General features: G+C 40.8%; 5 protein-coding genes and 1 long non-coding RNA gene across 9 annotated transcripts in view; 2 read left to right on the top strand and 4 right to left on the bottom strand.

Annotated features, from left to right (window-relative positions):
- ttc1 (tetratricopeptide repeat domain 1) overlaps positions 1-5,162 on the top strand; it is a 15,370-nt gene extending 10,208 nt beyond the window's left edge. For both annotated transcript variants that reach the window (XM_062970502.1, XM_003225213.4), the window contains exons 6-8: positions 653-801; positions 2,630-2,684; positions 4,617-5,162. In XM_062970502.1, the coding sequence (XP_062826572.1) occupies positions 653-801; positions 2,630-2,684; positions 4,617-4,750 (338 nt within the window). In that variant the 3' untranslated portion in view covers positions 4,751-5,162. The remainder of the gene's footprint in view (positions 1-652; positions 802-2,629; positions 2,685-4,616) is intronic.
- Positions 5,163-6,396: 1,234 nt separating this feature from the next.
- pwwp2a (PWWP domain containing 2A) lies at positions 6,397-45,186 on the bottom strand. 3 transcript variants are annotated; one of them, XM_062970500.1, is made up of 3 exons: positions 44,437-45,186; positions 21,729-23,432; positions 6,397-9,572 (listed from the first exon to the last, which is right to left on the bottom strand). In XM_062970500.1, the coding sequence occupies exons 1-2, from the start codon at positions 45,081-45,083 to the stop codon at positions 21,743-21,745; spliced, it is 2,337 nt and encodes a 778-aa protein (XP_062826570.1). In that variant the 5' UTR covers positions 45,084-45,186; the 3' UTR covers positions 6,397-9,572; positions 21,729-21,742. The 3 variants fall into 3 exon arrangements, with proteins under 3 accessions (XP_062826570.1, XP_062826571.1, XP_062826569.1); XM_062970501.1 differs by having other exon boundaries at positions 22,468-23,432; XM_062970499.1 differs by lacking the exon at positions 6,397-9,572 and having other exon boundaries at positions 20,592-23,432.
- Positions 45,187-73,258: 28,072 nt separating this feature from the next.
- Positions 73,259-84,427, bottom strand: LOC134296223 (uncharacterized). Its single transcript, XR_010002839.1, has 3 exons — positions 84,041-84,427; positions 75,524-81,211; positions 73,259-75,053 (listed from the first exon to the last, which is right to left on the bottom strand). It is a non-coding gene; the product is annotated as an uncharacterized LOC134296223 (long non-coding RNA).
- Positions 84,428-86,083: 1,656 nt separating this feature from the next.
- On the top strand, positions 86,084-93,934 carry fabp6 (fatty acid binding protein 6). Its single transcript, XM_003225202.4, has 4 exons — positions 86,084-86,905; positions 87,389-87,564; positions 89,588-89,677; positions 93,803-93,934. The coding sequence occupies exons 1-4, from the start codon at positions 86,839-86,841 to the stop codon at positions 93,854-93,856; spliced, it is 387 nt and encodes a 128-aa protein (XP_003225250.1). The 5' UTR covers positions 86,084-86,838; the 3' UTR covers positions 93,857-93,934.
- Positions 93,935-97,784: 3,850 nt separating this feature from the next.
- Positions 97,785-110,858, bottom strand: ccnjl (cyclin J like). Its single transcript, XM_003225215.4, has 6 exons — positions 109,918-110,858; positions 107,866-107,975; positions 105,018-105,228; positions 102,338-102,637; positions 101,555-101,714; positions 97,785-100,580 (listed from the first exon to the last, which is right to left on the bottom strand). The coding sequence occupies exons 2-6, from the start codon at positions 107,926-107,928 to the stop codon at positions 100,091-100,093; spliced, it is 1,224 nt and encodes a 407-aa protein (XP_003225263.1). The 5' UTR covers positions 107,929-107,975; positions 109,918-110,858; the 3' UTR covers positions 97,785-100,090.
- Positions 110,859-116,078: 5,220 nt separating this feature from the next.
- On the bottom strand, positions 116,079-141,231 carry c1qtnf2 (C1q and TNF related 2). The gene is made up of 3 exons (XM_008117491.3): positions 140,827-141,231; positions 120,110-120,362; positions 116,079-119,356 (listed from the first exon to the last, which is right to left on the bottom strand). The coding sequence occupies exons 1-3, from the start codon at positions 140,830-140,832 to the stop codon at positions 118,725-118,727; spliced, it is 891 nt and encodes a 296-aa protein (XP_008115698.2). The 5' UTR covers positions 140,833-141,231; the 3' UTR covers positions 116,079-118,724.
- Positions 141,232-144,179: the final 2,948 nt, after the last annotated feature.

Here is a 144,179-nt window from a genome sequence, read left to right as displayed (position 1 = left end):
AAACATAATGTTATAATGGAGGATTTTAAAGTTGATGTTTCTAGAAGTCTCTAGAGACAGCTTTTCTACCAGTGCAGTTGATTAGACTCTAATGATTAGAGTTTAATCCCAGAGAAATTCCCTCATAGGCTGATTATTGTGGCTCAGGATAGATTGACCTTGGATCAAGACAGCAGCAGTGAAATGCCTCAATTTAAATGGTCAGTTGCTAATTATGTGTTCATTTGGTACTTCAGCTACTTTCAAAATAAACTCAGATGCCATGAATGATGTTCATTATGAGTAATGGCCTGTTAGGTTATTGGTGCAGTCCTACGCATATTTACTCAAGAGTAAATCATATTCAAGATGGCTTGTTGCTATTTTGCACTAGGTGCATTGCACTTTGTGCAGTGTTGCAGAAATAAAAGCCTGATGTGCTCTTATCATTTATATTTGTTAACTGTACCATTAAATTCTACATTAGAGTGAACATTAAAAGAGGGAAAATATAAATCTCTGTGAACAGGCCCACTGCTAGTGAAAAGACGGTCTCATATCTTGGATGTATTAAGTAAAGGTACCACAAAAAGGAACATGCTAGGAACGCTCAAGGTGAAAGACTTCCTATTAGAGTGTTCATACTACTGTTGCTTTATTCCTCCTTTTTTAGCCCTGGAATTGAATCCAAATTATATCAAAGCACTACTGAGGAGAGCAGAGCTCTATGAAAAAACAGACAAACTAGATGAAGCCTTAGAAGACTATAAAAACCTGCTTGAAAAAGATCCATCAATCCATCAAGCAAGAGAAGCCTGTATGGTAAGCTTTATGAAGGGAATTCCCTTGTAGGAATTGTGGGGAGGCTAGTCTGACAATCATCCTAAGACTGAAGGAGTAACTCAGTTGTAGTTCAGTGTATCACCCAAGAACAGAAGGTTGAAAAATGTTCTGCTTTGGTGATGGATTGGGCACAGATTCCTTAGTGATCAGTGTCTGTCAGTTGGAGAGGCCAATCCCTGTTCAAAGTATGTGTTCTGCAATATCTCCAGCTGATTCTGTTCTGTTTCAGCAGTCCTTGCCTACCAGAGCATTAATGCTAATGATATACAACTGTTTTTCCTTTCTCTGGTATCCTTTTCTCAAAGAACGGCTATGGGACACAAGCACAGCAATCTGCAGTGTAGAAATATTCTGCTGAACTGAGCAAACTCAAGAAAGCAGCCCTGGGCTTCCACATTATTATGTGGATTTCGAAGGCTTTTTACTTCTAGAAACTTTAAAGTGTGTAGCCTGGATGTATGCTTTCAATAAAATGCTCCTCTCACCATAAAATTACATTAACCTATGTCATTCATTGATATGAAAGTTGTGAAAATGAAATATGTTGAACTGGCATTTTAATCTGCAAAAGCAATTAATTTGTAGTCTTTTTAGTACCCCGTCCTCCCTGCTTCTTTCATAGCTTGCTCTTCATTTGAGAATGGGATCCAGATAACTATTTAAATATAGGCTGTTTTTTTAAAAAAAATCCTTAATCATCACCTCTCCAAAATAAGATATTATTTTATTAGGAATTTTCTTGAAGTAACACTATTTTTCTTACCAGTTTGTGATACACATATCATTTAACTATTAGTTATTTAAAAGTATCAATGAAACTTCTTATCCTGTTCATAAAATGTAGTATAACAAATGGAATAATATCTAAATGTAATCAGTAAGGGCAGTGTTCATTGAGCATTTTTTGTATTGTAGAATATGTAAGAACAATCAACTGTAAATGTTAAAGAGAAGTATGTTCAGTCCCTTCCTATGTTTGCAACCCAATTCCAGATAGCTCACTGAAGCTCTTTCCCTGCCTTGTTCAGGATGTATGTGTTGTGAAGGCAGTTATATGCTGGCTATTTCCTAGGTGAACCATAAGTACTCTGAGCTGTGTGCTGCCAAGTCACATCCAGAGCTACTGGGTCACACTATGGGCAGCATTCTGTTAGCGGACATACACAATTGTGGGGCAAAATATTTGATATTATGCAAGGGGCTTGTTGTGCTGACGGCAACAGAAATGGAGTTGCACACATACTATTGTGAATGTGGATGCATAAAAGGTACGGTTGTTCAATGTCGGTGTACAAAGGGGGTATAGCAAACCATGAAAGACCACATAGAGAATAACATCTGGCAAACCAATCATACCACCAGCATACAATACCATCTGAGCACAAAGATGTCATCATGGTAAAAGAGTGCTCCTTTTTGGTTGGGTGTGCCCTATTCTGTTTAGCAAGCACATTGTTTCCGGGTAAAAGGCCACTGTACAGGTATAACCTTCCCCTTTGACTCCTGGGGCATTCCAGTTCTCCTGTGTGATATGATTGTGCTGTGCTCCACTGCAGTTCTTTTTGAGGTGGATTTTATCCCGGTAAGCAGTTATCTATGCTGCTCTGAAGAGACCCATGCACAATGTGTGAGAGCCTTCTATTGTACATAATTGCTAGATCTGTTGCAGTGGTTTCAACTCTGTGTGCAGTTAGCTTGCACTAATGATGATTTTGTTTTTTTCTCACTACACAACACATTGAGAAACTTTAAGAGTGTTGCCCAGACTGTCAGTAAAATTGACCCTGTCTTTACTTTGCTTGTTTAGCGACTGCCAAGACAAATAGAAGAACGTAATGAAAAACTTAAAGAAGAGATGCTGGGTAAGTTGCTTTACTATCCAGTTTGCTTGCAGTGCATATGCAAGCAAACCCGCCCCACCAGACCCTTTTGGAGGTTCCCTGAGCTCCTATATTGTTTTGGAAAAATGTTCCCCCATGCATTGCCAGAGACCTTTGCCTTGTTTTGAAAAGTATTTTCTATTCAGTGCCCCTCTATCTTAAAACAGCTTGAAAAAGGGAAAAGACAAATGATTGCCATTCATTACCACTTTAAGGCTCAATTTAACATCAAGGAAAGTGATCATGTGGCCTGCAAGGAGCTGTTGGAGAGCCTTGTATTCATCACCATTGACCATGGTGGCTAGTCACCCTTGGTTTGCACTCCTGTATAAAGATATTGAAGGCATTTGATGAAAAGCAGAGCCCTCAGTACCATGGCTGGCTCTTCTCCATTATGATGCAAATACAGAAACTAGTTTTTCATTCGGAGTTCTGCATCACAGCACTTTAACAGCAGCAAGTGTGAGCACAGACATAATACCTAGCTCAAGTATGATACAAAACTCTTGTCTTCGATTTCTGTGAATAGTTTTGAATAATAAGGTTGACCCCCCCACAGTTGTTGGTTTCTCTCTCACAGATTTGTTTATTTGTGAGTTTGTTTACTTGCTACTTAAGTGGCTTGAATGGGAAGGGAGTGAGGAAGAGATATAAAATCTAGCTGATGCTGATGAAGCGGTGAATTGGAGAGAAAGGGGTTTCAAATCTGAGTGAGGCTTCCTGGAAAGAAAGAGAGTGAAGGGCCAGAGGTGTTAGTGGGAGCATGTAGCCTGCATGTTTGGGGGCAGGGGTTTTCCCATTTTTGCAGGGGTCCTTTACCACTAACCCTTGCAAATGTGGAGAGTTGACTATATAGCTCTGCAATGTGTTATTTAATAAAAGCATTGATATTAATAAACAGTTATCCTAACTTTACTGCACAAAGGTTTGTGTTCTTGTTGGCAAATGAAAATGAGGCCAACATCTGAAAGTGTCTCAAAAATATAACTTAGTGTTGCCTTGTTTAGTTCTTTTCTTAAACCTCTGTGCCTATAGTGCTTTAGCGGTAGATAGAGCTGTTCCTTCTAACTGCTCCTTAAGCATCAGTTCTTAGGCCAGTATTGTTCTCAGTGCATACAGGCTGGGATTGTTTGATGAATGTGGAGTGTGGTATGCTTATCCAGTGTACTTTGCTCTCTTATGCAAGGGCTTAGTTTCACTTTAAAGTCTTCGAGGAGGTTTTTCTTGGGTGGCATTGTTTTCACTTTCTTACTGTTGATGTAGTTTCTGGATAAAGAAAACAAACTTGTGAGTGCTATCCTTTCTTCTCAGCACTTAAAGAAACAAGATTTATTGCTAAGTAGTGCAGGCTTGAGTGTAAATATTTTAGTTATAAATAGCAAGTGCAGACCAAATAGTAATGCGTTTGAACAGCTAATCTTGTGCTTAGAATAAATGTGTTGGGCATATCATGTACTGTATTTATCATTTCAGCAGTTAGGCATTTTTCTTATAGCAGAGAACCAAACAAGCCTTGAAGCATATGATCCCTTTTGCATTGTGACTATATACTACTCTTAATATTTGATGTAGTTTGTCTGAATAGCTGTTGGTGAGCGAAAGTGAGCGAGAGGGCCTTATATACACTTTGGGAGCAGAATGCTCGACTAGAGGTGCCTCTGTATTGATTCTGCATGACTGTTTCCTTGTGAATCTGCTCTAAACGACCAATAGCCTACTGCTGCTTAGAATCTCATGTTAGCTGCTATGCAGAATATAATCGTCCTTGTATGGCAACTCCTGAACAACAGTTTTTGTTTCTTTCTGTAGAAATCTTAATTCTGAGTGATAGCTATGCAGCAACGAGTATGTTCAGTCATAGTGATTCTGTGCAATTTCTTGTACGTAATGGAGTGTGCCTTTTATGTATTGCAGGTAAACTGAAAGATCTTGGAAATTTGGTTCTGCGTCCTTTTGGCCTCTCAACTGAGAATTTCCAGGTGAAGCAGGATTCATCAACTGGCTCATACTCTATTAACTTTGTTCAAAATCCAAATAACAATCGGTAACATAAACCCATCCCCTTGCTGGTTAAAACTTTGGCGTTTTCACAGATGAATGCAAAAATGGATGAATAAACATCTAATATATAACATCTTTACTGAAATGGAAAAAAAAATTGAACATAGTCCTATGCATTTTCTCCTGTGGGGAACTCTTAAGTGTGGACAACAGAAGGAAGTAACCTGACCTTTACAGTAATATACGTTATGTGGCCACTCTGCTTTACCCCTAGTAAGGAAGAGGAGTTTGATATTGCTAAATAGAAAAATCGAACGCATCCATGCCTGTTATTAAAATACAGACATTTTATGTTTTGTGGTTTGAAAGTGTTTTTTGTGTGAATGAGAGAGAGGATTTATCTTTCTGTTCTGAGAATATATCTTGAGTGTAATAAAACATTGATGGTATTGTGTGCTACTCCAGTGTTGCCTTTTTTATGCAAAGACAGTGCTTTTCAGGGGTCTATAAGATAATATAAATGAGTGGTTAATTATTAAACAACACTGATTGAATTGTTCTGGTGTAGCAGAACCTGAAGTGACAACCCCTGCATTGACTGCATTCTCTGAGTTCAGTCAATCGATGAACAAATTATCGCAACATGAAGTAATGCATTACAAAATCTATTTTAATATATTCCCCCTCCTTATAGGATATAGTTACACTAGCACAGGAATGGGCAAGTGTAGTTTGGAGATCACATATATCCCCCCAAGAATTTACATCATAATCTTGGGCTTAAAAACCCTTTTGTGAGGGTTGCCATTTTTGTTCTTTTTTGCCCCTCTGAGTCATTTAAGGCAACAGCAAGAAGTGACTGCTACATCTCTGCCTATTGTAAAAATGGTAGAAATGTTTGCTATGCTCACTAAAGGATGTTCATGGGCATTTTGAGGCAAAAGTTTTTTTGGTGAAGCAAAGGATGTGGGTCCTTTGGGCAGTGGGTTTTTATGTTCACTTAGCCTCCCATAGTTGCTCTCCCTTGTGCTAGCAGGTGTTATTATCAGGCCTGACCAGATTCCAGCAGTAATAATTCTATCACCACCTGCAGGGCCACAGTTTTTCAGTCCCTACAGTATTATTTAGGTAATAGGATAAGAAACTGCAGGATGATGCATCTACACTGTTCTCATCTAATCAAGTCCAGACACTTTGATTACACAGTCCATTTCAATAGGGTGCTTAAGCAGGCTGTCCTGAGAGGAAGCTACACATTCAGTTCTCCATCATGTAAACATTGATTTTTAGTATCCTTGAATGTTGTTCATGAAACAGCAAGCTATCGTATTGTATCATAGTGGGAACAAAATGTTTATAGCCTGAATCAGTGAGCAGTATCTTGGAGCACCAAACAGTAGCTGAAGTGAAAGGGAACTATCTTCTCATGATCTTCCAAAGCCAAACTCAATACCAGATGTGTTGGTTGAAGAGAGGACCTTTTGCACCCTTTGTGCCACCCACTCAGGAGCCATTCTGCTTATGACAGTAGTTTGCAGGACGTCTTGAAGGGCTGCACCATTGGCAACTGATGCTGCAACTGATGCTTGTCCACGCAGCGGTCCCTTTTGTGTCGTCGAGGTTATTTTTGCTCATGTTTGAGTTTTTGCTGTTAAAGAACCAGATTTAAAAAAAACACAAAGACTGCTTGGTATATAACTTTTTAAAAGTGCAGAGAGAGAGAAAAAAATCAAGGCTTTATTTGAATAGATGGCATACAACATTCTTGAACATTTAATTCCAAGCAAACTATAAAGGTTGAATCATTTCTCCTTATTAAAGTCTACCAAATGAAAGCGGCCTCGTGACACAGTATACAGACATAAAAGGTAACATGAAGCAAAGCTTAAATATTAAGCAACGAAAGCAAAAGAAGGTGAAAAGCAACACATTACTTCTACCACTAAAATTCCCTGACAATATCATCTCAAAGTGAACAACAAGGCGATTGCATTTTCTCAATTCTTCATGAGCAAATATGAATTAGTCACCAATCTGTGTTCCCCCCCCCCCCAAACATTCCCTCCCCTTTCCAACCATAAGATAAAAACCTGTAACTCTTCCACCTCATACTACCTTAGGGCCCATCCAGACAGTACCTTTCTCCCAGGAGCTCACACTTTAAAATGGAGGGTGGCCAAAGAACGTCCCCTGAAAATGCAGGAGCAATCGCAACAAAGGCTGAAATCCACAAGATTTTCAGGTGTGGGAATATCCTAGTCCTGGCTGGAAAATGCGGATATTCAAATCTCTATGTCCCTGCACTCAGAAAATATGGGATTTTTAATGTTGGTTTGTTCCTGGGTTATACCTGTTGGTTCCTGGTTGGTTGCATCCTTAAAACATGGCAACAGTTGACTAGATGGCAAAAACTTTATCCTGGCATGAGAAACTTTGTTCTCCACACATTTAATTAAGTTTGTGACACACAAAGGTTTTGCCATGTAATCAACTTTCCCCACATTTTTACGATAAAAGCAATCGGAAAAGCACCTCTTAGTTCCCAGACACAAGGACATGGCCAAACCTGTCTGCACAGATGGCCACACAGCCTCTATAACCCAGGAATGGAACTTATACAATGATTCTCATATTCACATATTAAGTTTTTTTAATGCCAAAATGTCCAGTGGACGTCCTGTGGTGGCTATCTTGGGGGCGAAAAAATCCCAGGAGAAAGCAAGTGTGGACGACAAAGGCAGAAATACCGGGACCAAAAAGTCTGCATGTGAACCTCTTCTCAGGTCCCAGGTTTTTTTGCCCCTCACTAAAACCTTCAATTTGGTGCTGTCTGTAAGCACCCTTAGAGATGTAAAATGGGCAGTGTTGATGCTCAAGAAAAAGGATTTAGGAAACTGGCTAAGAGTTGGATGTAGTCTATGCAGGCACTACTGGCTCTCCTCTACCTCTCCAGATAAGTACCCTTGTTTTTGTAGCCTGACACAGTTTTCCTGAGTAGAAGCTATCACTATGTGCCACAGTTACTTCCAAAATATGCATCTTCTCCTGTGAAGAGACATTCCGTTTTAGATAAAGGATGGTCTAAAGCAGCATTTTGTTTCTAGAGGCAAACTAAACTGCCTATTCACTGCCATATCGTTTGTCCTCTTTCCCCGATTGATTTCTAATCTGACTCAGTCACAACTTGTGGGGAAATGCTCTCTTGCTTTGACTGCAGTAGAAATACTGCAAAGAAATTGTTTGTGATCCTTTTAAGTCATCTATAGTTTCTTATGAAAAGTGGCACAGTTGAACTTACTACTGTAACATCATCTCGAAGGCAGGTAATTTTTTAAAAGTTACGTGGCCTCTTTATAAATATTTTTTACACATTTTCACAGACTCTTACGAAATCTTTAATATAGAACTGTATTGTAATATACTCATAATATATACTTCCTGGGTTTAGAATGCTATTTAAAAATATACATCTGTTGCCAAATAAAGCCAAGGGAAACTCCCGATTGCAACAATATCCATCGAAATTACAAAGCCTACACTTCAATTTGTAGTTGGCTGGTACAGGTAACTTTGGTAACTTTTCTGTTAACCTGGCAACAGGTATCCTAATGCCGTGCAAGATTGACTAGTCTGTGCTTAGAAGGCATCCTTGTATTTTCATAATATCTTGATATTTGCATCCATCTTTGGATTGTGCATTCATTTTGACATATCACCCTGTCCTATCTAACTGGTGAATCCTGCCCTGATGTTGAGAAAATTAAATGCAAATTAGGGAAGTGTGCCTACCTTGAAATTAAGATTAGAAGACTATTGACAGTGGGTGCTTAATCCTGAAAGTCAGGTATCCCCTTGAAATGCAGAACCATTTCACAAATAAATACTGAAGTCCAAAAGATTGGATACTTCTTTGATGGGAGACTAGGGCTTTGGGTCAATGTAAACCATCTTAACCTTGGAAATACTGTACTAAAATCTCACCAAGCTGAAACTGATTGTATGTACATCCAAGTGGAACAGGTTAATTATGACAAAGTCATGACAACGTAATGTGCAATATCACTGTGCTTGAAAGAGAATGTCATGACTTTAGATATCTGTTAGAATCCCATTTTAGCAAACCCTGCTCTTTACAGTGGATACTGTTATTCACAAGCAAATGCAATTCCTGTGCAATGATTCCAGACTCTTCCACTATATTTTACAAAATATTCTATATTCGTGCTCTCAAAGAAACAGTCTTCACATGGGAGGGTCTTTGTTTTATAACCACAGACGTTATATAGAATTCACTATTGCCACTATCTCTGTGGAAACCTTGGTCTCCGAACAGGCCTATCAGTCCTTGTTACCACAGCTGCATTTGGAAATGCTTCCAGTAAGAAGGTTACAGCTCTGCTAACACCAGCACTAAAGACTAAGGTGTGTTAAGATGTAAAACACAACCTATGCTAAGAACAAAAGTAAATGTTCAGAAGTTTACAGCCAACTTTCCAGGTGTCTTGACTCCATCTCGGGGCCTATTTACGCAATCACATTTGAAGAGTATGAATATAGTTTGTGAGTCTTCATACTAGTAATTCAAGTGGTTCCTTGCATGTTCATTTTTCAACAGGCTCCTTGGCTCATGCCTTATTTATTGCAAAAAAGTTTATAAAATATGTTTTGACATCTCAGCTTCCAAAGTGAATTTACAATAGGTATACATGTTCTGGAAAAGAGCTGGGTTTATTTTGATAAAGTCCTCCCAGTGTACACAATTACCTACATTTTAGAGGAAAACAAAGTTCCATGTTGCTTCTGGTGAGCAGATCCTTTTCATGCCAATGTCGAGAATTTCAAATATGGCAACTAACTAATGTCTCTGAGCTGGAAAGGAGAGAATAAAGAAATATGAGTTAGAAATAGAAACTTATCATACTTTTGTATTTTCATCTCTAAAAAGCATATCAGGAAAATTAATATTTTTATAAGGTACACACATCTTTTTCTCACTGAAGTAACTGAAGAGGTCTTTTACTAGGTCCTTACAAATAAAAGTATTCATTAACAAACAAGAGTGCCCTCAGCAGCACATTCCTCCCCTTTTAAATGTTGCCATCCTTCAACTATACTGCAAGGTTACTCAGTACAATCCCTATATTTCAGATAATGCCTAGCCAAAGATCACCTAGTAAGTTCATGGTACAGGTTTTATTTGAATCAGGGACTTCTAATTTATAGCTTGGACTCACTGATCAACTGCCTATAATTAGTGTCTAATTTTTATAAGGTTATAAAATATTATATATTATACTGACACATTGAAACTCAAACAGCTACACTTTAAAGTATGTATAAAAGATACCCAACTCATCCCAGAAATATTTAAATATACAGTATACTGGCGTGTTAGATTGGAGTTGTAGATTCTGACCAGTTATATAATTGCTGATATTTTTATATAATTGTGCTAACTGGATACATTGCCAAATTGTCAGGTTCAATACATATGTAAATCAAAAGTTGCCAAGGAAATCCAATACAGTCAACCTCAACATGTGTGTGTATGTGTGTGTGTGTATATATACACACACACACACAGACACTAATTAAAACAAGGAAACTGGTAGAAATGGGAGTTAAGACAGACATATCCCTCCAGAAAGTTTGGGGATCACACATGCTCAGCTAGAAAATAAGCTGAGTGCCAGGAAAGGTATCATTCTGTCCACAAGTTTACCAGCTTGATTAAGAAGCAATGTCAATATAACCTTTATGAGGAAGTGCTAAATGAGAAGAACAAAGGGAGACCTGCATGCTCGCACAAAAGAAATGCAAACAAATATTAAAGCACAGAGTGAGCAACAAGACAGGGGACAGGGTCCAGTTTTATCCTTTGTGGGCCACATGGGCATGTTTCTGGCAACCTGGAAATGGAGAGGCATCACAAGTTTTGCCTTTGGCCTACTTTTGGTGATGTATAAAGTGAAACTAGCAACATCACAACAGTTAGGGAGTTCAGTACCTTTTGGCAGTAGAATAAATTAGTCTGGGGGTTTGGGAGGGTCACAAGAAGGGGTGCACGTGGTCCACAGGTGACATCTTTACTATATTTTTGCTAAAGCACTGTTATTGTGTGCCTTCATGTGGATTTTGACTTATGTTGGCCCTAAAGTGAGCCCTATTTTCTGGGACTGAGTTTGTGTGACTTCCCCACGGTTGCCCAGTAGGTTCTCAAGACCAAGCGGAGATTTTATCCCTGGTGTCCTGTCATAGTACAACGCTCAAATCACTACACCACACAAAAGATGCCTTTCACCCCACACTCGATTTTGAAAGACTTAGCACTTGATCATCAAAATAAAATAATTATTTAAAGACATTAGAAGCTAGAAACTAGCTACTATTAGAAAACAAAATAGCACAAAAGTTGAGTGAATTCCTCCCCCCCCCCCCCCCAAATTTGGCTTTACTGGAGAAGATGTGGAAAGATACTTATACAATATATTGAATGAAATCTGAAGAGTTGAGGCAAAAGAGCGGTGACAAAACGGGCAAGTTCCAGGCCTGAAACTGTTTGCTCCAGATGGCATCCATTTGAAAGATCTTAAAGAACTCCAATATGAAATGGCTGATCTGACAAAGTACACAGTGTGTCCCTTGGTTCAGCATCTGTACCAGAGAACTGGAGAGTGGCCAATACACTGCCATTGAAATGAAAAAAAAGGGAATGGAATTCAGAAAAAGAACAGGCTGGTAGTTAGTTTAATATCTCTTTTGGGAAAATTATGGAGCACATTATTAATAGATAGAATTATGAAGCCTTTACTATGTTTGAAAGACTAAATGCTGGAATAGTGTCTGTGTAATGTGCTAGGCATGCATATACATTTTAAAAAAACATGGTAATGCCCAGTTATGACCTTTTATTGGGCAGGGGAAGCAACTAAGTATGTGGGAGAGAGAAGAAGACTGAGGTTGCTCTTGGCAGATTTCTCTAACCCTCAGCTGCAAAATTTCAGGTGCCCGAACACCTTGACCCAGAAGGGCCACAGCAGTGCTCCAGGGAAGCCAGTCACAGATCAGAGGAATAAGAGCTGCCTATGTGGAGAACCATACCCTGAAACCTTGATGCATGATCTTGGCGCATGTAAACAAATTCCCTCAACACAATCCTGATTTGTAAAACTGGCAAATAAATTTCAGTTTAAACAAGTGTAAAGTGACTCACAATGGTGCATATGTGCCAATGCAATCTGAACTAATCAATACTGACCAAGAAAATAATCATGAGGTTATGGGTTTTTCACTCCATTAATATATTGACACGGGGTATGACTGCTGTGTAAAAAGCAAACTGCCTATTAGGCATCAAGGAATAGAAAACAGTCAACATCAATTTTATGAATACATTTGGAATATTACGTAAAATTCCAGGCCAGAATTCTCTTATTAGGTCCAACAAGAATAGATCCATTGAATTGATGGAACCTACGTTAACTGTTGACTCACCAAGTTCCCTTTCATTCATTGGCTATATTCTAGGTTTTGATCACCACTGCCAAAGAGATACAGCTGGCCATTTGCAATAAAGGATACTGTTTTTTAATCCAAAGAGCAAACCGTGATTTTGCTATTTTATATAAGGGATTCCACCTTTTAACAACACTATTGTATATAAAAGGGCTTCTGACCAAACCGTAGGATGAGGAGATGGGAAAAATATGGCACAGAAGAAATAGATTTAAGGAAAGGTTCTAGAGCTAGAATTGTTGGAGATTCAGGACATTCTAAAATAAATACTTCACTAAAGATAGACAGAAACAATACCACAAGAGACAGTAATGGCCACCAACCTGAATGGCCTATAAAGGGGGTAAGGCTGATTCATTCATGGAAAGGTTACTGGTGGCTACTAGTCATAATGTACCAGAGACAGCAAGATTTTGAATGGAAACCGCTGGGGTGGGACAGAAGCAAAAAGGTGTTGGTATCACATTCATGGATTACTTGTTGGCTCCCAATTGGCATCTATATGGCAGGATCAGAATGCTGGACTAAAAAGGCTTTTTGTCTGATTCAGCTCAGCTCTTAACATTCCTGCGAACAGATGCATTTTCCACAGTGTTTGGAGTATATCAGAAATTTAGATCCCAATAAAGATAAAGCTTCCCAAGTTCAGTTTGTGACAGAAAAACCTGCAAGAACTAAAGGAGCCCAATTCCCTGCTTGCAAGGGGTTTAAAAAACACAGAACAGCTGTCAACGGTGCCACAGGGAGTGACCACAGCTAATGGCTTCAGATGTAAAGAGAAATCAAAGAAAAGCAAGTGGAGTGCAAGACCATACAAAATCATGAAGTGGAAATACTTGGGGAAATGTGCACCAATAGCAGAGAGGGAGGCCCTCATAATAAACTCTTGCAATTAGCCCATCTCCAGGAAAAGGTTTTTGCACAAGTTATGTTTGACATAAAACTCCATACTTGACCAATGAGTGTCCTCACAATAGTGGGACCAAAAGGTTTCTGTTATAAGACAGAAAAGCACGTCCATTTGAGAAACATCTCTCCTGAATTCCGTTGATTCTTATCTCTTGATGTAGTCAATCCCCCCACCTCACGTCCTACTCCCTTGTGTTCTGCTTATGCCACACACTCCTGGAGTGGAATTCATCATTTACCACAGCAGACTTGGAGGGAGGAGGGCAGCCAACTTTGGGAGCAGCACTGCTCTCCTTTGGCTCCAAACCTGTATATCAAAGAGTTCACAGAAGACTTATTCATTCCAACACCAGAGGATAGCATCTGCTAGGACGACACTATCTGTTTCTAGGTTTACAGTCTGAATCACCTATCATGACATTCCTGTGACACTGGCATATTACCTGTTCTGAGCATGTATTTGCTGTCACATAGGCCTTGCAACAGGACCAGTAGTAGTCCTGGTACAGATCTCATGACCCATGCCCTTGAGACATGCAGCACACAGCAGTAAGATCTCAAAACCCTCTACATTCAGAGTGAGCCACATGCTACTAAGTACCAAGCTAAAAGACCAGTTGACTGTGGGAGGAGAACTCTCACATTTTAAGAGTGAAACTACTGAGAGTCTTATCTTGGGAGAGCAGGCATTTGCATGCTGTGCAAATAACTATTTAATATAATATGACCAAGAGCAAAAACAACATCTTCTAGTAATCCTATCACAAGTTGACAGTACAATGCCATCTTGTGCTGATCAACAGGAGAGAAGTAGCTTTCTACCTGACTCCCATTACTTTTAAGTCCAGTGACTTCTGTACATTTTGTTTAATCCATTGGAAACACAAGTCACCAGGAACAATGAGTGGAAACCAAGGCAGAGCTTGGAATAACACATGGCATCGCACATTTCATGCCTTCAAATGAGCTCAAGACAGGCAGTGAGAAAATGAGGTGACTCTAGACCAGAGCCCTCTCAGTTATGCTAGCTATAGTGGCAGAACTATTTTTCTGACATTGTGAAAGGTTTTGCCAGGCTGCATGACTGTGGCTGGACTGTGCTTATCCAACTCCAGCCCCTAGCTGCCTTATGTCACCATTGTCCAGTTGGCTCTATTCATCTCCAATGTTGGCATAAGAAGTGGCAGAAGTCTACTCTCAACAGGCTTTAAACAGGATCTGAGTCTCTGAATAGCAATACAGCTCATTAAAAGACAAGCCTCTATGGAAAAAAAACCCTAAGAGGGCCTGGAATTCAACAGAATACCCTTTACAACAAACAGTAATGAAATGACATAGCAGAGGATTTCCCTCTTAAGGTAAAGGTAAAGGTTTCCCCTGATGTTAAGTCCAGTCGTATTCGACTCTGGGGGTTGGTGCTCATCTCCATTTCTAAGCCGAAGAGCCGGCGTTGTCCGTAGACACCTCCAGGTCATGTGGCTGGCATGACTGCATGGAGTACCATTACCTTTCCGCCGGACGGTACCTATTGATCTACTCATATTTGCATGTTTTCGAACTGCTAGGTTGACAGAAGCTGGAGCTAATAGCGGGCGCTCACTCCGCTCCCCGGATTTGAACCTGTGACCTTTCGGTCTGCAAGTTCAGCAGCTCAGCGCTTTATCACACGGTGCCACCGGAGGCACAGTCAGTTCTAAGTAGAGGAGTCCTTTCTGAAAGATGCTAACTACAGTCCTTCTATGCCTTTTAACACATATGTTTCAACTTCTATGACTGCCATTTTTGGAATCCGCCTTTAGTTTGATTAATGGATTTCCTCCACATCTTTTTTTTTAGAAGAGGGTATTTAATTCTTTTCTTTTCTTCTTTTTAAAATCATATCTTTAATATAGGGTTCACCTGATTTTTGTCTTCACTTAAAAGAAGTCTAGTTGGCATCATAGGCTCCTCTGACTCAAACTAATCGTAATCAGAGTCCTCATATTATCTTTGGGAATATTTTTTTAAAGCAAGAGGGACCAAAATGTTGCTTTCAATGCAATTTGTAGACCAGGAGTGGGTAACTTTGGCCAGCCGTATGTTTTGGCAAATGATAGAGAGATTATGGAACTTGCATTTAAAAGAATCTGGGTGGCCAAAGAATCCCCACCCTAGCAGATCTGAAAGAAAAGGACATGTGTTTCAAGCAGCAATTGTGAAAGTAGGTCTCATTACATTCAGTTACATTTATTTTTGTAGATATGCAGATTGTTGTATTATCAGCAACTTTAACTCGATGACTTAAAGTCACTACATGCAATCTTATACAGGTTTAGTAAAAAGCAAGTGCTTCATCCTAGGAAAATGTGCATAGGACTATAGCTTAAGGATAACAATAAAGAAATGCCAAAGCAATCATTTGCCTCCCTTTCAGTCTTTCTTCTCATGATACAGTACAATTTCATTAAGGTTGTGCTAAAAAGCAAAAGAATATCATTTCAGATAAAAGCCCCTGAGCACGAATATTTGGTCTGTCCTTTTAAGTTAAACTAAATAGAAATGAAATACTTATTTCTTTTTGACTGAAAAGGAGGTTGTGTTTGCACATAAATTTAGGCCAGGTTCAGGTTTTGGAAAGTGGGATTGACTGCGGAGAGGAAGACGAAGTTATCCATCTGCCCATTTTATAATAGCCCCCATTTCGAGATGTTGCCAATGCTATTTTGCACTTTATTGTCCATTTCTACCGGCACATTCTGTTCTGGATTTCATGAATTAGTCTCCTGTTTTAATATTGTATGTTTTTCATATGCTTCTTGCCGATTTTAACGATTGTCTTATTGCTATTGATGTTTTACTGGTATAATTGTTTTATAGTCGTGTTACTGATATTGATTGTTTTATCGGGCTAGGCCCCATGTAAGCCGCCCCGAGTCCCTTCAGGGAGATGGGGCTGGGTATAAAAATAAAGTTATTATTATTATTATTATTATTATTATTATTATTATTATTATTATTATTATTATTATTATTATTATTATTATTATTATTATATTGTTCCTGTCCTGCTTACTCAGGCAATTCAAAGCAGCTGGGAAGTAACTTGTCTGGGGAAGATTTAGAATAGTCCTTTCCAGGCAACATAATCCTAATCCTGACTGGCTACAGTTGTCAAATCATGGATAATGTCCATCAAATTTGCCACAGCTCAAGATACAAAAGGATAGATTTAAACCTGGCAACTCAGAAAATATGAATTGCAATTTAAACCTATGAAGACCAATGTGATGAATTTCTATTGCATTGGTTTCAGAGAGTTGTAAGTTGTAACTACAGCTGACCTACTCAGCCTAGCAATTAGTTGAACAGTGGTTAATGAATGCAACCAAATGCTCATGGCTTCTTCCTTGCCCATTGCCATTCCGAGGCATGCTTTGTTTGCTACTAAAAATGGCCATGCTTGGTAGCCATTGACAGTCTTTCTTCTCCAAGGATCTGTCTAATCCCTCTTTGAAGCCATGTAAGTTGATTTCTTGCAGAAACAAATTCAAGTTTTACTATGTTCTCTATTAAGAAATATGCTTTTTCATCTGCCCCAAATCTCCTCAAATTTGGTTTCACTGGATGACTCTTGATTCTTGCACCATGTTGGACATGGATGTGTTTCAATCTACTGTTACATCTCATATTTGCTTTTTTCTGAAATATGTGACTATATTGGATCTCTCTGCCCGAGTATAAAATGTATCTCATTGTATAGATCAGTGTTTCTCAAACTCTGATCTTCCAGATATTTTTGACTTCAACTCCCACAATTCCTAACAACTGGTTGATTTCCTCTGTCAATTATCCAGGAATATCTTTTATATTGTGTCTAGATACCCTAGAATGCAAACTCATCTTTATTTGCTACCGTAAATGTAATATATGACTTCTTTTTAACTGTCTTATAAGACTGAAATAGTCAAGATTTCTTATATATAAACAAATGAAACTATGCACTATTTAAAAAGGGTCTTTTTGTGTGCTGCTGATCTTTCTTAAGCATTTCTTTGGTCAATTACCAAGCTGTGGCAGACTTTGTCTACAGAACAGATTAACTCATGCTAAAGAGGATGCTAAAATAATCACACTAGTTGATCCTTGTTAAAATGCTTCCAAACTGTGACTGGACTCAAGGAACATAAACACATATTCTAAAATCACTTCTTTTTGTTATCCCCCAGTTTGTTCAGAATTTTTTCATTAGTTACATTTTACAATAGTTATGCAGGCCAAATAATTTAGCTGTACACAACCATCTGGTAATAATAACACTGGATTTGATTAATGCTGAGAAAAGTTATATTACATGAAGTTGACTAATAACTAGAACTGCAGACTGAAGTTAAACAAATCTGGTTTCCTCTTTTCTCCAATCATTAAATACAAACCCTGTGTAGCAAAACCTTCAAGATCAACGAATTGTGGCAAAAGCTTTTGTAGACCACATTCTGCTTCATCAGGACAACTGGTGAATTCTAGCTCATAAAAGCTTATCATATTTACTGGGGCTTTAAAACCATTTGTTATTGTTTTCTGCAGCAACCAAGATGACTGTCTAGTAGTTTTAATACATGTTACAAGACATTATGTCTTACAAGACATTATCCTATCTGAGAAAGGTTTGCTGATTTTATTGAGATTGTGTTGACTGCAATGAGTGCATCCACGGAATATGTTTTTCTCCCTTCAGAACTATTGTGGTTATTTGCAACTTCAGAAAGGTGCAAAATCAATCAAGGAAAACTCACATGATGAGTAGGTATCTTTGATTTGGTGTTTAGGCCTACTTGGGTTGCAATTCTCCAATCCCATAGTGCAGGCCTGCCCCACCTGTGGCCTTCCGGGTGTTTTGGAATTCAGCTCCCAGAATTCCTAGTCATTGGACAAGCTGTCTAGGGCTTCTGGGAGTTGATGTCCCAAAAACCTGAAGGATCACAGGTGGTGCAGGTCTGCCACGGGGTCTGGGTATCTGAATCCTGCTAAAATGTAAACACATGTGCGCTAGATTGTCATTATAGGGCTCCAACAAATAAACTTAAGGTTTCAAGGTGGTGTAAGGGCTCCATTTGCTGTCAATGGCTTGCAGTTGATTTGCCTATAGGATTAAGCAACTCATTCTATCACTAATTTCATTATGCTTCTCAATAAACTATCGACCTGTTTTAGTTTAAGTTATGGTGTCAAAGGTGCAACATGAAAAAGTCTGGACTGTTTATGTAAAAAACAGAGTACCCAAATGGTGAGGCTGCACAGACATTTTAATGGTGCCCATGTTGAAATGTAGGTAGATTTTTTTACCTAATTTGTATATCTTACCCCAACTTCAACCGTTTGCCTATATCTTTTGTAGTCTCTCTATGTGTGTCTTGAAATTGCATCACATTCTCCTCTGCCATGTTTCCCATGCCATTCCCTAAAAAACTTCAGGCAAGTAAAAACCAGCAATTGCCCCCTCCTTGAACATCCCTCACATAATGAATCTCAAATGCAAACCAGAATTTGTTTTGTATTTTGGAATTTCTTCTTGAACAGTGGCTTCTACCTAGAAGCCTGGAAAGTGTCAGAATGATACTGGTGTACATCTTCACAGTAAGCTGTTTGATACCCAAGTTGCATGGTAGCTCTATAGTTTAGAAAATTAAGCATCTGTATAAATGCCAGGTATCAAGACTTGCAAAATGACATTGGCATGAATTCCTTGATTAGTCTCCAATAAGAGTATACACACTGAATCAATGGAATTCAACAATTAATGCACTGGGTCTATTCCAGTTGGGACTAATTAATAGGATTCAGGTGATTATGTCATCACTGGTGGCACCAAAATGTCACTAAAAATTCCAAAATTAAAACATATCAAAACAAATAAGCATTTCCCAACAGGCACCAGACTAAGAGATTAAGTTTGAGAAAAGCATGAAATTGACACTGAATGGAATTTCTGCTTATTCTTACAAGGCAGTGTATGATTTGCCAGAGTTCAACCTACAAGCTGAGTACAGGATTTAATTAACTCATGGAACTGGTCCAATTTATCATTTTTTCACTAAACCAAGCCTTCTGTACCAAATTATAGTCTCAGTTTTACTTCAGTGTAAAAAGGCTACATCAATAAAAAAATTACAATTCTTGAGGATTTGTATAATCAAGTATTAAGCTTAGTTTTTAAAATTCCATGCTCTCCTTTGAGGGCTCATCATCCATAACAGTCAGAATGTATCCCCCCCTTGCACTATCCATCTCACAATGTGTGTACAATTGCCCTAAATGTAACTACCTTTTAAAAACTGCACCAAACACTAAAAGCTATCTGCTACATTGTGCATTAAAAAGCCCCATAATGTTGAACACACCCTACCTTAAAAATAAGATTCACTATATTTTTCTTTATTTATGTACTGTATTTGTTTCTGTTTGCAGGAAAGAGAATACATAGTACAGGAGCAAAATAGGATTGCATGCTATTAATTTTGTGTGTTTTCTAATTTCAAAAAGCATTGACTGAATGCAAGTTTAAATAAGATTTGGAAGTTTATGAATATCTAGCATTACCACAAAGAAGAGTAGAAAAACTACTTGGAACAGGTTTCAAAAGTATGTGCTCACTATCCAAGAACCAGATTAAAATTTGAGAACTAAATCCAACCTAATACAGAACAAGTGAAATGAATGAGACATTAGTCTTATCTGATGAATTTCATTGATTTCAATGAGCAATACTAACACAGGATATCTAGCTTTTAATGTTTTAGAATAAAATGAATCACACATTTGAATATTATTAAAAAAAACATACCTTAGCATTAAACTGTTAAGAACCCTAGAATTAAAAACAAACAAATTTGATTTAGATCAGTTTTAGGTATTTTTTTTCCTTTTTGTTTTCATAGAATCATAGAATAGTAGAGTTGGAAGAGACCTCATGGGCCATCCAGTCCAACCCCCTGCCAAGAAGCAGTTTTTCCTGGCCAATTCTTATTCATGAAACAATGATGTATATTTTGGGGATGGGAACAGGCATTTTTACATCAGTATAAAGTGAGAACTTATACAAATTAAAAAGTCCATTACTAAATCTCAGGTTTGGGTGAATCAACTGCATTAAAATGCCTAGCGCAAGGGAGGAAACAGGCGGACTATCTAACAGCCAGGTGAGATTTAGGTAACATCACATATTGGGAAAAGATTATCCTCATGAAAAGTGGTTTTTCTTTTTTTTGTCGAACACAAGCAATCACTTACTGAGTTGAATTTATTTTAAAGAATTAGAACCTTTAAATTTTTTTAGCACCAATGACATTTTATATGTAGTTTCTGAAACTACACTGGACACTACTGAGTGGAGAAACTATTAATTTAACTCTCTAAATATTGTATAAACAGAAAACAGCCTTGTTTCCTGATTTTTTTCAAAGCTTTTTGAGAAACACACACAAATAATTAGATTTAGTCAATTTTATTTACAGTTTTTGTACATTTCAGAGCATTACACAATTACATTTCCATATTTTCTGACCTGCAAACAGATACCTTAAATGGAAATATTTAAAAAAAATATGCTGTTCGGTACATCCAAATGCAACAATTACACATCTGACAGTTCACAAAGTGTAATTTACTAGGACGTATCCTAAGAATGTAAGAACAAGTAGTCAGTGGGAAAAATCTGACTGAATTATTTACAGAACACAAAATCTTTCAAGCGAAACCCACAGGACAATATTGTCCTCGGAGCACCCCACCCACCCTCAGATAGGAAGGTATGATTCACACTTAATGCAGAATTAACAGCCCTTGATCCTAAACACGGAGGGACTATTGAGACCTGCCTGTGAGCAACTGGCTTCCTCTTAACTTGCTAAAACCTGACGTTCCTACTTCTGCCCTTGGGTGCATAGCATAACTGAGTGTTTGAAGAGAGGCGACTGCCAAGACCCATTTACTAATGATTAAACATAGCTCGCTGGTTGCAAATTAAACTGGTTTCTAAAAAGGACATAAAGTGACCAGTGGGAATGAAAGTATTTTTAGCCACAGACTGACTCTTTCAGCCCATTCATACTCTTAGAATTAGTTCGGGTAAACTTTCTGTAAAAACAGAAACGCTCAAGGCTTGAACAGGAGGCCCAAGGCCCTGCATTCAAGGTGGATCATCTAGGTCCTGTCTACAACTTCTATTTCATGGGTTAACCACCCCTCCTCCCCCCACCCCCTCCATCTTTCCACACACTGAAATGGTATATACAGTGGGTAGAAACTAGTAAAAATTCCCTGCAAATAAATTGCTCTTCAGCTGAGATTATGGCTCCTTGCATGAGGGGGCGGTCACAGGAATTTTAACTTTTACAAAAAAAATTCAGAGTCCTTTTGAAAAATACTGAGATTTCATTTTGGGTCTATTCGGATTGCATGTACATTTTGTTAAGTATAACTTTCAGTCAATTCATTGCTACAAATGGAAATTTCAGTATAAAAAAAGCAGCCAACTGAGTGCAATTCTTGTATTTAATTGGCCAAGTCCTTCATGGTATTTAACTAGGCTAGACATTTCAAGGAGCCTCCACATTTCTTGCCTACCTTACTTCTCATGTTCATGTTTCAAACTGTGTCAGCAGGGCCCGAACTTCAGGAGTTAGCTGCTTAGCAGCTTTGGCTGCTTCTGTAATGGCCTTGCGGTAAAGACCTTTTCTCTTCTTATTAAATCGCGACTGAAAGTTTTCTAAAAAAGGGGAGAGCTGTGAAAGAGCAAGGAAAGATGTTGTTGGGGACCCAAACCATGAAATACGAGCCTCCTGTCGGACTAAAAGGCCGTTATCTTTCCGGCTCACAGTTATAGTAAGAATACGGGCTGGCCACCATGGGAAGCCATAGATCTTGGCCCAAACAATGTCTCCTACACATATGGTCCTGCCATCTGGTGTGACACATTTAGAGACATTTTTTGAAAAGACTTTCATTTTCAAGGAATTACTGAGCTTTTTCTCTTCCTTTGAAGAGGACGAGGAGGAGGAGGAAGAGGAAGAAGGTGCATGCATGCTGCCTGGAGGAAAATCAAAACTTTCAGTAGTGCTACACTCAGAGTTGGTGGACTTCAAGTCATCTGTGCTATCACTACTACAAACTGATGCACTGGAAGAGTCAGATTTCGTTTTATTAAGGGTCATGTAAACCGTTATATTGCTTTTGCTGCCTCTCTTGCCCAGGATCTGCTGTTCATCCTGATCAACAGGTACATGCACTTCACTGGTGTCCTGAACCTCACTGTGGGCCTCTTCAGGGCCTTCTGAGGGGCTCTGGTTTTCTGAAGGGGCCTCACCTGCTGAGCGGGTAGAGGAGCAGCGAGACTGGGGCTTAGCTGGCATCTTGCCACTCTGCATCTTCTCAAGCCCTGTCTTGAGAGAAGAGTCGTTTTCTTCATTTCGGTACCTTTGGGGCTTCAGGCGCAACCGAGGGGGCAGGGAACCTGAGCTGGTGTTTTGAAGACGCCGCGTGAAGTGGACCTTTGAATGTGCATTTTTGGAAGTAGAGGTTGCACTCTGTTTCTTTTGTGCCTTCTCTTTGGCTATTTTCAACACTTCTCGAGCTTTTGCATGATCCATGTTTTTACTCTGGAGAACCTTTTTAGTGTTTAACTGTGTTTTTGATGTATTTGCTTGAGTGGGGACTTTAACTACTTTGCTTCTGCTGTGGGCAATATTTGCCACTTTGACCACAGAATTTTTTTTCTGGCTTTCATTTTGGCTTTTCCCGTCAACTTTATGATCAGTTTTAATTTTTTTATTCACAGTAGTTATGCTTTCGTTTCTTCGCTTTCTACTATCCTCATACCTTGGGGAGTCACTTGCATTGCTGCCCTTCTTAATTTCCTTTTTTTCTGCAACAATGCTGTTCTTACATTTGTCACATAAGACCTGTCTGGGTCGTAGCTTGATAGCATTCATAATAGAAGTGGGTTCCTCCCTGTACATTTTCCGCTTGGGTCTTTTAATTTTCCGAGGCGGAGGCTGAGGTATTGACTGGTTATATGTGTCCCTGATAAACAAAGGAGGAGGATACGGCGCTCCTTCATGGAAGAGGGGAGGTGGCTTGGAAGTCCATAGGCTTTTAGCCAGGCTGGGTTCTGATGGCTGTGTGGGAGAAGAGTCTGTGACGACACCATTGGCTTCACACTTCACTGGCGTCTCGTCTTGGAATGGTTTACTCTGAAGCTGCATGGCTTCAGGTTTATCCTTGTACTCCCTTTTGGGAAATATGGTCACAGGGATTCCATGGGGTCCAAACCTTAATGAGAAAGAAACATAAAACATAATTAACAGCAGATCTCCACACCATTTATCTTTTAAGTACTCTAAAAAAGGGCATTTATGAGTAGCACAACATTATACAGCCTAGTTCAGGCAAGCCTTTTATTTCAGAAAACAAGTATCTTGTACCAAGTTAGAAATCTATACCCTTGAGTCCCCTAAATACTTGGGGGAGGTTCTACTCTTGTGTGCTGTCTTTTTTGCTAGTAGGGGGAAAATAAAGTTACGTAGGGCCTAAATATGCTAAAGGCATCAGATTTTGTCTGACCTTATAACTAAGCAGGGCCAGCTTAGAGACCATAGACAAAAACACAATGCTTTAAGGTGTATTTCACAGGCAAGAACTGGCATGATCACCTTCCTGTATTCCTTGTCTAAGAACACGCTATGAAATAAATGGGATTGCAATCTGAAAGGAATGACATTTAGTGGTTTGCTGTTGAATTCTCACATACCTAACACAGTTCTGGGAACACACCCCTTTATCAGTGTGATCAGTGATATCAGGTTTCGTGGTTGCCATGTGAACTAAGGGTGCACTACAAGAAAACAGATGGGCACGCTGTCTTTAAAACAAAAACCCCTTGATTATTACTGGCTTTTCCGTTGAGAAATGCCATGTTTCTTTGCAGAAAGAAACCAATACCCCAGGAAGGCTAACATGCAGAGAGGCAAGGGTGTGTTTGATCTATAGGACTCTGGCTATATGGATAGAATTCACTATTTGAAGGCAAATCTGATATTTCATACACAATAATGAATATCAGCCTCCCTTAAGATACTTTGCTTCTCTATACCTTAAAGTACAAAGTTAAAGAAGGATTATGATGCTCAACAGAAGCCTGACAAATGTAAGATAGTCTGAACATAGCGTATCCACTTCTGCTGTTCTAGAACTATCAGCCTTTCTGTAATCAGGTAGTTACATCTAATATTACCCTCATGTGAGCTTTGGAAACATCCTACCCTCTGCTCTGCAACTTTCCATGCAACCTGAAAAACAATTCCTTGCCTCTGCAGAGAAGGATTTAGGGGATATAAGGAAGGGATTGCTGTTTTGTTTGGATGAAATCTGATAATCTGCAGAGGAAGACCACAGTGGGATCCTGCTCAATTACCTCATTTAAACATTTTATGTATACCTTTTTTTTCTTTCAGTAGCTTTGGACAATTTTATTCTTATTCACTGTTATAAAGTTTTCATTATCTCCTTCTTTCAAAATATTGTGCTATCCTACATAGAGCAAGAGTTCTAGCAACACTAGAAATACCATTTCTCTTCTTTGTCTGAACCCTATCCACGTTATTTTCTATAACCTTTGGTTTTAACCTACTCACTTGTGTGTTCCAACAGCCAGAAGTATATGGAAGTAGGGGAAACTGAGGCATGACCAGACAATACCGAGTCATTTTTGCTAGCAGCACTGTAACTAATCGCTCTTTTTAGGTGTGCATGTACTATTTACTTTGCACAATGTTGAGTAAACAGATGAAAGCAGGTAGGTCTATCTCCTGTCTGTGTCTAGAGGTTATTGGAACTACAGTTATACAAAACAAGGACATTTTAAATATTGTGAGTGGATAATTCACTCAGGTTTATTTGCTTCCTGATCAAATGTACAAGACTGATGTAATGCTTACACCAGGATAGGTACAGATAAAAGTATTTTTATTCAGAGAGATCATTGATAAGCAATTGAATCTGTGCTTTTTAACGAAAATAGTTCTTCCTATTTTTTCTGCTGGTTTCGGTTTATTGGTATGTTTTGAGATTTATTTTATAACTAGTAGCTGCCTGAGCACCATTTCTTTATGATGGAAGTGGGATAAAAGTTTAGCAAATACATGTCTTGTTTTCTAAAACAAAAAACACGGAAGTGTTCTATTATTCTCCATTGAGGCAATCCATTTGATTACGGTGATTTTCTGAATTATTCCCTTTTACAAACAGAATTATGCAATGCATGCATTACTGTTAAAGTTCAGGATTCCGTAGCACTGAGCCATGGCAGTGAAAGTTGAATTCAACTGCATTCATTTTATAGTAAACTCTAGATAGATGCACCCTTAGTTCTTAATACATATGCAACTGTGCTTTAAAAAGTGCTAGTATTGCTTCATTCTCTTCTGGCAGGTGTGTTTTGATGCCATTCAAAAGTGTGAATTTACTAAGTGATCTTTGGCTCCGGTTCTCTCCATTTCCAGCCTCTCAAAATTTAAACACTAACAATACGTTTCGGTTTGATGAAACAGTGCCTTAACAGTGTTAAAAAGGAATGTACCCATGCTCCAGGACCAATATGAAACTGTTGATAATTTGGGGTATTTCAAAACTAATCTCTAAGAACTATACTAAGCCCTCTGGGCTCTATCCAAGAACCTTTAGTACCACTGATTACAATAGCAAATCTGCTTAATGTTCCCACTATTAAAGTGAGCAAGTGCTTCGTTCTACCAGGACCAAGACTGTCCCCTCTAAGACTACAGATCTTCTGTGTGGTTGACAAATTCCACTAATTTAATGTTTAATTCAATCTATCTATTCATTTTGTTTAGCCAGTTCAACCCTACTGAGAAACTATCACAAGGTTTTCATGGCAAGATTCATTCAGAGGGCGTTTGTCATTGCCTTCCTTTGAGGCTGAGAAAGTATGACTTGCCCAAGGTCACCTGATGGGTTTCCATGATCAAGCAGGGATTTGAATCCTGGTCTCCAGAGTTGTAGTCCAACATCCAAACCACGTCAGCTCAGTCAGCAAACACGATTCCTCCCCGCCCCCCAACATAATAACAACATTTGCTAACAATGAATTCTCCAGACTTTCTACCTGAACTGTATTCACTCAGTATATAAGGGTATCTAAACACTATACCACCAAACATGGTTTGTATAATACAACAAAACATTTTAAAGGTTTACCTTGTGGAAAAATATGTAATGCATTTCAAATATAACAATCTTTGTAATTTGCTATAACAGGGAAAGCTTTCTATAACTTGTATAGATTAAAGGAAGAAAAGGAGCTATGGGTGACATCAACATATTTACAAAAATATCAGCAATTTGAGGTTATGAACAGCTAGATACAACTGTGTTCTTTAGGGTGCTGACAAGAAAATGACCACCTCCAAATTGGCATCCTATACTAGTTGTATGACATCTAGCAAAAAGCAACAAGAAAAAAACAATAGTTTAAATCATGAATGAGAGAAAGAAACCAAATAGGAAGAAGGAAGCATATGCATCATTCAAAATTCTGAACAACTTCTAAGCTGACTTAATTTAACCAATATTATAATCTAAATATATGAGATGTTTCAGTTTGTTTCATATATAGGATGTGTTTAGAGAACCTAGACACACACACACACACAAGTTCTATGTTTATTTTATTGTATTATATATCTGGATATTCTGGCTATTCAGTAATAAATTTAGTATTTCAGTATGACTCATTTTTTATTGAGTCCTACTGTTGCAGTTAAAAAGGAAAAATATTTTTAGCATTTCAAAACTACAATGCGTTTAAGCATTCTGACTACAGCTGTTTACTTATGTGTAGCATTCTAAGGCAGCATTAAATGATATTCTGTGGACCAAGTTTTCACTAGAATTGTACCATGCCCATCAGAATAGCTGTATCTATGTGATTTGTTGTGGAAACAAGGCTTGGTGATAAAGCTTCAGTTGAGACACGTATAGACTCATAGAATTGGAAGAGATCTCACAGGCCATCCAGTACAACCCCCTGCCAAGAAGCAGGGAAATCACATTCAAAGCACCCCCGACAGATGGCCACCTAACCTCTGCTTAAAAGCCTCCAAAGCCTTTTCCCCATGATAACGCTTTCAGGAGTGAATTTCCCGTTCTTGAGTCAAGTTGGGATGTTTGTAACTGCTGTATTACATTTGCACTCCCAATAACGTATGACAGTGATTTTAGTTTGTAGTCAGACCTAGATCAAAGAATTGCCGAGGGAGAACAACATGGCAAATCAACATCATGCCACTGGGATGAAAAAAGGCCTTTGATGAATTTACTATAGTACATGATAAACTAAAAAAATACCTTTAGACATCTATTAACCCCTGGCTATAGCTATATTGAAAGCAGGAAGAGATTTTCTAAATTTACAAACATCAAAAGTACAATTATCAAATTACATTATTTCTATAAAGCAATGTGAAGGTATAAATCCCTTCTCTAGAGAACAAATGTTCGTACAACATGGCACAGGGCCTTAATTTGAAAAAGCTGTGCCAACTAGCTCATTTAAAACCTAATTAATTTAACCCATTTAAAACCTAATTAATTAGCCCTTTGGTAATACTTACAGAAGATACAAAACAATTTGAGAAACGCTTCACCAGCCAACTGTATTTCCCTTTGACCTAAGTGCATCGTCATTTTGCAGTTCCTGAGCAGACCTAACTGACTTAAGACTTTCTGAGTACTCTCTGACACTTTGACACTGCTTCAACTCTATATGCATGTCACCATGACACTACATATTGCATTCTACACATGTCAGAGGAGGCATTTCCACTCGCAAAGTGGAAAATGAGAGAAGACATACTGCTTCCAACCTGAATAGTATCCACAATTGAATCTCATTAATTTTATCCTATAAAATATTTCAAGAGTGGAGGTCCTAATCCTACAAAAGCAAAATGGTAACTCTCATGTTTGCCCTCTAACACCAAGCGCCCATATGTTGTTTCCTTTGCTGCTATTATGAAGAGACCATTTCTCTCTAGCCTGACTGAACATTTCAGAGAAATTCAGAAATTCTGTTGTCACCACTGAGGACAGAAAAATGAAAGCCTAGCTCCAGCCACACCTTTCCCAACTTCTTTAAACAATGCAAAATTAAAAACAGAAAAAAGTCTATGGCTGTCTTGAATCACTAAAGATTGTTTATTATCGAAACAGAATTATTTGTAATCCGCTACATAGATTTAATTCTGTCTGCATTTGACATGACATCTTGCAAACTTTACATTACTTTTGCAAACTCACCCAGTAAGGCACCAGGTACAGTTTGAACTTTGCTTGACAACTGTTGTCACAGCACAATCCTACCTCCTTTTTGGTCCTGTTTCAAGCTACAACCAATAGTGATCTTTATAAAAGCTGCTCGTAAAACAGTTCACTGTTTGATACAATAATTTGCCATTCAAGGAACCTACATGAAGCTACACGGCAATAAGCAAAATACCATAGTTTTCCTAAATTTTCAAACAGTTGACTTGAGACCTATATATGCCCAATGTAAGAATATGTCCAGAAATAAGATTATCAACATTATTAAAGAGATGTAAACATATTTCCCTACAAGAGTTAAGTGTATAAAGATCTGTATATTAGAGAAAAAATAGGTAAAGACAAATGTTTATAAAATATTTACCAGCATGGGACAAATTTTGGGAACAAGGAAACTGATCTAAAAAGTGACAGCAAGCCAACCACTTTGATTGGCAAAAGATTTAGAATTACCTCTCTGGTTTATTAATTCATTGTACAAGATGTGATGTTCACAGATTTAAAGACAACAGCATCAGATTCACAGGAGACAGGCCTACTAACAGCCAGGACAGGTAAATTGAATCTCACTGTTCAGAAGCAGCCTGTTTTTGAAAAGCAGGAAGATGTTTTCTGTCCCTACTCATGGGATTGCTTGGAGCATTTAGATGGCCACAGAAGTAACAAGTCCATGAATGAGATCATATCCAAACCTTTTCAGGTTAAAATACTTATAAGTGTCATCACATTTTGTCACAACTGTTTTTTACTTTTCACTTGAATCAAGTTCTCCAATACAAAGGTTTAGACACATTACCCCAGCACCATTACTGAGTCTGTGGGCTTTTACAAAAGCTGACAGTCTTCAATGTTTGTATGTGTGTTTGTACACACACGTGAGTCTGCGTCTTCAAGCCACATGTTGACTTATGGCTACCCCATGACTCCTAGGGTTTTTTTTTTTAAGGTCAGGAAGTCTCAGGGGTAATTTTGTCAGTTCCTCCTTCTGAAATACAACAAACAGTACCTGGTATTATTTGGCAGTCTCTCATCCAAGTACTAACTTGAGCCTATTCGGCATAGCTTCCAAGATCAAATGGGAACTGGTGCTTGCGGGGTCTTAAAGCCCTAAAATTTGTGTGACTCACTTCAATTAGTACATCTGCTACAGTTCAGTTACTGGTAGCAATACCTGATGACTGAAAATTCTAAGCCCAACACGAAAATACAGGAAACAGGAAATTTCTGACTCAGTTTTCAAACTTCCTATAGGCGCATGAGCAAGTCTAGCACTTACTTGCCCTTTTAAAATATGCTCTTGATCTAAAGTCTTTCTGAACAACATTCTGTGTCTCCCCATATTTGTAAAAAGGCTTCAGTGAAGAACAAATAATGTGCTGAAAGAAAGGGCTAAATAAACTGGACACAATTTGCCTTGGAAAGAGCTGAGTACATATATGCATCTATAAGTTTTGTGGAGCTTACAATAATAAAGAAAAATCTTCATCAAGACCACTGTGAGAAACATGGGAAACAGCAATCTATCATATTCAGATTCACTTAATATTTGAACTTCAGAAAAGGCTATGCAGCAAGATGAGAGCTTTTAAACAGCACACAATAAACACCTGTGTCCTTTCAGTGCTAGAAAATGAATGCACTAAAAAAGACAGTGAACCAAAGAGTCAAATGTTTATTAATAGCCTACAGCCTGCTCCCAGCTCTATAAGAGCATCTTGCTCCAAAGAGGCCTTCTGCCTAGTTTTAAAGCTTCAGGTAGCAGCTAAGCCACAACCTAGAAAAAGAAGAGAGAGGAAAGACAAATGCTATAGGTTAGAAGCTGCCATGCACATTCTACTTCAGGAAGAAAATACTGGCAAGCTGTTCTATATACTACACTTGCCCATAAGTTAACGAAGAGCATCCCTAACACATTGGTCACCTAACTCCCAAGACAAGCAAAACTATATACAAACTTCAGATGACTGCTACTTAAGATATAGACGGTACATCTGGAAAAGTGATTGTTGAAACAGTTCACAGCATAGGGGACAGAAGATCTACAGCATACTTACAAATGACAAGGAGGCTTGGAAAATATTTTGTACAGGTATACTTCAGTTAATTAAGTAGACGTATTCCTGAGCATTATGTCTTTAATAGAAATTTTGGTACCAGATGCATAAATACCATGTAAAAATGGGGATAGGTGTCTACATCATGAAAAAGAATTCAAAAATATGCACAAGTGATCTGAAACCATCAGGTCAGGTAAGCCTTGCAAAAGTGAACAACATAAAAACAACATTCTGAACTTCCTAGAAATCACCTGAAAGTCTTTTCTAAATTGCATCCAAGGATTTCCCTCCTTTTCATCAGTCTCCATTTTCCTCATGGTTTTCCTTTTGTTGGCTCCAATCAATTCTTTTTAATATGCTGGATAACTGGTAAGACATGCTTGTCTTTCCCCTGCTTTTTGTTCTGTCGTTCAAACAAGTTCAGTACAGGATTCTGGAGGCACCTAGTGTTTCCCTTGCCTGTTGTAGGAAGGGCCATACAATTCCAATAGGTTTGGTTAAAATAGAATATTTTCTTTCCTAGCTCAAACCTTATTGCATGTAGACACACTACAACTTGAGAACAAAACTGTTACTTCAGCTCTTCATCACCCCCCTTGTACCAAAACTACTACAAAAAATTCCACCTACACAGAGGATAAGCAGCCAAAAGTGGGAACTGAGTAAGCATAAAAATGGGGTTTAAAAGGAGTTTCTTTGTCAGAGGCCTCATTAACCAAGGTACATTTGAACTGCACAAGTCCAACAGGGAACATTCTACTTCTTAAAGCAGCAGAATAAGTTTGCAATGTCCACAATTACAATGTGTACTTCCTCCATTCTCCATGAAAACCAAAGATGTAGTAAAGGGCTAATAGTGTTGACATGACCACCTATCTGTGATCAGAATATTTTTATCTGCATACCCACACAAAGTATTTTACATACTATTTCTTGGCTTAAATGGTGGGACGGTTCCCCAACTTAACAGAAATCCTGTTCCCTATCACGGATTTAATACACAAGCTGAAGCAAGAGGGAATCAAAACCTTGAAATCTTAACTATAATAAAGACAAAAGCTGAACCTGGCCAACATGGGGACAATACAACATCCTTTTTTAAAGGCATATCAAAACCTGTTTCTCTGTATGTGGTTTTGTGTACCTTTTAAATTGTAAGGGAAGGGTAATTGCAAAGTCAGTCTTTCTAAATGGCTTCACAAACACAAGCATGAGGATTTTAATAAAAATTTAAAGAACTGTGCAGTTGCTATGCTCTCAATCCTAGGAAAACAATACAATGCCAGATCAAATAAGATGTTTATTTAATTTTTTTAAAAACCTTTTAATGGAATCTGATAATGCATAGTAATTTATGTATTGGGATAACTATTATATATTAATATTAATATGGCTTATAAAAAGCATCCAGGACTGATGAGTAAGAAACACAACCATAATTTTGTAAGTAGTACCCAGAATTTTGTTACAATTTCTTTCATTATTGTATTAGTTTACACGTAGTGTTTATATGTTCCATTACAACATCTATAGTTTTGTACTGTATCGCAATCAGATAATATTTTTTAAAGATCTGCAAAGGCTATTATACAACTCTGTAGCTTTCTTTCTCGTGGATACAGATTTGAGGCTTCTAAAATCCTACCTTGTGGTTCACTAAGGTCCCTTCCACACAGCTGAATAAAATCCCACATTATCTGCTTTGAGCTAGAATATATGGCAGTATGGAATCCGATAACGTAGTTCAAAGCAGGTACTGTGGGATTTTCTGCCTTGATATTCTAGGTTATATGACTGTGTGGAAGGGCCCTAGGACTTCAAGACTCAGAATTACAGGTTCTGAGCCCAGGAACCTATGTACCAAAATTAGTAAAGTTTACAATCTCTTCAAGCAAAAATCTAATCCTGATCACACTAAGCTTTTCTTGGTGTATGGAAGACCTAAAAGGGGAAAAATAGGAAATGTTTGTCAATCTATTTTAGACTCCTCAAAGATCTAATTCCAAACTATCTTCTACCCACCTGTATGACTGCTCAGAGAATGCTGCAGCATTCTTTGAAAGAGATGATAGAGCAGTGTTTCCCATTTCAAGTGGCTTACATAAGTATATGAAGAAAACAAGGCAAAGTTTTCACATCTTTGTTAAGAGATGAAAATGTGGGTGACAGTTGGAGAAATGCAAGTTGGCAACACAATGTTGTGTAAATGTGACTGTATTGTGCACATCATGTTTGATGTTCAAAGACTGAGAAAAACCTCCTATGTTAATTTCTTGCTTTTATAGACCTGGTTTTGCTTTTTCCAGATAAACTTTGCTTTCAAGCCCTACTTGACTCTTCCTGATATCTGGACTTCATACCTGCAAAAGAAAATGTAAGATAAAACAAACCCCTGAGGTCCATGAATTAAAAAAAATAAAATCTAAAAGATGGACACTTTCAGCCTATTCATTATGAACAAGTACATTAACACAAATAAAAGTAGACTAGACAAATCTGATAGTTTGCAAGCAAACACACATGGAAATTTCACTATGGACTAAAGAAAACCATACAGACATGACTGTAATCTTTAAGAAGGTAAGGCAATTTTGGTATAGCAGTTTTAAAACAATTTGTGAAGTACTGGAAATGTACACAGCAGAAAGGAAAATCATTAAACCTCATTATTGGATGTTATAGGCAATCTGCCCCATCTCCCAATAGTTAACAAGTTACAGAATACAATAAAGAGCAGTATTTCCAATACTATTCCTTTAGTATAACTATGAATATAGGCATGAAAATTAGATTGAAATCTGCTGGGAGAACAGCAGCAAAAAATCTACAAACCTACAGAAATATTCTATTGCTACCCAAAGCCTTGTATAATACTTCATGTCAGATCTATTTAACTATACCTTCGAGCCAATTGTTTTTATCTAGTTTAGAGTTAATGGTTTGTGTGTGCTTTCAATTAGTATAGCGATTGATGGCAACCTCAAAAATTCCATAGGGTTTTCTTAGGCAAAGAATACTTAAAGAGGTCGCCTTGCCAGCTACTTTCTCTGAAACATACTCTACAACAATTGATGTTTGTGGGTAGTCTCTCATTCAAGTGCTAACAAGGCATGACCCTGTGTAACTTCCAAGATTAGATAGGATCTGGTGCCTTTAGAGCAGTGGTTCTCAACAAGTGGGTCCCCAGATGTTTCAGCCTTCAACTCCCAGAAATCCTAACAGCTGATAAACTGGCTGGGATTTCTGGGAGTTGTAGGCCAAAACACCTGGGGACCCACAGGATGAGAACCACTGCTGTAGAGTATTTAGGCCTTACCTAGCTTTATTTTTTTTTTTACTAGAAATAGTGTCATAAAAGAGTGCTTGTCTATAACTAATGAGACCCCCCAAAATCTGCTACAGAAAGACTCTTTCTGTAATTGTTTCTTAGGAAAGATGGAAACTGTTTGCACAACACCGAATGTCACTCTCTGGTTTAAGGAAATGGACATCCCAGTTAAGAAGATTTAAGACCAGATTTAACTGAGGGTGCTTCTACACTGTTGAATTAATGCAGTTTGATGCCACTTTCACTGTCACAGGTCAATGTTATGGAATCATGGGAGCTACAACAGGCTATATGCTTTACTCACGCTGGTAATTGGCAGCGTTACGATTCAAGTCTCCCTTCCAATGTTTATGCTGTGAAGCCTTGAGGGCCTGCCAACTCTATGAGGGCCTATACTGATAAAACCTTAATCATAAATGTAGGCAATTATGACAGGCACCAAAAGTGCCTGTGGGCACTTCATCTACAAAGAATGCACAAGAATTAGTCCTGCAACCTTGAGAAGGCCCACCCAACTGGTTTTTTTTTTTAAATAACAACTGAGGCAAAGCTCTTAGAACTTTTACTAAAAACATTCCAGAGGCTCATCATGCCCTGACCAGGACTTGAGAATATTCCTGAAAAATGTTTTTTGTACACATGTTGTATGTTGCATCTTTGAAATCATGGAAAAACTTTGAGCATTACTATATGTATTTGTGGCTGCATCCATATGAACAAATGCCCCCACTACAATCATAATATAGCTCCTGTTGAGAATATTTACAAACCACTTTGAGATGGTGTACTGAAATATACACCCTAAAAAAGATGTTCTCTGTGTCAGCACTAATCAAAATGGTAGTCTCCCAGCCCCTGGATCTTGGTGTACATCAAGTTTCCAGGAGATAAACAACTGCACCTCATAGCCACAAATATGTCTGTCCCCAATACACTTGAGAAAAATATTTTAGTTCGTCATATCAAGGCAACCTGAGAAACCCTGCTCTATATGATCTTTTATCCAAGCAAGGAAATAGTGTACCTTACCATTTAAGGTATTATTTCCATGATGTATGTATTGGGAAGTCAGTGTGTACAGTAGCTTCCTTGGACATATACTTGAAGCAAAGACACACTCATTTACACAACTGTTGTTGGCAAAGAGGTTGCCTGCTCCAGAGAGGAAGTGGCAACCATGTGTAGGAGAAGTCAAAGATTTCTGATAACAGAAAGAACAAGATTAACCCCACATAAATTAGAATATGTGTATGCACTGCCATATTTTTCAAAATATAATCATGTGCATTTCTAAGTAGCTAATGGTGGTAGTTATGACCCAGCTTTTTGCTACCCACAGAGTGGCGTCTCTCCAATTTTACAACAGACCTAGGGTGCATCTGTCAAAGACAGAACGCCACAAGATTCAAAGTAACAGAGTTTATTAGATTACAGAACTCAAAAATGCCCGTAAAAACACAAGGGCCAGGCAGTTTTTGCCTTTAGTAGCAAAAAGGGACAAAAGTAAATGTTCAAAAGATAAACCGGATTAAACCGGAGTTTAATCCGGGTAAAAACAAACTGCTTGCTTCAGCCTAGGTATTAACAGAACAAAAGCCAAGGAACAAAAGATACAAAGAATGCAACTAATTGGCAGCAGATTCCTCTCTGCTGCCAGCACTGTGCTTAGAGTAACTTGCGTCGCTCCCACACACACACAGTAGACAGGATCTCCAACACGAGCAATTCAGCCAAGGATTGCAGAAGTAGAGTAGACCAGTTCCGTTCCGTAGATCAAAGCCAGAAGCAGACGTTTGTAGTTTTTCCAAGTCCAAGAAGGGGGGAAGACAAGCCGTGGTCAGTTCAGTCCGGGTTCTCAAAGCAGGAGATGGCGTCCGTCAGAAAGACGACGGAAGGTCAAGCTAATAAGAGTAAGCACAGGTTTGCACAAACAAATGCCCACACAATCCCTCCCGCCGTCTGACCTTGGATTCCAATCAACTTACGTCTCAGCACAGGAAAGCACACAAGTCTTCAGGGAAGCGTCCCACACACACACGGATCCCAAGCGTTTGCCCAGATTACCTTGCCCGACGCAATTTGCAATTGCTCCCAAGCCCCATTTTATGCCAGTTACAAATCTTCATCACTGTCAGCTGTCCTCCTTAACCCGGGCGTTTCCTCATCACTTTCCTCGTCAGAGCTGGAACACCTCTGACTACGCCCAACAGCATCTCCAGCTGTGGATCCCGTCCCATCCCTCCAGCTAAGCCATGGGTCTAATCCTGAAGGTCCCCATTCATCTTCTGTCCCATCATGGCCAGTGGCACCCAATTCCTCCCTTACCCGAGTCCAATCCATCTCATCCTCCTCTGAGCTAACCAGCCCCTCCTCCATTCTCTCCGTAAACCCTTCGAAAGATTCTTCGTCAGATGGTGCTGCAAATATGTCTCGCAGTCTTTTTCTCTCTCGCTCCTCGAGAGTATCTGACTCCCGAGGAGTCTTACGCCCACGTCTGTCAGTAACAGAGCCATGAGGCTCAATCATAACACTATCCCCTCTCACAAAGGCCTCCTCCCCCGATGGCGGAGAAGTGGCAGTGATACCCTCCGCTATAGCACCACGACGACTAGAGGTATCAAGTTTCAACAGTGAACGATGAAAGACTGGATGGACCTTTAAACTAGACGGTAAACGCAAACGAAACGCAACGGAAGAAATCTTTTTAACGATAGGAAAGGGACCCAAATACCGAGGCGCAAACTTTCCCCCAGCCTGTTTAATATGTTTGGAAGATAACCACACCAAATCCCCTTCTTCCAACTCCTCCCCTGCCTGCCTGTGGCGGTCAGCCTGAGTCTTCTGCGTTGCCTTAGCTTCCAGCAGTAAGCGACGGGCAACATCATGCAATGCAGCCATTTCCGTAGAGCGGTACACAGGGTCCGAAGAGACCACATTGGTCGACGGCGCCACACCTCCCCGTGGGTGAAAACCATAAGTTAGCTCAAACGGCGTATGCTGACTAGATGTGTGCACCGCATTGTTGTAAGCAAATTCCGCCACCGGTAGCCACTTCACCCAAGCCGTGGGTTGGTCTAAACAAAAACAACGCAGATATTGCTCTAAGAGCCCATTAACCCGTTCCGACTGTCCATCCGTTTGCGGATGGAAAGCTGAAGAAACGTTTAACTTAGTCCCCAAACACTCATGGAAATGTTTCCAAAAGCGTGACACAAATTGCGGAGCCCTATCTGAAATAATCACCTCGGGTGCTCCGTGCAAACGATAGATGTGCTTAGTAAATAGTAAGGCCAACGTAGGGGCCGCCGGAATGGTTGAACAAGGAATAAAATGAGCCAGTTTACTAAATAAATCCACCACCACCCAAATACAAGTATAACCCCCAGACTTAGGCAAATCTGAAATGAAATCCATGGAAATGATTTGCCATGGCCTGTCCGGAACAGGTAAAGACGACAACAACCCTCTAGGGCGCCCAACAGGCGTCTTACTCTGCTGGCAAACGGCGCAGCTGTCACAAAAGCGCAGAATGTCTTGCCGCATCTTTGGCCACCAATAGCTCCTGGTAATGAGCTGCACGGTCTTGAATCTGCCAAAGTGCCCAGCCATGGGTTCGTCATGGTGGGCTCTAATCACCTCCAACCTGAGGGCCCCCACTGGTACGTAGACCTGCCCCCTGCGTACCAATACTCCGTCTTGATCTTGTAGATGCGGCAGTATGGTACGGTTACCTGCTGAGAGCAGCATCAGTTGCTCCTGTGTCCACACATCATCCCTCTGAGCCGCAAGGATCTGGTCATGTAACCCGAGCTCATTATCTACAACACACAGAGAGGCAGTAGGCAAGATGGTCTGACATACAACCTGCTCATTGGTCTTAAACTCCGGCTTGCGGGATAAAGCATCGGCCCGCAAGTTTGCCTTCCCCTCTACGAACTGCACCTTGAAGTTAAACCTGGAGAAAAACAAAGCCCATCGGATTTGACGCTGGTTTAACTTCTTTGCTGTTTGCAAGTGCTCTAAGTTCTTGTGATCAGATCTGACCACGATCTGGTGCCGTGCCCCTTCAAGCCAGTGCCGCCACACCTCAAACGCCACCTTAATCGCCAACAACTCCTTCTCCCATATGGTATAGTTCTGCTCGAAGGGTGTTAGTTGCCGCGAGTAAAATCCACAGGGACGCAAGGTCCCTGAGGAGTCCTTCTGAGACAATACAGCCCCCAACGCGTAGCTAGAAGCGTCCGCTTCTACCACGAACGGTTTGTCAACATCAGGATGGGTTAGTATGTTGTCCGATTGAAAACTAGACTTAAGTTGTAGAAACGCCTCGTGAGCTTCCCGCCCCCACACAAATGGCTGTTTCTTGCGCAGAAGCTGCGTCAAAGGTACCGTGAGCTTTGCAAAATTCGGAATAAACTCCCGGTAGTAATTAGCGAAACCTAAGAACCTTTGTACATCCTTCTTAGTTTTCAGCTCCTGCCATGAGTTGACGGCGTCAACCTTATGTGGGTCCATTTTAAGTTCCCTACCTGACACTACATGACCTAGGAACTCCACTTCAGGCACATGAAAGACGCATTTGGAAGCCTTGGCGAAAAGCCCATTAGCCCGCAGTCGGTGCAGAACCTGCTTGACATGTTGACGATGTTCTTTCTCGTCCTTAGAAAAAATCAAGATATCATCCAAATAAATCACTAAAAATTGGTCAATTAGGTCCCTGAACACATCGTTCATGAACCTCTGGAAGACCGCAGGAGCATTACAAAGCCCAAAAGGCATGACTCGGAACTCGTGGCATCCGAAACACGTGTTAAATGCCGTCTTCCATTCATCCCCTTCCCGTATACGGATTAAGTTATAGGCCCCCCGCAGGTCAAGCTTGGTAAAGACCTTAGCCCCTTGCACCCTTGATAACAGTTCCGAGATTAAAGGGAGCGGGTACCTATCCCGAATGGTGTATTTGTTTAGGATCCGATAGTCGCAGACCAACCTAAGTTCCCCAGTCTTTTTGGCTACAAAGAATACTGGTGCCGCAGTTGGAGAACTAGATGGGCGAATAAACCCCTTGGCTAAATTTTCATCTAAAAACTCCCGCAAAGCTTGCCTTTCCGGTACAGTCAAGGCATACAGCCTCCCTGCTGGCAGTTTCGCACCTTCTGCCAGCTTGATGGCGCAATCATATGGCCTGTGCGGTGGTAATTTGTCCGCTTCTCTTTTACAAAATACATCAGAGAACTCCCCATACTCAGCAGGCACTCCCTCCATATCAGCATGAGTAACGTTTAAAGTGCAACAATCCTGCCTCTTTAAGATCACTTTACGTGTTGCCCAATCCACTTGTGGGTTTACTACAGCTAGCCAATCCATCCCCAGGATCACATCATATCTAGGCAAGCTCGTAATATCCCACACAAACGTTCCCGTTACTCCCTGCACCTCCCACGTTACTGCTGAGGTTTCCTGGTTAACCACCCCAGTCTCCAGCAGTCTCCCATCTGCTCCCTCCACCCACACGTCGCATGCCTTGCGCACTCTAGGAATGCCATGCTTCTTAGCAAACTCAATATCTATATAGGAGACCGTAGCTCCTGAGTCCAGCAGTGCCAGAGTAGAAACAAGTTCCCTTCCCCCAACAGATAATGTAATGGGTACGAAAACATGCTTCCTCCCCTCAGTTGACTGCTTGAGGAGCCCTAGTGCGTTGGACTCACGTCGCACTAGGGCTGGCCTTTTCCCGAAAGCTGGGAAGGTTTCACATTACAATTTTTGGCAAAATGCCCAGCATTCCCACAGTACAAACACAAGCCCAGCTGCCTCCTACGGCTCTTTTCCTCTGTAGACAGTTTTTTAAAGACCCCAAGCTCCATGGGCTCTTCCCCCATCACCACAGGTGCCCTGGTTACATGCATGGGTGGCGCACACATTGCTTTTGAGTGTTTACGAGCCTCGAACCTTGCGTCTAAACGCAGCACCTTAGCTACTAAGGCGTCCCAGCTTTCAGCCGGCTCCAAGCGTGCTAATTCATCCTGGAGCATATCACTTAACCCGGCAGTAAATAAAAGCATGAATGCATTTTCCCCCCAATCCAGCTGGTGGCGATACAGGTTAAACTTATTTAAGTAATCCAAAACAGTCCCCTTTCCCTGTTTCAACCGATACAGAGCCCACCCAGCGTTCTCCGTGCGGAGAGGATCCCCAAAAGTATCAGTTAACAACTTTTTGAAATTATTCAAATTGTCCTTGACTGGGTCATTTCCCAAAATTAAATTAGTGGCCCATTGTCCTGCGGGACCGGTCAACAAACTCAAAATAAAAGCCACCTTACTAGTGTCAGTAGGAAAAGCATGAACACTGAGCTGTGAAAAATAAAGCTCCACTTGTGCCAAAAAGGTTGGCAACTTGCACCTGGTTCCGTCAAAGCGTTCAGGAGTCAAAACATGTCCTTTCACAGCAAAAGCTGTTTGGCTTACGGTAAAGGCCGTTTGCAATTGGTCTACTTTGGCTCTTAACTCATCCATCGTCTTCCTGACGGGTTTATTGCTGCAATAAACCTTTTATGGGCGTCGGGCAATCTGTCAAAGACAGAACGCCACAAGATTCAAAGTAACAGAGTTTATTAGATTACAGAACTCAAAAATGCCCGTAAAAACACAAGGGCCAGGCAGTTTTTGCCTTTAGTAGCAAAAAGGGACAAAAGTAAATGTTCAAAAGATAAACCGGATTAAACCGGAGTTTAATCCGGGTAAAAACAAACTGCTTGCTTCAGCCTAGGTATTAACAGAACAAAAGCCAAGGAACAAAAGATACAAAGAATGCAACTAATTGGCAGCAGATTCCTCTCTGCTGCCAGCACTGTGCTTAGAGTAACTTGCGTCGCTCCCACACACACACAGTAGACAGGATCTCCAACACGAGCAATTCAGCCAAGGATTGCAGAAGTAGAGTAGACCAGTTCCGTTCCGTAGATCAAAGCCAGAAGCAGACGTTTGTAGTTTTTCCAAGTCCAAGAAGGGGGGAAGACAAGCCGTGGTCAGTTCAGTCCGGGTTCTCAAAGCAGGAGATGGCGTCCGTCAGAAAGACGACGGAAGGTCAAGCTAATAAGAGTAAGCACAGGTTTGCACAAACAAATGCCCACACAATCCCTCCCGCCGTCTGACCTTGGATTCCAATCAACTTACGTCTCAGCACAGGAAAGCACACAAGTCTTCAGGGAAGCGTCCCACACACACACGGATCCCAAGCGTTTGCCCAGATTACCTTGCCCGACGCAATTTGCAATTGCTCCCAAGCCCCATTTTATGCCAGTTACAAATCTTCATCACTGTCAGCTGTCCTCCTTAACCCGGGCGTTTCCTCATCACTTTCCTCGTCAGAGCTGGAACACCTCTGACTACGCCCAACAGCATCTCCAGCTGTGGATCCCGTCCCATCCCTCCAGCTAAGCCATGGGTCTAATCCTGAAGGTCCCCATTCATCTTCTGTCCCATCATGGCCAGTGGCACCCAATTCCTCCCTTACCCGAGTCCAATCCATCTCATCCTCCTCTGAGCTAACCAGCCCCTCCTCCATTCTCTCCGTAAACCCTTCGAAAGATTCTTCGTCAGATGGTGCTGCAAATATGTCTCGCAGTCTTTTTCTCTCTCGCTCCTCGAGAGTATCTGACTCCCGAGGAGTCTTACGCCCACGTCTGTCAGTAACAGAGCCATGAGGCTCAATCATAACAGCATCTACATGATAGAATTAATACAGTGACATCACTTTCACTGTCACAGGTCAATGCTATGCACCCGAGAGTTGTAGTTTTGTGAGGCACCAGTATTCTTTGGCAGAGAAAGCTAAAGATCTTGTAAAACATCACCCACAATTCCATAGCTTGGAGCCATGGCAGTTAAAGTTGTGCCCAAACTGTATTAATTCTATACTGTAGATGCACTCTAGGCCCAATTTCCACACACTGTGCTAGAACTAGAACTCAGGATGCATCTACACTAGGCATCCTCAAACTGCAGCCTTCCAGTTGTTTGGGCCTCCAACTCTTAGAATTTCTGACCATTGAATAAGCTGGCTAGGGCTTCTGGGAGTTGGAGCCCAAACAACTGGAAGGACGCAGTCTGAAGATGCCTGATCTACACTGTAGAATTAATGCAGTTTGATAGTACTCAAACTGCCATGGCTCAATGCTTTGAAATCCTGGGAGTTGTAGTTTGGTTAGGCACCAATACTCTTTGGCAGAGAAGGCTAAAGGCCGTGTTATACTACAACTCCCATGAAACCGAGACTTCCCAAGATTTCATATGGGTGATGGCTTTCAGGCATTTGCTCCACCCAGCCTGCTCTTCTCCGTTCTCTCAATGAAGGAAAGAACCAAAACCAAGCAAAGGCTCTGAAATATGTGGTGGCCAAAGGGAAATGAGGCTGAGCGCAAGGGGAAAGAGAAACCATGGTTATGAGGAAGAAGTAATAATGTGTAGGAGCAGTCAAAGATCTCTGGTAAAAGAAAAGACAAGATTAACTTATGCAGGTTAGAGACTATGAGTTCTTTCCTGCTTTATTTTTCATAATACAATAATGTGCCTTTCCAATCAAGTAGTGACGATAGTTGTGACCCAGCCTTTTGCTATCCATCCAGAAACTGGTGCCTCCCCATCCTCCAATTTTAGACTAGACTTCCCAAGATCTGACTAGGCTTTCAGTCATTTGCTCTACCCATCCTGCAATGAGCTCCCTTCTCTCAAATGTAGGAAAAAGCCCCAAAACAAGCAGAACCCAAAAAAGCAGGCAATGATTAAAAGACAAGAGGCTGAGCGAAAGGAGAGGGAGAAACTATGGGTAGTGCACCATGAGGCCGGTGTGCAACAGACCATTCTCCTGGTCCTCTTGGTGGAGCCCTGGAGCTGAACTGCTGGAAGAAAAAGGAAGGAGAGGACTGTGGGCTGGGAAATACTGGTTTCTGCTGCTCTAGGTCACAGTGGAGTAATGGATTCAAATGGCAGGAAGAGATGCCATCTAAACATTAGGAAAAACTTCCTGAAAGTCACCTCAGAGTATATTGGAGCCAGCTTCCCTGGAGGTGAACCAGGAGGCTGGATGTCCATTTGCCTGAAGTGCTTTGTGTTCCTACAAGACAAAATGGGGATGAGCAGAGACACCCAATCAAAGCATCCTCGACAGTTGGCCATACAGCCTCTGCTGGCTTTTGCCTATAAAGCCCTAAACAGTTCCAGCCCAGCTGACCTGTCCAAACGTACCTCCCCTTATGAACCACCTCGGAGATTACGATGATCTGAGAAGGCCCTGCTCTCAATTCCATCCCCTTTGCAAGCACGATTGGTTGGGATGAGAGACAAGGCCTTCTCAGTGGTGGCCCCTCGGCTATGGAACTCTCTCCTCAGAGAAATTAGATCAGCCCCCTCCCTCCTGACCTTCAGGAAGAAAGTTAAATCCTGGTTATGGGACCAAGTGTTTGCACAGTGATTCCCAGTGCAACAATAGATATCTCAATGCAATAATGATCAATTACAGGTGACAATTGGAATGGCTCCTGACATATGTTTTTGGACTGTGTGATTTTAAGTAATTGTTGTAATTGTTATGTTTTAATGATGTTATTTTAAAGTATATGTTGTTTTATGTTGATATGTGTTCAAGGCATCAAATTGTGCCTTTGTTGTGAGCCACCCTAAGTTCCCATTGAGGTGAGAAGGGTGGGATGTAAATAAATTAACTAAATTAATTGAATTAATAAATTCCCCTCATTAGTTCCTAATGTTTAGGTGGCATCTATTTTCCTGCAGCTTGAACCCATCGCTCCATTATGTCCTAGTCTCCAGAGCAACAAGAGAACAGTCTTGTCTCCAATTCTCTTCAAACTCTTAACAGGCATTGGCGAACTCTGGCTCTCCAGGTATTTTGGATTTCAGCTCCCACAATCCCTAACAGCTGAAGCTGTCCAAAACACCTGGAGGGCTGAAGTTGTCGAAGTTTGCTTTTTATACATTTTATGATGTTTTTATACTCTGCTGTTTTTGTTTAATTGGACTGTGATGTGTTATGCTGTGTTTTGGCTGTGGTTTTAGTTAGTAAACTCTGTCATTTGTTCTGGGCTTGGTCCCGTATGTGAGCTACTCGGAGTCACTTTAGGGAGATGGTGGCGGGGTACAAAAATACAGATTATTATTATTATTATAACTTTGTCGATGCCTGTTCTATAATTTCTAGAGCAGAAGTTCTCAACCTGTGGGTCCTCAGATGTTTTGGCTTCAACTCTGAGAAATCCTAACAGTTGGTAAACAGGCTGGGACTTCTGGGAGTTGTAGGCCAAAACACCTGGGGACCCACAGGTTGAGAACCACTGGTCTACACTGTCATATAATCCAGTTCAAAGCACATAATCTGGATTTCATATAGCAAGCAAGCACTGTTCTGGAGTTTGATGGAGCCTCCCCTTTCCTGGGATTTTGTAAGCAGTGGCTGGGTTCCTTCCCGGCTAAAGGGGGGGGGGGGGTCTTTCAGCCTCTGCCTGCGGCTCTCCCCCGAGCGAGGGCCCGCTCACCTTTTGGAGAGGTCCATGAGGACCCCGGAGAAGAGCTTCTCCCCGAAGCGGAAGGAGACCACCAGCGCGTCCTCGATGATGTGGTCCAGGGTGACCCGCACCTCCGAGCCCGGCACCAGCAGCGACGACGCCTCCGCGGCCCCCTCCTCCTCCTCCTCCTCGTCGTCGCCTCTTCCCTCGGGCCTCGCAGGCGCCGGGATCGCGTCCTGCCCTTCCTCCTCCTCTTCCTCCGGCGGCGGCGTCTCGGCGGCAACAGCAGCAGCATCCGGCGGCTCCTCCTCCTCCGGCCGGGGCGGCTCCTCCCTGGGCTCCGAGGGGCCCTCAGCCGGCGAGGGCGAGGGCGGCTCCTCCTCTGCGGCCTGAGGCGGCGGGGAGAGGCCCCGGGGGCTGCGCGGGGCCTGCGTGGCAGCCTGTGCGGCGTCGGCGGGGCTGCTGGGCGGCGTGGGCGCGGGCGGCTCCTCCTGGGGCGCTCCCCCGGGCGCCGGCTCGGGCTCCTCCCTGGCCTCGGGCGCCGCCGGCTCCACCGCGGCCTGGCTGCCGGCCGGGAGCGGGTCTGCGCCGGCCTCGCTGCCCGGGGTGGGCTCGGCCTCGCCGGCGGGCCCCTCACCCGGCCCCAACGCCGCCGCAGTCGCAGCCACGGCCGCCATTTTCTCCGCTACTGCTCCCTGTTCCCCCTCCTCCTCCTCCTCCCTCAGCCGCGGAATCGATCACCACGGCCTTCTTCGCCTGCCTGGGAAGGGCGGTGACCAAGGCCACTACCTTTCCGCTTCGTAAGCCGCGATTGGCAGTCAGCGACGTCCGTCAAGGCGAATAAGAACTTCTCATTGGCTGAGGCGAGGAAACGTTGCGTCTCGAGGGCAGGAAGAGGAAAGGAGGGGCGGGGCCTCCGCTATCTGTGTCGAGAAAGATCAAAAGGGGGCAGGTTAGGAAGTGGCTCTTCTCCCATTCGGGGAAGGGCGGAGAGGCGTTGGGCCCGCCCACCTTGCTCCGGTTGATGATTGGTCGGGTGAGGTGTCTCTCGGAAGGCGAGCTTGAGAACAGCCAGGGCCGGTCCTTTGCACGTTGTGCCTGGATGGGAGAAGAGTGGAGAGGCTCCCCAGGAGGAATGCTTGGGTGTTTTTCGTGTTCCCATCCTTGGAAGAGGCAGGCGGGAAACCATAAAGCGTCACAGGGAGAGACAATACCCGCTCCAGGCGGAAAGGGAGCAGGAACCCCCCCCCCCCCCAAAACCACGAGACATAAAAAGTAACACTTGGGATTGTCGAAGGCTTTCATGGCTGGAATCACTAAGTTGCTGTGAGTTTTCCGGGCTGTATGGCCATGTTTCAGAAGCATTCTCTCCTGACGTTTCGCCTGCATCTATGGCTGGCACCCTCTGAGGTTGCCTGCCATAGATTCAGGTGAAACGTCAGGAAAGAATGCATCTGGAACATGGCCATACAGCCAGGAAAACTCACAGCAACCCTGTAACACGTGGGATTTTCCATCATTACAGGGGTGCAAACTCACAGCAACCCAATAACATCCAGGATTTTCCATAGTCACAGGGGTGCTTTGATGGTGCTTTTCCCACATGGCAGGGGGTTGGACTAGATGACCCAGGAGTCTCTTCCAACTCTTAGGATGCTATAGGTTCTGCCAATTTTCTACTGACGGAATACAAAATAAAACCACTACTTCACCTGCTCTGGCTTAGTGCTATGGAATCATGGGATTTGATAGTTCGCTCCTGGGCAGAGAAGGCTTAAGCCCTTGCAAAACTACAACTCCCAGGATCTCATAGCCTTGAGCCATGACTGTTCAAGTACAGTAGTGTCAAACTGCATTCATTCTACAGGAAGCATGGGCAAAGTTGGGCCCTCCTGGTGTTTTGGACTGCAATTCCCACCATTCCTCGCAGCCTCAGGCCCCTTCCTTTCCCCCCTCAGCCACTTAAACATCCCCTACTCCTTCTTCTCCTCGCTTAAGCGGCTGAGGGGGGAAAGGAAGGGGCCTGAGGCTGTGAGGAATGGTGGGAATTGCAGTCCAAAACACCTGGACGGCTCAACTTTGCCCACGCCTGATTCCTAGAGATAACATTTTTCATCAAATACGTGAATAATCAACTCCGCAAAAGTCAAGCTTGCCAATACAGCGCTACACCAAGTCTAAATTGTTGTATAGGAGCAGCAGCAACTTTGTGAACTGAGCTTTAATTTTGCTGTTCCTCTCTATACATCTAAAATTGCTGCAGAGCTGGGCCTGCTCAAACCAGACCACAGTTACTAAAAGTGTGGAAGCAACCGTTAGCAGCCTGAAAAAGGGATCAACATCACAGAGGCAGGCAGAAATGGTGTGCAAATCCGTCTAAATGGGGCCTGCTTCTGCAATTGTAGAAGGGGACAGACGTGTTGCCTCGCAAAAACAATTATATCCGATCCTTACAGATTAGTTTCCCATTTGCCTATATTCATCCCTTGTTGCTGTTAAGGCGGCTCATCCATCGCTTCTTTGTCTCCGATCCTAGGTGTAATCTGATGCCTGCAGCACTTTCCAGTGATGGATTCAGTCTCCATTTTGCTCATAGCAACAGTGTTGGGCCTGCTTTTTTGATTTATTGTTTCTTCCACTGCTGTTTGTATTACCTACCTCGATGGAGATTTCTAGGGGACTTAAAAGCTCACCTGCTTCATATTGTCGAATGTTTGTTGGTTCTAATAAAGCTATTTCCCAAATATAGATTTGTTTTTCTTTCTCTCGTGGCCTCATATGCCTGCTTTTACTTTTTGTAAGCCAACTTGCTTTGTTCATATTGTCTCTCTCTCCAGTCCACCCCTGTTGTTTTATTTTCAAGATGTAAACATTTTCATTTTTTCCTGTACACTTTGAGTGTTGAACATTAGGAAACATGCACTCTGCTAATAATATGCACCTCTCACAAAATTAATCAAATATCACAGGGTTTGTATTAATACGTTAATTCATATCAGAATATTATATGGAGGAAATAACATTCAGCTCATCATTAGCTGTTTCCCCCTACCCTTTGAGATAACAGATCTTCGCTGCAATATGCTTTGTAGACGGATGTTGTCTTGTGACTTTACATATAAAAGATTGTCTTGTAAGATATGCTTATAACAAGCAGGGGCCATTTCCAGCAGATCATTCAATTGTTCTCTTGATTCTCAGTCAATGGGCAAGTGGCCCTGTAAGCTGGAGAGCACTAACTTGGGAAACAATGTTTTCACCCTTTGTGTCTTCTTTGAATGGTTACTAGAACACAGTCTGTATGAAGACTGGCTTCTAATGTGTAGTAGTTATGCCTAGGTTTGATGAATCAAGATTGTATTGCAGATCAATAATCTTTTATTGGAAATGCTTGGGATAAGTGTTTTGGTTTTTTGTAATATTTGCATGCACATAAAGAGAGATCCTGAAGATGGGACTCAAATCTAAAAATTCATTTATCATATATACTTATGTATAAATCAAGGACAGGTTTGGGGCCAAAATTATGGATTTCAATGTGATCTGTGGATAAGTTGAGGGCTATTCTTCAGAGAGAGGACAGCCTCTGTCCACTGCCATTTTCCTACTCAAGCATTAAAAAAGGCCAAAAGAGTTAAAGTACAGTCCTACATTGACCCGTGGATAAGTTGATCCAGGTTGTTTAAATCAATTATGGATGTTGGTTCAGATTTTTATGTCATTATATAATTTTATTTATGTGTAGTTTAATTTATTGATGTTAGGGTTAATTTACTGATGTTAGGTTTCATTATGATGTTAGGTCTTAATATTATTTTCATATGTGGGGTTTTCCGGGATTTTAGGTCAGAATCTGTTTGTTTTATGGAGGCACTGAATGTTTGCCATTGTATGTTGGCATCCGCCCTGAGTCCCTTTGGGGAGATGGGGCAGAATACAAAAAAGTTTTATTATTATTTTATTGTTGTTTGTGTCAATGTTTTTCACAAACATTATAGACTTATACAGGAGTATATGAGGTATGTTTCATATGCGCCCTGTACACATAGCCTCAAGGTAATTTTATATGCAATAGTTTTAATAATTTTGTGAATTAAACAAGGTTTTGTGCATTGAATCATCAGAAAACAAAGGTGTCACTATCTCAGCCGCTCATGTGAACAATTTTAGAGAATTTTGGATTTGCAGAGAAGGGGTATAACATTAAACAGAAATAGATTGTGTAATTTTAAAAAAAAATTCAAAAAGCATTCTGCAGCTAAATACTACATACATTTGGATTTAAATCAGTATTGTTAATTCCAAACAAATTCTGGTTGAATCAACTGCTAAGTCAACAATGGTGTAGATTCCATTGACTCTGTGGTCTAGTATAGCTAGGACTTGGATTTAGGCCATAGCTTCCAACTTGCATACATAAAAACATGGTATATGCCCAAGCTAAGCATTTGAATATTGTGGCCATAGAAGCAAACCTAGTATATTTCATTGCCAAAGGGATGGAGTGGAAATGTATAAAGACATCTAGGAAAGTAGGTTTTGTTTTGGTTCTGGGCCTTTCATCCCTGGCCATTATGGAGTGGAAGGCAGGAGAGATCTTTTGGCATGGATTGTGCCCGTTCCTGTTTACATCAGGGAGTATGCTCCCTCCCAATGCGCTTGTGATCCACTTGAGTGGAAACTACCTGAGAGGCAGGAGAGGCCTCCATTGGCACGGCTTGTGCCAGTTCCTCTTTGAGTTGGGGAGTGTGCTTCCTCCTGATGTGCTGGTATTCCACTTGGGTGGAAATGACCTGAGTGGCAGGGGAGGCCTTCATTAGCACGGCTTGTGCCCATTCCTGTTTGCATCAGGGAGTGTGCTCCCATGTGATGTGCTGGTGATCCACTTGGTGGAAGCGACCTGAGCCTTATCCAAGGGTTGGTCTATTTCTGAGGAATCAAGGAGGCTGGCCACATACTCACATTGCGTGGTCGGCTGTGAGTCAAAGATTCAAGTGGCCAGGTCGTGGCGGTGGCAAGAAGCCTGAAATAGCAAGGAAGAGTCAACCGAGCTGTACGCAAGGTATGGGGTGAAGATATGGGCTTGTACATTTCTCACACAGACTTCACACACCTTAGGCCAGATTTCTTACAAGGCGATGGTATCTGTGATAAGAAAATAGTTCCTATGTTTACCTCATCCCAAGCCCCTTACCAATAATAACAGTCCTGGGTTACTTCTTTCTCTAGTTTACATTCCTCACTGTATGCACTTTCTCCGGCCCTGTTAATTTTTTATGAACTTTCTCAGGTTTTTTTTTATCAAACCATGTTTTATTTCAATGTGATTTTATTATGTTTTTTTTACCTGTTTTATACTGATGTGTTTTATTACTATGTCTGTAACACTTGGGCTTGGTACCATGTAAGCCGCCCCGAGTCCCTTCGGGGAGATGGAGGTGGGGTATAAAAGTAAAATTATTATGATTATTATTATTCATATCTTCTAAATCAGATCTTTCCAAACATTTCATGCATCATTTAGACATGCATCGTTTCATGACACAGTAACTCAGTGTGACTAGCCAATTGGTGATTAACCAATCCCTTATGAGAGAAAAGGATGCAGAAATCATAATGAAATCTATGGAAGCATGTAGGAGCCGCTGATGGTGCAGCAGGTTAAACTGCTGAGCTGCTGAACTTGCTGACTAAAAGGTTGGCAGTTTGAATCTGGGGAGCAGGGTGAGCTCCCACTGTTAGCCCCAGCTTCTGCCAACCTGCAAATGCAAATCAATAGGTATCGTTCTGGCGGGAAAGCAATAGTGCTCCATGCAGTCACATGACCTTGGAGATGTCTATGGACAACGCCAGCCCTTCTACTTAGAAATGGAGATGAGTCAGACACAACTAGACTTAATGTCAGGGGAAAACCTTTACCTTTACTATAGAAGCACAACATATGGTATCTAATGAAAGCCTTTAAAAAAAACCCCCACATGATTTGTAAGAAATCAACATACTTTCCCAAACTGTTTGTCATTTACGAGTAGCAATATGTAAATATGTGTAATAATTTTCTCTCTCTTTCTTGGGCTGCTCCCTTGATGTATTCGTGACATCATAGACTTCTTATAAAGATCAGGAGACCTTTATGACCTCATAGAATTTCTCCATGCCTGATGTTCTCATATTGAAGCTTCTCTAACAGAAGTACTTCTGGTTGACTACCATACAGTAAGGATGTTTCTTGGAGGCTGCTCTTATGTGCTTCTCTTGGGGACTGTAGTCTTCCTACAGAACGTTCTCAGTTATGAAAAACCAGCCTGGGCAACAAGTGGCTTCGATTTGCCACCACAGGAACGAGAGCAACTGTGGAAGAGAGATCCATCTAATGTCTGTGGTAATTTTGGCTTAGACATTACAGAAAGGATCCTAGAGATGTTTATTTGTGGTGTGGTGCTACTAGTCACAGTTATTACAATATCTATACTCTACATTTCATGGAAATACATGAAAAACATTAGGGTAAGATTTATATATGTGCATTATACAATGAACGGTATGGTCCACCCATTTGAGTGTCTCACATATTTTATTTTATTTGCATATTTCTAATGAAAATGTATTTGCATTGTTCTCTACAACTGCAAGAAGAAGAACCTTACAAAAAGGTTACAGCACTTTTTACAGGTCTCCTCCTTGTATTTAACAGCAGAATGACACTTTGAGAAAATGTCACTTTAGTCTGTGCTTTCTATGCTTACTATCTACACATCAAGCTTCTGTTAAGAGACACAAAGATAGGGAGAGTAAAACAAAATGGCCATTTTGAGAAACCTCTATTTCATTTTTTTCCTTAAGTTAATAAAATGATCTTGTTTTGTCATTTTCCCCAGCCCAGTCAGGCCATGACTGAGACACGAGCCACCTTAGAAGCGGAAAACGAATGGATGCAGTATTATACAAAAATGCTTGAACAGTTGGTGAAAAGCACCCACCAGATCAACAAATGTACGAAGGATATCCTACGCCATCAGAGGAAAGTGCTGAAATCTGAATTAAGAGCAAGAAGAAAGACCTATGAAAGTGAGTGCGAGGATTCAACCCCAGTGTGTTTCTGCTCCATTCCACTCAAGAAGAAGGAGAAAGGGGGAAAGGAAGAAAGAAAAAGGGGAGGGGGAGAAAAAAAAGAGGAGAGGAATATGAGAGTTAGTGAAAGGTAAAAAGAGGGGGTGGGGAACTGGGGAGGGAAGGTTGGGAGCCTTAGAGTGAGGGAAGGGGGGAGTAGGAGAAAGGGATAGGTGAAAGGGGGTAAAAAGATTCTTGGGTCTTTAGTTATATGTTGCAAGTCACAAAATTTAATTCAGATGTTTTAAATAAAAGTTGGCCATGTGTCAATCCACACTGTTGTCTGGTCTCTTATTGCAGGGGTGGGATGGCAAATGTGACACAATATAAATTAAAGCAATGCAATTGTACTGTACTAAAATATTAAAAATACATTTCAAAATTACGGCTAATTGCCTTCCCCCCAAAACTGCATTTACAAATGAACTACAATTATGTACTTTTTAATCTAATGTCATCTGCATACAAAAATGCAGCTCAAGATCAACAAATATGTGAAGTTGTATGTTACAGGACATTACAAGAAATAAATGAAATCTAAATTAAGCAGAAGAAGAAAGAACTGTGAAACGGAGAGTGACCGTTTCCTCCCAGTGTGTTCCTGCCATGATTCCTATCAAGACAGTGCATGAACCTCAAGCCCAGAAAGCTTCCCTCTTACCATATTCCAACATCTTTCATGTTGCAAGCAGTTCTGTAAATGGCACCATAAGTGACTAAAGCCTCAATGTTGAGCTCAACATGTGTTGAGATGAAAATTAAAGATTGTGCTTGGTAGCCTACATCTTCCGGTATTCATTGGTGGGTTTCCATCCTAGCAAGTATGCTAGTTTACCAGTATGTTCCTGGTCCCATCTCCCTATGTAGATGAGAAGAAGGAATCATCGATTCATGTCAACTTGATCTGGGAACAGCCCCTTCATGGTTTCTGTCATAATCTTCCTTAAAAAAAGAAAAGAAAATGTGTTCTGTGTGTCTATAATGCTTTATGACATCATCAGGCACCATCACATGTTTTGGTCTCTAAATCTCAAGGATGGACTAAGGAGGAGGAGAAGCTGGGACATTTGAAAGCAATATTATTATTATTATTATCATTATTATTATTATTATTATTATTATTATTATTATTATTATTATTATTATTATTATTATTAAGGCAGCCATGTGCCTGTTTAAAAGCAAATTAGGCACCAAATGCTTTAATAAAGAGCCTTGTCTTGATCTGGGGCCAAAAAGCAACAAAGGTTGGTGCCATTCAGCTCCCAGGGGAAGCCATTCTACAAGTGGGTGGCCACAGCCAAGAAGGCCCTCTTCTACATCCTCCACCCAATTATTTCATACTTCCAACTGTCCTGATTTGGGAGAGACAGTCCTGATTCATAAGTTATTTGTATCCTGCCACCATCTCCCCCGGAGGGGACTCAGGGCAGCTCACAGAAATATCAAATACAAAACAATAACAATATACAATACATCAATAAACAATAACATGCACCAATTGTAATATTTGCACATTAACCAAAAAGAATAAAAACATACTTATTAAAAACATAGAATTTAAAAACAGTGAGGTTGTAATAGTAGATTAGCAAAGTGCACATTATAGGTTGTAAACTCAAAACATAAAGTGCTACAGATTCGTTTGAGGTCAATTTGGGATGAGAGGAGCCCTGAGCTAATGTCAAGTAACCAGGAGAAGTGTGACCAATGCAGGAAAGGTTGAGGAATATAGTTATGATTATGATGGGGATGGGCGATCTTAACCAAAGGCCTGGGTGAAAAGCCAGGTTTTCAGGCTCTTCTGAAATGCCATCAGGGTGGGGGCTTGCAGGGCTGTAGCCAGAAAAAAATTTCGGGAGGGGTTTTGAAAATTTCGGGGGGGGGGGGGGTTTGAACCCCTGACCCACCCGCCTCCCGGGTTCAGACCTGTCAATATCTGCTTGAGATAGTGCCTGGAGGGACTCTTAATGTTTTACGTCTCATAGATTTAGCATGGGGATTTGGTTAACCAGTTAAAATTCATGAATAAACCAGGTTTTTTTTTTATAACCTGAAAAATTTGGGGGGGGGTTGAACCCCTAACACCCCCCCCTCGCTACAGGCCTGGGGGCTTGCCTGATCTCGCTGGGGAGCAAGTTCCAGAGCCGGGGGGCCACTACAGAGAAGGCCCTCTCTCTCGTCCCCACCAACCGCGCTTGTGACGGTGGCGGAAGTGAGAGGAGGGCCTCCCCCGACGAACGAAGAGATCGTGCAGGTTCATGGGGCTGAATGGCATGCTCAAAAAGAGCCGTCAGGCCAGCACCTGGGCTTGAGTGATATAGCCAATGTGGAAAAGCGAAGGCACCAGGGCCTTTGGTGGAATGGGATTATACCCATGGCTGTTAAATGGAGAAGTGCCCCCTCTGAATGTGTAAGTTATTGATGGGTTGCTACAATTTTGGCCTTTTGCAGCTGCCCTGACAGCAATTTTGTTGTTCTTAGAATAAACTGGATTTTTGATATCTAAATCTAATCAATCTCAGTGGGCTTTGTTGTTCGCGGACCTTAAAAACTTGGCGTCCAAATGATTGCACCTGTTTGTTGTTGCTGGTCTGTCTTTTGTCACCAAAAATTCACGAAATGCCAATTTGGTCAGTTACGGCCAGAGCACTCAAAGTGCTGGACATTCAAGGCAACAGATTTGGAACACATTCTTTCAGAACCGGGCTGCCTAGATAGCAACAGCCATAGGCTACAATGTGAGTGAAAGTCAAAATATGGATAGACGGAAGCACAAAGTTTATTGTTTTTATGTACACTATGTCATTGCACTAATCTCTGTGTCTTTTCAGATGTAAGGTGCTGGACATAGACTGCGGGTTCTGATCTGAGGCACTGGGCAGAGAGACAGACCTGTGGTAAGTCCCTATGACCAGGATCTGAGGTATCTTTTGATTACTCAAAAAACAAGAGTCAGATTTCACCGTATGTCTTTGATTTGCTATTAATTTTTATTTGTATTTTTTATTTGCCAGATCAGTCATTTAATCACCAAATCAGAATCACATAAGCAATGAATGAGCAATCCAGCATTTCCAATTGATTATTGTCCTTTCTGCAGTTGCCATGCCTGCTTAGATAAGTACATCCTTGAAGGATCCATAGTCTGTGGGTGACAGATGATAATAAATATAGATCTGGTATGATGACTGTATTTATGCATGCTTTCTAGAGCAAACCTGCTCAAGAGTGCATTGCTAGCAGATATATGTATAACACGCATGTCCCTACTCTGAAGATATTTTGCTGGCCTCACTTTCAGAAAGCAATAATGCTACTGGTTAAATCCTTTAGATTCTGCAAACCCAGCAGTTTGAAAACATGCAAATCTAAGTAGATCAATAGGTACCGCTCCAGCGGGAAGGTATCCACATGACCCTGGAGGTTGTCTCTTCGGCTTACAAATGGAGATGAGCGCCAACCCCGAGAATTGGACACAACTAGACTTAATGTCAGAGGAAAACCTGTACCTTACCTAAGTCCTTTAGAAATGAAGATAAGGATTTTTTAAAATAACAGTTGTTTGTCCAAATGGACAGCAGCCAGTTCTAATTTTGAACACTAAGTAGAGAGACATATCTACATTATGAAAGGACACATATTAAGACTGTGGAAGATAAAGAAACACTATATAAAATTTAAGTGAAGCTGAATGGAGACAGTATAACAGGTTGGATCTACAGTGCCATATAATCCAGATAATTTCCTTTAAATTGGAGTATATGAGTCTACACGGCCATACAATCCAGTTCAAAGCAGATAATCTGGATTTTATATGATAGTGCAGATGGGGCCACAGAAGTATAGTGTTTTTTCTTAGTGCTGAAGTCAGTTTTTCTGGAACACTGACTTCAGACTTCTTAGCATCCCCCCCCCCCCCCCGGCACACACATACATACCGGCATGAGAGAGGAATTCTGTAATTCTGTATATGTTCAGAAATCAGAGCTTTGTTGTTAAATCTGCCTCAATTGCTTGCTATCTGCCCTGGAAAAATTACTGTACATCTTAACTTTATTTCCTGTATAAGCAGTTTAGGGCAGGTAATGCCACTTCCTGCTCCCACAGTGTGCTAAGGCCTGTTCTACACTGCCATATAATCCAGATTATCAAAGCAGATAATCCACATTAACTGCTTTTAACTGGATTACATGAGTCTACACTGCCATATAATCCAGTTTAAAGGAGTTAATCTGGATTATATATGGCAGTGTAGAAAGGGCCCCAGTGATCCAGGGCCCCTTTCTTTTCTTCTGAGACACAGGGGCCATTATATTCCACCCAAAACAAATCTAGAAGAAGTAATAACTCTACCTCTCGTTTATAAAATGGTTTTGGGGCAGCGGGCAGAGGAAGAGGCCAACATGAGCATGTGTGATTGCCCTTTAAAAAAAAAAAGGAAAACCAGCACTCCTGGTGCCTTCCAGAAGGAGCATCAGTTCTCTTTTTGCCTTTGCACTTTCAGTGAAATGAGTTGCATGTTTGACCTGCAGGCTATGTGATTCCCACCCCTGGCATAGAGGGTCCAGATGGACATAATTATTAGTTATTCATCTTTGTGCTGAGATCACATTGATCTTAGAGTGAAACTCAACACAAACTAAGCCTCTATGTGTTTGGAGGAGAATGGGGCTGTGTGTATGCCATTACATCTAAACATAAGCATGTGTATGACGAGAGCAGTGAAGGTGTCCATCTTCAATTGCAAACCTTTTGTTCTTCCAAATAGATGTTGAGCAGGGAGCTGAGAAAAAACTCCTTAACATAGAGATTAAAATGTTGCTCTTTTTTAATAATTAAATGTTTATGTTTATTCAGAAGAATAAAAACATAGTTTTAAAAAAGCAGATTTATATCTATATATATATATAAAAATGTAATGTGCATTTTATTATGGAGTAAACAACAAAACCACTGAACCAAATCACACCAAATTTGGCCTGAAAAAACATAGTCATCCAAAATATGTCTTTCAAACAAAAAAACCTAGAAAGATAAAGTCCATATTAGGGTACCAGGAAAAGCCATTTTTTTCCCTAGCTGCCAGTTAGAAGGGTAGGCCCGCCCACTTCATCTCCTAGCAACTTCCCCAGCCACAATGGCGCAAGGGGGGGGGGGGGCAGCCATAGTTCAGTTAGGCCTCTTCCACACAGCCCATAAAATACAGATTATCTGATTTGAACTGGATTATATGGCAGTGTAGACTCAAGGCCCTTCCGCACACCTATATAACCCAGAATGCCAAGGCAGGATAATCCACAGTATCTGCTTTGAACTGGATTATCTTGAGTCCACACTGCCATATAACCCATATAAGTGTGGATTTTATACAATTGTGTAGAAGGGGTCTCATATAATCCAGTTCTAAGTAGATAATATATGATTATAAATATAATATCTAAAATTACCATGGTATAATAATCCAGAACAATATAATTTCTAAAATTCCAGCTCACCAAACAAGGATTTACATAAGAAGAAAACGGCCAGGCTTTGAGGCTGCAAGGCTATTTACTGCTATTTCACATGGTCAACAAATGATTCCCTTAAGCCACAGCAACGCGTGGCTGGGCACAGCTAGTAATGTATAATGATAAAACTACACAAATAACTGCAGAACTAAATCAGAAACAAACACAGTCATACATAGACATCCATATACAAAGGACACTAACAAACTTTTGATACGAAATATAAAAATAATATAACAAAAAAGGTTAAAGCATCTATCTAAACCTAGAACAATTTATATGCATAATTAAAATGCTAGTATTAGAGGAATCAATGTTTTTAGATTTTATTGTGTGCTATACAGTTGTTTTTGGAGCCCCTGGTGGCACAGCAGATTGAACTGCTGTGCTGCTGAACTTGCTGACTGAAAGACTGGCAGTTTGAATCCGGAGAGTGAAGTGAGTTCCTGCTGTTAGCACCAGCTTCTGCCAACCTAGCAGTTCGAAAACATGCAATTCTGAGTAGATCAATAGGTACTGCACCGGCAGGAACGTAATGACGTTCCATGCAGTCATGCCAGCCACATGACCTTGGAGGTGTCTATGGACAATGTCAGCTCTTCGGCTTACAAATGAGCCAGACACAACTAGACTTAATGTCAGGAGAAAACCTTTACCTTTACCTACAGTCATTTAGATATGTTCTTAAAACCAAAATGGAAATAATATCCAAAGTATATATCTAGTTAATGTCATTTATCATCTGAATAACCTATCTAATCTAGTTTATTTTTATTTCAAAGCATTTTTCTAAATGTTTAGAAAAAAGCTGAGTTTTAGCGATTCTACCTGCCTCTTCTACCCCCTTAGCATTGGTGAATAGGCAGACAATTTTTTTAAACCCCTGCAACAGTTGTAATGTATGCAAATGTGTTTGCTAGGCAGTATTCACTCCCTATTATTGAGTCACTTCTGTCTCACTCTGAATGCCAGGATTGTCCACAGTGGAGAAGCTTCTCCTTATTTGAGCTATCTAAAAATACAGAAACTCAATAACAATGCCTTTAAAATTGCTCTGTAGTGTAGCAGGAGCGCTTGGGGGGAACTGCTTCCATAAACTACTGAGGGAGGCCATCAATTTTGAGCCTACAAGAATCTGTCAATTAGAAAGCGCCTTCTTTCAGCTAGTGAACTAATGGATGTGGTGCTCCCCTGGCTTCACTCAACACGCTCCCTTTTGCTCCCGTCTCTACATGTTTGCAGCCCATGAGAGTGAACATAAAACTCTTCATGTCTTGCAGATCTGCAAGTCGTATGCTTTCTTTTGGGCTCCTAAAACATTTTATTTTTTGTGTGTATACCTCTTCCCCCCAACAAATATTGAAAGCTTTTGAAGTTCTCTGTATTACACTACCTGCCCTTGACCATTGTCAAAAGAAAGATCAAATTCTACTACGAATTAGATTCTTTAAATCAGGATTGTGAACCAGGACCAGTTCTTTTCTGTTGCTGTCTTGGTCACAATGAAACGATTCTAATTGACTGCCAACCACCCATAGGACTAAATATAATACCTGCATTTAGCATAACAACTGCTGAAACAAAAGAGACATCCTTTGCATTTGGGTGGCTTAATTGCTGATTGTGGGGTTTTTTGTATTGAGGAAAGACTTACTGAGCTTACTGTTATTTCAAATCCAAAGAGAACACGAGTACGTTAGTATGACAGAATAGGGGCCAAGATGTATCAAGGTCTTTGTACAATGAAGGTTTGTTTTTTGTTTTCGCTCAATAACTACACTATTTTCAATCTGTTTTGCATGAATACTGGATGTTTTTCTTTCAAGGTTACAGTTCTCTTATGTGGAAGGCAACACTTCCCAGGCATGCTTTCCTAGGAATGATTCCCACTCAGAAACTAAGGGAGATTACTTTTGAGTGCACTAGAAATTACTTGTGCATATTTTCATTGTGCATCTCCAATTTATTTCTAACTTGACAAGTTTTGTTCAGAGGGGTTTGCCATTGCCACCCTCAAGGCTTTTTTTGTTCATGTCAGGAGCTACTTGAGAAACTGTAAGTCGCTTCATGCATGATTTGCTCAATGTCACCCAATAGGATGCCACAGCCAAGTGAGGATTTGAACCCTAGTTTCTTGTAGACCCAGTCCAATACTCAAAACATTGCATTATGATAGCTCACTTATTTTAGTACCAGAAAACACATCTTCCACTGTTAAGCAGAGTGTTGCAATTGCAAAGGTATTGACTTTTTGAAATGTAAGATTGTTCTTTGCAGTAATGTTTTATCACATTTTAACACCACCCTTCTCTCTACTGTTCATGGTACTGTGGAGGGGGAGCTGAAGGAGGAAGACCATTTCTTCTGGGTTGTCGAAGGCTTTCATGGCCGGGATCACAGGGTTGTTGTATGTTTTCCAGGCTGTATGGCCATGTTCCAGAAGTATTCTCTCCTGACGTTTCGCCCACATCCTCTGAGGAAGCCTGCCATAGATGTGGGCGAAACGTCAGGAAGGAAAGGGCAAGGAGTTGCTGTGCTAAAAACCTCTGGAAAGCTGCAGTTCTCCACCTCTGCTTTAAGTCATGCTTTGGCAGTAATATTGACTATAGTTCCTCCCTTGTCAACATATTAAATCATGGTGAAAGGAAATCTGGAGATTGAGAAAGGGTGACAGAAGAGAAGGATAAAGAATTTGTGGCATGCTTCAGATTTTGTTTAGAAGTGTTGAAATTAGAAGTCTAAACCAGACTATGGTTTCTTACGCTTAGCAGTGAAACTGGAATAAAATAGGAAGGAAATGATAGTGAAGAACCATTTTTGTAACTCTTTCTATCCACATGAGTAATATACCCATATACTTGAGTAGAAGCTGAGTTTTTCAGCCCTTTTTAGGGCTGAAAAAGCCCTTCCCCCCAGCTTATACTTGAGTGAGGGTCCTGGCCGGCTTATATTTGGGTCAGATTATGCTTGAGTATATAGGTAATCAGAGTTGGACAGTCTTATCTTATTAAAGTCGTCTTCTTCTTCTTCTTCTTCTTCTTCTTCTTATTATTATTATTATCTTAAATTATAGTTTTATGTAAATATTCAAAAACATTCAACCTACTGATGCCTCCATGTAATTTTATTGGTATCCATCTTTATTTTTATTTTTGAAATTTACCAGTAGTTATTGCATTTCCCATGCTTGTCTTATGCCCAAGTCAATAAGTTTTCCCAGTTTTTTTGTGGTAAAATTATGTGCCTCGGCTTATATTTAGGTCAGCTTATACTTGAGTATATATGGTAACTCAATGGTGACAAGGTGTCACATTATTATTTGTGATACATAATATTGCTTCCTGTTTCCTTAGGGATCACTGTTTGGCTTGTCTAGCTCCTCAGAGTGTTGGATGTATTACAGAAGGATATTTTGTGATTAACTGGCAGTGCTGTAGAACTAGTGATGTATCACATCAACAACAACAAAGAGAGGAATTCCATTACGTATTTTGCAAAAGATACGAGGATATATTAGAATAGTGGAGAGAGGCTAATTCACTCAGACCAAGATTTGATTTACACTGCCAGATATAGTACAGTTGGAATCTGCACCTTATGGGTCTATACTGACCATATAATACAAATTTAAACTGATTATATGCCATTGCAGATCCATCCCAAAATGTGTTCCCTTCTACTGAGATACTCTTGCTTACAGTATGGAGATTTCAATCATGTACATAAAACATAATTTATACATGGTTGCGTATCATCACACTTACTACACCATTTAATAAGAACCCTGATTATAAAGAATGATAGGTGGGTGAAGAGCTGGATGAATAGCTGAACAGGCAAATAGATATATATATACTTCTATTGGGTTGTTGTGAGTTTTGTTGGAATCAGACCTAGAATCACAAATAATACTTTTGTTATTTGACTCTTTCGCACCACAAGTTTTTACTCTACGTGTCAGTTATAAATCCTGAAGCTCTCTTTATTATATGTCCAGAACAGAATGGACAATCTTTTGCAGTGAATAAACAACTTGAGAAATAGATGCTTCTTTAGTCTCTTCGGATGCAAATCGGGTTGCAAGTTTTCCAGCTAGACATCACTACTGTGCTTTAAACAGCAGCTTGACACAGGACATGTTTGTTTGTATGTATTCGATGACAAATATACTGTGAACTTTGCTGATTTCTATATGTTGCTGTTGTTAAATGCACAGATTAATTTGTAGATTAATTTGAAGTCTTCTCATCAGCTGGCAACTCTAGCGTGGAAAGATTTTGATCTAAATAAAATTTGCAAAAATACATTTCAAATGCTAGATAACATCTCCCTAGCTTGGAGGGCAGAATATTTTGTAAATCAAAGACAAAGATAGTGTCTGTTAGAAGCACAAAGCAGTTGGGCCGTTCCATAAAAGATAAGGCCCTAGGATGCCAGCGTCAGCCCCCCTGGGGCTTCTCTGCCGTTAAAACAGACCAGGCTTTAACGGCAGCCTGCCAAGAGGAATCAATAGATCTGCATTCTTGTCTGTCTGGATTCTGGAACTGAAAAAAGTATGAGGGGTTATCATGGACCTGGTATATCATAGTTCATACTTAGGTTTCTTAAGTTTCACATAAGAAATGTTAATAGAAGAGCCCAAAAAGCCATCTAGTGTAACCACTTGCCATGCAGAAGTACATAACTAAAGCACTCCATAGAGATGCCCATCCAACCTTTGTATATAGATTTTCAGAGAAGAGGAAGCTGCAATATATTGATTCAGACCATCGATCTTAGTGCTAGTAAAATTCTGACTGGCCGCCATTCTCCAAGGTTTTGGGCAACATTTATGTATACACATATATTCATGTGTATAATATTGCCACTCGTGTAGCTAACAACTGAGGATTAAAATTCATGCATCGCATCAAGTGAGTTTAATGCCACAAAGAGCATATACTTTAATAAATCTTTATGCTCTTACAGGTATTTTTGTTATCCTAAGGGAATGTGCATACTTGTTCACCTGTTGTTTGTGTACTTCTGTACTAATGACTGGGAAGCATGTTTTCATGCAATGCCATGTACCCATATTTTAATATGCCATCAAATCTAATGCGCACCTCGATTTTCAAACCCCTAAAACTAAAAAAAGTATTTAACATATTATGTGAATCTAATGCGCACCCTAATTTTGGGAAGGTAATTTAGTAAAAAAAAAAAAAGGTGAGCATTAGAATCGAGTAAATAGGGTACTTAGAAACACAAGAACTGAGGTGAGTTAGGCCTCCACATAATGCAGTGTAGATCCAGCCTTAGGCACAAGGCAAGTTTCTTTCTGCCTATAAGTTTTCCAGTGCTCCAAAAACTTATTTTTTTTGTTGGAATCAGACCTAGAATCACACATAGCAGCCAAGTTAAACCCTGATTTCTATTGGATATGAACACATCTGAAATGTGATGGAGAAATGAAAAATGCAAGATCATTGGTCATAATAGCCGCCCCGAGTCCCCGTTAGGGAGATGGTGGCGGGGTATAAATAAAGTTTTATTATTAAGTTTTTTATTATAATAAAGCACTTGTGAGTCATGTATTTTCACTTTAGAATATTTCTGTTGCTCACTACTTCAGACTGTTAAGGACATGATTAATTTTAAAATACAAAAGGAGTGACAATAATAATAATAACCTTAAAGATTTTTGTTACAAAATGATGCATAGGTGGTACATGACCCCTGATAAATTCGCTTATAGGAATGTATAACAAATGCTGAAAGTGTAATATGTTGGGTCCTTCTACCACTTGTGGACCTGTAAAAAACCAAGAAATAGAAACATTTAGATCGGAGTTGTTTCTCTTACTGGAAAATAAGATTGAAACAGAATACATGTGTTTTATAACAACAGCTGCAAGATTGGTGTATGCAAAAAACTGGAAAAATAATAAGATTCCAAATACTGTAGAATGGATGGAAACTTTTTAAAAGAAATTCATAACCTTTTAGAAAAGCATGACCTTTTAGAGATCATCCCTTTTCAGATAAGAGCCAAAAACCAATTTGAGTAGAATTTTCTCAAGTGGTATACAACTAAATGCAATGCAATTGGCTTCAGTTGTTAGACTGAATAACCTAGTGTCTTGGATCTGTTAGGAAACAGAGAATATGCCAGTGCATAAAAATAGCAGTTCTTCAGAAGTGTTTTTCAGTGCCCACAAATATATCTACTCTCCCATAGAACAACTTGTTTTACATTATGCACTCAAGAGACAAAAATAAAGTAGACTTTGGAAAAGATATCATTTGCTTTAGTGACGACCGTCATGTGTTCGGCATACACAGGTACATAACTTATCAGTCAGTTTCAGATATGTTTGAGATAGTTTCTGTGCCATCCGGTCAGAACATCTCTTGTACAATAAACAGCAGGCAAGTGTTTGCAAGTTGCAATCTGGGCAGTCCCAAAGTCTAAAGAAGTATGTGCTCTGTGCATCACATGGCCCACAACCTTTCAGGAAAACATACAGCAAGGAAATAAAGCTGCAGATCAGAACATACAATAAGTAAGCAACAAGATTATAGATAAATTACTAGAGGAGGGTTGAAGAAGGTTTTAATTTTTAACAATATTAATGGATTTGGCTGAATGAGATAAATTGACAAATGTATTTGAAGAAAACAAAATTATCTAAATGTCTGGGAACCTTTTACAGATGATGTAAAGATGGAAAAAGGAGACATTGTACACTGCAGAATTAATGTAGTTTGACACCACTTTGTCATGGCTGAATGCAATGGAATCATGGGAACTGACATTTTATCAGCCTTTAGCCTTTCCTGCCAAATAGTGCTGGAGCCTTAGGTAAAGGTAAAGGTTTTCCCCTGACATTAAGTCTAGTCGTGTCCGAATCTGGTGCTTATCTCCATTTCTAAGCCGAAAAGCTGCTGTTGTCCGTAGACACCTTCAAGTTCATGTGGCTGGCATGACTGCATGGAGTGCCATTACCTTCCCGCTGGAGTGGTACTTATTGATCTACTCACATATGCATGTTTTCAAACTGCTAGGTTGGCAGAATCTGAGGCTAACGGTGGGAGAACACTGCACTCCCCTGATTTGGACCGCTGACCTTTTGGTCAGCAGTTTCAGCAGCTCAGCAGTTTAACCCGCTGCACTGGGCCCTGGTGGCACAGTAGGTTAAACCCTTGTGCCGTCAGGGCTGATTTGAAGGATGGGCTGCTGATCTAAAGGTTGCCGGTTCGAATCCAACCCGGATGAGCTCCCTTTCTCATCTCCGGCTCCATGTGGGGACATGAGAGAAGCCTCCCACAAGGACAGTAAAAACATCAAAACTATCCGGGTGTTCCATGGGCAATGTCCTTGCAGATGGCCAATTTTCTCACACCAGAAGCAACTTGCAGTTTTTCAAGTTGCTTCTGACACACACACACATACACACACACAAAATCTTGCTCTGCCACCGGGGGCTGGAGCCTTACCAAACTACAATTTCCATTATTGTATATAGCATGAAGTCATGGCAGGGGATACCACTTATTGCCTTTGGTTCTTGTGTGGTTCTTCCTCTTTTGTACAATTATTTCTTATGATTTAAGTATAAGTGTGTTATTAAAATTTATCAATAATAATAAGAACAACAACCACTTATGAAGAGAGCACTGCTGGTGACTTAAATGTTTATTTCTGGTGTGGAGGGCATTATAGGCTGGGCTCAGCAAGAAGAAGAATGTAGCTTTTCAGGTATGTTAATGTCAGAGAAATCAGAAATGGGCTTGAGAGAGAAAGGAGGATCATTTGCAAAGGGGCTCCCAAGCAAAAAAAAAAAAAAGCCCTAAGCCTGTAGGGTTGCCATGGTGCTCTTAGCCACTCCTTGGCCTACCCTTTTCTTCTGCAAATTTCCGGTTCTCTCCATTGTAATGCTGAAATGTTTACTCTCCTCTGGGCTAATTGCTGAGTAATGTCGTCCTGGCAAGGGGTGTCGGGCAGACAGGGGAGGCACAATGCCACCAGGTTTCTCTGTTTATATCCTCTAAGCAGCCAAAGAGAGTGAAAGAGAGAAAGAAATACAGTAGACTCTCAGATTAGATTTACACTGCCAAATAATTGCACCACATGGTCTACACTGATCATATAATGTAAATTGCCAGGCGAGAAACAATATTATTTAATTTAATCTTTATTTTTATTGAAACATTTCTTAGTTTCTTAGTTTATGTATGGATAGTAATATATTGGATGTTTATAGCATTTATATACTTGACACAAGCAGCTAGCAAATAATGAGGAAAGAGAACAAACATCTACAAACAAAGGAAATGAAGAGATTCACCGTAGACCTTGGACTAGGAAGATGGAATGTTTCATGATCAAAGAGCCCTTATTTTCAACGAAGTCTGTGTTCTCTTATAGGAAATTTGTACTGGTCAATTGAAAAAAGAAGCGTGGTGGTGTAGGGTGTCCTCTTCAAAACAACAAGAGCCAGGTTGTAAAAACAAACAACAAATAACTCATGTTATTCATGTAAGCTGAAGCCAAACTCCCTGAGTTACTGTAAAATCTTCCTCTGGGAAAACGAAAACTCCCCCCTTTCTGCTGGGCAAGAGCAGGAAGGCAAGCTGCCGCCTGCCGGGCAAATTCATTGTGAAGTCATTAGCAGCAGAGTGTCTGGAGCAGAGTGTTATCAGGCTATCTGAAATGGGGGGATGACCATGATTGCTTTCCAGTGTGTCAGGAACCAGCACTAAACTTGTGTCCTTTGTGTATGACTGTGTTTTTCTTTTCTGCTAACTCGCCAGTGACTATCAGCCAACGACTCAGAGACTGATATTAGTCCAGGGATCATCACTTTGAGTAGTACTGGTTTGGAAGAAAGGTGGGGGGATGGTGTTCGAGACAGGAAACAGACCTTGAAAGGCAAATTGGGAGCCAACAGTAGGGTATGCTACAGAGTAGACAAGACTATCCTGATTAATCTATGGCTCTTGGAAACCATGGAGTTCCAAATGTTTGTAAGCAAAGGTCATACCCATTACAGCAGTGCTTTTCAACCTGTGGGTCCCCAAGTGTTTTGCCATACAACTTCCAGAAATCCCAGCCAGTTTACCAGCTGTTAGGATTACTGGGAGTTAAAGGCCAAAACATCTGGGGACCCACAGGTTGAGAACCACTGCATTTCAGAGAAATCTGGTAAACTGGAATATAAAGCACCTCAGTCCTGTGAATCCACTGCAAGTTTTCCAGGATTGTGTAGTGGTGATGAAAGGAAGCACAGAAAATCTGCCAGCTCTGAACATATTATTTCTATGATGGCTGCTGGAGTCCTTTCACATTATCCAGTTACAGTACTGTGATTCTGCTTTAAGTGACATAGGCAGCTTCCTATGGAATCTTTGGATTTGTAGTTTGGTATCAGAGGCGTTTTGTGTCAGAAAATTCAAAATACTCCCTCCCGAATTGAAAATTGCAGTATAGCATTAGATGGAAACATGTCAGTTGAAGTGGGATAATAATGCTTTAACTGCATTGTGTGAAAAGGCACCTGGCATAGTGTACCAATATGATTGGAGCCAGAACCATCTGCTAAGCAAGAGAAGAAGGTCTTGAACATGAGCAGTATTAGTCAGAAGGACTGAGTGCCCGAGGAGAGTGAAAATAAATGTAGTGACCACAAGAAATAGAAATACAGCAAATGAAAGTTCTCCCTGCATGCAGGTGGCATGATTGAGGGCAGGGTGGGGAATCTATATGCTGGATTTCTGCCCGCAGTGCTGTTATTTAAAGACATGACAACCATGCTAGAAAAAGGCTAACACAGTCCCTACCTGTAACTATGAATAGTCTTTGGTTGAACAGGAGGAAGACAGCAGAAGAAATTTCTCTAGGGGATGGTAGGCAATGTCAATGAGAAATAGACAGACACAAAGCTATTTTTTGAACTACACCCCTCAAAATTCCCTAGTCAGCATGGTCTACTGGGGATTATAGTTAAAAATATATATTCATGTGGCAAAGTGGACAGGAGTTCCAAGTAAGATGGCTTATTTTTAAGCAGCCAGTACATGCTGGGAGCAGACCGACATGGTAGTCTGTTGGAAATAGCAACCTCCCAAGCCTCTCATAATTTACTTGTTAATGTATATTTGCTAACCTGTGTTGAATGTGTATGTAGATTTGCCAGTTTGACAGTACCTCCTTGGTGTGGGAGGATTAGAGACATGTGATTTTACTAAGCATGTTCAGACTCATTTTGTATTCAGTTTTGCATCAGACCTCAGTGGAGGTGGATGCAAGTATGTGTCTAGACCTCAGTGGAGATGGATGCATGTATGTTTCTGGACTTCAGTGAGTACAACTATACCTAAAGACTATGGACAATTGATTAAGAATGATAACCTGTGTACTCAACACAGAGAGCGGAAACATCCTATCTGTACCTGAACTTTAATAAGAAATGTGCATGTATGGTGAATTAATGTAAGATGTTTTATGAATAAACAAGATATGTTATTTTTCAAAGAAGACATTGTTTTTTAATCTCTGACTGCATATTTTAAACTAAAAGGTTTTTTAAAGGAGTGTATATGTTTTGGGCAAATGCAATTTCAACTTTAAAGAAAAAACCATCCTCTGCTAACAAAATTTATTTTTGTAGTGGCATGTCTTTGTCCTTGGCAGTTCAAAGACATGGTTCTTCAGTCTAACAGCTGAGTTACCTGTGTACCATTACATGAAGGCTTGTAAATATCACTTGTTCAAAGAGTTGACTTCTAAAAAAGTCTTTCTTTTCTTGACTAGTAATTTTCAAAAGGTGGTCTCCATATGTTCATGGAGATTCACATTTGCCAAACAGATATGACATCTTTTTTTACCTTTTCAATAAGGTTATGATTCCCATTTATTTCCAAAAGGATATGTGCCCAGAGACTGGGTGCAGGTATTTTCCAAAATAGACGTCCAAAAATGTTAGGTAGGAATGAGAAATATAAAGCTATGCTTATAACCCTAATAACAAGATTGTGGGTCTCATGTTATTGACCTTATTATTACTTCGTCAACAGCTGTAATTTGCTTTATGTTGTCTAATTATGATAAGAGGAAGGAATCTCTAAAATCTTTTGGGCATGCAGATAATATCTTCATAAGAACTTTCTTCCACTCCCTGGTAGCCAATGTCCATGGCAAGAACAGTTCCTCTTTGCAGTTATTTTGTTTACAATTCACATTTGTTTCCTGCACTGGGGTCTGATTTGCATAAGGGAGGCAAACATGTTCAGTCGTTCTTCCTCATCCCTGACAGAGGTGTTGTGTCTGTAACAGCTGCATGAACCCAATACTATGTTTTAAAAGAGGAAGAAGAGAAGATGGTTAAGTAATTTATGTCACTTGCAGCCCCATATTTGCGTGATTATTTCAGTTCTTGAAATGTGATGTATAAAGATGAAAGAAGTTTAAACACCACATCGACCATGTTCTTGTTTTATGAAATCCATCCCAGTCTATGAGTCCAAGTTTGGTTGCTATAAGAACCTGCAGTTAAGCAGAATATCAGATTAGGACAAGCTCATGTATTCTTCAAACAGTGCAGACTTCGATCTGCTTTTTTTCCTGCTACTGTCCAAACCTGATGCAATCAGTCCTCTGGCTTGTTTCTCTTCTAGCAAGCCAGAGAAACAAGTTTTAACCATGATTTCGTTCGTTTTCCAGTCCAGCTGGCCCAAATACTGTCTACTGGCTGTTCTTGAACATCCTGCATAATCTCTTTGTGCACCAGTGCTTTCCAGTTCATGTACGCTGCATTTCTGGGCAGGGAGAAATAAGATTTTCCAATTTCTCTGTGACAGCCAACCAGAGTTTCTCTCTTATGCAAAAAGATCAACTGAATTTTTTTATTGTTCTACTTTTATTTCTCAAGTTGCTTTTATCCCCACATGTTTACTTTTTGAGCCCCCACCGGGAGACCAAAACTGGAGGCTATAGAAGAACTGAAATTACCTTACGCACCACTGCTGTATGAAAAATTAAGAGCAAAATGAGAGGTTAGCTTGGATATGTAGGTCACAGTGTCTCAACGTGATGCAGCATTGGTAATGGTCAAGCTCAAGTAAACATTTTTTAAAAAAGCAAGTCATGTACAAAATCCAGGTGTTGACTTAATCACAAATTTACCAGGGGTATCTTTGTTCCTCCATTACATTGAAAACAACAAAGAGTCTTGTAGCAACTTAAATATTAACACTGTTTATTTGGCACAAGCTTTCGTGGATGGAAGCATCTGGTGAAATGGGTTAGAATCCCTGAAAGTTTTTACCAAATAAAATGTTATAGTCTTTAAGGATTTACATAACTTTTAGTGGTTTTAACATGAAAAGGTGATCAAGTCAGTAATAGAAGCAATATATTTCCATCATTATTTCTATATCACAATTAATGGAGACACAATTTTTAAAGAAATGAGACATTGCTACAAACACATGCTTGTTTTTTTTCTTACAGTGTCATCTTCACACACACACTCTCTCACACACACACCCATCCCAAAAGCCAATCCTGGTATCCAGCACCAGTAGAGCCACAACAAAACAGTTCATCTCTTGTATGGGACAGGAAAACGGGATGGCTTAGCAATTGAAAACTGTTAAGATTGATGATAAAATCATGACTGTATTGAAAGTTCTTTGTTTGTGTGTTCAGGAAGATTGGTTGAACCTCAGGTCTTTGCCATTTCTGGCTCAGCACAACCTCCTATATCACAAAATACCCTCATTCATCAGATGCCGAAGGAGCTTGACACAGTGTACAAAAGCCTCCCCTTCCTGGGCTTTCCAGGTTTGGCTGCCCTCCATCTTACCAAAACCCTGCTCAGATCATTCTCTGTGCGGGTGGAAAGGAAACATCTCAGAGCCAAATACTTCAGCTGCTCATTTCATCAGGGACTCATTTATGTGTTGTTGCATCACTATCACCCGTTGTGTAGATTATTCCTTTCTTGTGCATTTACTCTCTGGATGGCTGCCACAGAGAAGCCATCTTCTCTGGTTTTCTGTAGAGAGAAAGAGCCAATACTTGTTGTGCTTGTGGCTTGCCAGAGGCCTTTGAATGTTAATGAGTCCAGGCTGCAGCATCCGTTCTGTGATTATAGCAGAAATCTCTCTTTCTCTCTGTATGTAATGAGTCCTCATCAGAGTGTGGGAAAAGTTATTTTGGTGGACTACAGGTCCCCAAAACTCCCAGCTACCATGGGGCTACACCAGCTGGTGGGCTGTTAGGAATTGTGGGAGTTGAAGTCCAAAACACCTGGAGGGCCCAAGTTTGCCCATACCTGGGCTACACCATGCTATCATTGTAATGCAAAGCCTTGGAACAGTTTAATTGTGAAAGGCTAGATATATCTATCCCAAGGGTCAGACTGGGAATATTGTGAGTGAAGACCCCACTGTTGCTGATGCAATTCCAGTGGGAGGAGGGAAATACAAGTCAACAGAAACTGTAAATGCTGCTTTTACAGAGTTGGCTGGAGGATCCTGGAAGATGCACTCACTCAAATTATATTTTCAAGCTCTGCAAAGCAAGCATAATTAGTATTTGAGTTTATTATATTTGTGGATAGGCAGGGATCAACCCTAAGGATTGTCATCCTGTCATGGGTCAGGATGACAAAGTGGACAAAGATATTAAGAGGAGGGCATTGCATCTCATGGCCGATTTTCAAGAGGCTTTGTTGTAAAAAGAACAATATAAAGTTTATTCAGGCACAAGCTTGGTGGTTACAAAAGATGTTTCACTTAGAGGTATTCTTATTAACAGTTACAATACTAGAATGAGATGAATCAAACTCTCTAAAGTATCACTTCTTTTACTTAAAGTAGTTAAAACTTCTTCCTCTGCTCCTTTTTAAACTGTTACTTCAATGGATCTCTGTGAGTCCAGCTGGGATTGGTCCCCAAAGTCTGAAACTTGGACTGTCCAGTGACTTCAAACCACTGTCACCCCTGTGATATACTATCACAGAATCTCTGTGCCTTTCCAGGACACAGACTACATTAAATAAGTCACCAAATTTATTTGAAACCGACTCAAAATGAACAATTGAGTCTCCTTGATCCCATCAATCTTCCCTGTGCCTCATCAGAGCACAGACTGAGGCTTCACTTTTAAAAACCTCTTCACTTCTCCTCCCCTTGGCAGATGGCTCCGCCCACATCTCCATGGCAACTGCCTCAGAGGAGAGCCACTAAATGGCCGCTGCCATCTCACACCTACCCAACCAAACCACAAGCACATAGTTAAACACAACAAACATGAATACAAAACTCATACTTCATTACAGTGACCTCATGGACCAGTCCACGCCAGAGCTCCCTGTCGGCTGTCGCTGCCCCCAGCTCTTTCAAGGTTGAGCTAGTCACTTCAAGGCTACTGTCCATCCATCTCACCCTTGGTCGGCCTCTCTTCCTTTTTCCTTCTATTTTCCCCAGCATCATGCTCTTCTCCAAGCTTTCCTGTCTTCTCATGATGTGGCCAAAATACTTAAGCTTTGCCTCTAGTATTCTTCCCTCCAGTGAGCAGTCGGGCATTATTTCCTGGAGGATGGACTGGTTGGATCTTCTTGCGGTCCAAGGCACTCTCAGGATTTTCCTCCAGCACCAAAGTTCAAAAAGCATCTATCTTCCTTTGCTCAGCCTTCCTCATGGTCCAGCTCTTGCAGCCATAGGTTACTATGGGGAATACTTAAATTAATCTTAAATTAGCAATGGTTAAATTTAATCCCACTGATTTCAGTGGATCATTTCTAAGTATGACTGTGTTTGTACCCAAACCTTTATGTGCAGTGGGATAGTGCATATGATTCAGTGAAACTTTCACAATCATAGGGCCTGTGAGAAACATGAGGAGAATCTGTATAGTCGTAATTGTGCAGTCATATTGCAGGGATAGGTAAGCCAAATGTTTAATTTAATAATTGACCATTGACCATGCTAACTATATTTTATAGGATTTGCAGTCCTGAAGACATGAGGCTGACTTGGACCTTTGGTGACTTTAAGAATGAGATACTTCCAAGAACTCAGGTCATCAACTGCTCTGCTCTTGTTTTGCAGACTCAGGGCCATGACTTCCTTGATTGAATCAATCCATCTATAATGCAGCCTTTTCCTACTGCTTTTCACTTTACTAAGCATGATTGCTCTTTCCAGTGAGTCATTGTGTTTTTCGATGGGTCTCTGGTGCACCTGTGGGTTTATACTACCCCATTAAAATTGAGCAGTAGGTGAAATGTTTGAAGTTTTTCCCTGAGCAGACAATTTGTCCTTTTTATTTTTACTGCTTTTTATTTTTAATAATTTCAATGTTTTGTGATTTTACCTCTTTTTAACTTGCCTTGGATTTTGTTTTTTTTAGATATAGAGTGCAAAAATGCAAAGGAGCTAACAACCAAACAAATCGGTTGGGAAATAAAATGCTTTGAAATTGTTTACATTTCAATTTGTAGTCATTATCCACCAGATGGCACTATTTCATACAACATGCATGGGGAATTAAAATATGTAAAATTTTGAAATCAGGTCAGAGTCCAGTTAATTTTTGGACTGTCACTCCCAGACTCCTATAGGCAACATACTGGTGGCGGTATTATGGGTAGTTGTAATAAAAAATGTTTCTGATTGAAACAAAATACCTTGGGCAACACAGTGAACAATTTCTACCAAGAGAAGAAAGATGGTGGCTCTGTTGATTCTTCCAGATTTGTTTGAGTGGTTTTCGGTATTATCAGTTCTGGTGTCCTTTTGGGAACCCTTTCTGGCCTGGGGGTTGGAATGGTGCTTTCTTCCCTTTAATATATATATATATATATATATATATATATATATATATATATATTAAAGAGCCGGGCCCCTGGTGGTGGCACAGTGTGTTAAAGCGCTGAACTGCTGAACTTGCAGACCGAAAGGTCCCAGGTTCAAATCCCGGGAGCGGAATGAGCGCCCGCTGTTAGCCCCAGCTCCTGCCAACCTAGCAGTTTGAAAACATGCAAATGTGAGTAGATCAATAGGTACCGCTCCGGCGGGAAGGTAACGGCACTCCATGCAGTCATGCCGGCCACATGACCTTAGAGGTGTCTACAGACAACGCCGGCTCTTCGGCTTAGAAATGGAGATGAGCACCAACCCCCAGAGTCGGTCACGACTGGACTTAACGTCAGGGGAAAACCTTTACCTTAACCTATATTAAAGAGCTATCTACAACAGTGGTTCCCAACCTTTTTTTTGATGAGGGACCATTTTGACCCAGGACCCCTTGACTAGGGCCACTTTGACCAGGGACCATTCTCCAACAGTAGTACCAAAATGGTTACAAATAAGTTTTTGGTCAACTTTAGATTCAGTTTGGTTATCTGGGGTGCTGATTCAGAAAACTGCATTGGCAAAACTAAACATCAGCTCTAGTTTCTGATACAGAACATATCCCATCCAGTAGTCACCATCTGCTCCCCCACAGAACACCATATTTAATAATCTAGAGCTGATATGGTCTATCCAATGCAATTTTCTGAATCAGCACCCCAAATAACCCCAGGAACAGGCCTAAAAACAAAGACACCAAGGTGCCCCCACAAGTGCAAATCCAACATGGTGGGGAGGGGAGACCCTGACCCTGTTCATATGCAATGTCTTCACATTTCTAGTACTGCAGTAACTCAGAACTTCAGTTAAAACCATTAGAAAGACAGTTTAGTGAATGTGACCGAAGGAATGTGAATGCAGTAAATGTGTTTTGGGTGTGAGTGATTTTCCATATCTCACTTTCTGCAATACTATACATTTGGGGACTGAAGAAACATCAAGGCAAGCAATTCCCTCATCTGCCCTGTAGCTGCCCCCCTAAAGGCAATCCTTAAGGGCCAAGATGGAGTAGCAGACGTCAAAGCATTCTAAGGGGTATGTGGATTGGCCTATACCCAGAGCATTCAAGATTTAATAATGTTATAAATCTACTAAATGCAATTTTTAAATTGTTTATAAAGTACAAGTTTAGATTACCTTACCTACAATGGTTTTTGGATTTTTTGGGTTTTAGAATATCTTTATTTGCATATATATAGTGAATGAGGGATAGTGGGAGAGGCAATTAGCTATACATCCAATGCCTTCAGCGCTTGGTAGTGCAGGTACCTGGGAAACAGAGCAGTCAGAGCTTTTCTACATTTCCTGAGCCCACAGCAGCCAGATATTTTCTGGTTGGGGGACTGTGTTAGTTATGTTCCAAAATAATATCTTTTCTATGGAATTAGTAGCTTTCTGTGTGATCTGACAGGCTTCCTTCCTTCCTGTTTGTGACTTGCTTGTCTGTAAATGTCATATTTTTCTTTCTTTGCAGCAGCATTGTTATTTGAGGACAGCTTACCTCATATACTATTCTTGCAGTACTGTATTAATGAACGCCAAGCTTTCTGTTATTATTCAGTACTTCACCTGATTCTTTCAGAAAAAGTATGGTCCTTCTAAATTACTTTATTTGTAATCCTGGACCCTAGAACAGGGTAAGGGTAGTGGTGTGGGTGGGCTCAACCAACCCCCTTTGGGGATGCAGACCCTGTTGGGTGAGTGGGCTTATTAACAAAGGACCCTCCCCATAAACGTATAGCAGAGTAACTTATTAGCAGCAGCATGACCCAACACCAGTAGCCAAAAGCAATACAAAGAACAAAAACACACAGACCAATGTTATCTCTTCCTTTGGAGGCTTTTCTTTGAAGCAAAATAATATGGTTGCTCTATTTACAAAAACAAGGTTTCCATAACAGAAATTAAGTTCTTTATACTTCTTTCTTTGCTTCCACACTGGGCTTCTTTCTCATGCAGATAAACAGCTTTGCTTTCACAGAGCCTCCTCTCACGCAGAACTTACACAGGAGCTTCACACCACAGCTTTACACACAGCAACTTTACACACAGCAGCCTTCACACTGGAGCTTCACACATGAGGCCTTCAGCCTGGGGCTTCTCTCACCGAAGCTTCTCACACTGAGGGCCACAAAGGGACAAGCACACATGCTTATATTGAACTGCAGTTTTTGCTGAGTCAATGCACTCATTTTAACCCTTTCAGTGCTTGACTCACATTTTTGTAATTAAAAACATCTAGTTAATTCTAAATATTTCTGACAGACCCTCCCCTGAAATGATCTGGCAAAACTAAAGCACCTAAACACCTCTGCCTCCTCAGATATTATTAACCAGAAGTTTGTTAGGTGGCCAAACACAGGAATATTAGGGCACCCTCCTAGCAATAATAAAACCTCACTGTAGCCCATCCTAGGGAGACACTTATTCAGAGTAAGCCATGTTGAACACTTCAAGGGCATGTCTACATCCTAGTAGTTGAACTATCCTAGTAGTTGTATTCATACCTAAGGATGCTTGAATGATATTACATGGAAAAAGTCATTTGTCCTCCTCTACAAGTACCCACAAATTAAAAGAAAAACACTGACCTGCCAACATTGAGTCCTTTGTCCCCCAAAATATTCAGTTCTGGGGTCCTTGGACATAACTGTATAGCCAACTCTTCCATTTTGTTGCCTTCAGTAAAACACTCAGCACTGAATGGAGAACAGAGACACTCTTTTCCTTGGTGTGCAGTGTGCTTCAATGTTGAACAGTATAAATATGTCCTGTCCCTCCCATCCTCTGCAGAGTTTTCCTCTGGTACTAACAGACACAGCAGGTAGCTCTTTGACGTTCTACCTGCTATTGATCTGGAAACATGCAGCCCTTTGTTCCTTTCTGGACCTGCAGGTATTTGTTCCATGAGCTCTCTATGTTGGGTTCACTTGTCAGCGAGCTTTCAACGTCAAAGTCCATCGTAGATACTTGCCTGGTGCTAGAGGCCAGCTTTGTTACCTGCTGTACTGTTCTCATCTTTGAGATTTATTTTACTTCTTACACCATGCCCTTTCTCTGATCCCCACAGGCAAATGACATCATATTCCCCTTTTTTGTTGCCTGAGAGACAGAATTCCTAGCTAGTTCTACAGATAAGATCTGTGATAAAAGAGCAATAGGAAGCAGGACTTGGGTAGAGCTGATCGTTGCTAAAACCAGAACCCAATTTTGTAACTCTTACAATTTTTATTTAATTATTTACAAAACAGATGCAGATAATCTGACGTGACATTATTTGTCAGCTCGAATAGGCTCTCACCGTGTGCATCAGAAACCCAATACTGTGGGGAATATTCTGAGGCAGGCCTGGGATGATAACTTTGGCATGTTTGATTAAGTACCTTAAATGATAAACACAGTAGGATCATGTCAGAGATTAATAGTTATTTCAGGCTGGAAGTTATACGTGCAGGTAGGAAGTCTTGTGGAATCCCCTTTGACTCTTGATGAAGTGCTGAGATGAATTTTTCTGACAATTCCTTCCAATTGAGTACAACCCATGCTTCAGCCAGATCTCAGTCATATCTAAAGTTATCTGCCTTGTCCACAATTAAATAACATTAACAACTGCTTTGTTGACTAGTCACCTCTCAATGATTAAGTAAAGGGGCAAACAGGGTCTTAGCATAGGTGCTACTTGCATTCCTCACACATATCCCAAAATGTCTGTCTCTTATTCTGCATAAGCCATATTGAGCCCAGGGTCACCTCCACATCACCCTGGGCTCAATATAGCTATGCCTGCAAAACATAAGCTTTGACAGGTTCTACCCCTTTGATAATAGTTTGGGTATGGTCTCAACCACAGACTATATGCATGCTATTGGATGCTTAGCCATCTACGTAGGAAGAGGTTATTGTCAGCAGATGGGCTATTGAGTGGGATTGCTCAGAGTGACTATGAGCTCAACAGCAGGTTGTACAGTTGTCATCTGCATCAGTGGAGAGATGATTGGTACAGATGATATCACAAATCTTCAAGGTACATGAATCATACCTTCAATTGACAGCCTCCCTCCTTGGTTATAATTCTGTAAGGGCAGATTTCTTATGGCCACTTTAAGTGTATTGGTTGTATTTTAATTCTGTTTTTACCACACAGTTACTATTTGATTGTTTTTTTTTTTTAACTTTTGTATCACACATTTAAAACTTGTCTAGTGTGGGATTGTTAGCTGACTTGAGTCCCTACAAAGAGAAAGGCCAGGCATAAATAAAATTAAAATAAATAAATAAATAAATAAATAAATGCTCCCAGCTGAAGCATAAACCAAAATCTGGAAAACAATGGCCTACACTGATTTTGAGTAGCAGGCCGGCCTGGTCTATAAACAGTTCCATTTTATAGAAGCATACAATCATAGAGTTGGAAGAGACCTCATGGGTCATCCAGTCCAGCCCCCTGCCAAGAAGAAGGAAAATCACATTCAAAGCATCCCCAACCAATGGTCATCAAGCCTCTGCTTAAAAGCCTCCAAAGAAGGAGCCTCCACCACACTCTGTGGCAGAGAGTTCCGCTGCTGAACAGCTCTCACAGTAGGAAGTTCTTCCTGATGTTCAGGTGGAATCTCCTTTCCTGTAGTTTGAAGGCATTGTTCCGTGTCCTAGTCTCCAGGGCAGCAGAAAACAAGCTTGTTCCCTCCTCCCTATGGCTTCCCCTCACATATTATACATGGCCCTCATCATGTCTCCTCTCAGCCTTCTTTTCTTCAGGCTAAACATGCCCAGCTCTTTCAGCCACTCCTCATAGGTCTTGTTCTCTAGACCCTTGTGTGATGTCTCATGGGCCATGTAGTCCTGTTCCTAGTACTGTTGTGGCAGATGAAGAGGAAAACTTGGGTTTCCCACCGTTTCTGCCAGATTTGGAGCCCTTGCAGCTGCAGGATGTTTGCCCACAAGAAGACAGTCAAACAAGCCTTGAGTCGAAATCTCCCCCATTTTCTCGCCGCCTTTATTATAATCAAGATAGACACGCGCGGGAGGCGACTCGCAGAAGCGCTCGGATAGCTGCCAGACAATTAGATGATTAAGTCTATTTCCCTTGGGAAAGTTTAAGGAGTCTTGCATCTGGACAGTATAGGTTTCGGTTCTTGTTCCCCAGAGAAAGTGTGCTTTGGCGGGAAAACAGGATCCTATATAGATGTTGGCCACAAAGAATTCCTTGCGGAGTCAATTCGTCAGCTCGTGGAGTGAGATCGCGTGTAGACTACGTACTCCAGTTCCCAGCTCCTGAATCAAGTTCCCAGCTCCTGAATCAAGTTCCCAGCCCTGCCTTGTTCCACGGATCTCTGCAGCCTGGGTCCTGACACCTTGATCATTTTAGTCTCCCTCCTCTGGACACCTTCCAGCTTGTCAACATCTTTCATTTACCAATTCATTTAACAATTTACTCAATTCATTTACCAATCAATAACTCCTTTAATTTACCAATTATAGTGGACAACCAGATCAAGTTTCCTGTCAAATTATGGTCACCCAATTACTTTCATAGGGTTACTTAAGCAAGGAATATTCAGAAGTGATTTTGCTAATTTGTTCCTCTGAAATATATATGGGCAACATTAATGTAGTATAGGATTTTTTGGTTTTCCAAAAGTTTCTATACTGTACAACCCCCAAATCCATGGGGAATACATTCTATGCCCCTCTTTCTGGATACTTGAAAAAAAATGGAGAACAGTGAACTCTATCTTTTGACTTTATTTGGGCTGGAAGCATTGCATAGAATTGCACTGGAGGATCTAGACATGCCCAGAAACACGTTTTTTTGTTTGGGGGGGGGGGGGGTATTTTCTCAGTGGATAAAGTAGTTGTATTGTAGATAGCTTTAAATAAAATTGAGGTGGACTTGAATATGGCTTTACTGTGTCATAGCAAATCTGATGTTAACTGTCTTAAGGTTAATTCTCCCATCTGGTATTAGTACTATCATACAAATTATATCAAATGAACAATGGGTTGCAGGAAGAGAGTAGCTGTTGTACTTGCTGGTAACAGTGAGTACGAGAAAATACAACTTTGCTTCATTGGTGCACTTATCTTGACTTCATCCAGAATGTAGAGACCAACCCCAATACCTAGATGCCTATCAACATGCAGATTTCTCCACATATCAAATGAAATTGATCATGCTGCAAAATATTTGTTTGCATTAAAGGCCATAAAACACCTTTCAGCTTTAGTACATTTTCTTCTTTTGAGTCTACACTTCAGTCAGTAAATCAGTAGATAGTAATGGATTCTTTTCCGGACATCCATCCTCAAATATAGAAGGCCATAGGGAGGGGAAACTGAAGTAAATAATGGTGAAGAAACCAAAGGAGCCAATTATGAAATAAGAGGTAGAAAGGAATTTATTTTCTTCAAAAAGAATCCAGAATGACTTATCACTGCCATCTATTAAGGTTGTCAGATTTCATTTATAATTAATCCTATGTGCTTCTTTTTCCTCCCAGCAGCTTTGAGGGAACATTCTTGCCCTCCTGTCTGTTGAGTGAATTGATTATTTTATTGCTCTAAGTTCACTGTCCTTCTAAAGATGTGAAAACTCTTTTGATTTCCAAAGTCTTATCTCAAAACTGCTGAATATAGATAAGACGATTGTGGGAATCCAGTTCCCATTTATATATTTTAGAGGATAACATTGCGAAGAGATGTCCAAGTCATAAAATAATAACTTTGATCATCAAAAAGAGATAAGGATAATTTCTTATTCATGGTAGATGAAGAATTTATACTACTGTTATAAAAAAGGATCGTAGTGAACTTTCCTTTCCACTTCTGTTAATCATAAACCATGAAACGGTTAAGGAAGTTTTTAAAGAACCCAAGAGAAATCTACTGGGGCTTTTGACCTCGCAGTTGCAGCAGCCATTCATACCCTTTCATGATATCTAGGAGTTAGATGAATGGCTTGACAATGGCTTTCAGGCTGTGTCCCCTCGTTTTCCTGAGGAAAATATTTTAAGATCTTCAGTATAAAGCCCAAAAATAGGAAGCAAACTTTAGTGAAATATCTCACAGCAGAGTAATGGGTCTATTGTTGGCACCCTCCCCATGTATGTGTGGGTAAATGGATGGGGAGGTGGGAGGCATTAGACCTCACAGCCCTGGCTACCGACCATGTGAACTGAGTGATTGCCTCCAAAACACTTCTTCATGGGCTCATCAATGTATGAGGTTCTTCAATGGTAGATGAACAGATGTTCCTTGAAGGCAGAAAGCTTGAAAACCATGGAAGCGTTGCTTCAAAATGTGAAAATAACACTTTTTTTGCATTACATGGCCCATAATCCTCTAGTGCAGATGAGCACTGTGAATTCTGAACTCAAAAATTGTTTTTACAAATAGTATATTGGCAATGAAGCAGAAGTCATTAAAGGAAAGGCGATAAGGTGATTTTGACAGCCATTGATGGATTTTACCTGTCAATTTAAAGGTGTGCTACACTAATGGATGGAATATAAAGCAGCAGCAGAATGGACATAGTGTTTAGACAGTCTTGTGTGATGAAATCCTAGGTCTTGATGGTTGGAGGAAATGTATATTATTTGATTTCATTGAAAAATGACTTGCAAATAAAAATGATGTTTCAAATGCTTAATTTCATTCCAGCATCTTGTAGCTTTGCTGCACCTGCCAGATAGGAGGAAGCCTTTCAAGGCTGCTGGCATTATTATGAGAAGAGCATGACTGCAAGTTCAGCACAAAATGGGAAAAGATCATGGCTTCATTCACCAGTTCTTTCTCAGTCCATAGACATCAGATTTGCATCCCAACCAGGAGTCAAGGGGTAATGATGAAGACATATTTTTTGTTCTATATTTGGATAAAGAAATGAAGATTCTGATGGGAAAATGGGGGATTTTGAAAAGTAAAACACAGCCTTTGTATGCTGTAATTTTTCTTGACAGAATATTTTGTGGGGGCTTTTTCAAAGTTTAATAACCAGTTACATTGCCGAAAATCCCCTAAACCAGTGATTCTTCACTTTTTAAAAATCTTCCAGATGTTTTGAGTTTCTGCTCCCAGAATTCCTGATTATTAGTCAAGCCTCCGGGACATCTGCAGGACCAGAGATTGAGAATCCGAGAACGACAGGGCTGGGAGGCTCCCTGCTCAGTGCAGGAAATGCAGCCAGAGCTTTCTGGTAGACAGCTGTCCTCTATCCAGGATACAAAAGTAACGAAATTAGATTCTTCTCCTTCCCAGGCACTAGCTTCCCAGATTTAGTGACCCTGCGTATAGAAGGAGAAGAAAGTGGTGTAGTTGCTTCTTGGACGTTTCCTACCAAATAATTTCTTCTTCTGCACAATTATTAAAGATAAATGAACCCTGTTTTCTTTTCTGCCTTTACCTGATATTCATTTTTTCTCTTTCTCCTCTGTTTCTTTGTCTCATTTTTTGGCCCTTTTCAATTCAAAAGTTTAAATAGAAAAAACACAAATGGCAACAACAGTGCCGATGCATACAAACATAAATATATTTAAGCAACAATTGCACAACTGTGTTGTTGAAGGCTTTCATGGCCGGGATCACAGGGTTGTTGTATGTCTTTCGGGCTGTGTGGCCATGTTCCAGAAGTATTCTCTCCTGACGTTTCACCTACATCTATGACAGGCATCCTCAAAGGTTGTGAGGCATGTTTATCCATGCCTCAAAACCTCTGAGGATGCCTGCCATAGATGTGCGTGAAACATCAGGAGAGAATACTTCTGGAACATGGCCACACAGCCCGAAAGACATACAACAACCCAATTGCACAACTAACCACACAATTTCTCTCACCAACATTTCTACTCTAATTACATGTAAATCTAAAATACAATAATAAATACATCAATTACTTTTAAAAGAGAATGCCCTGCTTCCTTTTTGTTGGTTTTTGTATAGTTTAACATTTTTCACTGTATATTCAGCTATTTACTTCTGCTTGTTTCTACATTTAGAAATGAATATCCCAACAGTTTATATCTCTAAACCTGTACATAAGGTCTTTTCCTCTCCCTCAGATATATATATATATATATATATATATATATATATATATATATATAGAGAGAGAGAGAGAGAGAGAGAGAGAGAGAGAGAGAGAGAGAGAGAAAGGGGGGAGAGAGAGGGAGGGAGAAAGGATTCCATTCTTCTAAGAATGTATCCAATGATTTATCATTCAACAAAATATTTCGTTTGTCAATTTCTATTAACTTTGTCTCCAACATCTTCACTGTCCATCTTCTATGGTTGGTGTTTCTATCTTTTTCCATTGTTGTGCACATACAATTCTTACTGCTGTAAATATGTACTTCAGTCTTTTCTCTTGGTCCTTTATTATTTGGTCATCCAGCAGTCTTAGTAATATGTGGTTTGAAGCTGATTCTTATCTTAAGAAATTCTTAGATAAATTTGTGGTTTTTTAGGGGGAGCATTTTAGAGGTCCACCTCATACTGTAGTATCCTTCATGAACTTCACATTTCCAACAGTTATTTGCTCCATTATACTTTTTTATATTGGGGGGAGGGTGTTAGGGGTTTAAATGCGGTATAACCATCATTTTGTAAAATTCTCATTTATGTTATTGGATAATGTAAATTTTAGTCCCTTCTGCCAATTTTATAGCCTTCTGCCAATTTTATATTAAAAACTCTGCCCACACTTAATCATACATTCTGTAATTACTTCTTTCATTTCAGTTCTCAATAAAAGTTGCATCAGGACACAGGATCTTGGCTAGTGTGTGTCTACACTACACAGTTATACAAGTCTGATGTCACTGCCATGGCTTCATTGTATGAGACCCTGGAATTTGTAGGTTGGTGAGATACTCAGAATAGTCTGCTAGAGAATTCTAGGGATGTAGTTCAGGAAAGTAAACACTAGAACCCTCAGCATATAAGTCTAAGCTCTTTACCCATCTACAAATCCCAATATTCCTTTGGATGGAGCCCTAATAGTCAAAGAGGTATTGAGAACATTGTAGCAAGTGAATGGCTTAAATGTACAACCATATCTTCCAGGAACAGCATATATAAGAGTGATAGATCATCCTAATCCTGATTGACCTAAAACTATAATATGACAGGACCTTAAGGGAGTGTTTTTGTTGTGACTGCGCCTTCAGGGACTGTGAATGATAGTGGTGGGATCAGGAGAGGAAGGAAAAACCCTCGCGAGGAGGGCTCGTTGGAGGATTTGCACAGGAAGAGGATCAGAGAGGTTGATGGGGAATCCTCTGAGGAGGATTCAGATGTGGAATCTGTGGAAGAAATGGATGCTGGGGAACAGGTGGTGACAGAGGATGTGGGCACTGACTGGGCACGGGCACCGGAGATGCCTGGGGAGGAATCAGGGCCCATGGATACTGCTGACACTGGAGAAGCTTGGGTATCTTCAGAAGCAGACCCCACTTGGTCTGCTTGGAGGAGTGAGGATGGGACCACAGGTGTGGATGGAGCTGGGTGTGGGCAGGATTGTTGGGACTCTGATGAAGAATTCGGAACGCCTGACTCAAGGGCGTTAGCTGTGTGGAGTTCTGATTCGGATTAAGAAGTTTGAACACCTGCTTTTTGGGCGTTGGTGATCTAGATGCCCAGGGAGACCTGGATAAATTGGGAATGGTTGGCCACTTTGCTTTGCGTGTGGCAAGGTGTTGCTGGGCGTCACTGGACTCCTGTACGTGTTATTGAAGACTGGGCTGGGACTTTGGTTCAGATGTAAGTTAAGATGTAAGTTATTCTGCAGTGGAGGGCTGGAACTGTGTGGGTTTTCCTGGACTGCACTATTATTACTATTTTGCATTAGCTGCTGTTCGCCTTCGTTGTGTTGGCTCTCTGTGCCATCCCGTTTTGTGCACCTTGATTTGATGACTACAACCCATGGACCTTGGACTGGAACTCGACTCTGCTTCTGCCTTCGCTCCTAAATGCTACTCAGCGTCGCTCTCTGATTTGTGTCAACCTACAGCTCTCGACTCCTGGCTTGCCTCCTGACCCTGTCGCTGCTTCCTTTCCTGACCCTGGACCGACCTGACGACGTCTCTTCGCTTCGCTCCTTGGACTCCTGGTGTTACCTGCACTCTTGAAGCGGATTATCGCTGCTCTTCCTGCTTTGACTCTGGACCAGTTTGATGACGCCTCCTTGTTCTGCCCCTTTAATTCCACAGCCTGGTGTTTGCCTCCGCAGTGGCTTAGAGTCGCTTCCCTTTCGCACCAGCTTTCCTGGGTCTGGCGGTTGCTTAGCAACAGCCTCCAATATTGCTTACTGAGTTGCTCTCAGTAGAGAACTCGTTCGCCCAATTTGGGTTCCTGTTTGAGTTTTCTGAGCTGCTATCGCTAGTTTGTGACTTTGGGGAGTTTTTTGGAGCCTCTAAACCTTTTGCTTTGCTTTGATAGTTTATTTTAAGTTTGCTCAGAACTTATTAGCTAATTTGAAGAACTTTTAGTTTAATCCAGATTATTTCCCTGAATAATCCGGTTTATTTGCCATTTCGCAATTTTGGCATAGTTTTTGTTTGAACTGCTTAATAACACTGAAAGTAAGTGTTTTAAGATTTTTTAGGTTTGTGACTTGTTTTTTTGGGCTATTTCTTGAATAAATTCTATTTTGCTCTCTAGTTGGCGTCTGACTCTTGACAGTTTTTGGTTTTTTGTTGTTATGTGCTGCTATGTCAACTTCAAACACTCTCTGAGTTGGAGAGAGTCAATATTTTGGCCTGCAGCCTTGAAATTCTTTTAGGTGCACTGGACCTAAGAGCTGTAGACTCCTACCATCCTTCGGAAACAGCCTGAGCCTTGAAGAAATTTACCCAGAATTAAGCCCACAGACTTCAAGGGTTTTTTGGGGGCATGATTTATTCAGGAGAGGTTTGCCATTGCATTCCCAGGAGACCAGGGTTTGAATCCCCACCCAGCCTTGAAAACCCATCAGGTGATCTTCGATATATCACATTCTCTCAGCCTCAGAAGGGAGGCTATGAAGGAAGTAAGTTATGGCATCTTTTGCTCTGGAAACATCTTGCCAAGAAAAACACATTATGGGCTTGCTTTAGGGTCACTGTAAATTGGAAATGACTCAAAAGCAAACAACAACAATAAAGTGTTGTTGAAGGCTTTCATGGCCGGGATCACAGGGTTGTTGTGTGTTTTCCGGGCTGTATGGTCATGTTCCAGAAGTATTCTCTCCTGACGTTTCGCCCATATCTATGGCAGGCATCCTCAGAGTTTGTGAGGTATGGAGAAACTAAGCAAGGAAGGTTTATAGATATCTGTGGAAAATCCAGGGTGAGAGAAGAACTCTTGTCAGTTGGAGGCCAGTGTGAATGTTGTAATTAATCACCTTAATTAGCATTGAATAGCTTCATCTCTTGGCTTCTTCCTGCGCTGTGTTTGGTGGTCCCTATGTAGACTTGTCCACAGCTGCATGGTATACAGTAGACTCATACAGAGGTGAGGGGATCCCTTTTGTCCTTCGCTGAACGTAGCATTGTGTTTGCTGAACGTAGCAAACACATCACCCAAACACAAGTCAAAGAACATGAAAGCCACTGCAGACTAACTCAACCAGAGAAATCAGCCATAGCAGAGCACTTGATGAACCAACCTGGACACAGCATATGATTTGAGAACACAGAAATGCTTGACCACTCCAACAACTATTATGTCAGACCACACAGAGAAGCCATTGAAATCCACAAGCATGTGAAAGGAGGAAACCATGAAAATGAACAAAATCTGGCTACCAGTATTCAAAAACTCTAAAATTAGAACAGTAAATTAGAAACAACACTCTGAAAACAGAGGAATTCCAGGCATGAATCAATCAGGGGCACTTAACACTTCTGAACAAAAGATTCCACCAGGCAGGAAGAAGCCAGGAAATGAATCTGGCAAGGCCATTAATGCAAATCAAGGTGATTAATTAAAACATTCACACTGGCATCCAGCAGACAAGAGTTCCTTTTCCCACCCTGGACCTTACACAGATATATAAACCTTCCCTGCTTAGTTTTTTCCAATATACCTCACAACCTCTGAGGGTGCCTGCCATAGATGTGGGTGAAACATCAGGAGAGAATGCTTCTGGAACATGGCCATACAGCCCGGAAAACACACAACAACCCTATTACTTTCAGTTCTCTCCCACTTCATCTTCTGGAAATAAAATTAGAAGTGGATTGGAAATAAATAGCAAAGGCCATATAGCCACCTCTGGAATGCCATATACAGTAGTGGTCATCTCCCATTTTGAAAAGTACATCACAGTGCTAGAAGAGACTGAAAAAGGCAGCCAAAGCAACTGCCGGGTTAGAGTGCTTTTTCCATAAATAAAAGCTAAAGAGTTTGGAGTTGTTTTGGCCATAGAAGTTTTTCAAATTATTAATGGTATATGACCATTCATGCTGCTTCTTGGCTATGGCCAATACATCAATAAACATTATGTGTGATATGAAATAAATGAATTACAGATCAGTTTCATTAGATTCTAAAATTTTTGCCATAAATGACCATTATCTGCTTTTTAAGAAAGGTAGGAATATCTACTATTTCAACAAAAATATTGAATTTTAAAAGAAACCAAAAACTACTTTGAACATGACGGGAGAAAATACCTAGGGATTTCTGAAAGAGTGATGTGTCAGAACGGTAATGCACCCTTTGGCAAGGGTCAATAACACTGGTGTTAGTGATCCATGCAAAATTGCTCTCGTGCTGTAAAATTTAATTTCCTCATTACATGGTGGGTGGAAGAATATGATGCATTTTGTGTGGATAACATGAATGAAGAAAGCTTTATAAAGCAGGAGTGTTAAGAACCTGGACCAAGCTGAATTCAGCCTCCTTCCATAATCCCATCAACAAAGAAGAAACCATGGCCTTCTCTGGCAAATATGAAGTGGAAAGCGAAGAAAACTATGATAGTTTTATGCACCGCATTGGTATGTATAAATGCAACTGTTGATTTCTTAGACATTTTTCTAGATAGATAAGGAGAGCTATTGCCCTGTTGGTTTCAGAGAGGAGAGATTCAAATGGGGATTGTAATATCTTTAACTAGTGATCTTTATGTCTGATAATTTCTTAAGCTACAATGATGAGACAGCTTCCTCCTGTGTAGGTAAGAGTCTTCATGACTGTGTATGTTTTTTTTCTGTGTCGGGAGTGACTTGAGAAACTGCAAGTCACTTCGTGTGAGAGAATTGGTAATCTACAAGGACATTGCCCAGGGGACACCTGGATTTTTTTTGGGATGGAGCCTACACGTTAATTTTGTTAATTTTGCCCACCTTGTAGTACATCTTTCTCCTGTCCTTGTGGTGGAAGGGATGGTTACCCAGTGCTACAACTTCTACAGACATTTGAGAAACAACCAAACAGATAAACCATTGGTGAAAATCAAATTTGTATTTCCACTGAACTAGGGATTCCTGCTGATACAATTGAAAAAGGAAGGAATTTCAAGATTGTGACTGAAGTAATACAGAATGGAGATGAATTCATCTGGTCCCAGATTTATCCTGGCGGGAAGTCTATGACTAATAAATTTGTCATTGGCAAGGAGTCCGAAATTGAGACACTGGGTGGAAAAAAATTCAAGGTAAATGAATGGCTACATGTGAATGCTGCTTTTAAAAACTGGGCAAGGACTGAAATTCATTATTTTACGTGTTCCTGAAGGTATACCTATTGCGATTTTTAACACCTCCAACCTCCGTTTTGAGCATTGCTCACTCCCATGCTACATCAAAAAATGTTAGTGTAACTCATTTTCAAAAGCAGCTTGCTGTGTGTAATATAGATGGGTGGGTTTGTTCATATCCACAGATCCTGTGTCCATGGATTTAACCATCTATTACCTGACATTTTTTTTAAATTCCAAAAAGCGAACCTTAATTTTGCCATTATAAATAACTGTTACCATGCACTGATGGTCCTAGAACCAATTCTCTATGGACACCAAAGCCCATGTATACAACACTTTTTCAGATCCTAGCCTTAGTCTCTGTTGTATAGGTTTGTGTTTTCTTTTTCTGTTCTGCATTCCATAATTACAGTGAATGCTGTTCTTTGAATAATAATTCTAGAATTCATTTGCATTCTTTTTTTTCATCAGAATACCAGGTGGACTTTAGTCTGATATTTAATCTTACTTACTACAGTTTAATACTATAGACTTGTAGTGAAGAACATGGGTAATGCTTCATGCTGAGTTGTTAAAAATTAAGGAAATGTGATAACTATATATGACACCACATTGGATCTAGGCTTAGACATACTTATAATAGATCTACTGAAATTGATATCTAACTCGAATTCCCCTGGTTTCAGTGGATCTGGTTTAAGTCCAATTAAATCTGGAACTGACCCATAATTAATCAACATGTGCTTTTAATCATCATGAAGGGAAGACAAGAAAAGGGGTCTCTTTCATGACAGTGAAAAATATTGCACTTGTAAAGAATGCTTATGCTAATTATTTCATTAAAAGAAGTTACATCTGCTCGATAATGAAAGCTTTGTAATGAAAGCTAGATAAGCTAGATAATGAAAGGTTTCATGGGAAAATTGGAAGAGGTGCTAAGTTATCTTCAATTTTGAAATTTATAAAAATCATTTATTTCGAGGTCCCACATAATTTAAAGCCACAAACTGATGAAAGAGGGTTAATCAAGACAGTTCATGCCAAATCAGGACAGTTGGAAGGTATGTATTTTTAGAAGTTTTTGGAGGGAAGCTGGACTCAAAGGTAGTAACAAAATAATTTTGAATGATCCTGCTTTCCAAGCCAGGGCAAAAATAAGGAGCAGAAATAGGGGTATTTGCACTTAAAGGGAACAAGGTTCACATGATCCAAACACAGTTCCTCAAGGCAGGACATTTGTGATGAGAAATGTTCCTTTTCTGATCCAGGGCCAACACTACCATTAGGGCAAATAAAGCAGGATGGCAGCAATCCTTCGGCTATTTTCTTATTTTGGACGGTATTGTTTTATCTTCCACAAAAGTAAAATTCAACTGTAACTCTAGTCAATGGAATAGGAAGCTTTCTGGTCTTTCTTCTAAGGCAAGATAATGTCTTGAGTCCACCGGGCTCTGAACATACAAAGCACAAAAATCTCTGTATCACAGGAAATAGGGTTCTTTGCACAGTATAGGCCAGGCCCGGTGCAACGTGGAGGCCATTGAAGTGGCCGCGTCCGGCAAACATCAAGGGGGGGGGGTGCTGTCGAGACCTCGACAGTGCGCCGGTGTAAATTTACCGAGGAGGGAGGCGGCGGCAGTGGCGGGGACCATCGCTTCCCTCCTCGGTGAAGAGCTAGGCCTCAAATGAGACCTTCGCCGAGGAGGGAGGCGATGGTCCCTGCCTCCGCCCTCGGTGAACAGGGAAGGCCTACTGAGGCCTAGGTATTCTCGTGAGGTCTCGCGAGAATATCTAGGCCTCAGATAGGCCATCCGCGTTCACCCAAGGAGGGAGGCGGTGGGGACAAGCAGGATTTCGAACCCACTTTTTTAATCTGAGAAGACTGGCCATGGCATAATGCAAATACCTTATGTAAACGTTATCCTTATTTTGCCTCCTCCAGTATAACAACTAAGCAACCCATGTCATTCTCTTGCAGGCAACTGTTAAAATGGAAGGCGGAAAAGTGGTTGCTGACTTCCCTAATTATCATCACACTGCAGAGATTGCTGGGGGCAAACTTGTAGAGGTAATTCCCTGAAAATGTTCCTGGGGGGGGGGGGTAGTGTTTCTACTCTTTCCACTAACCCTGTTTTGAATCCATCCAGCCATCACTTCACTTATATCCTACCTTTCCTTCAGACTGGGACTCAAGCTGACCTACAAAAGACAGTCAATTAGATAAAAACATACAAAAGGCAATATTAAAACAGTAATAAACAAACTGTTTATTTGAACTGAAATCATGCAAAATATTGCTTTCAAACAAACAATAAAGCAGTGCAGTAGCATTAAAAAATCAATCAGTTCCCAAAAGTTTATTGCTACCAGAAAACACAGCAAAAAGAAGCCACCATGTGATGCGGCTGCTAAGAAAGCCAACGGGATTCTGGCCTGCATCAAGAGGGGAATAGCGTCTAGATCCAGGGAAGTCATGCTCCCCCTCTATTCTGCCTTGGTCAGACCACACCTGGAATACTGTGTCCAATTCTGGGCACCACAGTTGAAGGGAGATGTTGACAAGCTGGAAAGCGTCCAGAGGAGGGCGACTAAAATGATCAAAGGTCTGGAGAACAAGCCCTATGAGGAGAGGCTTAAAGAACTGGGCATGTTTAGCCTGCAGAAGAGAAGGCTGAGAGGAGACATGATAGCCATGTACAAATACGTGAAGGGAAGTCATAGGGAGGAGGGAGCAAGCTTGTTTTCTGCTGCCCTGCAGACTAGGACACGGAACAATGGCTTCAAACTACAGGAAAGGAGATTCCACCTGAACATCAGGAAGAACTTCCTCACTGTGAGAGCTGTTCGGCAGTGGAACTCTCTCCCCCGGACTGTGGTGGAGGCTCCTTCTTTGGAGGCTTTTAAACAGAGGCTGGATGGCCATCTGTCAGGGGTGCTTTGAATGCGATTTCCTGCTTCTTGGCAGAGGGTTGGACTGGATGGCCCATGAGGTCTCTTCCAACTCTACTATTCTATGATTCTATGATTCACCCTAAGCTCCTTTGGAAGGAAATGCCAAAGTCTGAGTTCCCACCAGAAGTGCCTTTGAAAGTTTAATGTCTTTGTTCTCCAGTGTCCTGTAGGGGCTTTCCAGTCATTTTCTTGTGTAAAACAGTTTTACTGGGCCTTCATTTAAGGCCCAGTAAAACTGTTTTACAGAAGAAAATGACTGGAAAGGCACCTCCGCCCAGGCTTGGCCTTCTCTTGCCACGCAGCGCTGCCGGGCTGTCTCCTGGGCCCGGTCTGGCAGGCGAGGGGTTAAGCGGCAGTGGGCGGGGCTTCAGGCAACATGGCCAGTCAACCAAGCACCCACTGCCGCACCTGCACAGAGTGGCCCAGGCTTGAGGTGCGGTCTGAGCCACTGGAGAAGTTGCCCCGGGGTGCCGGGGAGAAGTTGGCCGGCCGGCAGACAGCAGCTCGGCACCGCCAACTTCTCCCTGGCCACCCTGGGGCAACTTCTGCAGCAGTTCAGACCTGGACCTCAAGCCTGGGCCACTCTGCGCAGGAGTGGCAGCGGGCGCCTGATTGGCTGGCCATGTGACCTGAAGCCCCACCCACTACCGCTTAACCCCTCGCCTGCTGTGGCGTTCCGGAGGTGGGCCAAGGGCCACCTGCTCTTCAGCCAGGAGTTCCTCATCCGCCTGTCCGCCTCTTTCTTGTCTGTGGGGTGAACGTCTGCAGGCTACAGTTTGAAGTCCGCATGTGTGCTGTCAAGTCATGATGACTCTCAAGGCAAGGGTATTTTTTGTGTTGTTGAAGGCTTCCATGGCTGGAATCACTGGATTACTGTGAGTTTACCAGGCTGTATAGCCATGTTCCAGAAGCATTCTTGCCTGACGTTTCACATCTAATGGCAGGTATCTTCAGAGATTGTGAGGTATGTTGGAAACCAGACAAGGAAGGTTTATATATCTGTGGAAGGTCCAGGGTGGAAGAAAGAACTCCTGTCTGTTAGAATGTTTCAATTAATCACCTTGATTAGCATTTAATGGCCTTGCAGCTTCAAGGCCTGGTTGATTCCTGCCTGGGGGAATCTTTTGATGGGAGGTGATTAGCTGGCCCTGATTGTTTCATGTCTGGAATTCAAGGAACATGAAAGGCACTGTGTGCAGACTAACTCAACCAAAGAAGTCAGCCATGGCAAATCACCTGATGAACCAAGCTGGACACAGAATATTATTTGAGAATCCAGAAATGCTGGACCACTCGAACAACCAGTCAATCTACACAGAAAGGCCATTGAAATCAACAAGCATGTGGACAATTTCAACAAAAGAAGGAAACCATGAAAATGAATAAAATCTGGCTACTATTTAAAAACTCTAAAATCAGGACAGTAAATAAAGAACACCCCTCTGAAAACGGGAATTTCAGACATGAATCAATCAGGGCCAGCTAACACCTCCCAACAAAGGATTCTGCCAGGCAAAATCAGCCAGGCCTTGAAGCTGCAAGGTCATTAAATGTGAATCAAGGTGATTAATTGCGACATTCACACCTGCCTCCAACAAATAAGAGTTCTTTCTCCCACCCTGGACCTTCCACAGATAGATAAACCTCCCTTGCCTTGTTTCCAACAAACCTCACAACCTCTGAGGATGCCTGCCATAGATGTGGGTGAAACATCAAGAGAGAATACTCTTTTCCCCCCATTTTTTATTTATTCAAATATACATAAATTTATAAGTGTTTGTTGCATACAGTGCATTACCTCCCAGCTATTAGTGTTCCATAATCATTTCTCAGATAAAATATTTTCTTTAAGGGTCACCATTTTCTATTTGAATAGTACATATAAAGGTATCATCATTTCTCAGATAATATATTTTCTTTAAGAGGTTACGATTTTCTCTGTTAATAGTACATATAAAGGTATCCTAGGCTCCAAACTAATACTTTGGAACATGGTTATACAGTCCGGAAAACTCACAGCAACCCAAGGGTTTTGGTTGGTTTTTTTTTTTGCCACTGCCTTCTCTGAGAGAAAACAAGCTGAGGTACTTTTCCTCCTTCCCAAATTCTCCCCCACCCTCCATCTGCTCCCGCAGGTGGAACATCCCATCCCTCCCAAGCCTCCCTCCCTTGAAAAGTATCTCTTAATTCAGCCCAGAAGAGGTGGGCAAAGCCACGGAGGGGGGAGAGGAGGGGTGCGCACGCAGGTGTCTCAGAGTCTGGCAGGTGGGGTCCCTCTTGGCTCCTCCCACTGCATCCCCCCCCCCTCTGGCTGCTCTCCTTTTGGCGCTATCCAGGGTCGCCTTTTGGCCCCATTTGCCATAAACAGGGGAAAAGGAAGGGGCCTGAGGCCGGGAATGGCAGGAGTTGGAGTCCAAAACACCTGGAGGGAGGGCCGAAGTTTGCTCATGCCTGGTCTTCACTGTGCGATGAATGCACTTTGGCCCCACTTGAGCTGCCAAGGCTCCTGGGAGTCCTAGTTTTACAAGGCCCCCTTCCACACAGCCATATAACCCAGAATATCAAAGCAGAATAACCCACAATATTTGCCTTGATCTGGGTTATCTGAGTCCACACCTCTATATAATCCAGTTCAAAGCAGATAATGTGGATTATCTTCCTTGATATACTGGGTTATATGGCTGTGTGGAAGGACCCTCAGGGCTCTTCCACACAGCCATATAACCCAGAATATCAAAGCACAATAACACACAATATCTGCTTTGAACTGGGTTATCTGAGTCCACACTGCCCTATATCCCAGTTCAATGTTTGGTGCTAAATTTGCAAATATAGTAATTCCTACATAACATTGCCATGTATTGGACTGCTTTTTCTGTTGATTTGTTGTAAAACATGATGTTTTGGTGCTTAATTTGTAAAATCATAATGTAATTTGATGTTTAATCGACTTTCCCTTAATCCCTACTTATTATCCAACATTTTCGCTTATCCAACGCTTTTATTTTTCAGTGATTGGTTTGGGGGGGGGGGGCGGGCAGCAAAATTCTGTTCGCTTACACTTGAAAATTACCTAGAACCAGCCCTGACTGGCTGCAAGATTCCCACCTCCACTTTAGAGGCAGAGTACAGCATGGCAGCTGCCTCTAACAGATGAAAAGTGGATAATTCAACTGTGGATGCCTGTATACTTGACTCCAGTCAAGATCCAACATAATTTCTTTTGTGCTCTTTGTTGCAGATTTCTACAGTTGGTGATGTAACTTTCAAGAGAATCAGCAAGAAGCTGGCATAAGAAGACACTGGCGAAGAGATAACTCAATCCTTAGGCTTACAAGAAAATGCAAAATAAAAAGGGACATAAAGTACCTCATTTAAGAACTTGTGTCTAGTTTTTTGAATTCCCTTTGCAACCTAATGAGATGAAAAGGTTTATTTACCCACACGTCATTTCTTATCCTCTGCAATTCCTATTTCACCTGGCTGGAATTCTTAGATATTCACACAGTGATAGCAAAGCAATTAATCTCTGAAGGACAATTTTTTGGGGGAAATACAGAAAGAAGAAGTTGTAACACAGGAAGTTGCCTTATACTGAACCCGAAATTGGCTCATTTAGCCCAGTATTGTCAACCGATTGGTAGCAGTGACCCTTCAGGGTTTCAGACAGGATGTTCCCAGAAAACCTATTGGGAGATCTCTGATAACACTGTAAACATTATTCACGTTACTACTTAATTATGGCACACATGATACAAATGGTGACTATTTTAAACTATCTTTCCCTTTCAATCTGCCTGTACATATAGCAGGATTAATTTTAATTTCCCTCCTTTGAAATCGAGACCAAACTTCTGTGGTATATTTTCCAGATTCAGTCCTATGTAAAATAAAACATTAGAGCTGCTGTTCAAAGAAAGCTGCATACTAAAAGCTGAACAATTGTTGTTACTATAGGTCCAACCTATCAATTTTAGACAGGTTTCATTTAATCCACCTAAAAAACACCTTAGGCATAAAGCAGAAAGTTTGTACACATGAAGAAATTATCGTATTGGTCAGTCATTGCATTGCCTGTCATTTGGGCACGAGTGTTGTTTTAGAGGAATTGAGCTATACACGTGGCTGAAAGGCTAACTGGAGCATGGAGAGGGTTTGCGGCTTCAAACTGACCATTTCAGACTATAGATGGAGGTTGGGGGGCTAATTTGAATGATAGCGTTAAATGTTGCCATTCCACGTTATACTCTCCTGTAGGCAATTTCACTACACAACATTTGAAACTGGTGCTGACATTAAGCACTGTTGCACTGTGTGAACAGCCCAATGCAGAAAAGGAAGCACATCTGCAAGCACATCTTTTGGGGACAAGAAAAAGAAAGCTCTCCCTCCTCAGGGCTACAGGGAGAAGGATTTTAAGACTGTTCCTACCATTGCCGTATAGCTACTGGGCTTCTTTTACATAGAAGAGCAGAAAATTCTTCATGGGTGTGTTTTGACACGACCTGAATTATTTGGTGTGAATATGGCTCTTTTTACAACTGCAAGCACAGCTCCTTAGATAAGCTTATTACAGGACTCAGAAGGATCAGACAACAGAATTCTTCTGTTCTTTTTAAGCTTCCAGGAGAAAAACAAGAGGCTACATGTTGAAATGCCAGTCTCTCTGTCACAGGAAAGCCATGTGTCAGGGGCTTAAATCGAAGCCTGTCACTTAGCAACCACATCTGAGCCTGTGTTCCTGCTACTTGCTCACGAAGCGCAAATCCTTTACAACTTCCACTTACCAACCAACACGAAGAACCTCGCATTTCCATCTGAAACCAGTGTCGACTTCTGTCCACAAAATGAAGTAGAACTATTTGCTTTGTTGCACCTTTGCACAGCTGCTGTTTTCCTCCATTCAGACAGGATGAGAAATAAATACTTTTGTCTGACTCCCTTACTGTCTAGACACAGTCCGGCCAGCGGGAAGTGTCACAATCCATCCCAATACACAAAGGGTCCTTAGCAGAACAACATTTGAAAATCTAACTAATGTATTGTTTTGACTTATTGTCCTCAGTTTTGAATAAAATTGTTTTGATTATCTCCTCCTACAAACTGTTTTTCTGATCATGCATGCTAGACAAAACCAAAAAATGTGGCTTGAAACCATTGTACAAAATTTGGACCCATCATCTTTGTTTTGCAGCATGATGAAGTAACTGAAGATAAAATATTAAATTCTTTCTCCAGCTTGAGGTCAAGTGGGGCACAGATTTGACATTAATAACCAGAAAAGGGATTCTGCAAATTTACAGAAGGCTTAATTTCTCACTCAGAAAAAGTCAGCAGAGCTCAGCAGAGGATGTTAGACATATTTTTAAAAATATCAAAAGTGGTATTCATTTCAAAATAAATGTGTGAATATAAAGGACATCATGACAAGATGTTGCTATGTGTGGCTGTACAACTCAAAGAAGTGTAGATACTTGGGCTATTTTTTTTTATTTCTGTGAGGATGCAGCTTACAAATGGTCACATGCTCCAAGGGTAGCCCCATATATATATGGCATAAACATATGTGCTTGCTTTTGTGAGATGATATAAAATCTTACATTTTAAATGAAAACACGCCAGCACCTATTTGTTACATGGGAGCCTAAGGATTTATGCATTTGGACTTTTGGGACATGATTTATTTATGTTTTTATTTATTACAGTACTTGTATCCTGCCCTTCTCACCCAATAGGGGATATCGTTATATTATTTTGTGCTTAAAGCACACTGGGAACAGGAACTAGAACCTTTCCTTCAGGAAAAAAGTTCCCATTCCAGTTTGTGAAAATGTAGTGTGTCATGTACTTTTAACCTTTCGACATAAAATACAATAGATCTCCGTTACCATTACTTCCACTATTGCTCCAACCAAAGGGTCTCCAGGGCATTGCAGACTACCGGTAGTGATGGGGCACATGGGGATGGCTGGCTGGAGACACCTCTTGGTGCCTTGCCTCAGCTGATTATCTCAATGTGGCAGTTGCCATTTCCCAGCACAATGATTTGCAAGCTCTCAGAAACCTTTCAGATGGGGTTGGAGGGGCCAGATTTGGTTATTAATAACTATACAGATAAATCACAAGAGTTATGAGATTGTAAGTCTAGCTTCTGTTTTTATAAACATTGAACAAAATGCTAGCCTTAAAACTTTAATTCAAAGAATGTGCTTTTGGCCATTCTATTTGCGTATAACATTGTGAAGTCTCCTTGTAAAGAGAAAAAGCAGGGTGGTAATAATAATAATAATAATAATAATAATAATAATAATGCCTTCAAGTCTCTACTTTTGGCTGTCTAGATGCTACTCGATTACAATGCTCAGTGCTACTGACGATGTTTAGGGAAAGTCACCGATTTCCCCCATACTTACACAGGATGTAGGTAAAAAGTGCCACCCTGAAACAGGTGTTTCAGCTAATGTGCAAGTGCCCTATACGAACATGTCAGAATTAAACTACTATGAGGTCTCAATAGCCAGGAGCAGACATCTTCCATTATATATATGACTGGTATAAGCCTATAGGAGTGCAACAAACCAAGCTTATAATTTGGCACTATATCAGTGTTTGTATGAACTACTATGTGGTGAAAATGTCTGAATGTGAACAGGAAGTTTCATTTGCAATGCCTTATATCATTTAACAAATACCTACACACTTCAATTATTTAAATATGTATATCAGTAAAAAATGTTTGGATACATTTTGGAGTGGCTATCTTCCCCCAAATGCAGAAACAGCAGCATTTCATTCCTTGATAAGAGCCAGCGTGGTGTACTGGTTTGAGAGCTGGATTGTGACTGCTGAGACCAAGGTTTGAATCTTCGCTCAGCCATGGAAACTTCCAAAATAGCTTTGGGCAAGTCACACACAAGTTTCAAAGGAAGGCAATGGCAAATCCCTTATGAATAAATCTTGGCAAGAAAACCCTATAGGGTAACCATAAGTCAAAAAGAACTTGAAGGCACCCAATAATTTCTTTTTAACAAAAGTGAGAATTTTGTCCAGGAAAGTACACGGGGAACACAATTTTTAAAAGGTTAGTACTTCTAGGCTGGGGTAGAAATTGTATGGCCATAAGAAGTTGTTAGATGGATGGTGGAACTTTACTAAAGGTCAGCTTTCGAGGGCATCAAACTCAGTAGATTTCCCCCTCCTGTTAAAGAATATACATACAACAGTAGTGTTCTGTGTTGTTTATTGAGTAAATTTTCTTCAGACCGAGTTCAAAATGAAGACATTTTAAAAAAGGCTTCTCTAAAAGGTTTCGCAACATAAACATACTAGAGGCAAGAGTTTCCCTAGTGGAATTTTTCACACTCGGGTAAGTAATCTCTGCTTCAAAACAGTCTCATACACATCAGGTTGTAGACAAGCATTAAAAAGAGTGTAGAATACAACTCCATGCATTATTTTTGATACAAAAATGTCCTATTAAAAAGTTGTAACAACAAATAAGCGAAATGAAACCATCCCACTCCTACTTTTGTTTCGTTGCATATACAGTATTGTTAAAAGGTGTCACTGGCAGAGACTGTTCCCCGTTTCAGTCAGCCTACTTTTATCTGGTGCTGGAAGTGATGGTATTTGCAGGCCAATGAATTCAGGGGGGTCCAAGCTGGCAAAATTTATTTTAGAGACACCATCAACTCACAATCAACAGACCAGCTGTGAGAAAGGGGAAGGTTTCTCCCATTCCAAAAAACAACCCTACATTTCCTTTTCAACAATGCTATCTCTAAAAGGAAACAAATAGCTTAAAAAGCAAAAGGGATGACTTACAGTCATCACCATACACGGGAATGTACATTGAACTAACTAGTATAAAAGCATATTGCACATTGTCTGTATTGCAATCCTGAGAAACCTTTTCACAAACAGTACTGGCACATAGCAACTCACATCAAGTGAGCATTTCACATTCTAGCAGACGTCCTCAAAACGTCTAATTCGGCCCACCCAAATTCTGTGAGACGTTTAAACATATCTAACTGTTCAGGCCACGATCACAAAAGTATACTTCTGAGAGACTGAGCTCCATGAAAATCAAGAGGAACCAAGGCAAGAGGACAGGCCTCCAAATCTGTGTGTGCTGAGAATTTATTGGCTAAATCAGTTACTCTTCTCTCACTGTTCATCTCTGCAAATGCCCCCCTCACCCCAAATCACCTCTACTTTCTTCTGACAACCCCTTCAAACAATCAGGCTCTTTTACAAGGAAGTCAAGACAAGGAGGAGAAAAACCTGGTGTCCTGGGGAGGCATTTGCAGGAGGAAATTTGTGTAGGAGAGGAGGCAAATTTGAGCAGTCCCTCATTGGACAAATATTCCCTGTGAGAAGCTCCCTGTCTCAGGACTTATTGATAAGGAAACACTATGTGTGACTCACTTCCAAAGACTATGCTTGCTTAGAGCAGGAAGCTAACTTGGGGTGGTGATGGTGGGATTAAAACTTTGGATGTAGAAAAGCAGAAATAGCTTGTCCCTTAAGTGACCAAAGTATTTAAATATGATATCAGTAGGCTTTTGCTTTGCATTCTGGTGCTTAAACTAAAGTGCAGCATAATGGTACATTCTACTGCCTCCCCATACTGCAACACAATGCCATCTATCCTGGGTGTTGCTAAGACTCTTCCAAAATCAGTGATTCAAAGACTTTTTCAAAAAGTCTGGTTTTCTAGTAATATCCCAAGACATTCCCCACATTTTTAGAACTCCTTTTCTTTTATATACTTTTATATACCTTTTTGTTAGGTGTACTGACTCCAACTGCAAGGTCTAATATGTTACACTAGAAGACAGAAATCCCTTCATATATATATATTCAAAAAATGATGTGCGTTCAAGTAAACATTAATCCCTGATATAACCTGTAAACTATGTTTCTCCAACAAATGGTCGCTGACTTCTTAAGACAGCAGCATCTTTTAAAATATAGAGGTAATTTCTAATTGCATTTCAAGTAAAAGAGTGAACATGAGACCCTAGTGGCATTTTGTTTACTAATGGTTCACCAGTTTTCCAGAGATTTTAAGGCCAAAGAGGATTCTCTGTGCTGATGTTTAGGTTTAACACCTTGCTTTGTGCAAGCTCTAGTGAAAGTAAGGAGAGAAACATTCTTCAATGATTATTCCAGTTTGAAATGGGGGGAAAAGCTGTGTTAAGTGTCAACATGTTCAGAACAGCAACTTTAAACAGGCTTCATGGGGAAAGCATGTTGCTGCAAAAATATCTAATGGCAGATGTTTCTCCAGGTTCCATTTTCCAAAAGTAGTAATTTAAAATCACACACTGCCCAGTTCATTGGCACCAGGGGGCAGAGGGAGAAGAATTCTTGAATTGTGAGGTATATATTTTTGCACTTCTTTTCTCCACATCTTGATCTTGTTAGGTCTTGAAAAATGGGAACCAGTTTCTACTAATGGATTTGCTTGGTCCATTTTCTCCAGACCCTCTTCCTTCTGGGGATCAAGTGCAATTCACCAACATTATGCCCCTCTCCCCAATGTAGTGCCTTTTTCTCCGATCTTCCTTTGCCCATCGAGACAGCCTGCTGTGCACGAATGGTAGCTGCTGAAATAGCTACTGCCAAGGGTCAAAGACAGGCAGTGAATTGGCTCCTCTGAGACCGCCACCTGCATAGTGACTGCAGGCCCTTGGATGGACACGGTTTGGAATCCAACAGGCCCAAAGCTGGCAGTGGAGGATGAAGGCAGTGAACTGCCACTTCCCGAGGCAAGGCTGCTTGACTGAGGAGCTAGTAAGGACTGCCGGTAAGCTGAGCACAGATCATGCATCGGAGAGCAGAATTGTGAGTAGATGCTGTGCTGCTGAGCCAGAGGGTGATAATAATGGGATGGCTGGAAAAGAACCTGAGCTGGAGTCTGGAAGATCAGGCTTTCCACAAGCTGCCGCTCCCGTAGTAGAGTGGCTTGATCTTTTTCCTTGTTGGCTTCCTTGACATTCTTCTCGTGGGCTCTGAACAAAAAAAAAAAAAGCAAGGGCGTGCTAAAGATGCGCTGTGATGCGGAGAGACAAAATTCGTAGAACAGCATTCACAAAATGAGCATTATGTCAGCCTTCAATCTTTTTTCATGGCAAGGTGATGGTGGTCTATGATCATACCAGATCTTTTGAAAATGTGGAAATTTCCAGTACTATTTTTCCAATAACACAGAACTTACAAAAAATGCTGTAACTTTTGAGTATAGCCAGATAGCATTTGCATTCTTGTGACCCAAGTCCAGAAGTGAGACTAGTAGGCTAGCTCTAGGGAGAGGAAGAGGGAGGAATAATTCAGTTGTGCCATGCACAAGGTTATCTATGGAATGTGCTGAACAGATTGTGTGATGGGCAATACAACCGCCATAGTGAATCATTTTTTCTGAGCTTTTGGGTGCATCTTGCACAACTACAGTAAGGATATTTGACAGCAGAAATAGATTAGAATATGCATGCAAAGCACTGCAAAATGCATAGATACTAGCCAGGACTCCTGAGAGTTGTAGTCAGAAACATCAGGATCGTATAAGATTTCCTATCCTGAAATAAACTTCAGAATTCGTTTCCTTGACTGCACTGAAACCACAGAAAGGTGTGTGAGTGTGTGCATGTTGGGGTATGTGTACAAAAATAGTCTTCCATCAAATGCTGAAGGATGATGGGAGTTGTAGTCCATGGGGGGGGGGCACATGTTCTTCACAGCAGGCTCAAACAGCTGGTTAAAGACTTAACAGTATCTCATAATAGCCCACAATGCGCATACATACTCGTTGGTGATGTGGTTTATTTTCAAGGTTCTACTCCAGTTCAAAGAGTGGGTGAGTTTTAAATTAGACTTTGTCACACTGGAAGCAGCCCTTAGTTCCATGATGGTGGATAGGAATGCTCTTCTTACTGTAGTTCTCATTAAAGAGAATATGACAGACAGCCTGTTTTTGTTTGGAACTTACACAAGCATGAGTTCAACGCATGGAGTAATGTTCTCCCAGGAATATTGTGTGAGCCCCTCGAGCGGTGGGGTCCAAGTTGGAGAGATCTCGAGGCAGATTCGTGCGGCACCCACACAAGCAGCAGCAACCAAAGAAGGCCGGAAGGAGAGGAAAGCATGGTCTGGAAGAGAAAGAACCATGAGATTGGGAGCAAGGACTTCCAATCCAAAAAAACTATTATCATACTTTTCCTCTAGGCTTGGTTGAAGGCCACTGTCTTTGGATCAGTGAGGACACATATCAACTAGGAAAGTCTGAACAAGTTCCGTTGGACTTCATTTCAAACATATACACACACAATCAAATCAATAGTACCCCTCCATTTTAAAGGATACTATCACATATTCTGGTTTTATGTGTTACAGCATCTCAGGCAAAAGTGAACAAAAGCACCTTTTGCAATCTCCTTAACTCAGTTAATTTTCCAGATGACAAAAACCTGCTGTATCAATGCTCAAACTGGCATTTTTGCTCAAAGAAAAGTGACAAAATAAATAGGCTGAAAAGAGATTTTGTCATATTTTGAACACATTCACCATTACCCATGGAACTCATATTTGCTATGGCTACTTAAATTCCCTTGATTTCACTGGGTTTATCTCACGAAGGCCAAGAATATGGGTTAGCTGTATTTCACAGATCCTGATAATGTTCTAAAGTGTGGTAGAATCTTAAGTTGTATATTCACTAGGATGTCCCACATTTATTCCCCAGTTACCAATGAATGCTGTCAAGTATAGTTACCTTGTAGTGAGACTTCCAGGAAATAGTGAGAGTATTTATCAATGAAAGATCTGGCTTCAGCCATGGATGTGATGGGCCAGCCACTGTGTAGGTCGCTTTCAGTAACAGAGGCAAAGAGGTAGTAATCGATGTAGTGTGCTGGTGTTGGCAGACACAGATTCCAGTCAAATGTTTCCAGGAGCAGCAGTTCTATTTTCAGCAGATCTTTCTTCGTTAGCACCAGGTTAAGGCGGGATGCATAAGAAAAGTTGTTCAACTGTTCTAGCTTTGGCACTCTTTTCTCCTTTTCTTCAAATTTACCTGTTGAGAGAAGACAGTATCATAATGAATTTCATGTTAGAATTGGAGTTAGAAAACATCACCACCTCCCCATCAGACAACAGGAATAACACTTTATTAAAATAATGAGACACCAGCATTATTATCACTTGCTCAGCACCATGCCCTGATCTTGAATTAAAAATTATTCGCTTAGCTACAGCCCATCTATCAATCCTTGTTGCAGATCACACAAGTATATGGTGGAACATATTAACATTACATTCATACAAAGAGCTCTCAACTACAGATCTTGCTGTAAACAAATTTGGAGCGAAACATTCAGAGAGATTAAGGCACTATTCTCTCCTGAAGATTGCTAACCTTTCATTTTGTCTATGCAGTCAGAACAGAAACCAAATACGCTAGTGTATAGAATGGGACATGAGCATCCAAATTTTGGAATCCATGGAATGTGTGTGTGTGAACCAAACCCCAGCAGACACTAAGGACCCACTATAAGCATCAATTGATGGAGCAACAAGATCCTGTTCTTTCTTGGTAGAGGCTTTCTTTAAGGTTACATGTTATGTGATTTTAAATTAGGACAGAAGATACTCAATATCTAAGACCAGAATCTTAAACCTGATCCCTTTAGAGCTGTGTTTTGCAGTTCCAATATTACCACTTTTCCGGAGAGTATGGGAAGAACAGTCCATGCTAGCAAAAAATAAACTAAGCTTATAGAGCTTCATAATCATGGTCCAGATTCCAAGAGTTTTTTTCTTCTGGTTTAACCAGTTCTGTCTGTTTGCTGTCAAACATTTCGCTAGCCTTATAAGTAGCAGGCAGGCAAGCCTTTCTAGGTGGGCAGGATACAAGGGAGAAAATCTCCCTTCTAAATTACTTACCTGGATTCTGGGAGCCCCCAAATCATGAGACACTAGTATCAAGACTTTGCCTAAGAAACGTTGACATATCATATGTGTACGTATATACAAACACACATTTATGTATACAGACACACAAACAAACACAGAGCCCTCTTAACATGAGCAGTGCTTCCACTAGGTCAATTTATCCTCTCCCATGGAGGCCCTGAGTTTTCATAAATTGACAGTGAAACATATTTTAAGAGTAAGTACATAATCTTTAAGAGGGGATCCCCTATTCAGCTTTGTTACTTGGGACCCATCTACCCATAAAAGATGTTCTTTTGTCATCTATTATTGTTCCTAGACAATGATTCTGTAGCCACAGAAACATAGTAACCTGCAGTGAGTGGATAACTACTATCTGCTATATGAACTCTGCTCTACAAGCTTGAATTAGCATGGAATGTAGCAGTTTGATTCTGACCAGGCAATGTCCGTATGGGAGTATAGCACCCCAGTCATGAGGTAACTGCACTCATTATGCATTTTCGGGCTGTATGGCCATTTTCCAGAAGCATTCTCTCCTGATTTTTCGACCACATCTATGGCAGGCAACCTCTGAGGATGCCTGCCATAGCTGTGGGAGAAATATCAGAGGACAGAATGCTTCTGAAAATGGCCATACAGACCGGGAAACACACAACAACCCTGTGATTCCGGCCATGAAAGCCTTCGACAACAGATTATGCATTTACTTCCAAGACCACTCCAAGATGCACTGAAAATCCCCAAAACTTTAGTCACTTTTCTGGGCCAGGTTAAAACACCTTTGGTTCATTAAGCATTCCAGCTTCTTAGTGCATCCTAGTATGTATTGTTTTGAATTGTTTTATGAATGTATCCCACTTTTAATAAATATCAGGAGGAGATGACCACCTGTATGTTGTTTTTGAACACTAGCATCTTTGGATTAAAGCAGTTTAATAATAGCACTATGCCTTTAAAAATGTTGCAGGAGGTGCCCTGCAGAAAACATCCCCAAGTAATTCATTCTCCAGTTCAAATGTAATGTGGAAAGACCTACATAACTGACCTGGTGTACATGATTTCAAGCTTTCTCTGCTCAAACATAAGCTGAACACATATTAATAAGACGTTTGGACTCATCTCACCCAGAACATTCCTTTTTGAATTATTACCATCTGGCAGATAGAACTGGGTGACAAAGACAAGGACAAAGACAAGCTTTTATCCTAGAGCTGTGGCTATGCTGAACTCCATGGTTTCACACTGATGTGGTAAGTGGTGGTGGTTGGGGTGTGGAGGGATTGGTGTATTGTTTTGTGGTGTGTGCTGGGGAAGGCATTTAATTTCGTTGTGCAATAGCACAATGACAATAAAGTGATTCTGTTCTATGTTCAAGTGAAGCAGTAGTCTTACTATATTACAGGTAATGTGCAAAGCTTCTGTTAGTTCACTCAACGCATGCAATAGGCAGACAATCCTTTTCCCAACAAAAAACAAAGCAACTGTCAATGTTTACTCACTTGCAAGGATGAGGCAAGTAATGGAGATGGCATACAGTTCTTTGAGAGCAATATCATAGCGGTCCATAAAGAGGTCCAGTAAGTAGACAGCAAGATGCCTGGCTGCGGGGCAGAGCTTATAGCGGCTGCTGAGGATAGCTAAGAGGTCAGCAAAATAGCGTCGCATCCCAATTTGTGGAGAGTGAGCCTTGTATGTGGGCAGCTTCAGCTCCTATGGCAACACAAAGGAGGGGCAGAGAAGGTATGTCATTCAAGGCAGGACACAGAAATGTTCAGAACAGCACTCTGGTCTGGCTAGTCATATAACAACAAGATACAAAAGTGATCCAGCTTTTATTCAAAATGATTCTGATTTGAAAAACTATGAAACATGTTCACATCATTTTCAAACAGTCCACTGTTAACTGTTGTAGCTGACACAGATCCCCTAAATCATGAAATGTCTAGAAGCAATGCTGATTGCCTATGATCAAAAACTTCCACAAATAGGCAAGGATTTTTCCTCACAACTGAATTTATTTAAAAAGGGACTGTATGAATCTTTCTCAAGCTGAGAGTGAGACTCCAGGTTGAGACTGTGTGGCTAACCTAAGGCCAACCATGCATTAATAATAAGTGGTATAGTTACCTAGCATTACATGGATATGCATTTTTGAATTTTATTTATTAGAATGACTCATTGTTAGCTTCAGAATGTTATGATTTGTCCCTCTAGAAAATGCATACTGGGAAACACCAGGTACCCAAGCTAGCTTATATATAAATAAGGAGTACTGTGGTACTTTGAAACCGCTTTGAGTTCCCCCAGGGACAAGAAAAGCGGTATACAAATGCAGTAAATAAATAAATAAATAAATAATGCTTTCAGAGACAAAGTCAGTATGTCATTAATTCAAGTGTGGAAATAATAATTCACCAGCCTTAATAATAGTGGAAGTTCAACACCTCTATAGCTATATGGTTCACAGCCCTTCAGCATCTGATCAATTGCCATTTATATGCAGTGATTTTCTGGGTTACCCCCTTTTTCTTGGAAGCCTCTTTGGCTATTAGCCCCTCCCTGGATAGGTGAAAATGATTACTGCTAACTACGTACTTTTAATAGTCCAGATCAATGCAGTCATTGGGTTGTTGTGTGTTTTCCGAGCAGTATGACCACGTTCTAGAATTATTCTCTCCTGCTATTTTGCTCACATCTATGGCAGGCATACCTCACTACCTTTGAGGATGCCTGCCATAAATGTGGGTGAAACGTCAAGTCAGGAGAGAATACTTCTGGAACATGGTCATACAGCCTGGAAAACACACAACAACCCTGTGAACCCGGCCTTTGACTCATGAAAGCCTTCGACAACACAATGCGGTCATTGGCTTTTGGATAAGCTATGCCATTATTCTGGACTATATATAATATAATATAATATAATATAATATAATGTAACATAATATAATATAACATATTATAATATAATATAATGGCACAAGATTGCTGACCACTTCTGAAATGTAAAAGTCAATCTACACATTCAACAGTTAAAAAAGGGATCAAGGAAGTAAAGGAGTTAAGAGTACTGTACATCCTAAAAAAAACCGGGAAGATAAGACCTCTGGAATAAAGGACTGTGGAATAAGTGTTTATATAAGACTTATCTGGACAGCAGGCCCATGCATAAACAAAACAATTAGATGGCACCATCCAGTCTTGCTTTAAGAGGCAAAAACCATTCATTTGACCTTAGCAGCATCCTTGTGGAGGTTTTTGTAGTTGAAGCATCCCACTTAAGGATGGAGCAATTTACAAAGGTTTTGACTGGGCTATAAAACTAAAAATGGAACTACATTTGAAGGCTCTACTATTACAAATAAATTGCCCAGATGCCAGACTCCACAGCATGCAGACCGGAGGGGATTCTCCTTAAAATGCTCACTGTAGAATTTGAAAGCCATCTTCACACCCTGCATGAAATGTTGTTGTGTTGATGTTGTTTTCCAATATAGAGAGTATATTTCAAGGTAAAATGACTCGACATAACATTTTAATCAGATCTGTAGTGTAATCCCTCAACATTTGAGGCTTTGACTTTTGCTGATCTGATTGTTCACAGATTTGATTTAAAATGTTCTCTGGGTCTTCCAGTGTGACCCTATGGTCAACTTCCTCCAGTTATGCTAGAGGACCTAGAGATTGCTAGTGAGAACACCCTTCTATGAATCTCTAGGTCCTCCAATGCAATTCTATGGTCTGCTTCCAGCAAAGATTGACAATATAGTCATGCTTGAAGATCTAGAACATTGGTTCTCAACCTGTGGGTCCCCAGGTGGTCTGGCCTACAATTCCCAGAATCCCAAGTGGTTTACCAGCTATTAGGCTTTCTGGGATAGCCAAAACATCTGGGGACCCACAGGCTGAGAACCACTGATCTAGAAAGACCCAGAAAGATGTTTGTCCAGGTTAAAAAAAATAGCAATTTCATTATTTTTTTACTTTCACAGGAACCTGAACCCCAGCGAATGTGAGGAGTGACTATATATACACATTTCTCTCCCATAGAGCTTATTCTATATGTACTTTTAATTATGATATGTATTTTAACATTTATCATGTTATGTTTTTATGTATATTTGCTTCAATTTTTATGATTGTATACGGCATCGAATATTTGCCTTTTGTATGTGTAAACTGCCCTGAGACTCGCCGGGGAGAGAGGGCAGGCAAATTAGAAATAATAATAATAATAATAATATTTCTTGCTAGAAAGCAAGAAATATATGAGCACCACTGGACAAAATGATGTGAAAGTAGAACAGATAAAAGTAGAGAGAGAGAAGAGAGTGATTTAACTCCAACCTTCTGCCTCAGGGTCTGATGGATGTCGGTTGCAAGTTGCTCTGTCCACCACCGTTTTTCCATTCTTGGTTTTCTGTTCAAAGCACAGCTGTCTTAGTAAATTAGCAGCACTAGGAAAAAAGTGGGTAGGGACAGAATCAATATACCAGACTAGACACTCTTATAGTTAATCAAGTGGAGTTCCATGTCCACTACGAAACTCTACTTGACATCTAGTGAACATGTTTACAACTGTGGCACAACAGCTTGATGAAATGCCTGGCACACTAGGGCAATGGCATGCTGCCCTGAGATCCTCAAATAAAGGACAGATTACAAATAGTTTATTATTAAAATACCAAAAAATACTGCAGCAGATTCTACATTAATTTAAACACATCTCATCCCACCATCCTTATGTGTGCCTAGTCTTACACACCATTTGACTACGCACATTGATTTTGGCTATGAAAGCCTTCGACAACACATTAACTGAAATTATTTCTTCAGAACTCCTAATTAAGGGGTTCACATTTTTGTTGAACTGTAGTTGCATCTGACATATTACAGTGACCTCATGAATTTCACAAGGTTTTTCTAGGGTACATCTAAACTGCAGAAAGTAATATCATTTGGCCCCACTCTAACTGCCTTGGTTCAATGCCATGGAACTCTGGGATCTGTAGTTTGTTGAGGCACCAGCACTCTTTGGCAGAGAAGACTAATGACCTTGTGAAACTACCATTCCCATGATGCCATAACAGTTAAAGCAGTGTCAAACTGCATTAATTCTACAGTGTAAATCAAGCATGGGCAAACTTTGGCCCTCCAGGTGTTTTGGACTTCATATACACACCCCATTGAAAGCATACACAGAAACACTCAAGTAAGTTTTAGGGTGCATTTACACCAGGCATGGGTAAACTTTGGCCCTCCAGGTGTTTTGGACTTCAACTACCACAATTCCTAAGAGCCTACCAGAGTTAAAGTCCAAAATAGCAGGGGGCTGGACTAGATGGCCCATGTGGTCTCTTCCAACTCTACTATTCTATGATTCTAATACCTGGAGGGCCAAAATTTGCCCATGCCTGGTTTAAACCAGAGAATTAATGCAGTTTGATCCCACTTTAACTGCCATGGCTCAGTGCTATGGAGTCCTAGGAGCTGCACTTTTACAAGGACCATCGCCTTCTCTGCCCAAGAGGAATGGGGCCTCACCAAACCACAAACCCCAGGATTCCAAACCACTGCGTTACAGCAGTTCTAGTGAGACAGAACTGCATCCATTCTACAGTGTAGATCAGGCATGGGCAAACTTTGGCCCTGCGGGTGTTTTGAACTTCAACTCCCACAATTCCTAACAGCCTACTGTTAAAAATTGTGGGATTTGAAGTCCATAACACCTGGAGGGCTGAAGTTTGCCCATGCATGCTTGGTGTAGATGCACCCTATGTGAACACCTTACATGCAATTGTAACTGAAGATTGAATTAGTAGCTCTGATCAAATCATTGTAATATAAAAAAATCATTTAATTTACATTGAAAGGTGTAAACTGTATTTTTTAAATATAAGGTTGGTAGGAAAAGGTATATGGATAAAGGTAAAGGTTTTCCCCTGACATTAAGTCTAGTCGTGTCTGACTCTGTGGGTTGGTGCTCATCTCCATTTCTAAGCCAAAGAACCAGCATTGTCCATAGACCCCTCCAAGGTCATGTAGCCGTCATGACTGCATGGACCGCCGTTATATATACATATAACATATACAGAAATGCATATAATAACCCAGACCCACTTTCCTCCCGTTCATGTTCACACCGGCTGGTTTGCAAGCAGCCTACACTGTAGAATTAATGCAGTTTGGCACCACTTTAACCGCCATGGCTCAGTGCTATAGAACCCCAAGAGCTGTAGTTTGGTGAAGCACCAAACCTAGCAAAAGCCAGACCTAGCAAAAGTACAAATCCCATGACTCCATAGCTCAAGTGGCTTCAAACTGGATTAATTCTACGGTGTAGTAGACACACCCTTTGCCAGACTGGAGATTTCGTTGAAGAAGCCGAGCTTTCCTTACCTTTTGCCGCCTTTGTCCTTGCTTCTGCTGGAAAACTACCGGGTGGATGTGTACCTTGGAGAGGGAGTGAATGAGTGGCATTCTTCATGCAGCCCTGCCGGTTCCTGGTCCCAGACTGGAAACGAGAGCCATTCCTCCCCTGCTCTGCGAAGGTGCAATGATGGGAAGGGAGAAGGCCACCCTGAGCTGCAGCACACCTACATGACTCTTCTTCTTCCTTCTCCTTCTCCTCCTCCTCTTCTTTCTTGCATGGAACGCACACTGAGCCCGAGCCCGGACCCACGCTCGCGCACCGGCTCCGCACCGCGCATGCCCGGAGAGGCCCCCTCGCGAGCCCTGCTGGGAGTGGTAGTCCTTCCGCACTCTCTCCTCTCTCCGCTCCTCGCTTTATTTATGCCCAACCTTCCAGCCCCGCGGCCTTTCTCTTCGCCTTGGCGGCGTGCCCCATTCATCCATAATAGAAGGCTATCAATCAATCAATCAATCAACCAACCCTGTTAATGCAATCAGAGGCGTTAATGCGTCGCGTTCTGATGTTGGGACCTTTGCAAATGTTAATGAACCCAGCCGGGATGGGATGATTGAATCATCGCCAGTTTGGGCTCAGAAGAAGGACTCCCTGAAATCCAATTCTTTTTTTTTTTTTTTTGCATTTCATTGGAAATAGCTCTCTTGGGAAAAAGCCCCAGGCGGGACATATTTCCCCAGGAAGAAGTTAATATGTCAGAAGAAGGAATTGACCAAAACAACTTATGAGAAATCCTTGCATGGTGGTTATATTAAAAATAGATCTTTCAATGTAGATTAAATGATTTTTAAATCACAATGATTTGATCTGAGCTGCTATTTCCATCTTCAATTACAATTGCATGTGAAGTGTTCACATAGGGTGCATCTACACCAGGCGTGGGCAAACTTCAGCCCTGCAGCTGTTTTGGACTTCCAACTCCCTCCATTCCTAACAGACTACCAAAGTCCAAAACAACTGCAGGGCCGAAGTTTGCCCATGCCTGATCTATGCAGTAGAATTAAAGCACTTTGGCACTGCTTTAGCTGTTATGGCATCATGGGAATTGTAGTTTCACAAGGTCTTTAGTCTTCTCTGCCAAAGAGTGCTGGTGCCTCACCAAACTACAGATCCCATAACATTGAGCCAAGGCAGTTAGAGTGGGGTCAAACTGCATTACTTTCTGCAGTGTAAAAGGTAAAGGTTTTCCCCTGACATTAAGTCAAGTCGTGTCCGACTCTGGGGTTTGGTGCTTATCTCCATTTCTAAGCCGAACAGCCGGCATTGTCCGTAGACACCTCCAAGGTCATGTGGCCGGCATGACTGCATGGAGCACCGTTACCTTCCCGCCGGAGCGGTACCAATTGATCTACTCACATTTGCATGTTTTCAAACTGCTAGGTTGGCAGAAGCTGGGGCTAACAGCGGGAGCTCACCCCACTCCCCTGATTCGAACCGCCGACCTTTTGATCAGCAAGTTCAGCAGCTCAGTGGTTAAACCCACTGTGCCACCAGGGTGCAGATGCACCGTAATAAAACCCTGTGAATTAATGGGGTGTCAGATGCAACTACAGTTCAACCAAAATGTGAACCCCTTAATTAGGAGTTCTGAAGAAATAATTTCAGTTAATGTGTTGTCGAAGGCTTTCATGGCAAGCATCACTGGGTTGCTGTGAGTTTTCCAGACTATTTGGCCATGTTCCAGAAACATTTTCTCCTGATGTTTCTCCCACATTTATGGCAGGCATTCTCAGAGGTTGTGTCACCTCACAACCTCTGAAGATGCCTGCCATAGATGTGGGCGAAACATCAGGAGAGAATGCTTGGGGGAACATGGCTATACAGCCTGGAAAACTCACAGCAACCCAATTTCAGTTAAGACATTGTCCCTCCATAGGTTTTGGCTGTATTTCCAGACTATACTTACTTGGAGATATTACAAGATATTTCCTAGTGTTTTTAATTAAGCACAGAAAGAGTGCCACTCACAATCCAGAAAGTACATTGCCAAGGAAGACAATATTTAGGGTCTTCACAGCAGGTAATTAAATGAATGCTTATGTAAAAAACAAATGTTCATTTTGGCCTTCAGAATATTTGCAGGTATCCTTGTGTACAGGCACCTCATGTATAAAGAACGCCTAATTTTGCACAATTATTTATTGTGTTTGATTTCACATGAAGTATGTGCACCAAGAGCCACTATTTTCCTTCTTTACAGAAGATAGAATTATGAGTAAAGAAAGATGAATTGTTTGTCTATTTTATATTTAATGTTCCTCTGCTTAATGATAGATAAGTTACACACATTCACCCATTGGAGAGATCTTTTGAGGCTTGTTTGTTTTTTGGAGCAGAGCTACATCTGTTGTGTTAGAAGCAAAAATAAATAATCAAAATAGTAATAAAGCTTTTTCTCAGAACAGACATAACAAAAGTTCCACTTCCAGAATTATTTCTTCTTCCATCACTGGTAAGTGAGCCAGCGTTTGTATTGGTTTGAGCATTGAACTACCTATGATTGTGGAGCCATGGAAATCCACTGGGTGGCCTTGGGCAAGTCACACTCTCTCAGACTCAGAGGAAAGGCAATATTGGCAGACCTCTCTGATCTTGCCAAGGAAACCCTGTGATAGGGTTGCTCAACTTCAGAGATGACTAGAAGTCACACAGTTTTCATCATCAACAATAAATACATATTGCTGGAAATACATGGGGTGGGGCCCAGACAAGGTCTAGTCTAACTAGACTACATTTTGGAAATGCAGTTAAAGCTAAAGCAATGTATGGACAGGTGTAATGAAAGTAGAAGACAGTGTAACTGCCTCCCATTTTCTGTACAACAGTGTTTGATTCACTGCTAGCAGACTCCCTGTTTAGATTATATCAAGGGTGTTTCTTATGTTTACTCCATAATTTCTCCCACCTACTATACAAACGGGGGGCTTGCTACCCTCCTCAAGGCTGTGTTGTCAAAACTAAGGACTGGGTTGCCAAACCGGCACATTTGATCAAAATGAAGATCTCTGGGGACACACTTGGCCCCATAAGTCAAGTTAGCACAAGCCACGTCACCATCTAGCTCATGTTTTTGTTTTTGCTGTGAAAGGTTCCAGAAGAACACTGCGGGCTTAATGAAAATCAGAATCTTTATCAGATGTTGTTACAGTCATCATTTTAGGCATGAATCCATTTTTTCTGTACCTGTACCAGAATAAAAGTTTGTGGCTATATTTAATATGTTTTCTCTTTGTTCTGTTATACAAAACACTCAGGCAATAGGAAAGAAGGAAGATCTTTGTGGGTCCACAATGCTTAGGGGTAGAGTTATGGCTCTACAGAAAAATCAGGGACAGAGTTGGGATTCTGGAGTGGAAAAAAAAATCTTCTGAAGGGTTTCTTGACCAAAAAGTGAGAACTAAATAGTCTAATTTTACTGATGAGCAAGTTGAACTGCTAAGGAGTGGGATCACGTAGCTGTCATTGCCAACATCCCTCACCATTGTCTAAGGTGGCTACAGCTGCTGGGAGTTGCAGTTCAATAAGTTCTGGAGAGCTGCAGGCTCCCAAGAAGCTAGATGGCCATCTGTTAGAATTGATTGTGTATTCCTGGGGTTGGACTGGAGGACTGGGGTCCTGTTTCTGCTTTAGAAAGTTAGTTCCAGTTGAGCCATTTTCTCTACAAGCCTGACCAAATAATAGCTTAAACTGTATCAGCATAAAAACTGTTTTGAAAGTTAATCTTTTTTTTAACAGACTCATTGGCCTTAAACCTTATAACAATCTTAGAAGAAAAACACCTCACACAAGTTAAGAATTTAAACAATGGGGATGATTAACACACAGTTCTATAGTTAGCAAATATGTAAGGTGTGGAAAAACTCCTAATAGGATCTCGGATCTCCTAACAAGGGCCCAAGAGTCAAAAGAACAGAAACTTGGGATGCCTTGCAAAAGCCTTTCTCCTTGCCTGAGGGGTTATGCTAAACCCAGATGGCTGTCACAGGGTTTCTGGCTGATGAGCTTGGCTGTGCTATTTCTGCTCCTAAATGTAATTGAAGGAATGTGGGAAACAAAATTGAGCCCAAAGCACACACATAAAATCTCAGCTGCAGGGAATGTCAATCATGAACACTGAATTCCATGTTTGAGAACATCTGCAGTCATAACATGGAAGCGGTCCCATGCTGGGGAATCAGTAAGCACTTTTGTTCTTGTTGTGTACCTACAAGTCATTTCTGACATATGTTGGCCCTAAGGTGGTTGTATCACAGGGTTTTCTGGGCCTGAGAGTGTGAGATGAGTCCGTCTCACCCAGTGGGTTTCCATGGCTGAACAGGGAATCCAGAGTTGTAGTCTAATTCCTAAACCACTATACCATACCTGCTCCAGTAAGAACTAACTTGAAAAAGACAGAAGATATTAAAGGAGTTTGCTCATGTTATTATCCCTAAGTGTATAATATAATCATGCTGCTCCATCCAATTCTCATGGGCTCACATTGAAGCAAGTATGGTTTTCTCATCCCTTCCTCTTAGTTCAGGGATTAAAAGTTCTTTGCATTCTATTTGCTAGTCTGTATCTTGCTAGAGGGTATATTTTAAAAAGAGTTTATTATTTGGTTATCTTCAATCTCAAGGTTGTAAACAACAGCATGGCAAATCAATATTTACATTATTCTTAAAAGGGTCTCCTGAATGTTGTGTTTTAGGGAATGTGTAAAATTCAAATGGCTTTATATTTTGTATTATATGTTTTACTCATGCTGTGATTTCTCATCCTAACATTTGAGGTGTCTCACAATATAATAATACTGCACTCTCCTAGCTGGGGCTGTTCTCAAATAGGTTTTTTTCCATAGGTAAAGAATGTAATGGCCTTCTCAAACACATATAATTTCATGTTTTCTTGATGCTCTTAATATTTAAAATTGCATTACAAGCTTTCCTGTGTACTTGTAAAATGGATACTATGGGGCAATTTTATTTGTATTTGTGGAAACTTGTCACATTGGTTGCAAAAAAGTATTGCTGAGGCAGTGTTCTGCATAATAGATGGCATTAAATGTGTATTCATTAGGAGATGATGCACATACAATACTTTAACTGAACTTCAGTGTGGCTGGTCTGTTAAGTTGGCTGATAAGCTTTGTTGATTTTAAAGTGGCTTTTATGTATGTTTATATGCCTTCAAGTAATGGTAACGCAATGAATTTCTGTAGGGTTTTCTTACACAAGGAATGCTTAGAGGTGGCTTGCCATTGCCTTCCTCTAAAATACAGCCCAGCCTACTGCACTTGGGAGGATGGGGTCTCCCATCCAAGTACTCACCCTGCTTAGCTTTTTGGTCAAAGTGTTTCCATTCTTTCTTTTTTTAATTTTGTAAATAACTAATGTTAATTGAAGTCTGAACTAAAGGAGCAAAATTAGGAAAAAGTAACAAAATACTTTCAGTTTATTCTGTATTCCAATCAGGGTTTCTTTTAAACAAGATATTGTTGGTTTGATGTCCATATCATGACCTCATAATTCTCCTCCCAATTATTAAATAATCTAGCCCAGGGCGTTTTAAGTTTTTCCTACTCATGATCCCTTTCTGCCTGAGAAATGTTTGCCTAACCCCATGTATATTGGTATATGAAATAAGTATAATAACTCCAACATTTACTGATAACAATTCAGAATTTGCAAGGTTCATTAAACAGGCTGATTTTTTTTTTTGGTGAAGTACAACTGAAACATTTTCTAAGCACTGTCTGTTGTTGCTAACAGATTTGTGTAAATGGCTGGCATTCAGGAAACCTTTACTGCTGCAAAAGTTTTCGTGATCCCAACATTGAGCTAAGGGGACCCCATTTGGGGTCAGAACCCACAGTTTAAGAAGCCAACCCCCCCCCCCCCCAATTTCCCTATTGAGGTTTTGTAGTCACTCTCTCTCAGCTCAGATGAAGGCAAGGACAACCCCTTCTTAACAAATTCTGCTAAAAAAAACCGCCAAGATACATTCACCTTAGATTCACCATGAGTTGGAAATAGCTTGAAAGCAAACAACCACCACCACAACAATAACTTTTCTGTTTAGGCAGATTATCAGTAGGAAGGCTACAGATAGTAATGCAGTTATTTAAATTGACCAATCTGTCACAAAACGGGGGAAAGCTTTTGAGTTCTCTAGAACTTTTAATTAGATGAGATTTTAGGTTCAGTCACCATAATTTGGAAATGACTCAAAGGTACACAACAACAACAAAAAGTATTATTGGGTTTAGAAAAAGCTGGACCTGTATTTTATATTCTGTATTTCATAAGTTTCAAACTGAAATGCAACTATTGAACCATAGCAATGAAAGTGGTGTCTAATTGCATTAATTCTACAGTGCAGATATGACTTAAGAGATCTTACAAACAAGGTAAGGAAGATATGCAAAACTCCACCAAGTGAAAACTCCTTTTTGGTGGTAGATTATTTTGCTCCAGCTCTAAATTTTTTGTTCTAATTTGTTCTAAACATTAGTTTTCTTAACTTAGCCAATTTGGTGCAGAGTTCTGGAGAATCTGAAAGTTTGCCCACAATGGTGTTATCTTCATTAAAAGATTAATGTTGAGACTTTCAATCCTTTAATATGGCCTGTTGTAGCTTCCCAACTAATGCTTCAGTGGCCCTGAGCCTTTCAAGCAACAGGCCCTGTTTCTTGATCAACTACCTGCAACATTTCCTAGGATCATAAATGTCATAAATTGGCATAAAATGCAACGGGCATTCTTAGTTTCCTTCTAGTACTTACAGGGAGAGTTAAAGGATGGATCTGATATTTTTCTTCTCAGTATATATAGAAGTAGTAGATTTTCTGACATTAGTACCAATGATTACATATTTTAAAAACACTAAATTAGCCTGGCCTAACCTGATGTTTTCACACTAATTTCACTTTATGTTCCCCATTCAGTAGAACAACTGAGCGTTCTTTCACACTACATAATGAAAGCACTACGATTCCACTTTAACCACCATGGCTGCATTGTAAAAAATGGTCAGGACCTCAACTCCTGCCATGTTTCTTTGAGCCATGTCTTTGTGTAGCTGCTCATTTAGTCGCTTATACATCTATGTATGTGTATTGGATGATGGGTGATGTCATGTTTTCAACATGCTGATATTTCTTGCTTTAGCAAAGGCTTGTAGGGAGGGTTCTCCTTAGTTAGGAATGCTTATCTTTGTTTGGCAGACTTGATACTGCTGTGGGAAGCGACAGTAGTCCCAAAATTATTGTCTTGGGAGAATAGTACAGGGGTGGGCGAGGGAATGCTATGGTTAATAGGCAAATGGGGGGAAAGCCTGTGAAAGTTGTACTGAATCCCTTCACAGACAAATAGGATGAATTGATTATAAATATATGGTTTAGGTAATACTCATCAGGTCTGACAGCATCCATAGTATAGTTCACTTCTTGGTTATCTTAAATAAACTTTTACTAACTCCTTGTGAACTTTGTTTCTTGAAGTACGTAAGCCTTTACATGACAAAATCCTAGGATCGATATTGGAAGGAAGGGCATTTAAGATCCTCAGCCAGTGGGGTCCTCTTGGATTTTTAAACAAATTACAAACCTTTCAGGATCACATAGGATGAGGCCATGGTAGTTAAAATAGAATCATAGTGCCATATTTATCCAGTGTGAAATATCCCTGAATTAATGAAAAATCACTCTTTGATTTCTCTGATTCAAAGGTTTTTACTATATTTGAGACTAATAACTTATTTAGGTTTTATTGTTACATAGTCATGCGCCCCCTAATTTAATGTTAAATTAGAAATGATTTCCATGTGTACAAGCACTGCCACATCATTAACTTCACAAAACAATACTAATGGTAAACAGCTGTTACTTTTGCATATGGCCACCAGCACATACATTTTGGCAGTATACAGAAAATCTGGAAAAAATCTCCTTCCTCAACTAGAAGGGAAGGATATATGCATGAAGATAACTCTTTTATGAGACTCCCATGTTGAAAATCAAACTAGTTATATTTGGGCAGTCAGTGTGCATTCCTATGGAAAGGAACCATGATTGTGTGAAGAGAGGGTCATTGGATGGCTATTTGCTTGTTTAACCAATATGCTTTAAAAAAGGTTTCAAAAATCCAAATCTGAGTTTTGAAATAACTTGATTTGGAATGACGAAATGCAAAGCAGCCCTTCATTCCCTATGCCTGGGTGGATACAAAACATGTGAAAAGTGCCATAGGGAAAGTGTAATGAGAAAATGGGCATTGATGCCCCAATGATCTCTTACAAGAGCTCCACACACCGTTAGGACATGCTATACAACTAACAATAAAAAAACAAGAGCAGTGTTTGAAAAACCTTTTTTAAGAAGCAGATGTTCTGGTTGCAGGGGAAGGACCAAAGGTCATGGTGGAACACATACTTTGAGGGCAGAAAGTTTTGGTTCAATCCCTTCGCTTATCGACGGTAGCAGTGAAGTAGACGGAGAAATTGTCTGATTTGGTTGATACTGAGCACGTCAACTGTTTCAGTTGTCCCAGGCTGGGGCCAGACAAATTCTCCATTGTGGAATATGAATCCTAATAAAATAGGTGTTTTTCTTTCTCCCCTCTCCCTTTTATACATTATATGAATCTTTAGTTTATTCTTGGCACGAAAAGACAAACACAATGACTTGGGCTACCTATATACATAGGCAGGCTGCAGTCCATTTAGGCTGAATTTCATAGAGGAAGAATGTTTCAGAGATGCATGTACATTATGGCAATAAGATCTCATGCTCTGCATTCTCCTATGGTTTGCTGATGTTGGCTGTGTTATTGAGGTAATCCTGGTCAGCATATATCAAAAAACCAGTGAAAAGGCTGTCAGTCCAGTAGGGATCAAAAAAGAGTCCGTTCTGTTCCGAGTAGAATATCTGCAGCCAGACCTCATCATTCTGCTTCAAGGGAAGGATGGTTGATCCAGAAGCTACGTCATGGTTCCCCGTGTTGGCGTCAAATGTCTTTATCCTGTACTGCCCGTTGTGCACCAGCCCAATAGCCAAGTGTTTATTGGCCAAAGTGATGTCATAGGTGAAGTAGTAGATGCCAGGGATGCTGCATATAAATTTCCCACTTGATGTGTTGTAATTCCCACCTTCATTCATGAGAATCCTGTCAAATTTGATGGGTAAGCGCTCTCGTGGGTAGCTTTTGGTCACAGCAACAGAAAAGGCTGACTTGGCTTTACTGGCCCCACAGCTGCAGGGACCTGGCATCCCCAAGTCTCCCTGGACTCCTTTGGGCCCTTTCTTTCCCGGACCTCCACTTCTCCCAGGGTTTCCCTTCAGGCCCCTTGGACCCCTGGGGCCAGCTTTGCCAATGGCTCCCGCTTTTCCTTTTGACCCTGGCTTGCCTTGGTTCCCTGTTCTGCCTTGTGGACCTAAGAGACAAATCAACTTCAGTGAAAGTGAAATGTAACAGGATAAACTTTTACTAACAGGCCCTTGTTATCATGGTGGTTTGACCTAATATCACAATCTGAAAAGTGCCAGTGTCTGTGTTGTCTCCATTGTCCTTGTGGTATAGAATTAGTATATGTTAGCATCATGTACATACAAAAACAAGTTTTGAGCTCTTTTCAATAAAGGATTTTTAACAGAACAAAGATGATGCATAAATTAATTCCTGCATCAAAAGATTTGACAATATATAGTGAGGTGGAAGGAGTAGGAAAAGAGTAAGACATTTTAAAAAGCAATGACTGGAACTGAGTGGGAAATCTTTCCATTTTGCAACAAGTCCTTGGTCTGTAATACTTCTTTGCAATTTCAGGAACATCAAACCCAGTTGCTAGTCCTGAATAAAACAGGCCAAACTGGATAGGACAGAATGAACAAGAGTTACCTAAATTTTGAATGAGTATTCATTCATCAGTTGATTCAATGACTTGGCTTGAATTGAAGCTAGCAATTGAATTTAGGACACTATGTGATTCTGCTTGCAGAAGCATTCCCAAGTGGAGCTCACACTCAAACTTTCCCACTGGCAGAAGCTGTGTGTGTGTTTCTAGCAGTGCATCCCTCACTCCACAGTCGGGGGCAATACCCCCTTCACCTCCCGTAGCAGATTTGGAGAGGATATGGTGGCATTTCTGCTGAGTTACAGAGAGCTTTAAAGGTACATTGCTGCTTACCTTCTTCACCCTTCTCTCCTTTTTCCCCATCCTTTCCGTCTTCTGCATCTTTTCCCGGGAAGCCCATCCTTCCCATATTCCCAGCTGCACCGCGTGGTCCAGGTATCCCTGGGGGACCTTGTGGCCCTGGCAAACTACATATAAGTTGCTTAGAACCTTTCTGAATTTCTGCTTTTAGAAAGCTGCTGAGAAGCTGGTTGGCTACACAGGGTGCAATCCAGACAAACAGCACCAGGAAGATCATGGTGAACACCTGAAAGAAATGAAAAAGAAACTGTTAAAGCAACACATAATACAGCTGGCACCAATGTATGCTATCGACTTAGAAAACAGAAGAATTACAGGATTTAAATACATAGATCCTTGTTGAAAGCCCAATCCATTCATCACTGAATAGATTACGGAGCTATCTGGGTTGCAAACCAACCTGGACACAGCATATTATTTGAGAACACAGAAATTCTGGATCACTTTAACAATCACCATGTCAGGCTACACAGAGAAGCCATTGAAATCCACAAGCATGTGGACAATTTCAGCAGAAAGAAGGAAACCATGAAAATGAACAAAATCTGGATTCCAGTATTTTAAAAAACTGTAAAATCAGGACAGTAAATAAAGGACAACACTCTGAAAACAGAAGAATTCCAGACATGAATCAATCAGGGGCAGCTAAACCTCTGAACAAAGGATTCCCCCAGGCAATAAGCAGCCAGACTTTGAAGCTGAAAGGCTATTCAATGCTAATCAAAGTAGCCAACAGAAATATTCACACCTGTCTCAAACAGACAAGAGTTTTTTCTCCCACCCTGATCATTGCACAGACATATAAACCCTACTTGGCTAGTTTCCAATGGATCTCACAACCTCTGAGGATGCCTGCCATAAATGCAGGCAAAACGTCAGGAAAGAATACTTTTGGAACATGGCCATACAGCCCAGAAAACTCACAGAAACCCAGATATAAAATATTTAGGATCAATGAGAAAACTCACAGCAACCCAGTGATTCCGGCCATGAAAGCCTTTGACAACACATTGACAAAGTTTTGTTAGGGCAGGAGTGGGCAGAAAATTCATCTAAACCTCATAGTAGCTCTCTGGATGATATGCTGTATATAAGTAAAGATGTTTTTATTTTCATCTCTTTAACAGCAGTAACAAAATTGACTCCCATCCTGCCATAAATTGTATGTTGCTGAAATGAAGATATATTGGGTTTACCCAGGGCGAGTCATTGTGTGGAAGGACAATTAGATTGGTTCAATTTCTGGGTTTAAACCAATTCTTGGGCTTAGTCTAAATGTATGTCTTCTGCATCTTGGGCTGGATGTACACTAGTTTCTGAATCTAGATTATATGCTTTAAACTGGATTATATGAGTCTACACTGCCATATAATCCAGTTCAAAGCAGAGAATCTGGATTCAGAAACTGGATAACAATATATGGCAGTGTAGATGGTGACTCATTTAGATTGATGTTACGGACTTGAATGAAAAAACAATGAAAACTTGATTAAACTAAAGTCTGATCATGCTGGCCTAGGACCAATTAGGTTTTCTGATAAGACCTACAAAGGACCATAATGACATATGGCAGTCTTTTCATGCTGGATAGAACAGGTTTAGGTCAGTTGTTGTTGTTGTTGTTGTTTGTTGTTGTGTGTCTTCAAGTTGTTTCTAGCTGCTACCAAAATCCACAATTACATTAACAAATATTTCCCAATTTCTAAAGCAACTATGATTTAGCTCAAACAACCACAAAGGGTTTCATAACCTTCAAAAGATTTACAAGTTTTATTTGACACAAACTTTCCTAAACTGTGGACCGGGCTGTGGTGCAGGCTGGAAAACAAGCCAGCTGCAACAAATCAACAAATCACTCTGACCAAGAGGTCATGAGTTCGAGGCCAGTCCGGTGCCTGCGTATTGTCTCTGTTCTATGTTATGGCATTGAATGTTTGCCTTTATGTGTGCAATGTGATCTGCCCTGAGTCCCCTTCAGGGTGAGAAGGGCGGAATATAAATGCTGTAAAATAAATAAATAAATAAATAAATAAACATCAGCCTACTTCATGAAGTTCAAGTGAGCTGGAGGTCAGAAAAGCATATTCCTATTAAAGTTGTTAGTTTTCAAGGAATTTTAAGAACCTTGTTGATTTTGTTGCAACAGTTTTATATGGCTACCCCTCTCCCAGCCGTTTTGACATTCAACTCTTAAGTCATTCTTTTTCTTTCTTGAGGCTGGACTTTCCTTCTTGGGCTGAGCTCAGTCACAGATATTTTAGCTTAAAACATCCAACCAAAATTATGGGCTTCCATGTTTCTCCTCCACATCCAGGTTTTATAAAAGCCAACTATTCTGATGAAAAGTTCTGGAGATTTCAAAATCTTGCACACTATTGTGGAATTATATCAGGTCTGTGACTTTTGGATTTTGCTTTGTGTTGTGTGTGTTTGCCAGTATTTTTCCTGGTCTTTGCTGGGGGTTTAGAATACAAAGAGAACAACATTAAACAGAGGTATTACGTACATTATGCTATCAGTTGATGTCCTTAATTTACATAATGCTACTCAATGGGAGACACTACGGCCCCTGGCAACTCCCAGCAGGTGTGGCTCAGTCAGGAAGCGCATATTCAGATCTTTATCTCTCCTCTCATTTACTTCCAGATACCAGAAATTTCTTCAGTCCTGAACTCCACAAACATTGTTATACTTTCCCTTTGGGCCTTATTGTGATTATCTGTGCCCGCCTCTCCCAATTTGATGCCCCAATATACATGTCCCATTGTCCTCTTCTTTGTGCGAATGATGGAATTTAATTCAACATCTGGAAGTCATCAGGTTGAGGGATCCAATAATATGAAATATTTTCAGGGTTTTTGGTTGCTATGTTAAAATTAAGCTTTGTCACCCATCAACACAATCATAACATCATCTGTTTCAGTAAAATATAAACTATAAAATGAGGAATATAATATTATCTTTCAGGTTTGGGACCAAATATGATGGCCCGTAAAGCACTTCCAAGTGTACACTATTGAGAGCTAGTGTGGTGGTTTGAGTGTTGGATCATAACTTTGGAGATGGGGGTTTGAATCCCAACTCAGCCGTGGAAACCCACTGGGTGACATTGGGCAAGCCACGCTGCCTCTGCCTCAAAGGAATTCAAAAGCAACTTGCCTCTGAACAAACTCTTGCCAACAAAACTCTGCAATAGGGTCACTATAAGTCGGAAATGGCTTGAAAGCAAACAACAACAACAACAACAACAACAACAACAGGCTATTGAAAAAGGAACTTGTACTTAGAAGGTCAATATGTAAAATATTAGTAATACTATTGAGGTTTTAACTGAGTAGGCAAAAGAGAAGGCACCCACTTTAGGAGGATTAAATTTGCTATCAAAATTAAGTAGAGTGCACATTTTATTAATGTATGTTGTAATGCTATATATAGTGCCCTTTGGGAATTTTAGGGCCCTCCTGGTGTTTTGACTTTAAAAGCCTATCAGCTTCACCCTGTATTGCCAGTGGCCAAATATCTTCTCCAGTCCTGCTCATTATACTTTATTGGGAGTATATTCTGTGAACGCAGTAAGACTTACTTCCAAGTAGAAAAGTATGGGATTATTTTGTTAATGCCATAAGAAATGAAGACACTATCATAGCCAAATATTTTATTTGTCTAGAAGGAGATTGCACAAAACTTACTTCATTACATTAGAAACATAATGATGAAGAGTTTTGCTTGATATTGCATTATTATGTTGATATATTAAAATCATAGAATAGTAGAGTTGGAAGAGACCCCATGGGCCATCCAGTCCAACCCCATGCTAAGAAGCAGGAAATCGCATTCAAAGCACCCCCAACAGATGGCCATCCAGCCTCTGCTTAAAAGCCTCCAAAGAAGGAGCCACCACCACAGAGAGTTCCACTGTCAAACAGCTCTCACAGTGAGGAAGTTCTTCCTGATGTTCAGGTGGAATCTCCTTTCCTGTAGTTTGAAGCCAACTACAGTACAGTTTATACATAGTATAATTACAAATTGAATTTTCATTTTATTTTATTCTTAATTTTTTGTTACAAATGAAGCCCTGAACTGGATGGAACCTCTTTGGTTTTGCCAGTTTTAAAGAGCACAGATGCCAGAATAAACCATCAACATAAACAAAGAAAAATAATCATAATATGTTTTCTCTCCTTCTCTATATGTAACATAACATAAAGAGAACTGTAACTAAGATAATGAATTGCTGTGACTAGATCATGTACAATATGTTGCATACAAGTTTTAATGTTACATAGTAAATTATTTTAGGGTTGCAAATATGTTGACACATTGACTTACTGCCTCATCACACTAGAGCACGAATCCTCTTTAAATCCAGTTTCTGCCTCCTGCAGAATTCTGGGGTTTGTAGTTTGGTGAGGCCCTGGACCTGTCTGGCTGAGCTGTTTCAGGCCCCACCCCATCCTACCCCAAACTTCATGTCAGGAAGCCTCGGAACCCCGGCCAGGCACTTTAGGAGAGAGCCTTGTTATTATGCACTGTACTTTAACCCCCCCTTTACCCCTCTTGACTTTTGGTGGTGGAGCTGATATTGTTTTAAAACTTTTTATCTTGTTTTATGTATTTGTTAAAACTGTGCCTGAATTTGTTTGTGTTTTTATACTGCTTGTTGCTTGTTTTTATTGTCTTGTTTTGTATTTTAACTTGCTCGCACTTTGTCTTTTGGGCTTGGCCCCATGTTAGCCGCCCTGAGTCCCTTCAGGGAGATGGTGGCGGAATACAAAAATAAAGTATTGTTATAAAGTATTATAAAGTGGATTTAAAGTGGATCCAAACTCTAGTGTGATGAGGTAATTAAAACTTTAGTCATAATTATAAGCCAGGAAAAAATTAAAAATCTGTTCTTACTGAGGATTTTTCTGTTTCTTTTCCAGGACTTCACATCTACAACTCTCACACATATGAAAATTGTCAGGTTATGAAGCAGTTTTTTTTAACCATGTTATCTTCACAAATTGAACCAATATAATATAGCAGTTTTAGTATTCAGCTGACTTTGGATAACAGGGTGTGAATATATCTTCAGCTACAAAACCCAGAGTGACCCAAGCAAGTCACACACTCTCAGGGTGGTTCCATATAGCCCTTTAACACGGGAGCAATCATGTTTTAAAAATGTGATTATTACCGGGTTCTAGTCCACACACATCCCAGAAAGTGCATGCTTTTCGGGGTGGTGGTGTCCACATGCCCTGCAGGCTTTCCAGCAGGGCACTGGGACACAAAAGAAAACCCCTTTTAAAAGCCTTTAAAAAGCATTCCCCCTTCTCTGGAGATCTCCTTGCATGTACCAAATGACATGCCAGGAAAAGGGGGGCCAGGAGCGATTTTCCTCCCCCCCCTTGCACATCATTTGATATGTGTCAGGTGAACTCCAGAGAAGGGAGAATGTCAGCCAGGTGACTTATGTTCCTTGTTTTAAGGCTTTTAAAAGGGATTTTGGGAGGGGGCGGGGGCTGTCTCATGTTTCTTGGGCTCCAGGAGGCCAAGAAACCCAAGAAAGATATATAGATGGGCACTGGAAGTTGCATTGCGCGATCCCCGGTCCCATCTACACAGCCCCTGCACCTGGAAAGACACGGGTCTTTCAGCAGACAAATTACCTCAGTACAAAGCAGGATTTCCCCTGGGGAAAATGGGGGAGGGCGCACACTTTAGGTGCTGTCTGGATGCACTCTCAGCCTCAGAGGAAGGCAAAGGCAAACCTCTTCTGAACATGTCTGCCAAGAAGACCCTGTGATAGCTCTATCTTGCCAAGTAATGCAATATGAACTGCATTTAATATTTGAATTTTAGATTTACATGTAATTAGAAGAGGGTTATATGTTGGTGAGAGAAATTGTGTGGTTAGTTATGTAATTCATATTTAAGTATATTTAAAGATATTTTTTTTTCTGAGTGAAGCGGTCAACAGCAAGTTTAAGAAGTTCCAACTGTCCCAGAATTTTTTCTAGCAGTTCAAAGATAGAAATAATGGTGTGGGCTGTAAGAATACATTAATTAGTTCATCACAAGGTCTGGGGTAATTGTTTGCCCTGTATGTTGTTTTATCTTGGTAATGAGGGAGTTCTCTTCTGATGACTCTTCTTGACTTGACTCCAAGGACACTCCTTCATGATATAAAGCTAAATTGTTGTCAAAGGCTACTGATAGAGGCTCATTAGCTTTATCATGAAGGGAGTAGCGTTGTTGTCAGTAGTAATTTCAAACAGGGCTTTTAAGTCAGGTATACTCACAGTTCCCTCTTCGAGAGTTTGTCAATTTTCAATTGTTTAGAAGCCTTTTGGTGTGTTGTTGACTTGGGCTAGTCCTATTCCATTTTCTGTTTCCCTTTCAAGGAGAGGGAGTAGGAAAAACAAAAATACTAGAGCCCATTAAATCACGTCCTATCACACCGAGGCCATCTAGCCCAGATTTTGTATAGTGCTGCTGTCTGGGGATGGGATGAGTCTCAGACAGCAAAACTGGAGGCCTTCCAGAATACATTTCTTAAGAAAATACTAAGACTCCCACTGGGCACCCCAGTAGCCTTGGTCCGGGCAGAGGTTGGTCTCCCGCCGCCCCCAATTAGATCACATGTTCAATTCACCCTATTTAATTATTGGAGCAGTATAAAGGATTCTTCTGTTCGGGTTCTCCCCAGGGGATGTTATCTGGAATACAAGATATCAGAAGTTGCTTGAATTTCACCCCACTCTGTCTGATACTCTCAATCATGGTGTTCACCAGGATAGGCAGGCTATTAATAATTCCAGATTTTCCCACTGGTTCAGACTGTACAAACTTGACCATCATAGGGCTACTCATAAGGTGTCTCTTTTTGCCCTGGCAGCACAGAAAATCTGGGCAAGACTTAATTTCTGATATTACAGTCAACTGTGCTGGGGATGCTTTTAACTACCAGCAATAGTGGCTGTTTATATCCAATGTGTTCCCTGCTTAAGTTTTAATAATGCTGTATTTACTTGGTTTTACCTGGTTTTTAATTATGCAGGCGCTGACTTGGAAGGCGCTGAACAGACTGAGCTCTGGCATCATGAGATGCAGAGCCAATCTTAGGAAATGGGGCTATGAAGTGGAGTCCACCACATGCGAGTGTGGAGAAGAGGAAACCACAGACCATTTACCATAATGCAACCTCAGCCCTGCCACATGCACAACGGGGGGCCCTCTCACAGTGGTATCAGAGGCCCTCCAAATGGCCAGCTTCTGGTCGAAGGAAATCTAGTATAATGCTAACTTTTTAACTTTGTGTTTTTAAATACATTATAGCTGTATCCTCAATTTGTTTCTGACACAATAAATACAAATTAATTATGCAGGTGCTAGTCCATGCAGCATCTTACATAGTATTTTAAGGGTGTAGCTTGCCATTTATATATATAGCATTTTAATTATTTATATAAGATTTAATGGTGTATTTTATATTGTATCTAATAATCTGGTTTACATGTATTTATTTGTTTGCCTTATATGCAAAAGATATATGGCCTAAGCACTGAATAAAACTTAAAACTTGAAGTATATTTATGTTTATGTATGTAGAGGCATTGTTGTTTTCTCTTTTTTCAGTGAACCTGAAGAATTGGGTTTTTGTTCATGGCAGTGGTCCTCAACCTGGGGTCCCCAGATATTTTTGGCCTACAATTCCCAGAAATCCCAGCCAGTTTACCAGCTGTTAGGATTTCTGGGAGTTGAAAGTCAAAAACATTTGGGGACCCACAGGTTGAGAACCGCTGATCCATGGGATCTCATGGGAAAATAAAAACCAGTTAGTCTCAAAGATGCTGCCACTCTTTGCTTCTCCCCCTTTCTACCTCCTTTGTATGAGGGTTGTTTGTGATGCAAGCAGCACTCCTGGAAATCTTCTGGAAGCGCTAGTAATAATTAGCCTTAGGCATTCAAATCCCACATGCTTTCTTGGTGTTGCATCCTGTTCTGAAGCCTCCCAAAAATGGTATTTCACTTGAGTCAAGTAGAGAATGAGTACCTCTTTTTTTTAAGGCTGGCAGCAATTCTTGAAAGGCTGCCTTGAAAACAAAGCAGAAATGCTCTACAAGTCTTGTTTTTACTAAAATAAAAGGTTTTTTTTAGTAAAAAAAGTAGCATTATATTTAGCAGCAGGGTACACATTTGACCTCTGGACTGGACCTTTTTTCACCTCATCTCTAGGCTTTGCCTAGGCAAGAAGCAACACAGGCAGATGCCTTTCCGATCTTTGGTTTCCTGCCTGCTGAGGTTGCTCCTGCCTTTCAGAGCTGTTAACCAATGTAGGAAAATGCAGGAATGATTGGCACAGATGGGCTACTTACCCTACATTTGTATACCTACAAATACCACCCATAATATAATGATATTCCTTGTCAGGGCTGGACCCAAGTGTGAGGGGTTTGAGGATGTGTGCCTTCAAGTCAATTCTGACATTGGTGACCCTATCACAGGGTTTTATTGACAAGATTTGTTCAGAGGGGGGGTTGGTTTTGGCTTCCTCTGAAGCTGAGACAGTGTGATCTGCTCAAGGTTTCTGTGTCTGAGTAGAAATTTCACCCCTGGTATCCATAGTCCCATGTTGAAACAACTGAACTATGCTGATTTGAGGTGACCTGAGGCAAAAATCTCTTTCTGTGAGACCCCTTCTTTGCCTGGGGCTTACCTAATTTTGGTTGCAGTGCATAAGACAGAAGAGTTCTTGAATCTGGAAGCGTGTTTGGTTTCTCACAGAGGCCAACACTAGATTAATGCCATTACGGCTGGTCAGACCCAGTAAAAATAAAACAAAACCTCCAAAACAAGCCAGTCCACCCATGCATTGGCTGAGGGCCCTCATACCACTTTGGTACTTGCCCAAAGATGCCATATCATGATGCCAGCTTTGTTCTGGTGTGCACATTTCATCCCTCAAAGGACCAGGGCATCCATGAGACGGATCATGGCTTTGCAAAGGATGCTCAGTGGCCAAAGGATACAAGGAGATGAATCATATGAATGAGAGAGAGTTGGAATGGCCAAGACCCGAGAGGACACAGCAATACTGAAAGGAAAGTCAAAGAAAATGAGATACCTTTTACTCTCAGAACTTTAAAGCACTCAAGTCATAACCTCTGGGGCCCTTCCACACAGCTGAATAAAATCCCACATTATCTGCTTTGAACTGGAATATATGGCAGTGTGGACTCAGATAACCTAGGCCCCGTCCACACAGGCCCTATATCCCAGGATCTGATCCCAGGTTTTCTGCTTTAAACTGGATTATATGAGTCTGCACTGCCAAATAATCTGGGATAAACAGAAAACCTGGGATCAGATCCTGGGATATAGGGCCTGTCAGGAAGGGGCCTGTGACAGGATTCACAGTTTCATCAGCTGGAAATCCTAACCTTCTACACATCTGTATAAAATCGAGATTATCTGCTTTGAACTGGATTATCTGGCAGTGTAGACTCAGATAATCCACTGCAAAGCAGATAATGTGGATTATCTGCCTTGATATTCTGGATTATATGGCAGTTTAGAAAGGCCCCAAGAGTGCCCTAAAGTAAAGGTAAAGGTTTCCCCTGACGTTAAGTCCAGTCATGTCTGACTCTGGGGGTTGGTGCTCATTTCCATTTCTAAGCCAAAGAGCCGGCGTTGTCTGTAGACACCTCCAAGGTCATGTGGTCAGCATGACTGCATGGAGCGCCGTTACCTTCCCACCGGAGTGGTACCTATTGATCTACTCACATTGGCATGTTTTCGAACTGCTAGGTTGGCAGGAGCTGGAGCTAACAGCGGCCGCTCACGCTGCTTCCGGGGTTTGAACCTGGGACCTTTCAGTCTCCAGCTCAGTGCTTTAACGCATGACTGCAAGGATAAAGCCAACCATGCGAGAAGAGGAGGATTCATTAACAATCTCTCAGAAGGTGAAAAATATTTTTTTAAGGGAGGTTTCCATTAATGATTTTCATTTGCTGTTTTTAGTCTCTCTTGAAAGGGGGGAAAGTGTATTATATTGCATTGCAGTTGTTTTCTTTGCTGTAGTTTCAAGGCTTACCGTATTTGTTGTTGTATGCCTTCAAATCATTTATTCAAGTCGTTTCTAGGCAAAATTTGCCCAGAAGGGGTTTCCAGGGCTGAGTGGGGATTCAAACCGTGACTTCCAACATTACAGGGCAACAAACAACATTTTTCATTGTCAAATATTTGTATGTTCAAAGCTCAATATAAGTACATGAACTATAAAGTGTTTTCAAATACACGCATACGCATAAGTGTAAGGACTTCCATGTTTCATTTTGGCCCCTTTTGCATTGCCATATAAAATCCAGATTATCTGATTTGAACTGGATTATATGGCAGTGTAGGCTCATATAATCCAGTTCAATGCAGATAATGTGGATTATTTGCTTTGATAATCTGGTTTATGGGGCAGTGTAAAGGGGTGTTTCCATTTTGCATGACATTCTGTAACTTTAGTAGCTTCAAAAATGTAAATCTCTGTTTCAAAAAGCTTTTTGCCAAAAATAGTACTTTTCAAAAGTTTGGAGCATTATAGCACAATTTTAATGGTTGAGGATGTTTCCTCCTTCCTTGGGGATTGCTGCTGTGTAACTGACTCCAGTGATACGGCTTCTCTGTCTTTATCTTTACATTTTTTCCTTCTCATCTCTGAATTCCTTTCCTTAGCAGTGTCCAGAATAGTAAAATTCATTCCAGAAAATGTCAGCTTTTGCGAGTGTTTTGGAAAATGTGTGGGTGTATTCTTCCCTCTCTCCAATACTTTTACTTTTAAAAGCAAAATACAGATGGATGTTATTTTCTGCTCAGAGAGTTTGGGAGATGTGTAAATCCTAGTAACATAATATAAAACTGGACTCAATCCCTTCACAAGAATAATTTTGGATTGGGGTGGGAGGGGGGGGGGAAGAGAAGAGTGACCTGAGGAACCAGAATATGGGCAGGAATGGGGGGAGAGATGAAACTCATGTTGTATATTTCTGGTATGGATCTTTTCATTCCAAAATACTCACTGGGGAAATATGTTACAAAATACTAAGGATATTCGCTATTTTTAAAGATCTGAAGAAATGTAGATAAAATAAAATATATAGGATGGAGATTTTTTCTTTGCAATTTTTTTCTGTTTCCATGCCATTCCTCATATTTTTTCTATTTTACATTCTGTTAAACATTATTAAACCTTGCCACTTTGAGTCCAATTTGTGGGAGAAAAGCGGGATAAAATAATAATAATAATAATAATAATAATAATAATAATAATAATAATAATAATAATAATGTACTAGGTGAGAGTTACCTGTGTTGAGAGGAAGCAGAAATAAAAGTGAAAGAGACAGAGGGTAAGAAAGAGAAAGAGAAGGTACTCTGAGCAAGAGCAATAGAGAAAGGCAGTCCAAAATACAGGAGTATCTACAGCTGACCTCAAGCCGAAGAAGCGGGTGACACAAGGGGCTGCAGGGGGCTGAGGTGTTGGCTGTGCTGCTGCAGAAGGGCCCAGAGCACCTCTAGCCAGCCCTTCTGTTGCTAACTTTGGAACTACTTGCGAGGAGACTGTGGCTCCAGGTCCCTTTTCAGCTGGGTGTGGAACATGCTTTGCATTAGGTAATTCTCTACATTAGGTAATTTTATAAACTTTACTATTTTACTATACTACTATTTTGCCACTTAGTATCTTTTAACATATGAGGGTTGAATGAAAAGTAATGCCTCCACCTTCATTACTTAGGTTTGGATGGGAATATTTTAATAAATCAAACACAGAAATAATCCTTAGAACGTGCTCTTTAACTACCACTATTCACTTTTCCACATAATCACCAGACAATTGGATATATTTCTGCCAACGATGAACAAGTTTGCTGAAGCCATCACGGAAAAAGTTGACACTCTGTTTCCGCAACCAGCGTCTCACAGTACCTATCGTGCACAGATCTTCCGATAGCCAAGCAAAGCAATAATGTGACCCACACGTTCTTGTGAAATGCCAATTATGCTTGAAATTTCTCTCTGAGTGATACGACGATCATCCTAAATTAATCTGTCAACCTTTTCCTTGTGAAACTCGGTGGTTGCTGTCACAGGACGTCCAACTCTTTGTTTGTCACGCAAGTCAGATGTTCCCATCTCAACTAGCCCAACGACACACAGTACTCACACCAATATAATAGCCATAAACAGCTTGCATTCTCTAATGAATCTCCTTTGGGGTGACACCTTCTGCTGTCAAGAATTCAATGACTGCACGTTGCTTAAGTCGCATTGACTGACCGTCTGCACAGGGTTCCATACTTTGCAATTTAACAACACAACTGTTCAATGCTAAGACTTCCCGCCAAATGGAACTGTAGAGGAGAGTCTACTGAACAAGCCAGTACCTGCCGCATACCATTACTGCCATCTGTTGAGGAGTTATGAAGGCATTACTTTTCATTCAACCCTCATAGCATTTTAGTATCTAGTAATCATTCATTGGGAGCCATTTTTTTTAAAAAGGCACAAAGCACAGGAGGACTGACCTGTTTTAGTTTTGTTAGCTTGACAAACTTTCAACTACTAGGATGGTTCATATAAGGGCCCAACTACGCAAAGCCTCCATGAGGACAATGAGTCTGCGTCTAGTGCTTGAATTTCCCTTAACAAAGGTGCTGCTATTGGTCCATTGACCCAGGTCTGATGGAGCTGACCCCTCCACCTCCAACAAAAAGACAATCAGCTGCTTACAAAGAAATTATAAAGATTCTTAAAGATAGAATTGGCAGACTTGACTCGGTATCACCGGAGAACGCCATCCCTTCATTGCATGACCACATGCAAGACCAATGCTTCCTAGCAGAGCAGAAAGCAGAAAAGTTATTTCTGAGAATGGATATGTTGCAAAGGGAAGTCTCTGGCCTGTAAGTTACTATTGGAGCTTTGGTGGATCTGGTAGAGCTTGGGATTCTGACTGCAGTGCTTAGTTTTAATTTCTCAGACCCAAAATTCCAGCTAATAGATGAGTACTTGGAAGGCCATTCAGACACTTCCCCTTCTCCCTACATCCAAGGGATACACAACAACATGGATAATTCCAAACTCAGTACTACATCCAAAAATTCCAACAACCCTTTTGTAAATGAAGCCTTAGCCACTGGAAACGAAGGCCCTATTCTCATGGCACTCCAAAAGAGACTCAGACAAATGGCAGAGGGCAGACGAGAAGTATATAGTAAGCTTCCTAAATGGATGAACAAAAAAACCAGTCTCAAACTTTCACCAACCTAGAAAAGTCAATTTGCTGGAGGGCAAGTGTTTATACATAACTGGCCAGTGAAGAAACCAAATGGGGCAACGATATCGGCAGAACAGTAGCAGAACTACAATCTCCCCTGGGACACTCTTTGGACTTAAACAACAGTGTTTTCTGCAAATGATTAACACAGAGTGGCCAAAGAGGCAGGATAGAGCTAACATTCCAGGATCCTGAGGTGAGATGCAGATTCTGGTCTTTATTACATACCGTGTTTCCCCGAAAATAAGACAGTGTCTTATATTAATTTTTGCTCCCAAAGATGCTTTAGGTCTTATTTTCAGGGGATGTCTTATTTTTCCATGAAGAAGAATTCACATTTATTGTTGAACAAAAAATTGACATTTATTGTATACTGTACAGTAGTTGTCATCACAAACCAGCATAACCAGACAAACTGTGAATCCTATCAAGAATTTCTTGTTACTACCATTATTTCCATGTACAACAATCTATGGTACGTACATTTACTGATCCTGCATGCTCTGGTGTTCTGTTTGATGGGCATGCTTCCAAACAAAAATTTTGCTAGGTCTTACTTTTGGGGGAGGCCTTATATTTAGCAATTCAGCAAAACCTCTACTAGGTCTTATTTTCTGGGGATGTCTTATTTTAGAGGAAACAGGGTATGTTCAAGGAAGATCTACTACTTGAACCAAAGCAGTCACAAAATAAAAGCAGGCCTGGGCATCCTAGACACCCAGCATCTTCTTTACATTACATAACATACAGGAAAGTGCACTCAGAAACGGAAACTGGAGTGGAAGGAGATGGAGGAATAGTAGTCACAGCACCCCACTCTTTATTACATACCCAAATAACATCCAGCTGCAACAAGAACATAAGATTGGGTGCATGGGACATCAAAGGCACTGGCCAGACGGAGCATACCTGGGCAACCCTAAACAAAGATGTGCTCCCAGCTTTTTTCCCAGAAGCTGGGGACGTCACCACTGTTGGTCCAATGGCAGAGAGCACAGAGGAAATTGGGAAAGAAATGAAAGGATTAATCCTGAATCCACTAGAAACCCCAATTGACTAGAGGAATTACTAATCACTCAGGCCTTTGGATAAAGATTGCTCATCCCCATAACAACCCTGTATCCGTGACCATTCTTGTACCGGTTTGCACTTTTTACCTTTGCCAACTTGATATAGACACAGGGGCTACTCCCATCCCAATTTGCACTTCCAAGAATTTGCAGCACTTTATCAGTCACCTCGTGTTTACAATATTTATATGGTGCACCTTACCCAGTCTACTTTTACAACCTCTCCGTTTTAATCCATGTTTTTATTAGTTTCTGTCACTTGTTTTTATTGGGTAATTTTTAAATTTTTATAATTGTGCATGTCTCTTGTCTACTGTTGTGTTTTATATTGCTATTGTTTTTATTTGGGCTTGGCCCCATGTAAGCCGCCCTGAGTCCCCTTTGGGGAGATAGAGGCAGGGTATAAAAATAAAGTTATTATTATTATCAAAAGTAATTCACAAGGTACCAAATCTCCAGACTGGTAACTTTTTAAAATAGCATTCCTCTTGTTTGACATAAAAGACACTTGAGTTGAGATAAACCTCAGCAAATTCTCATCTATAATTTGCGAAGCATGAGGAGAAAGTGCAAAGTAGTGAATGTCTCTGGAAAGAAGCAAAGCAGCGAAAGCCTAGTGCACCTACATTACGTGTCTGAATTTCCAGAATAAATATTGCTGTGTTCCGACAGAATCCCCATTAGGTGTAGAATGTGGGAATGGAATCCTTTATTTACCAAACCGGCACATCCTAAAATGTAACACAACTAACTTTGCAACCACATTTTTTTTGCTATGGGAAAGTTGTAAAAGTCCCCCTTTAAAACAATGTGCCTAAATGTCTAGTTTATGATGGGGAGGGCATGAGAAACAAAGGAAGGCAGCAGTCCTATACGGAGAATTTAAAATAACATCAATAGACAGTCTAAGTTGGTTAAATGCTATTCTCTCCTATGGAGTCTGATTTCAAAGCATACACTGAGTTCATTAATGAGAATGGTTTGAGAGATCTGAGGCCCCTTCTACACTGCCATATAATCTGGATCAAAGCAGATAATTGCAGTGTAGAAGGGCCTTGAGTTAGAATTTCCTGGGACTGAAAGCAGAATAACTTTCATTGGCATCTGAGGACTCCTCCAGCCCAGCCAAAAGGCTCAAGGTGTGTGTGGGTTAAGCTGAAGTTGTTCCTTTTTAAATAGCCACATTTTCTTTCTCATAAAATTCTGGTACTAGCTGCTGTCGCAGCTAGTCAATTGGGTTCCAAACTCTCAACCCCTTCTGCGGAAGTTGCACCCTCGTCCAAGGAGAATAACTCCAAAACAAAACTGTCCTTTGGTAAAGAAAGATTTATATAAACAAAACATACAAAACACAGTCCTTTGCTTTTATCAGCAGCAAAACAAAGCTTTCTTATCTTGGAGCTTTAACCTCTGTGGTCTCTGGACTCTCAGTCTTCAAACCTCTCTTCGGTTTCACTTCAGTAGCTCTTCAGCTGCAATAACATCTTTGCCACCATCACAGCACACACTACAACACTGCACTTTACAACACCATCACAACACTTTAACAACACTACTATAACACACAACACTAACTTACTCAGACTCTATTAATAGCCCTCAATCTAAAGCAGGTGTCTTAATTGCTGCTGGTCAAACACAGATGGGACATGATTCCTGCAAACACTTATTCATTTTCACTTAAGAAATGACCCAAATAATATAAAACTCTGACAGCTGCAATATGTTGGGCCCACTGCATCCCTCGCCCAATCCTAGGAATTTTCCACTTAGGTTGGGATAGAAAAATCCACATCTGCACCCACTATCTCAGTTATGCCCACTATATTTTTGGGTAGTCCCCCAATGATGTTTTGAATGAGCATGTGATTTTAATCACTGAAGCTTCCCACTCACTTTCATTTCCTCATGACATTTCAGCTACCTCCCCGCTGGCCCTTTTTAGAGTTATAGTGTTAAAGTGGACCATAGAATCATAGAATAGAATCATAGAGTTGGAAGAGACCTCATGGGCCATCCAGTCCAACCTCCTACCAAGAAGAAGGAAATTGCATTCAAAGCACCCCCGACAGATGGCCATCCAGCCTCTGCTTAAAAGCCTCCAAAGAAGGAGCCTCAACCATATAACCTTAGCATTAGGACTCTCCAAAAAACTAAATATATAGAAAGTCACAATAGAAATTAAACATGGGAGATGGAATGTGGATGCTTTCTAGTTATCAGACTAAAAGTTTCCTGCTCAAACTTACATAAGGTATAGCCTTATATAGGAGGCCCCGTTGGCGCTGCTGAACTTGCTGACTGAAAGGTCAGCAGTTCAAATCCGAGGAGCGGGGCGAGCTCCCGCTGTTAGCCCCAACTTCTGTCAACCTAGCAGTTCGAAAACATGGAAATGTGAGTAGATCAATAAGTACTGCTCTGGTGGGAAGGTAACGGTGTTCCATGCAGTCATGCTGGCCACATCACCTTGGAGGCATCTATGGACGATGCTGGCTCTTTGCCTTAGAAATGGAGATGAGCACCAAACCTCAGAGTCGAACCTGACTAGACTTAATGTCAGACCTTTACCTTACAGCCTTATATGCTTTTAGCTAGACAACCAGAAAAAGAAAGTAGAAATAAGGTACAAGACTGAAAATGCGGATACTGGCAAGGAACATAGGAGAGAGAGGAGTTCACTTCAATGAGAGGATGGAGGGAAACTAGGCCCACAACAGAGTTTAACTTCATCTCAGGAAACAGCATTGACAAGTTTGGGGGTAGTGCTAAAATCTGTTACAGTCAGCTGCAAACAAGGACCAAAAGACCAGTATAGTAAAGGAGTGACTGGATGCAGGAGTGCAAACAACTATTACAGGGAGCTGCAATGTGTGAAATATCAGGACAGAATATTTATTTATTTTATTTATTTACAGTATTTATATTCCGCCTTTCTCACCCCGAAGGGGACTCAGGGTGGATCACATTATATACAGTATATATAGGGCAAACATTCAACGCCCATATACACATAGAACCGAGACAGAGACAGACGCAGCGGCAATTTAACCTTCTCCTGAGGGGATGTTCGATTCTGGCCACAGGGGGGAGCAGCTGCTTCATCATCCACTGTGATGGCGCTTCCTCATTCCAACATCGTAAATTAGTTAAATTTGTTTAGTTTAAATTTAGTTAAAATAAAGTAAGTGGTACCTTATTTCTTACCTGATAGATGCAACTATCTTTCGGGTTGCTAGGTCAGCAATGAGCAGGGGCTATTTTTTATTTTTTAATTGACGGGTACTCACCCCACCATGGGCTGGTCTCGAACTCATGACCTCATGGTCAGAGTGATTTATTGCAGCAGGCTGCTCACCAGCCTGCACCACAGCCTGGCCCTGGGTATTAGAATACCCTAATACTTTCTGGAACTGTTGGACATTATGGAGAATCCTTCAGTGAAAGTTGGCATCTGAACATGCTAGGATGAAGAGAGGTGAGTGACCTACTCTGTTCTTGAACCACACACAGAAATCACAGTAAATAAGGATCCAAATCAAAACACAAAAGGTTTTTCATGCACAGACAGACAACTTATTTGCTAGTGATTACAGATTCTTGTCTTTGTCTTCAAAGCAAGAAAGGTTTACCCAAGATAAGACCATCATTGCTAGAATAAGATGAAAGGTACATGTGCAAAGATGAAGAGCACAACAAAAGCTGTAGTTTCATGCTTTGTCCCAAATTAATTTGCCTTTCCCTGAGTTGTTGTTTAGTAAAAGGTAAATGTGAGCTTGCTCGCGCATTTTGGGTGCTGCGTGGATACGCTCTAAGCAACACATCTACTCCTGGAAACGGCAAGTGTCCTGAATACTACTTGAAATAACTAGATGTTAAGAATGCATTGATATTCACCCCTGCCATTGTGTGTGTGTGTGTGGGGGGGGGGGGGGCGGACCAACAAGTTGATTATAAAATAAATACGGCTATTTATAAGGCACAACAAGTCTTTGTTGATTTCCCATTCGACCATATCAAGCAAATTAAGCTATGCAACAAGGGAAACAATTGCCTACCTCTGAGAAAAAGGATTGTGTGGTTTGTTTAAAGTAATCTGCATTCCCTCCCACACCAGGTCTTTTTGGTAGGTAAGTGAAACATACTAATTCCCCATTTATAAATGAAATTCTTATATTTATCTGAATTCCAAAGATCAAGTCATCAATGTTCTATACTTGAATTATTCTTGTTTTAGTCAAAATTTGGAATATTTTTGAGGCTACACAAAGACATATGTACCAACAACACTGCCATATAATGCAGTTTTGAAATGGCATAACATGGTAGAGTCAGTGTAGAGTCATCTGTATTATACAAGTCTACACTGATCATATAATGCAGTTTGAAACTGCATTATATTACAGTGTATATAGGGCCATAGAGATACTTATTACAGGACTGAAAGAAAATACTGCCATTACTTTGAAAGAGGACAAGGGCGCCCTCACCTGAGCCCTCAAACACATTTCTAGATTATGTACAGAAAGGAATTTGGTGTGTGGAAAATGAACCATACCAGAAGAGGAAGAAATGGATGGTGCTTTAAAATCCCATTGCCTGAACTCCATCTTCTTGCTGAGGCTGTAACTTTCCTGGGCCTAAAAAAAAGATGCCATGTAGCACCAGGAGTTATGAATCACCCATTTCTGAAGGCATCCTTTCCAAGGTTTAATTTCAGCAACAGACTAACGGGCATGGGCAAGGCACACTCTCACAGTCTCATAGGAAACCAAAGACAAACCTCATTCAGAACAAATCTTGCCAAATGTTGATAGGTTCACCTTAGAGTTGCTGTTAAGTCAGAAATAACTTGAAGGTAACTCTAAGGTTCAACAAAATGTGGAATGTCAGAGATTGCCCACCCTTGCCATTCCTGGGGGAGAAAGTCAAGCAGGTGATTATAAAATAAATATGCCAGTTCATACGGCACAACAAGACTTTGATTTCTCACAGGGCCGGCCGGAGATATTTTTAAATGTTAAGCGGGGGTGCTAAAAAGCGCCCCCGCCACTGGCCCCGCCTCCCACGCCCTGGCCCCGCCCAGCATGCCCTGGCCCCGCCTCCCACGCTGCGTGGGAGGCGGGGCCAGGGCGAATAGTGCTGGGGGCGGGGCCAGAGTTGGCCCCGCCCCCCGTCCAGCGTGCCCTGGCCGCGACCAGGAGGTAAGGCCCGAATGGCCTAGCTGTGCTGTGCTGTGCACAGCACACCTAGGCCATTTTGCCCTTAGTCAACAAACTAAGGGCAAAAATGGCTTCTCTGGCTGTGCGCATGCGCACAGCACAGATAGGCCATTTTTGCCCTTAGTTTGCTGACTAAGGGCAAAATGGCCTAGCTGCTTGTCGCGGTTTGGCGTGGGCGCGGGGATTGAAGCCCCGCGGGCCCGCGCCAACACCGGAGGCGTCGGTGGCACTACGGGTCGCTGTCGACGCCTCGACAGCGCCCCTAGCAGCCAGCGCCCGAGGCGGCCGCGTCAGCGGCCGCTTAGTAACAACCGGCCCTGATTTCTCACCCTAACATAACAGGAAATTAAGCTATGTACCAAGGAAAAACAACAACAACAACAACAACAACTGCATTCCTCTGAGACAAAGGATTGTTTAAAGACAAAGAAGTTATCTGCCTTTCTTCCCCCTCTAGGTCTTTTTTGGTAGATAAGTGAAATTAATTCTACCTTTTCAAACAAAACTGTTCCATTAATCTGAATTCTAAAGTCCAAGTTACATTTGTAAAATTTATATCATAATGAAGTGGTGATGGCAGTCCATTATGTAATCTTTTGGTACTTTTCCCAAAATGATAAATGGCCTTCTGGGCTATATTTGTCTTGTGAGGACTTGATTTTTTTTGGTTAAACAGTGAGCATAAAAAGCTAGTTCTTCAAATTGTCTGGTGTCATCAAGTATAAAAAGGAAGTCATTGTCTGCTGGAGTCCAGCAAGAAGCTAGAATGCAAACATGGCCCCTTTTTTCCCAACTTCAACACTTGGAGTTAAGCATCAGGTAGCCCGCTGATATTAAACCATCAGTATATTTTTGACAGGGGATCTTTTCCTGTTTAAAAGAAAATTTACATTAGTTGCGTAGGCAGCCAATATCTTGAACTAATGCATTGATGTAGGTTCTTCAAGAAATTAAACATTGTAAGGCTATAGTCCTGGGCGCACCAATTTAAGAGTAAAGTACATTGGAAGTGGACTTGTGTCTAATCAAACAGCATAGCTTTGTTTAGAAAATATTTCAGAACACTCCCATTAAAATACTACTTACGATCATAAACGCTTTTGAAGAAGATACTGATTCTTGACATCCGACCGGAAAATCTGCTGAATTGTAAACAGATGTTTAACTGTGGCAGATTGTTGTTCAGTTTCCTGGGATTCGTTGTTCGTGTTGCAAACTGGGCTTCTTTTAAAGGCAGAGCTTGAAATTCTGCATTCTCAAATGTCTTCCTTGAAGACTGTCAAAGTGAATGCCTTTCAGTTGCATTCCTCTTCCCACTTTTTTTGCAGCAGCTTCACTTCTTTTGGCTCCACTTTTCCAGAGGCATATTTTGATTATTGTGTAATGTATTTGAGCTTCTGCCTCATGTCACGTGAGATGGGAAGAAAACTTTGCACACATGTGCCCGAAATGCTTGGATGGCTACAGATACTTGGAAGAATTTCCTCCCAATGCTGTTGCAGCTCAAAGGCTTAAAAGGGATCAGGGTTTGCCTGTTCTTTTCTGCAAACGGAGCAGATCATATAAAATCAAAGGAAAGCTGCTACAAGATATGGGGCATGTACGGTCAGCAGGTGACCTGCTAGCGGGATCATTCTCTTAAAAGTCAGCATATATTTTTGAGTTCTGGATCATTTCCAGAAAAGTAAGGGAAAATCTGATGAGTCCTGGCAAAGGGGCTGAATTTCAACCAGGGTGCGGCAGAGAGTTTGCTTACAGTTCCAGTCAGAAAGAAATGCATTTTAAAGCTGGCAGTGTACATTTGGTAGTGCAGACATTTACTGGGGTAACATCCAGAATTACATCTCCCAAGAAAATTCATATTCATCTCCCTGCCCCCAGAAGATAAAGTGCTAAATGAAATGGGCTAAGGCCTACCTTGTAGTTCCATCTGAAATAACTGAAGTAATGTTATTTAGACATTGTACCTTCCTCCCCAATAGATTTAAGGACAAAGAAGACTTCAAGTGAGAAATATGTTTTTTCTTTATTTTTTAATCATTTTCCGTGGTTTTAAAGTTTTGAAATGTTGAAGCCTCTGGAGGTTCCGGTAGGACCCAGCAGCAGCTGTACCCTGAACTCTGCCAAATCTAAACTCTTTAATAAAGGTGCCGGACTTAGCACAGCAGGCTAAACCGCTGTGCTGCAGAAAAAGTCTGCTGATCAAAAGGTCAGCAGTTAGAGCCCGGGTCAGGGTTGAGCACCCACCATCAGCCACAGCTCACCTGCCCACTTAGCTAATAGAAAGCAGAAATGCAATTAGATAAATAGGTACTTTTTTTTAGCAGGGAGGTAATAAAGGCACCCTTAATGACATCTATCGAAGGAAAGCTCCTGGGCATAAAAAATGGAGCAACAGCACTCCCCCCCCCCCCCCCCCCCCCCCCGCTCAACATGGCCAGAGTTGAGCACAGCCTCCAAGATGCTGGAAATAAGATGGGAAAAACTGCCTTTATATTTGTTTGTGTTATATAATCGGCATTGAATGTTTGCCGTATGTATGTTCTGTAAGCCACTCTGAGTACCCTTCAGGGTGAGAAAGGAAGGGTATAAATACTGTAAATAAATAAATAAAATAAATATATATAAAACTTATATTCCTTGTGTTATTTGTACTGCTTGTATACTGTATCAGTTTCTAAGTGTATAAACTTGTATCAAATGTATCTTGAAGGCATCTGTTTTTGATGCACAAGTAACAAAAAATCTTTCTAGCTATCTCCTAAGACAAAGTAAAACCCTTTGTATGTGTATGTGAGCCAGATTATCCTTTTTGTCACCAAGATAATCTTAAGAAGTTTTCTAATTAACGAACAGCTGGAGGTTTGTCATTCCCACAGAAGAGAAGGATAAACAAATATGAATACATTAGTCTTCTGAAAAGGCAACCAAGCCCCTGGTTATTTGGGAATGTTGCCCTTTGTCTTTTGGATCTTGCACCTTCATCTTCATGGAACTGGACAGTTATGTTAATCAAGGAATCATCTGCATACTCACATCATCACTTCCCCCAGTTTTGTGCCTTCCCAGGGTGTGTGTCTGCAACAGACAGGACCTTTAAACTGACCAACCATCAGCTCTTCTTCTTCCCATCACAAGGACCTTTGTCTGTTAGTGACATCAGAGAAACCTCCTCCCAATTCTTGTGTGGATCTTAGCCGGCACGGTTTCTCAGCCAATCAGGAGGAGGCATGGGAAGTCTGAATAGCTGTCAGAACTGCATAAAATGTTTTGTATTTTTCTGTGAATTTATGCTTGTACATTTTGAAGTGCTTTGCTGTTACTTGCATCCTAGGCTAATCTGGTTTAGCGGAAGCTCACCAAGCATGGACCTCCTTATCTGTGGTTTAGTGTGTTTAGATAGGACTAATGTGGGATTTGAGAGCCAGCATGGAATAGTGCTTTGAGTGTTGGACTCTGAAAGCCAGGTTTTGGCCATGGAAATCCACTGGGTGATCTTTGTAAGAGACTCTTTCTTAGCCCCAGAAAATCCCATGATAGACTTATCTTAAGGTTGCCATAAGTTGGCAATGATGTGAAGGCTCACAAAAATGTGGGATTTAGCCCAGTATATAGGTAACAAAACTATTTTCCAATCATTTATACTTAGCGAGGAAACTTCAGCAAGTTTCGAGACAAATTTTGTATCCTTTAAGGGTAGCGCAAACTGGAAAAAAGAAAGTGGCTAGATGTCAATTTTTGAAGTTGAAAAGGTGGCACTTTTAAATGTTAAGCAGCGTGGAAGGGCCCTGTTTGAAGAACCATTCATTGAGATTTCTAAACAAGGCAACTTTCCTTATTTTATCTTATCGTTTTTGAAGGGGGTGGGGCTTATAGCAGGTTGACCTTAAAGTCAACCAAGTATTTTTGTGGGCTACAGTCCACTTCATGATATCCATGCTCTGTCCGAATCACAATTATTTTTACATGTGGCACTGCTGGGGATTGCCAACAGAGGCTAGAAGAAAATATGAGAGCACAGTGGTTGTACATGTGTGCATGCTCTCTTTTGAAGTGTGAAGCATTCATTCTTGGCACATCTGTTGGGGATTTTCCTAGCTGATTGCTAATATAGGAGCAAGAGGGACAGGTTTGATGATTATTTGCTTGCCATGAACTTGTATCTGTGTACAATGATACCTTCCATTTCACAGCCTTCTATTTGCACAACCATCTACAACAGGCATGGGCAAACTTCAGTCTTCCAGATGTTTTGGACTTCAATTCCCAGAATTCCTAACAGCCAATAAGATAGTTAGGATTTCTTGGAGTTGAAGTCCAATACACTTTTTAAAACTATTACAAAATAAGATTTTAACTGATTTTTTAAAAAATTATTGTAATTTGGCTTGAGCCTTACTGTGGGATAAAGGTATAATATAAATCGAATGAATAAAGGG

The sequence above is a fragment of the Anolis carolinensis genome, chromosome 2 (assembly GCF_035594765.1).
Source record: "Anolis carolinensis isolate JA03-04 chromosome 2, rAnoCar3.1.pri, whole genome shotgun sequence".
NCBI lineage: Eukaryota > Metazoa > Chordata > Lepidosauria > Squamata > Dactyloidae > Anolis > Anolis carolinensis.
Note: the sequence above shows the minus strand (reverse complement) of the source record. Positions and strands in the feature narration are given on the sequence as shown.

What these genes read in the sequence shown, in the direction of transcription:
- ccnjl (XM_003225215.4), bottom strand. Translation starts at nt 107,928, where the DNA reads ATGGAAAAACGGTGGTGGACAGAGCAACTTGCAACCGACATCCATCAG. An exon ending in ATCAGACCCTGAGGCAGAAG is followed by an intron (nt 105,229 to 107,865) that starts GTTGGAGTTAAA and finishes GTGTTGCCATAG; the next exon opens with GAGCTGAAGCTGCCCACATA. An exon ending in TACTTGCCTCATCCTTGCAA is followed by an intron (nt 102,638 to 105,017) that starts GTGAGTAAACAT and finishes TTCTCTCAACAG; the next exon opens with GTAAATTTGAAGAAAAGGAG.
- fabp6 (XM_003225202.4), top strand. Translation starts at nt 86,839, where the DNA reads ATGGCCTTCTCTGGCAAATATGAAGTGGAAAGCGAAGAAAACTATGAT. An exon ending in TAGTTTTATGCACCGCATTG is followed by an intron (nt 86,906 to 87,388) that starts GTATGTATAAAT and finishes CCACTGAACTAG; the next exon opens with GGATTCCTGCTGATACAATT. An exon ending in CTGGGGGCAAACTTGTAGAG is followed by an intron (nt 89,678 to 93,802) that starts GTAATTCCCTGA and finishes TCTTTGTTGCAG; the next exon opens with ATTTCTACAGTTGGTGATGT.
- pwwp2a (XM_062970500.1), bottom strand. Translation starts at nt 45,083, where the DNA reads ATGGCGGCCGTGGCTGCGACTGCGGCGGCGTTGGGGCCGGGTGAGGGG. An exon ending in CTCATGGACCTCTCCAAAAG is followed by an intron (nt 23,433 to 44,436) that starts GTGAGCGGGCCC and finishes TTTCTCATTAAG; the next exon opens with GTTTGGACCCCATGGAATCC.
- c1qtnf2 (XM_008117491.3), bottom strand. An exon ending in AGGAGAGAAGGGTGAAGAAG is followed by an intron (nt 119,357 to 120,109) that starts GTAAGCAGCAAT and finishes TTTGTCTCTTAG; the next exon opens with GTCCACAAGGCAGAACAGGG.